The 115,000-nt window shown below is 48.5% G+C and overlaps 2 protein-coding genes across 2 annotated transcripts; one reads left to right on the top strand and one right to left on the bottom strand.

Annotated features, from left to right (window-relative positions):
* Positions 1–2,535: 2,535 nt before the first annotated feature.
* Positions 2,536–27,385, top strand: LOC129693556 (voltage-gated potassium channel subunit beta-2-like; the record flags this gene model as incomplete). Its single annotated transcript, XM_055630353.1, is given in 16 exon segments — positions 2,536–2,634; positions 2,636–2,775; positions 6,200–6,243; positions 8,585–8,622; positions 9,492–9,571; positions 10,455–10,499; positions 11,457–11,501; positions 13,445–13,488; positions 15,090–15,176; positions 16,554–16,592; positions 17,878–17,963; positions 19,899–20,019; positions 20,761–20,855; positions 22,283–22,391; positions 24,009–24,097; positions 25,935–27,385. Coding segments are annotated over 16 exon segments (1,251 nt in total), but the record flags the coding sequence as incomplete, so codon positions are not given.
* A 4,728-nt stretch (positions 27,386–32,113) lies between these two features.
* LOC129693557 (chromodomain-helicase-DNA-binding protein 3-like) lies at positions 32,114–114,879 on the bottom strand (the record flags this gene model as incomplete). Its single annotated transcript, XM_055630354.1, is given in 40 exon segments — positions 32,114–33,768; positions 44,724–44,850; positions 47,357–47,520; positions 50,029–50,224; positions 52,472–52,604; positions 53,765–53,873; positions 54,862–54,993; positions 56,451–56,549; positions 57,656–57,803; positions 61,057–61,166; positions 61,598–61,798; positions 62,493–62,624; positions 62,672–62,714; positions 62,717–62,794; positions 65,047–65,132; positions 65,564–65,650; positions 66,278–66,455; positions 68,874–69,040; positions 69,823–70,054; positions 73,672–73,796; positions 73,890–74,007; positions 75,454–75,585; positions 76,594–76,735; positions 81,841–82,014; positions 83,374–83,495; positions 85,498–85,635; positions 86,318–86,518; positions 88,062–88,253; positions 90,142–90,247; positions 90,697–90,828; positions 92,934–93,145; positions 93,982–94,185; positions 96,377–96,643; positions 97,661–97,836; positions 99,240–99,378; positions 103,682–103,809; positions 104,369–104,613; positions 106,274–106,395; positions 109,377–109,550; positions 114,739–114,879. Coding segments are annotated over 40 exon segments (5,916 nt in total), but the record flags the coding sequence as incomplete, so codon positions are not given.
* Positions 114,880–115,000: the final 121 nt, after the last annotated feature.

Genomic DNA, 115,000 nt, shown 5'->3' with positions numbered 1-115,000 from the left:
GAGGGGTAACTTTTTTCACACAGTGGGTGTATGGAACGAGCTGCCGGAGGAGGTAGTTGAGGCTGGGACTATCCCAACGTTTAAGAAACAGTTAGGCAGGTACGTGGATGGGACGGGTTTGGAGGGATGTGGGCCAAACGCGGGCAGGTGGGACTAGTGTAGAAACATAGAAATTAGGTGCAGGAGTAGGCCATTCGGCCCTTCGAGCCTGCACCGCCATTCAATATGATCATGGCTGATCATCCAACTCAGTATCCCGTACCTGCCTTCTCTCCATACCCCCTGATCCCCTTAGCCACAAGGGCCACATCTAACTCCCTCTTAAATATAGCCAATGAACTGTGGCCTCAACTACCCTCTGTGGCAGAGAGTTCCAGAGATTCACCACTCTCCGTGTGAAAAAAGTTCTTCTCATCTCGGTTTTAAAGGATTTCCCCCTTATCCTTAAGCTGTGACCCCTTGTCCTGGACTTCCCTAACATCGGGAACAATCTAGCTGGGATATTGTTGGCCGGTGTGAGCAAGAAGGGCCGAACGGCCTGTTTCCATGCTGTGTCGCTCTAATACGTTACTAGGAGGGTGGGTGGTGAGGTGTAAGGGTCAGATTGCGGTCTGTAAGATTCTCTGTGATGGTGTGACGATACAGGATGTTGCTGTGGCTCAGGTTTCATGTGGGACAGGGTAGGCTGGGCGTTCCTGGACCAGCCCGAGTCAGCGGCAGAGACTGAGCTGACAGCTCTCAGTCTCCCAAACAAGCCAGGCTCGACGGTCAGAGATCCTCCTCCTCCCGCACGCACACTCGGGCGTGCGAGGGCGTGAACTCCAGTCCGTGCGAGGGGCATTGCGAGCGTGGCAGTGGGTGTGAGTGAGGGTGGCAAGGGGGGAGGGGGAAAGAGCAGTGAGGATTTGATCGTGAGTGTGCGAGAGCGCGGGCGTGCGAGAGCGGAGAGGCGGTGGTACTCCGGCGAGTGTGATCGCGGGCGCTCGTGCCCTGTTGCGTCAGGGTGAGTGTGCGAGAACGGTGCTGGAACGGTGAAGGTGTTGGCGTGCGAGTGGGTGAGTGTGTAAGGCTGTCTTAAAGTGTGAGTGGTGTGGGCTGGAATGGCGACCGTGTGGGCGGATAAGTGTGAACACGTGTGAGAAACGCCGCGCGGGGGGGGGTCACGTGGACGCAGAGCGTTGTGCGGGGGCAAGCGTGCGAGGAAGCCTCGACGTGTGAGTGTGCAAGGCTGGCACAGTGGGAGTGTAGGTGTGCGAGACAGCGAGTGTGAACACACTCATGCATCAGCAGGAACTGATGTGCACTGCCACGCAAGTGTTGGCGTGAGTGTGCAAGGGCAAGTGTGAGAGTTTGGGCTTCTGTTACGGTGAGAGTGTGAGGGCGGGTGAGTGTGAGTGTGCAGGGCCAAGTGTGCGAGGGCCAGTACGAGGGTGGGCGTGAGTGTGGACGTGTCATCAGGTGTGAGTGTGCAAGGGTGGTTTTGCTTTTGAGGGTGAGTGTGCGAGGGCCTGTGTGAGTGTACAGATGTGTGTGTGTGTGAGTGTGGGCATGTGTGCGTAAGGCTGTGAGTGTGCAAAGAAGAGTGTGACTGCACACGGGAGGGCTTGAGCGGGTGTGGGGTTGTGTGCTGGGGTGAGGGTGAGGGTGAGTGTGCAAGGGCTGGCGTGAGTGTGCTAAGGAGGTTGTGAGTGTGCGAGGGTGATTGTGATTGTCCTGTGGTGGGCGTGAGTGTACGAGGACAAGTGTGTGAGTGTGCAGGGGCGAGTGTGCGAGGGCTGGTGTGTGTATTATGCCAAGTGTGTCAGTGCAAGGGCTGGTTTGAGCGTGCACAGGTGGGTGTGAGTGCTTGGGGGTTAGAGCGAGCGTGCAAGGGTGCGTGTGAGAACAAGTGTGTAAGTGCAAGGACGCGTGTGCGAGGACTGGTGTGAGCGTGTGAGAGCGGGTGTGAGCGTGCAAGGACGTGTGTGCGAGGACTGGTGTGAGCGTGCAAGGGCAGGTGTGCGAGAGCGGTGTGAGCGTGCAAGGGCAGGTGTGCGAGAGGGGTGTGAGCGTGCGAGAGCGTGTGTGCGAGGACTGGTGTGAGCGTGCAAGGGCAGGTGTGCGAGAGCGGTGTGAGCGTGCAAGGGCAGGTGTGCGAGAGCGTGTGTGAGCGTGCGAGGACGTGTGTGCGAGGACTGGTGTGAGCGTGCAAGGGCAGGTGTGAGCGTGCAAGAGCGTGTGTGAGCGTGCGAGGACGTGTGTGCGAGGACTGGTGTGAGCGTGCGAGAGCGTGGTGTGAGCGTGCGAGGACGTGTGTGCGAGGACTGGTGTGAGCGTGTGTGAACGTGCAAGGGCAGGTGTGCGAGGACGTGTGCGCAAGGACTGGTGTGAGCGTGCAAGGGCAGGTGTGCGAGGACTGGTGTGAGCGTGCAAGGGCAGGTGTGCGAGGACTGGTGTGAGCGTGCAAGGGCAGGTGTGCGAGGCGTGCAGGGCGTACCATGGTGGGGTCTCGGTCGGGTCGGGGACGGGGGAGGGGGGGGGGGGGGGGGAGGGGGGGGCCACGGGGGCAAGTTCTCGGTGGAGGAGCTCTACGGCCTCAACAACAACAAGAAGCCCAAGTGCTCGGGGCCGCCGGTCAAACTGGCCAAGGGGCGGGGGGGCCGGGGCCAGTGACGATGCCCCCCTCTCCGCTGAGACCCGCTCCACTCTGGACTTGCTCTACCTCGAGTCCTTCCTCCGCCAATCCCACCTCACCCTCGACGACACTGTGGCATCGCAGACCGGCATGGTCTACAGGTGAGGCTGACCCTGGTCCATGGTACGAGGCAGGGGTCCCATCTCCAAGGCAGATGTCCCATCTCCAAGACAGATGTCCCATCTCCAAGGCAGAGGTCCCATCTCCAAGACAGAGGTCCCATCTCCAAGGCAGAGGTCCCATCTCCAAGGCAGAGGTCCCATCTCCAAGGCAGAGGTCCCATCTCCAAGACAGAGGTCCCATCTCCAAGGATGAGGTCCCATCTCCAAGACAGAGGTCCCATCTCCAAGGCAGAGGTCCCATCTCCAAGGCAGTCCCGTCTCCAAGACAGAGGTCCCATCTCCAAGGCAGGGGTCCCATCTCCAAGGCAGGGGTCCCATCTCCAAGACAGATGTCCCATCTCCAAGACAGAGGTCCCATCTCCAAGACAGAGGTCCCATCTCCAAGGCAGAGGTCCCATCTCCAAGACAGAGGTCCCATCTCCAAGGAAGAGGTCCCATCTCCAAGGCAGTCCCGTCTCCAAGACAGAGATCCCATCTCCAAGGCAGGGGTCCCATCTCCAAGGCAGGGGTCCCATCTCCAAGACAGAGGTCCCATCTCCAAGGAAGAGATCCCATCTCCAAGCAGAGGTCCCATCTCCAAGGCAGAGGTCCCATCTCCAAGACAGAGGTCCCATCTCCAAGGCAGAGGTCCCATCTCCAAGCAGAGGTCCCATCTCCAAGGCAGAGGTCCCATCTCCAAGACAGAGGTCTCATCTCCAAGACAGAGGTCCCACCTCCAAGCTGAGGTCCCATCTCCAAGGCAGAGGTCCCATCTCCAAGGCAGAGGTCCCATCTCCAAGCAGAGGTCCCATCTCCAAGACAGAGGTCCCATCTCCAAGTAGAGGTCCCATCTCCAAGACGGGGGTCCCATCTCCAAGCAGAGGTCCCATCTCCAAGACAGAGGTCCCATCTCCAAGACGAGGGTCCCATCTCCAAGACAGAGGTCCCATCTCCAAGACAGAGGTCCCATCTCCAAGACAGAGGTCCCATCTCCAAGACAGAGGTCCCTTCTCCAAGACAGAGGTCCCATCTCCAAGGCAGATGTCCCATCTCCAAGACAGATGTCCCATCTCCAAGGCAGATGTCCCATCCCAAAGAAGAGGTCCCATCTCCAAGTAGAGGTCCCATCTCCAAGACAGATGTCCCATCTCCAAGGCAGAGGTCCCATCTCCAAGACGGGAGTCCCGCCTCCAGGGAGAGGGCCCATCTCCCAGGCAGAGGTCCCATCTCCAAGGCAGAGGTCCCATCTCCAAGACAGAGGTCCCATCTCCAAGGAAGAGGTCCCATCTCCAAGTAGAGGTCCCATCTCCAAGACAGAGGTCCCATCTCCAAGACAGAGGTCCCATCTCCAAGTAGAGGTCCCATCTCCAAGACAGAGGTCCCATCTCCAAGACAGAGGTCCCATCTCCAAGTAGAGGTCCCATCTCCAAGCAGAGGTCCCATCTCCAAGTAGAGGTCCCATCTCCAAAACAGAAGTCCCATCTTCAAGAAGGAGGTCCCATCTCCAAGGAAGAGGTCCCATCTCCAAGACAGATGTCCCATTTCCAAAGAAAGAGGTCCCATCTCCAAGGAAGAGGTCCCATCTCCAAGACAGAGGTCCCATCTCCAAGACAGAGGTCCCATCTCCAAGACAGAGGTCCCATCTCCAAGACAGAGGTCCCATCTCCAAGATAGAGGTCCCACCTCCAAGGAAGAGGTCCCATCTCCAAGACAGAGGTCCCATCTCCAAGCAGAGGTCCCATCTCCAAGACAGAGGTCCCATCTCCAAGACAGAGGAGGTCCCATCTCCAAGACAGAGGTCCCATCTCCAAGACAGAGGTCCCATCTCCAAGACAGAGGTCCCATCTCCAAGGAAGAGGTCCCATCTCCAAACCAGGGGTTCCATCTCCAAAACAGAGGTCCCATCTCCAAGACAGAGGTCCCATCTCCAAGACAGGGGTCCCATCTCCAAGCAAGGCAGAGGTCCCAGCTCCAAGGCAGAGGTCCCATCTCCAAGCAGAGGTCCCATCTCCAAGACAGAGGTCCCATCTCCAAGACAGAGGTCCCATCTCCAAGACAGAGATCCCATCTCCAAGGAAGAGGTCCCATCTCCAAGACAGAGGTCCCATCTCCAAGACAGAGGTCCCATCTCCAAGGCAAAGGTCCCATCTCCAAGGCAGAGGTCCCATCTCCAAGGAAGAGGTCCCATCTCCAAGGCAGAGGTCCCATCTCCAAGACAGAGGTCCCATCTCCACGACAGAGGTCCCATCTCCAAGGCAGAGGTCCCATCTCCAAGACAGAGGTCCCATCTCCAAGACAGAGGTCCCATCTCCAAGCCAGAGGTCCCATCTCCAAGACAGAGGTCCCATCTCCAAGACAGAGGTCCCATCTCCAAGACAGAGGTTTCATCTCCAAGCAGAGGTCTCATCTCCAAGGCAGAGGTCCCATCTCCAAGACAGAGGTCCCATCTCCAAGACAGAGGTCCCATCTCCAAGACAGAGGTCCCATCTCCAAGACAGAGGTCCCATCTCCAAGGCAGAGGTCCCATCTCCAAGACAGAGGTCCCATCTCCAAGACAGACGTCCCATCTCCAAGGCAGAGGTCCCATCTCCAAGCTGAGGTCCCATCTCCAAGACAGAGGTCCCATCTCCAAGACAGAGGTCCCATCTCCAAGACAGAGGTCCCATCTCCAAGACAGAGGTCCCATCTCCAAGACAGAGGTCCCATCTCCAAGGAAGAGGTCCCATCTCCAAGGAAGAGGTCCCATCTCCAAGGCAGAGGTCCCATCTCCAAGGCAGAGGTCCCATCTCCAAGACAGAGGTCCCATCTCCAAGACAGAGGTCCCATCTCCAAGACAGAGGTCCCATCTCCAAGGAAGAGGTCCCATCTCCAAGACGGGGGTCCCATCTCCAAGACAGAGGTCCCATCTCCAAGGAAGAGGTCCCATCTCCAAGGAAGAGGTCCCATCTCCAAGACAGAGGTCCCATCTCCAAGCTGAGGTCCCATCTCCAAGGCAGAGGTCCCATCTCCAAGGCAGGGGTCCCATCTCCAAGGCAGAGGTCCCATCTCCACGACAGAGGTCCCATCTCCAAGACAGAGGTCCCATCTCCAGATGTCCCAGAGGCAGAGGTCCCATCTCCAAGGAAGAGGTCCCATCTCCAAGGAAGAGGTCCCACCATCCAACGCCCAAGGCAGAGTTCCCACACCCAAAACGTCACCTATTCCTTCTCTCCAGAGACCCGACGAGTTACTCCAGCACTTTGTGTCTATCTTCAGTTTAAAGCAGCATCTGCAGTTCCCCCCTACACATGTGTCTGGAGAAAAGGAATGGGTGACGTTTCAGGATGAGACCCTTCTTCAGTCCCCCTCCCCTCCCCCCACCCCTCCCACCCTCCCCCCTCCACCCCCAATAGATTATTCCTCCTTTTCTTTTCTTTTCCCACAGGAACCTCGGAAAATCCGGCCTCCGTGTCTCCTGTCTGGGAATCGGTGAGTGGCAAGAGGGATCGGCAGGCCGAGGAAAGACGGGAGTGATTCCGTAGGGTCGGGCAGCCTCTGAGGAGAACAAACGTTACCCTGGGGAGGACACCTCCCTCCCCACTCCCGGGAGATCCGTGTGCTCCCGCTTTCCCAACTGCAGGAACACCGCTTGCTCCAGACACGCACCACCCCCGTGTAAAAAAAACCTTCCCCACACAGCGCGAAAACAGGCCCAACTTGCCCCTCCGACAAAAATGCCCCATCTACACTAGTCCCACCTTCATGCGTTTGATACATAGAAACATAGAAAATAGGTGCAGGAGTGCCTACTAAAGCCACCACCCGCCATTCAATGTGATCATGGCTGATCATCCACAATCAGTACCCCGTTCCTGCTTTCTCCCCATATCCCTTGATTCCGTTAGCCCCAAGAGCTAAATCCAATTCTCTCGTGAAAACATCCAATGAACCGGCCTCCACTGCCCTCTGTGGCAGAGAATTCCACAGATTCACAACTCTCTGGGTGGAAAAGTGTTTCCTCATCTCAGTCCAAAATGGCCGACCCCTTATCCTTTGGCCCATATCCACCTAAACCTTTTTGTGGGGAGGAACTGATTTAAACTGAAGATAGACACTGTTCCCTTTCACAATTATTATTTTTTTAGTTTAGTTTAGAGATACAGCGCGGAAACAGGCCCTTCGGCCCACCAGATCCGTGCCGACCAGCGATCCCCGCACACTAACACTATCCTACACACACTAGGGGCAATTTTTACCAAGCCAATTAAGCTACAAACCTGCACGTCTTTGGAGTGTGGGAGGAAACCGAAGATCTCGGAGAAAACCCCACGCAGGTCACGGAGAAAACGTGCAAACTCCGTACAGACAGCACCCGTAGTCGGGATCGAACCTGGGTCTCCGGCGCTGCATTCGCTGTAAGGCAGCGACTCTACCGCTGCGCCATCGTGACCTTTGTTCTTTATCTCTCTACATCACCGTCTATTTCTCTCGTTTCCTTCACCCCCCTGACTTTATAACAAGAGGAATCAAATATAGGAGCAAAGATGTCCTTCTGCGGTTGTACAGGGCCCTAGTGAGACCACACCTGGAGTATTGTGTGCAGTTTTGGTCCCCTAATTTGAGGAAGGACGTTCTTGCTATTGAGGGAGCCCAGCGTAGGTTCACCAGGTTAATTCCCGGGATGGCGGGACTGTCATATGCTGAGAGAATGGAGCGGCTGGGCTTGTACACTCTGGAGTTTAGAAGGATGAGAGGGTATCTTATTGAAACATATAAGATTGTTAAGGGTTTGGGACACGCTAGAGGCAGGAAACATGTTCCCGATGTTGGGGGAGTCCAGAACCAGGGGCCACACACACACAGTTTAAGGATAAGGGGTAAGCCATTTAGAACGGAGACGATGAAACACAGAGGGTGGTGAGTCTGTGGAATTCTCTGCCTCAGACGGCGGTGGAGGCCGGTTCTCTGGATGCTTTCAAGAGAGAGCTAGATCGGGCTCTTAAAGATAGCGGAGTCAGGGGAGAAGGCAGGAACGGGGTACTGATTGGGGATGATCAGCCATGATCACATTGAATGGTGGTGCTGGCTCGAAGGGCCGAATGGCCTCTACTCCTGCACCTGTTGTCTATTGTCTGACTCTCAGTCTGAAGAAGAGTCTCGACCCGGAACGTCACTCCCTCCTTCTCTCCGGAGATGCTGCCTGTTCCGTTGAGTTAGTCCGTGTCTCTGTGAATATATAGGGTGGATGTACAGTGGCAGTACATCCACTTATACAGGAATCATGAATCAGGTGACATTAGTAGATGATAAGAGGGGCAACTTTTTCACTCAGAAGGTATTCTGTGTTCTGCAGATTAGTGACATCATGTTGGGCTGAAGGGCCTGTTCCTGTGCTGTACTGTTCCACGTTCTAAAGGGGGGGTCCCATAGAGAAGGCACGGTGGTGCAGCGGGTAGAGCCCAGAGGCCGTGGTTCGATGCTGACTGTGCGGAGTTTGCACGCTCACCCCGTGAGCCGCACGGGTTTTCTCCGGCTGCTCCGGTTTTCTCCCCCACTCCAAAGACGTTAATCGGCCCTCTATAAATTGCCCCCCCCCCCGAGTGCGTAGGATAGCACTAGTGTGAACGGGTGATCGCTGGTCAGCGCGGACTCGGTGGGGCCGAAGGGCCTGTTTCCACGCTGCACCTCGAAACCAAACCAAACTAAACTAAGGGGCGGGGGTGGGGGAGGCAAGGAGAGGAGTGGACATGTTTTTGTGGATGAGTGCGAGTTGTTGCCGTGGACACCATTGCTTCCGCTTCTCACACTCCCGTTTTCCGTCCCTTCGCAGGAAGTTGGACAACGTTCGGCTCCCAGGTCCCGGAGAAGGTCAGTGCTCGGATAAGTCCGGAATCCGTCTCACCCCCCCCCCCCCCCCTCATCCCCTCCATCCGGCCCCCTCCACTACCTTGAGATAATGGAACAAGAGAAGAGGGAAGATGGCCAACGGTACCCTGGTTACCAAGATGGCCTACGGTACCCTGGTTGCCAAGATGGCCGACTGTACCCTGGTTACCAAGTTGGCCGACGGTACCCTGGTTGCCAAGATGGCCGACGGTACCCTGATTACCAAGGTGGCCGATGGTACCTTGGTTGCCAATATGGCCGACAGTATCCTGGATTCCAAAATGGCCAATGGTACCCTGGATTCCAAGATGGCCAACGGTACCCTGATTACCAAGATGGCCGACGGTACCCTGGTTACCAAGATGGCCGACGATACACCCCCTCCCGGTTACCAAGATGGCCGACGGTACCCCCTGGTTACCAAGATGGCCGATGGTACCCTGGTTGCCAATATGGCCGATGGTGCCCTGGTTGCCAATATGGCCGACAGTATCCTGGATTCCAAGATGGCCGACAGTACCCTGGATTCCAAGATGGCGTCCAACCCGGGCGTGCTGGAGTTTCTAACGCAGATTACAATCGCTCCACACTTTGAAATCTCTCCTCCTGCAGCAACATTTATCTAGCATTAAACTTTATCCTGTATCTGTACCTTGCGGCGACTCGATTGTAAGCATGTATTGTCTTTCCGCTGACGGGTTAGCACGCAACAAAAAGCTTTCCACCGTGTAGGACTAGCCGGCTCAACCTCTCCCCTGTAGCTCAGGAGCCTTGAGTCCCGGCCTGTGTCAGTGTTATCCTGACCTTTCACCTTCCGCCCCGACCTCCATTTTGTGGCCTTGTCCCCACAGGTCAGTGAGGAGATCCTGACCTTGTCCTACGACAGCGGCGTCAACTTCTTCGACACCTCCGAGAACCTCGCTTCCGGCAAGTAAGTGTCTCCCGCTCCCTTTCCCAGCCCATTTTCCAATCGGGAATATTCCCCACCCTTCGATTCTGTCAAACCATCCGGATTGTGGTACCCACGGCGACGACCCCAATCAACGACCCCGTAACGAACCCTGACCTCCCGACCGCCCTCTGCCCCTCCCCCCTGAGGAATGACCTCTGACAACTGACCCCGGCCTCCTGGCCCCATCACGACCCCAAACCATCGTACGGTCATAAGGCCATTCGGCCCATCAAGTCTACTCCGCCATTCAAGGCGCTGCCAGGGGTGGGGGTGGAGGCAGATACGATAGTGGTGTTTAAGAGGCTTTGAGACGGGCGAGTGGACATACAGGGGATGGAGGGATGCAGATCACGTGCAGGCTGAGGAGATCAGTTAGACTTGGACGCTGTGTGCCAAAGGGCCTGTTCCATTCTGCACAGATCTATGTTCTACACAAGAAGGCCACTCGGCCCCTTCTACTATCCTGTACACACATACAACTGCCCCAGATCATCCCCACTTTGAGTTTAGTTTCGAGATACAGCGCGGAAACAGGCCCTTCGGCCCACCGAGTCTGTGCCGACCAGCGATCCCCGCACACTAACACGATCCTACAGACACCGGGGCCAATTTTACATTTACACTTATAGCCAATTAACCTACAAACCCGCACGCCTTTGGAGTGTGGGAGGAAACCGGAGCTCTCGGAGAAAACCCACGCAGGTCACGGGGAGAACGTGCAAACTCCGTACAGGCAGCGCCCGTAGTCAGGATCGAACCCGGGTCTCGGGCGCCGTGAGGCAGCGACTCTACCGCTGCGCCATCGTGCCGCCATGTTTTGTGACACTAATCCTTCCTGGTGTTTGTTGTTTCCTGTGATCAGGGCTGAAGCTACGCTGGGAAATATTATAAAGAAGAAAGGTTGGAGGTAAGCGCGATCTTGACGTCTTCCCTGCCCGGCATTGGGAATGGTCCATCCTGTAGTTTAGTTCGGAGAAACAGCAGGGAACCAGGCCCTTCGGCCCACCAGGTCCGTGCCGTACACTAGCACTATCCTACACACACCAGGGACTATTTACAGGAGCCAATTAACCTACAAAGCCGCACATCTTTGGGACGTGGGAGGAAACTGGAGCACCCGGAGAAAACCCACGCAGGTCACGCACGCACGCACGCACGCACACACACACACACACACACACACACACACACACACACACACACACACACACACACACACACACACACACACACACACACACACGCACACACACACGCACACACACACACACACACACACACACACACGCACACACTCACACACATACTCACACACACACACGCACACACACACGCACAGACACACCACGCGCACATACTTACCGCACCGCACACACACACACACACACACCACACGCACACACACACACGCACGCACACACACACGCACACACACACACACACACACACGCACGTGCACACACACACAGATGCATACACACACGGACACACATACACACACACACACACGCACACACACACACACACACGCATACACACACACACATACACACACGCACACACATACACACATACACACACGCACGTGCACACACACACACACACACACACACACACACACACACACACACACACACACACACACACACACACACACACACACACAGTTAGAGAGAGTTAGATTTAGCTCTTGGGGCTAACGGAATCAAGGGATATGGGGAGAATGCAGGAACGGGGTACTGATTGGATGATCAGCCATGATCATATTGAATGGCGGTGCAGGCTCGTAGGGCCGAATGGCCTCTACTCCTGCACCTATTGTCGATGTTTCTGTGTCCTCACACCTCTCCTCGTCCCCCCGCAGGAGATCCAGTTTCATCGTGTCCACCAAGCTCTACTGGGGCGGGCAGTGAGTATTGCCCACCTGACCCCTGACCCCTGACCTTCCCTCTCTGTGACCTCCTGAGTGTTTCCAGCGTTTCATTCCTTAACAGCCTTACGCGGTTGACCTTCGACCTTTAGGGAGAGTCAAGGATGGGCAATTTGGACTTAGACAACAGACAATGGGTGCAGGAGTAGAGGCCATTCGGCCCTTCGAGCCAGCACCGCCATTCAATGTGATCATGGCTGATCATCCCCAATCAGTACCCCGTTCCTGCCTTCTCCCCATATCCCCTGACTCCACTATCTTTAAGAGCCCTATGTTGAAAGTATCCAAAGAACCAGCCTCCACTGCTCACTGAGGCAGAGAATTCCACAGACTCACAACTCTCTCTGTGAGAAAAAGTGTTTCCTCGTCTCCGTTCTAAATGGCCGACCCCTTATTCTTAAACTGTGTGTGTGTGGCCCCTGGTTCTGGACTCCCCCAACATCGGGAACATGTTTCATGCCTCTAGCGTGTCCAACCCCTTAACAATCTAATATTTGTCAATAGGATCCTTCTAAATTCCAGAGTATACAAGCCCTTTTCAATATTCAATCTTATATGTTTCAATGAGATCCCCCTCATCCTTCTAAACTCCAGAGTGTACAAGATTCAAGATTCAAGATTCAATTTATTTGTCATTTGGACCCCTTGAGGTCCAAACGAAATGCCGTTTCTGCAGCCATACATTACAAACAAATAGACCCAAGACGCAACATAATTTACATAAACATCCATCACATTGCTGTGATGGAAGGCCAAAAAAACTTATCTCTCCACTGCACTCTCCCCCCCCCGATGTCAGAGTCAAAGTCAAAGCCCCCGGCTGGCGATGGCGATTGTCCCGCGGCCATTAAAGCCACGCCGGGTGGTGCGAGGTCGCACACCGGGTCTTGGTGTTAGAGCCCCCGGCGTGCGCTCGCAGAGTCCCGCGGCCATTCCAAGCCGCGCGGGGCAGTGATGTCAGGCCCCGCTCCAGGAGCTCTTCGACCCCGCAACTCGGGCGGGAGAAGTCGCCGTTGCAGGAGCCCTGAAAAGCGGTCTCCCTCCAGGGACCCGCGGGCTCCCGGTGCCGCCGTCCGCCAGACCCGCAGTTGCAGCCTCCGAATCTCCTGAGGTCGGGCCGCAGCAGCAGCAGCGGCAGCAGCGCTCCACCACCGCTCCACCCGCTCCGGACTCGGCCAGCTCCGCGACGGTGAGGTAAGTCGTCGGCACCAGAGCCCCCGGTCTTCTCCTGTTGGAGGCCGCTCCTCATTGCAGCCCCAACGACAACGGAGACCCGACAAAGAAAAGGTCGGGTCTCCCGTGCAGTGAGAGATTTAAAAGTTACCCCCCTCCCTCCCACCCCCACCCCCCACCCCCACCCCCCCTCCCCACACACACACCCCAACATAAAATAACAAAAACTACATAGAAACATAGACAAAAAATAATAAAAACGCAGACGGGCTGCAGAGGCCGCTGCTGACGAGAGTCGCGCCGCCCACCGGACCGTAGGTACAAGCCCAGCCGCTCCATTCTCTCAGCATATGACAGTCCCGCCATCCCGGGAATTAACCTTGTAAACCTACGCTGGGCTCCCTCAATAGCAAGAATGTCCTTTCTCGTTGTACTTCGGAGTACTTTGAAACCGGAGCACCCGGAGAAAACCCACGCAGGTCACGGGGAGAGCGTGCAAACGTACAGACAGCGCCCGTAGTCGGGATGGAACCCGGGTCTCTGGCGCTGAGAGGCAGCGACTCTACTGCTGCGCCACCATGCTGTTTTGGCCTGGCTTGTTTGTACAGGCCCTTCGGCCCACCGGGTCGATGCTATCCCGCGATCCCCCGCACACTAACACTATCCTACACACATGCTAGGATGGAGAGAGGAGGGGGGAAACGCTGGTACCTCTCTGTATTCAAGAACGTTTCTCTTTCTCCCTCCAGGGCGGAGACGGAGAGAGGACTTTCCCGCAAGCACATCATCGAAGGTATCGGACTTCCTCACCTCCCCCAGCCTCGTGTCACAGCCCGTGCCCTTTTAGCTTTAGAGATACAGCGCGGAAACAGGCCCTTCGGCCCACCAAGTCCGTGCTGACCAGCGATCGCCCCAGTACGCTAGGACTATCCCACACACACACACACACACACACACACACACACACACACACACACACACACACACACACACACACTCACACACTCACACACATACACATACACACACACCCACACACACACAATCACACTCACACTCTCTCACAAACACTCACACCACACACTCTCACACACACACACACACACACACACTCACACACACACACTCACACTCACACTCACACACACACACACACACACACACACACACACACACACACACACACACACACACACACACACACACACACACACACACACTCACACACAGACACACACACACACACACACACACACACTCACTCACACACACACACACACACACACCCACACTCCCACACACACACACACACACACACACACACACACACACACACACACACACACACACACAGTTACACACACACATACACACACACACACACACACAGTTAGAGACAGTTAGATTTAGCTCTTGGGGCTAACGGAATCAAGGGATACGGGGAGAAGGCAGGAACGGGGTACTGATTGGGGATGATCAGCCATGATCATAGTGAATGGTGGTGCTGGCTCGAAGGGCCGAATGGCCTACTCCTGCACCTGTTGTCTATTGTCCATCGCTGGAAGGTGCGGACTTGGTGGGCCGAAGGGCCTGTGTTTCCGCGCTGTATCTCGAAACCACACACACACACACACACACACACACACACACACACACACACACACACACACACACACACACACACACACACACACACCGGGGGACAATTTACAATTTTTACCGAAGCCAATTAACCTACAAACCCGCACGCCTTTGGAGTGTGGAAGGAAACAGGAGCACCCGGAGAAAACCCACGCAGGTCACGGGGAGAACATGCAAACTCCGTACAGACAGCACCCGTAGTCGGGATGGGACCCGGGTCTCTGGCGCTGTGAGGCAGCAGCTCTACCCGCTGCACCCCCGTGCCGATACAGTGTAAAACATTGTTTTACCAGCTAGCCAGTCAAATGGGCAGGCCCATACTGGGGATACAAGGAACTGCAGGTGCTGTTTTTTAATGGAAAAAAGGCACAAAGTGCTGGAGTAACTCAGCGGGTCAGGCAGCATCCCCCCTGGGGAACTTGGATGGGTGAAGAAGGAGGAGGGTCCCGTCCCGAAACGTCACCCATTCCTTCTCCCCCCCCCCAGAGATGCTGCCTGTCCCGCTGAGTTACTCCAGCATTTTGTGTCCTCTCTTCCAGAATCGATTGATCGAAAGAGATACAGCAGGGAAACAGGCCGTTCGGCCCATCGAGCCTATTTTAGAGGGGGGCCTCCTGCGTTAGAGAGGGGGGTGTGGGGTGTGACTGTGTGGAGCGTTCCAACTCACACTTGACCCACGCCCCCCTCTTGTCCCCTCTCTCTTCTCTCCCCCCCCCGTCCCTGTCTCCCCCCCCTCTCTCTTGTCTAACCCAGGCCTGAGGGGCTGCCTCCAGCGGCTACAACTGCAGTATGTGGACATTGTGTTTGTGAACAGGCCTGATGTGAACACAGCCACGGATGGTAGGTGGGGGAGGGGAGAGGGGGGGGAGAGGAGATGGGGGGGGGGTGGGGGGTATAGAGGGGGGTGATAGAGGGGGGGGGGGGTGATAGAGAGGGGGGGGGGGTGGGAGAGTGGGGGGTGTTACTTAGGTAGTCAGTCAGTTCATTCCGTTAACTAATTAGTCAATTAGTTAGTCAGTCAACTAGTCAGTTAGCTAACTAGCTAGTCAGCTTGTTAGTTAGCTAGTCAGTCAGACAACTAGTCAGTTAGCTAGCTACCCAGTCAGATAGTCAGTCAGTTTTCTAGTTAGCTAGTCAGCTAGTCAGTCAGTTAGCTAGTCAGCTAATCAGTCAGTTAGCTAGTCAGCTAGTCAGTCAGTCAGCTAGTCAGTAAGCTAGCAAGCTAGTCAGCTAGCCAGTCAGCTTGCTAGTTAGCTAGTAAGCTAGTCAGTCATCTTGCTAGTTAGGTAGTCAGTCAGTCAACTAGTCAGTTAGCTAGCCAGCCAGTCAGCTAGTCAATCAGCTAGCTAGTTAGCTAGTCAGTCAGTCAACTAGTCAGTTAGCTAGCTACCCAGTCAGATAGTCAGTCAGTTTTCTAGTTAGCTAGTCAGCTAGTCAGTCAGCTAGCTAGTCAGTTAGCTAGCAAGCTAGTCAGCTAGCCAGTCAGCTTGCTAGTTAGCTAGTAAGCTAGTCAGTCATCTTGCTAGTTAGGTAGTCAGTCAGTCAGTCAGTCAACTAGTCAGTTAGCTAGCCAGCCAGTCAGCTAGTCAATCAGCTAGCTAGCTAGCTAGTCAGTAAGTCAACTAGTCAGTTAGCTAGCTACCCAGTCAGATAGTCAGTCAGTTTTCTAGTTAGCTAGTCAGCTAGTCAGTCAGTTAGCTAGTCAGTTAGCTAGCAAGCTAGTAAGCTAGCCAGTCAGCTTGCTAGTTAGCTAGTAAGCTAGTCAGTCATCTTGCTAGTTAGGTAGTCAGTCAGTCAACTAGTCAGTTAGCTAACCAGCTAGTCAGCTAGTCAATCAGCTTGCTAGTTAGCTAGTAAGCTAGTCAGTCATCTAGCTAGTTAGCTAGTCAGTCAGTTAGCTAGTCAGTCAGTCAGTCAATTAGTTAGATAATTGGTTGGTTGGTTGGTTGGTTGGTTAGTTAGATGAATAGTTAACTGGTTAGTTAGTTGGTTAGTTACTTGGTTCATTAGTTAGTTGAGTGTATTGTCCCGTGTACCGAGGTACAGTGAAAAGCTTTTGTTGCGTGCTAACGCTAACCAGTCAGCGGAAAGACAACACATGATTCCAATCGAGCCGTCCACAGTGTACAGATACAGGATGAAGGGAATAACGTTTAGTGCAAGGTCAAGCACGACAGCGGACATTTTAATCAACAGCCGGATATTTTCTACCAACAGGTCACTTTGTTCCACAATCCAGAATCTTCTCTGTGGAAGGTACCTATCTATTCACTGGAGATTCTCTCACCTCTTGCTGAGGGGGGAGGGGGGGAGAGGGGAGGGGGGGGCAGGGCTGGGAAGGGGGGCCGAGAGGGAGGGGGAGGGAGTAGGGTTGGGGAGGGGGGAAAGGTTGTGGACGGGGAGGGGGAGAGGGGTAGGGGGAAGGGGACGAAGAAAAGCAAGAAGAGGGGGGAGAGGGGGGAGGATTGGGGAGGGGAGAGGGGATAGGATTAAGGAGGGGAGAGGGATGGGGTGTGGGGAGGGGGGTTTGTAGGGGGGGGGGGGGAGGAGGAAGGGGGGGATGGGGGAGAGGGGGGGAGGGGGGTTTGTAGAGGGGGAGGGGGAAGGGGGGGGATGGGGAGAGGGGGGAGGGGGGTTTGTAGAGGGGGGAGGGGGAGAGGGGAGGGAGGGGGAGGGGGAGGGGGTGAGGGGAGGGGGTTTGTAGAGGGAGAGGGGGAGGGGGGAAGGGGGGATGGGGAGAGGGGGGAGGGTTGAGGGGAGGGTTGGGGAGGGGGAGGGGTCAGTGAGGGGGGGGATCAGGTTAAGCAGATCGAGAGTGCAGCAAGATCAGAAAAAGCTGCAGCCGATGCAAATCCGAGATTGAAACAAAAGCGGAGGACCCTGGAAAAACTCAACGTGTCGGGCAGCATCTGTGGAGAGAGAAACCAGCTCCGAGTTCCAGCCAGGGTGACAGGGTAGAGCTGCTGCCTTCAGGGTGGAACCCGGGCCTCTGGCGCCGTGAGGCAGCAACTCTACCGCTGTGCCACCGTGTCGCCCCATAACAGTCTCTCAGCCACGTTTTCGGTGAGGGTTGGGGCGGGCAAACGGGACAGGCTACCTCCCTGGAGAACGGGGATGGGTGACCTTTCGGGTTTATAAGCGATAGGAGCAGAATTAGGCCATTCGGCCCGTCAAGTCTACTCCGCCATTCAATCTGTCTCTCCCTCCCAACCCCATTCTCCCCATAACCCCTGACACCCGCACTAATCAAGAATCTATCTATCTCTGCCTTAAAAATCCCCACTGACTTGTGGCCTCCACAGCCGTCTGTGTGGCAAAGAATCCCACAGATTCACCACCCTCTGGCTGAAGAAATTCCTCCTCATCTCCTTCCTAAAAGGAACGTCCTTTAATTCTGAGGCTGTGCCCTCTGGTCCTAGACTCTAGACTCTCCCACTAGTGGAAACATCCTCTCCACTCCCGCCCTATCCTAGGCTTTCGCTTGGGCGTGAGGAAGGGCCCTGAGGTTCTGGTGACCTATTTGTCTTCCTGGTCTCCGCAGAGATTGTACGAGCCACGACGTTCCTGATCAACCAGGGGGAGGCGATGTACTGGGGGACTACGCGGTGGAGCCCAGTGGAGATCATGGTGAGTGAACCTTGTTTAACCGCGGCCCGCCAGCGATGGGTTTGGACGGACATAGGCCCAACACGGGCAGGTGGGACCAGAGTAGCTAGGCCACATTACCATAGAAACACAGAAATTAGCTGCAGGAGTAGGGATTCGGCCTGCAGGAGTAGAGGCCATTCGGCCCTTCGAGCTAGCACCGCCATTCAATGTAATCATGGTTGAAAATAGACAATAGGTGCAGGAGTAGAGGCCATTCGGCCCTTCGAGCCAGCACCGCCATTCAATGTGATCATGGCTGATCATCCCCAATCAGTACCCCGTTCCTGCCTCCTCCCCAGACTCCGCTATCTTTAAAAGCCCTATCTATAACCATATAACCATATAACAATTACAGCACGGAAACAGGCCATCTCGGCCCTACAAGTCCGTGCCGAACAAAAACATTTTTCCCCTTAGTCCCACCTGCCTGCACTCATACCATAACCCTCCATTCCCTTCTCATCCATATGCCTATCCAATTTATTTTTAAATGATACCAATGAACCTGCCTCCACCACTTCCACTGGAAGCTCATTCCACACCGCTACCACTCTCTGAGTAAAGAAGTTCCCCCTCATATTACCCCTAAACTTCTGTCCCTTAATTCTGAAGTCATGTCCTCTTGTTTGAATCTTCCCTATTCTCAAAGGGAAAAGGTTGTCCACATCAACTCTGTGCTCTCTCTTGAAAGCATCCAGAGAACCGGCCTCCACCGCCCTCTGAGGCAGAGAATTCCACAGACTGATCATCCACAATCAGTAACCCGTTCCTGCCTTCTCCCCATATCCCTTGATTCCGTTAGCCCTAAGATCTAATCTAACTCTCTCCTGAAAACATCCAGAGAACCGGCCTCCACCGCCTTCTGAGGCAGAGAATTCCACAGACTCACAACATTTTTCCTCATCTCAATCCTAAATGGCCGACCCCTTTATTCTGAAACTGTGTGTGGCCCCTGGTTCTGGACTCCACCAACATGGGGAACATTTTTCCTGCATCTAGCCTGTCCAACCCCTTAAGAATGTTATATGTTTCAATAAGGTTCTGTTGGCAAGTTGGGCCGAAGGGCCTGTTTCCGCACGCATGTCATCGTAACATCATAAGTAATAAGAGTAGAATTAGGCCATTCGGCCCATCAAGTCTACTCCGCCATTCAATCACGGCTGATCTATCTCTCCCTCCTAACCCCATTCTCCTGCTGTCTCCCCATAGCCTCTGACACCGGCACTAGTCAAAAATCTATCTATCTCCGCCTTAAAACCATCCACTGACTTGTGGCCTCCACAGCCGCCTGTGGCAAAGAATCCCACAGATTCACCACCCTCCTTCCTAAAAGAGCGTCCTTTAATTCCGAGGCTGTGCCCTCTAGACCTAGACTCTCCCACTAGTGGAAACATCCTCTCCACATCCACTCTACCCACACTGTATCACTCGGTGAGTTTGCGACTCTGTAACAGGCCCTTCAGCCCATCCCGCCTCCGTGCTAGCCCCTACTCTGCTTGTCCCACGAGAAGAAACAGGAACTGCAGGTGCTGGTCTAAGGGGGTTAAAGTTGAAGGATCCCACGGTGGAGCAGCGGGTAGAGCTGCTGCCTCACAGCGCCAGAGACCCGGGTTCGATCCCGGCTGTGGGCGCTGTCTGTACGGAGTTTGCACGTTCTCCCCGTGACCTGCGTGGCGCTCCGGTTTCCTCCCGTTCCACTACAAAGGCGTGGGGGGTTTGTAGGTTAATTGGCTTTTGGTGTAACGGTGAAAATTGTCCCCAGTGTGTTAGTGTGCGGGGATCGCAGGTCGGCATGGACGGGGTGGGTCGAAGGGCCTGTCTCCATGCTGTATCTCTAAACTAAACTATAAAGGGTTATTGTTGAAAGGTCCCAGGTAGGAAGTTTGGGTTGATGGGACCTCTCTCTCTACACAGGAAGCCTACTCTGTCGCCCGGCAGTTCAACCTAATTGGGCCCACGTGCGAACAGTCCGAGTATCACCTCTTCCAGAGGCTCAAGATGGAGGCTCAGCTCCCCGAGCTGTACCACAAGATCGGTCAGTGTCCGAGCACGCCACGCTGCGGAAACACAGGCCAAACCAGACCAACACAGGCCAAACCAGACCAACACAGGCCAAACCAGACCAACACAGGCCAAACCAGACCAACACAGGCCAAACCAGACCAACACAGGCCAAACCACGCCAACACAGGCCAAACCACGCCAACACAGGCCAAACCAGACCAACAAAGGCCAAACCAGACCAACACAGGCCAAACCACGCCAACACAGGCCAAACCAGACCAACACAGGCCAAACCACGCCAACACAGGCCAAACCACGCCAACACAGGCCAAACCAGACCAACATAGGCCAAACCAGACCAACACAGGCCAAACCAGACCAACACAGGCCAAACCAGACCAACACAGGCCAAACCAGACCAACACAGGCCAAACCACACCAACACAGGCCAAACCACACCAACCCAGGCCAAACCAGACCAACACAGGCCAAACCAGACCAACAAAGCCCAAACCACACCAACACAGGCCAAACCAGACCAACACAGGCCAAACCAGACCAACACAGGCCAAACCAGACCAACACAGGCAAAATCACGCCAATCACACTGACATTCACTTTCTCTCTCCCTTGTCCTCCAACTGCCACCTTCCATCCTCTTTTTATCTCTCCCTCTCCTCTCCTTCCTTCTCTCCCTCTCCCCCTCCCTCCTCTCCCTTCTCTGTGTGCTCTACGCCGGTCCCTCTCCCCTGCCCCCTGTGCTCTCCCCTAGGTCTGGGCTCAGTGACGTGGTCCCCGCTAGCCTGCGGCTTCATCACGGGGAAGTACGAGGACTGCATTCCGGAACATTCCAGCGCCTCGCTGCAGGTAAATTACGGGCCCAGCCTCGTCAATGGGTCAATGGGTCAATGGCCAATGGGTTAATGGGTCAATGGGCAATGGGTCAATGGTCAATGGGTCAATGGGTCAATGGGTCAATGGGTCAATGGTCAATGGGTCAATGGGTCAATGGGTCAATGGTCAATGGGTCAATGGGTCAATGGGTCAATGGTCAATGGGTCAATGGTCAATGGGTCAATGGGTCAATGGGTCAATGGTCAATGGGTCAATGGTCAATGGGTCAATGGGTCAATGGGTAAATGGTAAATGGGTCAATGGGTCAATGGTCCAATGGGTCAATGGATCAATGGGTCAATGGTCAATGGGTCAATGGGTCAATGGTCAATGATCAATGGTCAAGGGGGACAATGGTCAATGGGTCAATGGTCAATGGTCAATGGTCAATGGTCAATGGGTCAATGGGTCAATGGTCAATGGTCAATGATCAATGGTCAAAGGGTCAACGATCAATGGGTCAATGGGTCAATGGGTCAATGGTCAATGGGTCAATGGATCAATGGGTCAATGGGTCAATGGTCAATGGGTCAGTGGGTCAAGGGGGTCAATGGCCAATGGGTCAATGGTCAGTGGGTCAATGGTTAATGGTCCAATGGTCAAGGGTCAATGGCCAATGGGTCCTTAATCAATGGGTCAATGGTCAATGGGGTAAATGGGTCAATGGTCAATGGGTCAATGGTCAATGGGTCAATGGATCAATAGGTCAATGGTCAATGGTCAATGGTCAATGGTCAACGGTCAATGGGTCAATGGTCAAGGGTCATGGGTCAATGGTCAATGGGTTAATAGGTCAATGGGTCAATAGGTCAATGGTCAATGGGTCAATGGGTCAATGGTCAATGGTCAATGGGTCAATGGTCAATGGGTCAATGGTCAATGGGTCAATGGGTCAATGGGTCAATGGTCAATGGTCCAACAATATCATGGGAGACCCCTTCCACCCCTGCAACGGACTGTTCCAGCTGCTACGGTCAGGCAAACGCCTCCGTTGCCATGCAGTGAGAACGGAGAGGTTGAGAAGGAGTTTCTTCCCAGAGGCAATTCGGACTGTAAACGCCTATCTCACCAGGGACTAACTCTACTGAACGTTTTTCCTTCCATTATTTATTATGTAAAAGAATATGTGTGTTATGATTGTGTTTATAGTTTGTTTGGTTGTTTTGTTGTTTGTCTTTTGCACAAAAGTCCGCGAGCATTGCCACTTTCATTTCACTGCACATCTCGTATGTGTATGTGACAAATAAACTTGACTTGACTTGACTTGACTTGGTCAATAGTCCAATGGTCCAATGGTCAATGGTCAATAGTGTGTGATTGGCCCAGGGCAGGTGTGAGAGGTCAGGGGTCGTGGCCGTCCACCAATGGGAGCTGCTTTCACCGGTCACTCTCGCACGCAGGGCTATGAGTGGCTGCAGGACGAGGAGGTCCAATCGCACCAGGCCAGGCTCAAGCAGCTGCAGCCAATCGCCGAGCAGATGACCTGCTCCCTCGCCCAGCTGGCCATTGGTGAGTTGTGGAGGTGGGGGGGGGGGGGGGGGGGGGGGGGGGGTTGGGGAGGGGAGGAGGGGGAGAGAGGGAAAAACATAGAAACATAGAAATTAGGTGCAGAGTAGACCCTCTGATCCCCTTAGCCACAAGGGCCACATCTAACTCCCTCTTAAATATAGCCAATGAACTGTGGCCTCAACTACCCTCTGTGGCAGAGAGTTCCACAGATTCACCACTCTCTGTGTGAAAAATGTTCTCCTCATCTCGGTTTTAAAGGATTTCCCCTTTATCCTTAAGCTGTGACCCCTTGTCCTGGACTTCCCCAACATCGGGAACAATCTTCCTGCATCTACCCTTAAGAATTTTGTAAGTTTCTATAAGATCCCCTCTCAATCTCCTAAATTCTAGAGAGTATAAACCAAGTCTATCCAGTCTTCTTCATAAGACAGTCCTGACATCCCAGGAATCAGTCTGGTGAACCGTCTCTGCACTCCCTCTATGGCAATAATGTCCTTCCTCAGATTTGGGAGAAGGGAGGGGGTGTGTGTGAGAGGCACGGAGAGGAACAAGGAGTGGATGGGGTGTGGGGGAACGATGGAGAGTGGGGTGCAAGGGGTGAGGCCCGGGGGTGGGAAGGCGAGGAGTTGATGGGGGAGGGGGAGGTGGACAGAGTTGGGGGAATCCTGATCTCGGGCACTGCCTGAGTGGAGTTTGCACGTTTCCCCGTGACCCGTGTGGGTTTTCCCCGGGTGCTCCGGTTTCCTCCCACATTCCAAACAGATAGAAACATAGACAACAGGTGCAGGAGGAGAGGCCATTCGGCCCTTCGAGCCTGCACCATTCGCCATTCAATATGATCATGGCTGATCATCCACAATCAGTTCCCCCGTTCCTGCCTTCTCCCCAATATCCCCTGATTCCGTTAGCCCCAAGAGCTAAATCTAACTCTCTCTTGAAAACATCCAGTGAATTGGCCTCCACTGCCTTCTGTGGCAGAGAATTCCACAGATTCACAACTCTCTGGGTGAAAAGTTTTTCCTCATCTCAGTCCTGAATGGCCGACCCCTTATTCTTATTGTGTGTGTGACCCCTGGTTCTGGACTCCCCCAACATCGGGGAACATTTTTTCCTGCATCTAGCATGCCCAATCCCTTAAGAATTTTGCATGTTTCTATAAGATATCCTCTCTCATCCTTCTAAACTCCAGAGTGTACAAGCCCAGTCGACCCATTCTTTCATCATATGACAGTCCCGCCATCCCGGGAATTAACCTGGTGAACCTACGCTGGGCTCCCTCAATAGCAAGAATGTCCTTCCTCAAATTAGGGGACCAAAACTGCACACAATACTCCAGGTGTGGTCTCACCAGGGCCCTGTACAACTGCAGTCAGGGTTTTGTATGTTTCTATAAGTTCCCCACTCATCCTTCTAAATTCCAGTGAATACAAGCCCAGTCGACCCATTCTCTCATCGTACCTGCGGGTTTGTAGTAAATGATCCCGTAGTACGTGTAAGGTGGAATGAGTGTGCGCGGGGTGATCGCTGGTCGGCGTAGACTCGATGGGCCGAAGGGCCTGTTTCCGCGCTGTGTCTCTAAACTAAACTAAACTAAACTAAACGTCTCCTCCCCCCTAGCCTGGTGTTTGAGGAACGAGTCCATCAGCTGTGTTCTTCTCGGAGTGTCGGACGCGACTCAGCTACGTGAAAATCTGGGCGCGATCCAGGTCAGTCTACCATCGGTCTCATCGGCCACGGGCCCGGACATGAAGTTGTCGTGGCAACAAAGCCCTCGGTTGGCATGTCATTAGGTCATGAGTGATAGGAGCAGAATCAGGCCATTCGGCCCATTCAGTCTACTCCGCCATTCAATCGTGGCTGATCTATCTTTCCCTCTCAACCCATTCTCCTGCCTTCTGACACCCGCACTAATCATTTGTTTAGGAAGGAACTGCAGATGCTGGAAAAATCGAAGGTAGACAAAAATGCTGGAGAAACTCAGTGGGTGAGGCAGCATCTATGGAGTGAAGGAATAGGCGACGTTTCGGGTCGAGACCCTTCCTGAGGAAGGGTCTCAACCCGAAACGTCACCTATTCCTTCGCTCCATAGACACTGCCTCACCCGCTGAGTTTCTCCAGCATTTTTGTCTCCCTCCCGTATAAGATCCCCTCTCATCCGTCTAAATTCCAGTTAATACAAGCCCAGTCGACCCATGCAGTTCCTTCTGAAACACGCACACACACACACACATATATATATATATACACACATATTCACACACACACTGAATATGGCAGAGAATTCCACAATCTTCTGTGGCAGAGAATTCCACAGATTCACAACTCTGGGTGAAAAGGTTTTTCCTCATCTCAGTCCTAAATGGCCGACCCCTTATTCTTAAACTGTGGCCCCTGGTTCTAAACTCCCCCAACATCGGGAACATTTTTCCTGCATCCTTTAAGGATGCTTTAAGAATTGTATATGTTTCAATAAGATTGCCTCTCATCCTTCTAAACTCCAGAGTGTACAAGCCCAGTCGACCCATTCTCTCAGCATATGACAGTCCCGCCATCCCGGGAATTAACCTGGTGAACTTACGCTGGGCTCCCTCAATGGCCTTCCTCAAACTGGGAGACCGAAACTGCACACAATACTCCAGGTGTGGTCTCACTAGGGCCCTGTACAACTGTCTGAAGAAGTGAAAAGGTACACAAAATTGCTGGAGAAACTCAGCGGGTGCAGCAGCATCTATGGAGCGAAGGAAATAGGTGACGTTTCGGGCCGAAACCCTTCTTCAGACTGATGGGGGGGGGGGGGGAGAAGGAGGGAAAAGGCGAGGAGGAGGAGCCCGAGGGCGGGCGGATGGGAGGAGACAGCTAGAGGGTTAAGGAAGGGGAGGAGACAGCAAGGGCTAGCAAAATTGGGTGAATTCAACGTTCATGCCATCCGGACGCAAGCAACCCAGGCGGAATATGAGGTGCTGTTCCTCCAATTTCCGCTGTTGCTCACTCTGGCAATGGAGGAGACCCAGGACAGAGAGGTCGGATTGGGAATGGGAGGGGGAGTTGAAGTGCTGAGCCACCGGGAGGTCAGGTTGGTTATTGCGGACTGTGAGCGGAGGTGTTCGGCGAAACGATCGCCCAACCTCCGCTTAGTCTCCCCGATTTAGATCAGCTGACATCTAGAGCAGCGGATGCAGTAGATGAGGTTGGAGGAGATACAGGTGAACCTCTGTCGCACCTGGAACGACTGCTTGGGTCTTGAGTCCTCTCTCCGCTGTCTGAAGAAGTGTTTTGGCCCGAAACGTTGCCTATTTCCTTCGTTCCATTGATGCTGCTGCACCCGCTGAGTTTCTCCAGCTTTTTTGTGTACCTGCAGGAGGACCTCCTTGCACCTAAACTCAAATCCTCTCGCTACGAAGGCCAACATGCCATTATCATTCTTCACTGCCTGCAGTACCTGCATGCTTACTTTCAGTGACTGGTGTACGAACACGCCAACCTCTCGTCGCACTTTTCCCCTTCACTCTGCGCTAATGTGCCTTTTGTTCTTCCGCCACCCAGGTCCTCCAGCAGTTGACTCCAGAGATTATCGGTCAGATGGACGACATTTTGGGAAACAGGCCATTGGGACGGAGAGATTCCAGGATCTAGGGAGGGCGCAAAGCGAAGGTGTTTCCTCTGTCCCCTCTTCCCCACCATTACTCTTCCGCCAACTCTCTCCCTCCCCAAACCCTCTCCTAGATTTATTATTCCCCCCTTCATGGCAGGGACTATCCCAAGAGGCAGGTGTCAGGTTTAAGAAACAGTTGGACAGGTACATGGATAGGACGGGTTTGGCAAATGCAGGCAGGTGGGACTAGTATACATAGAAACATAGAAATTAGGTGCAGGAGTAGAGGCCATTCGGCCCTTCGAGCCTGCACCGCCATTCAATATGATCATGGCTGATCATCCAACTCAGTATCCCGTACCTGCCTTCTCTCCATACCCTCTGATCCCCTTGGCCACAAGGGCCATATCTAACTCCCTCTTAAATATAGCCAATGAACTGTGTGGCCTCAACTACCCTCTGTGACAGAGAGTTCCAGAGATTCACCACTCTCTGTGTGAAAAAAGTTCTCCTCATCTCGGTTTTAAAGGATTTCCCCCTTATCCTTAAGCTGTGACCCCTTGTCCTGGACTTCCCCAACATCGGGAGCAATCTTCCTGCATCTAGCCTGTCCAACCCCTTAAGAATTTTGTAAGTTTCTATAAGATCCCCTCTCAATCTCCTAAATTCTAGAGAGTATAAACCAAGTCTATCCAGTCTTTCTTCATAAGACAGTCCTGACATCCCAGGAATCAGTCTGGTGAACCTTCTCTGCACTCCCTCTATGGCAATAATGTCCTTCCTCAGATTTGGAGACCAAAACTGTACGCAATACTCCAGGTGTGGTCTCACCAAGACCCTGTACAACTGCAGTAGAACCTCCCTGCTCCTATACTCAAATCCTTTTGCTATGAAAGCCAACATACCATTCGCTTTCTTTACTGCCTGCTGCACCTGCATGCCTACTTTCAATGACTGGTGTACCATGACACCCAGGTCTCGCTGCATCTCCCCCTTTCCCAATCGACCACCATTTAGATAATATATATGGGGCATGGTATAGATGGGGCATGTTGGCTAGTGTCGGCATGTTGGGCCGAAGGGCCTGTTTCCACGCTGTATCATTCTATGATTCTATGACGTATACTGGGACAAGTTCCACGTGCCCAGACAACGCTACCGTGAATGTTTAAGAAGGAACTGCAGATGCTGGAAAATCGAAGGTGGACAAAAAAATGCTGGAGAAACTCAGCGGGTGCAGCAGCATCTATGGAGCGAAGGAAATGGGCAACGTTTCGGGCCGAAACCCTTCTTCCCTACACTGAAGATGGACACAAAATGCTGGAGAAACTCAGCGGGACAGGCAGCTTCTCTGGAGAAAAATAATAGGCGACGCTTCAAATCGGGACCGTTCTTCAGGCACCATATATGTAAATACAAACTCAAGTACCATCGGGGTAGATTCAGATTGCAGGATATAGTTCTCAGCATTGTAGAGTACCAGCTCCAGAGGCAAATTCCAATGTCCGCAATGGGGTAGAGGTGAATCGGACAGTACCCTAGCTTATGGAAGGGCTGTTCAGTATAGACAATAGGTGCAGGAGTAGAGGCCATTCGGCCCTTCGAGCCAGCACCGCCATTCAATGTAATCATGGCTGATCATCCCCAATCAGTACCCCGTTCCTGCCTTCTCCCCTGACTCTGCTATCTTTAAGAGCCCTATCTAGCTCTCTCTTGAAAGCATCCAGAGAACCGGCCTCCACCGCCCTCTGAGGCAGGGAATTCCACAGACGGACGGACAGGGGTGGGACAAGACTTTGATTATGTTGAGTCTGAACAATCTTTGTGAATTCACCCGATCCAGACAGGTACATGGATAGTGTCTAAGAAGGAACTGCAGATGCTGGTTTAATGCGAAGATAGACACAAAAACCTGGGCTGTCCCACTGCGGCAACCTAATCTGGCGAGTTTGCCCTCGATTCATGGTTGCACAAGGTCCTAGGAGGTCTTTGTAACTCTCCTTCATGCTCGAGAGTGGTCCCCACGTACTCAAGACCTCAGCTAGGTCGCAGCGGTAGGGACATTTTCAAATTTGATGTATGAAAATCATGTTTTGGTGCCTCGTAGAAGTAGGATTTCAATGTTTTTTGTTTGAAGTATTTTTAAGAGGTAACTTTTTAAGGGTGATGGGTGTATGGAACGAGCTGCCAGAGGAGGTGGTTGAGGCTGGGACTATCCCAACATTTAAGAAATAAGTTAGACTGATACATGGATAGGACAGGTTTGGAGCGATCTGGACCAAAAGCAGGTACTGTAGCTGGGACATGTTGGCGGGTGTGAGCAAGTTGGGCCGAAGGGCCTGTTTTCACACTGTATCACTCTATGACTACATTATACCTCCAGCATGCTTCAAAATCAAGTGGTCGAGTTTTATTGCCACATACTCAAGCACTGAAACAGAAAATAGGCGCAGGAATAGGCCATTCGGCCCTTCGAGCCAGCACTGCCATTTAATATGATCATGGCTGTTCATCTAATATCAGGACCTCTTTCCTGTTTTTTCCCCATATCCATTGATTTTGTTAGCCCCAAGAGCTAAATGTAACTCTCCCTTGAAAACATCCAGTGACTTGGCCTCCACTGCCTTCTGTGGCAGAGATTTCCACAGATTCACAACTCTCTGGGTGAAGAAAGTTTGTCCTCATCTCAGTCCTAACTGCCCCCCCCCCCCTTTATTCTTAAACTGTGACCCCTGGTTCTGAACTCCCCCAACATCGGGACCATTTTTCCTGCAGATACAGGAAGTGAAAATCTAGCAGGCGAGGCCACTGTCTTCCACCGCATCTACCCAGTGCTTGGTACTTACTTCCAGCAGCCACTGGTTGTCCTCCAGGATGCAGCGAGCCGCAGCCTGATCCATGCCGGTCACCTGGGCGAATGTGGCATGGAATCTCACGGCAGCTGCACAACATTTCCGACGCCTCAGACAGCCCGGGACTCTTGCACTGAGGCTACTCCATGGCCGGAGCTGCAGCGAGCGACTCGCCAGCCCGCCAAACACTCGCCAGCCCGGCCAACACTCGCCAGCCCGGCGAACCCTCGCCAGCCCGGCAAACACTAGCCAGCCCGGCAAACACTAACCAGCCCGGCCAACACTCGCCAGCCCGGGAAACACTAACCAGCCCGGCGAGCACTCGCCAGCCCGGCAAACACTCACCAGCCCGGCAAACCCTCACCAGCCCGTCCAACACTCGCCAGCCCGGGAAACACTAACCAGCCCGGCCAACACTCGCCAGCCCGGGAAACACTAACCAGCCCGGCGAACACTCGCCAGCCCGGCAAACACTCACCAGCCCGGCCAACACTCGCCAGCCCCGGCTCTCCAACACCCATGCAGTTGATATGCGTCTCAAATTTTTCGTTGATCACAGAATTTCTCATGACGAGGCTGAGTGGTGATCTTATAGTAGGTGTATTAAATCATGAGGGGACATATGGTGAATTTTACAGTCTTTTACCCAGAGTGTGTGGAACGTGCTGAGGCAGGTACAATAACAACATTTAAGTGACATTTAGATAGGTACATGGATAGGAGGGATATTGTATTGTATTGTACTGTATATCTTTATTGTCATTTCCTGAGTATTCGCATACCCAGAGGAAACAAAAAAACGTTGCTCAACCAGTGTCCATTCAGTGTGCATGAAAAAATAAATAGAAATGAAAATAAAAAATACATGTCATGAACAAATTTAACACTCTACTAAACATTCAACAGCCGTTCCGACCGGCAGCGGCACAACAGTGGCTCTGCTGCAGTTATATGGGCCAAACGCGGGCAGTTGGGACTCATGTAGATGGGACATGTTGGTGGGTGTGGGCAAGTTGGGCCGAAGGGCCTGTTTCCACACTGTGTGACCTTATGGCATTAGACTGAGACAGTTCTGTGGTGCACCAGCAGGGGGTGGTGCACGGCATAACATTTATTATGGCTCATTCTTTCTTCCTAACCCTGTTGTGTTTCTGATATTAAAACATGATTCCCCATCTGCATGTTGAATCAGTAGTAAAGAAAGCAAACTCATTTATTTCAAGAGGGCTTGGATACAAAAACAGGGATGTAATGCTGAGACGCTATAAACATAGGCAATAGGTGCAGGAGTAGAGGCCATTCGGCCCTTCGAGCCTGCACTGCCATTCACTATGATCATGGCTGATCATCCAACTCAGTATCCTGTACCTGCCTTCTCTCCATACCCCCTGATCCCTCTAGCCACATCTAACAACTGGCCTCAACTACCTTCTGTGGCAGAGAATCCCACAGATTCACCACTCTCTGTGTGAAATGTTTTTCTCATCTCGGTCCTAAAAGATTCCCCCTTATCCTTAAACTGTGACCCCTTGTTCTAGACTTCCCCAACATCGGGAACAATCTTCCTGCATCTAGCCTGTCCAACCCCTTAAAATGTTTGTACGTTTCTATAAGATCCCCCCTCCATCTTCTAAATTCTAGCGAGTACAAGCCGAGTCTATCCAGTCTTTCTTCATATGAAAGTCCTGCCATCCCAGGAATCAGTCTGGTGAACCTTCTCTGTACTCCATCTATGGCAAGAATGTCTTTCCTCAGATTAGGAGACCAAAACTGTACGCAATACTCCAGGTGTGGTCTCACCAAGACCCTGTACAACTGCAGTAGAACCTCCCTGCTCCTATACTCAAATCCTCTATGGCAAGAATGTCTTTCCTCAGATTAGGAGACCAAAACTGTACGCAATACTCCAGGTGTGGTCTCACCAAAACCCTGTACAACTGCAGCGCTGGTCAGCTGGAATATTGTGAGCCATTTTGGGCCCCGTATCTGAGGAAGGATGCGCCACTAATGCCACCCTTTGCGGTTTGCATTTTTCTGGTTTTCTAGTATTAGTTAGTTGTTTATTGCATATGTAATTATTAAATATTATCAGTGTGTCAATTCTGTATTGCTGCAGAATTTTATTGACCATTGTCAGTACATATGACAATTAAACACTTATCTCTTGTGGCTTCATTGTACATTGATATTTGCTGCCTGCAGTTTAGTTTTTATTAATTGATACAGCACAGTAAGAGGCCCTTTGGCCCACTCCGACTATCTGTTCTATGTTATCCCACTTTCTCATCCACTCCCTACACACTAGGGGGTGATTTACAGAGGGCCAATTAACGTACAAACCCGCACGTCTTTGGGATGTGGGAAGAAACCCGCGCGGTAACAGGGAGTACAAGCAAACTCCACACAGACAGCACCCGTGGTCAGGATCGAACCCGGGTGAGGCAGCAACTTCAGATGGGGAAAATGCACAGCTTCCTGCCCGGAGTCGGGGAATCGAGAACCAGAGGACACAAAGTGCCCTCCATAATGTTTGCGACAAAGACTCATCATTTATTTATTTGTCTCTGTACTCCACAGTTTGAGATTTGTAATAGAACAAAAAAATCACCTGGTTAAAGTGCACATTGTCAGATTTTATTAAAGGGCATTTTTATACATTTTGGATTCACCATGTAGAAATGACAGCTGTGTTTATACAGTCCTCTCATTTCAGGGCACCATACTGTTTGGGACACAGTGATGTCATGTAAATGAAAGTCGCCATGTTTAGTATAAACTCTGCTGTCATTTCTACACGGTGAAACCAAAATGTATAAAAATACCTTTTATTAAAACCTGACAATGTGCACTTTAAACACGTGATGTTTTTCTACTACGAATCTCAAATTGCGGAGTACAGAGGCAAATAAATAAATGACGGGTCTTTGTCCCAAACATTATGGAGGGCACTGTGTATAGTTCACAGAGCTTATTTGGAGGTTGTCATGTTGAATAGCCCGATGGCTGTAGGGAAGAACCAGTTAGTTCTGTGCATTTTAGTTTTTAGACATTTGCATACACATTAAGTCTATTTGGTCAGCATGGAAAGGAGTGGAACCTACGATACAATAGAACTTTATTTATCCCAAGAGGAGAATTTATGTGATGTGCCCTAACATATGTGAACTGCCCTAACACTGGGTGGAGTGTGAACCTTGCCGGCTCAGTGCGGGTGTGATTGCACGCTCAGTGGAGGTTGGGAGAGCTCGGATCCGACGGGCGATTCAGTTCAGGAACAATGCACAGCAGACGCAAGCTCAAACGGGTAACAAAAAAAAACTTTAATGAAAAAAAAAACATTCTTCAAAATATTCTTTTAAAACAAAGGATATTAAGTAATAGATGTCGGCTGAAACAGAATATTACGCAGACATAATTTAAAGAACACATTTTTTTTTTTCCTTTTGGAAGCGGTTTTATGCCCGCGGCGGCGGTGAACGGGTTAATGCCGTTCCCGGGATGGGAGATGGATGCAAGGAAGCGGCGATATCCCGGGGTTGCAGGAGTCACGGACAACGCAGGTGGCACTGAACTGTCACGGCCCCAGCCTTTCCCACTGTCAGAATGGGGCCACACAACTCAGGAGGCCACTGGACGGTGGTGCAGGGAGGGGGGGGAGAAAGAGGAGGCAGTGTTTAGTCAACTTCTCTCTGGCCAACCCCCCCCCCCCCTCCCCTCTCCCCCGCCGTTTTCCCATCGACTGCGCTGACTTCCACCAAACGGGAATCCCATTTCAGGTTTCTGCCACTTGGACATTTAAAATGGACATTAGACCACAGGTGAGATGCATTGCCCAGATTTATAAAGGAACAGAATGATAGATAACGTTTAGTATTTCCACCCCCTCCTCCTCCCTAACCTCCCACCCACCCTCAGCTCTCTCCCATCCTGCAACGTAACTTACACAACGTGCCACGCTGGTGGGCTGGATGTCTGCTGGAGCAGCTAAGTTGCTCGAACATGGCCACACAATGGTGAAATGAGCAAATCAAGGCCAGGCAGGCACAAGGATAGATTGGACCATACGTGTTAAGCTGGAGTTATTCTGAGCCACAGCGTCTGTACACTAGGGTGAAACGGGGCTAGGATATAAATAGTTGTCGCCGTGCAAGGTTTGAGAAGGTGAATGTAATTTAAAGCAGTACTTGACCCTGCTGTCATCTATCTGACCCCTATCCCAACCCCACAAGCCCCATCTCGAGTCCACAGTAGAGAAAGAGAAGCTAAAGGAGGGTCCCATCGCACCCTTCACCCCCTGTGATGTGGCCACCTACACACCCGCTAGGGTTACGGGGAGAGTACAGAGTCCTTACTCTCTCCCTGCCCATGGATAAACAGGCCATATACAGTTGCCAGCAAAGGAGGGGGTTGAGAACTAACACAGCCCCCCCAACAAGCTGCTGCTGCTGGTGTGAGCTGGGCTAACGATGCAAGGTACAGGGGCTTGCTCCTGTCTGCCCAGTTCAGCACCAGCCTGGATTTGGCCTCTCGGCTGGGAGAGATGGAATCAGTCGGGGATGGAAAGGAATCCAGCCTTCCTGCAACCGCTGAGCTAGAGATGATGAGTGCCACTGGCTTACGGTCCAACTCTACTGGCTCTGGGCATTGGGGCAGCTGGAAGCAGGGGGGGCTGGAGGGGGGGGTCCCCAAGATGCCACGTACCCACCTTTGCCCTCCTTCTCACTCACACACCCGGGGCAAAAACACACAAAGGATGTCTTTTAGCCTTGTGTTTTGTCGCTCAAAATTAAAATATAAACACAAACTGATACAGAGGGCAGCAGGGAAGGTCAATCATCTATACATATTATTTCCCCTTTCTTCTTGTCCTTGTCCACGTTCACTCCTTCCTTCAAGCTCTCCTTTTTCTCTATAGCAGAAGGACCATTGGATGCTGCAAATAAGAGGTGAAGGCAGAGAGGGGGAGAGAGAGAGAGAGAGAGGGAGAGTCATTCACAATGTACAGTATATGCCGCTGACGTTATCTATAGCTGGGGTAATGAGCAGCTTCAGAAACTAAAGTGCCTGTCCCACTTACGTGTCCTTGGCACGCAAATTACTCGTGGACGCGTTGTGCAGCGACGGTCCCGCGAAGGTTGGGCGCGACTTCATGCGTACGCACAGCCGTCTGGAGCACGTGACGTCATTTGAAGATGGACACAAAGCTGGAGTAACTCAGCGGGACCGGCAGCATCTCTGGAGAGAAGCAATGGGTGACATTTCATGTCGAGACTCTTCTGCAGTCTTGTCCCGTAACGTCACCCATTGCTTCTCTCCAGAGATGCTGCCGGTCCCGCTGAGTTACTCCTGCATTTTGTGTCTATCTTCAATTTTCTTGGCCCCGCTCTGGGAGTAGAAGTGGGGGCGGATCTGGACCGCAACGGCCGTGAGCCCCAGGCCGAGTTCGGTGATTGTTTGCCTGCTTCTGCTGCTGTTGGAGGTGAGACGTTGCGTCACGCCATGGTCTTGGGCCTGTCCCACTTTGGCCGTCAGTTCCACGACAGGCCGTTGGGGTGCAAAGATTTCGATGTCGCGCACAACTACATACCCCTCCGTGCTTCTAAGTGGGACTGGCCCCGTGCGGCCATACGATGCCCGTGCTCCTCAACGCGATCACGAGGTTGCGTAATTTGCATGCCAAGGACACATAAGTGGGACAGGCCCTTAAATCTCAACCCATGCAGTCTCTTCCACATCCTTACTTGACCTTTAGCTCGGCCTGGGCTCAAGAGGCAGTGCAAGGCGTGTGGCCCTGGTACACTCTCGGCCATCTGAATCGCTCAATGTTCTGAGCCAGCGCTTCAGGATGGATACCATGTGCTTGAGGGAGGGATGGAGGTGAGTGTGGCTGCAACAGAATAACGCTGGCCATTGGGTTTACCCAAGACAGACACAAACGCTGGAGAAACTCAGCGGGACGGGCAGCATCTCTGGAGAGAAGGAATGGGCGACATTTCGGGTCGAGACCCTTTGTTCGGACCTGAAACGTCACCCATTCCTCCTCTCCAGAGATGCTGCCAAGACAGCAAGAAACTGCAGCAAATTACGGACGCAGCCCAGACCAAACAAACACACAAACCAACCACCCTTCTCTTGACTTCATTTATACCTCACGCTGCCTCAGTAAGGCCACGACCAGTCTCACCCTGGCCTCCCCTCTCCCATCGGGCAAGAGGTACAGAAGTTTGAAAACGCACACCTCCAGATTCAGGGACAGTTTCTTCCCGGCTGTTATCAGGCAACTGAACCATCCTACCACAACTAGAGAGCGGTCCTGAACTACTATCTACCTCATTGGTGGACTATCCTTGAACAAACGTTACTGGTTTTCTTGCTCTAAACATTATTCCCGGTGCATGGGACAATAAACTAAACTTAAATCAAGACATATCTCCTGAATCTCCACTTGGTTTCGCAGCCTGTCAACAGTCTCAACGACACCCTGATCCCTCAACTGACTCTCAGATCCCCCGCCTCTCGGTCTGAACAAGGGCCTTGACCCAAAACATCACCTACTGCTTTCCTCCACAGATGCTGAGTTACTCCAGCTTTGTGTGTCTATTGTCAAACCACAACATTGCCATCAGTTCTCTACACCGTCCCACCCACCTGGAGTACAGTACACTAAACAGTAGCGGGTAAGACCTGGGGCTGTCCTGCTCCAGAAGGATCAGGAGAATCCAGGCCAGGCTTTCCGAGACGCCTATTAAAATAAACTCTGCCCATTTAATGACCAGCCGAGGGACACGCATGCACACACACACACACACACAGAGACACACACAGACAGACAGACTCAGCTATAACTGGATCATTGACCAAGCACTAAACCACTTGGTAAATAGTCCAGTGGCGATCTTTATGCTTCTCACTATCACGTCCCGTGAGTAAACTCACCTATTCCCATCCTCCCCATGTATTTAGCTTATTATAAATGTGAACAAGCACCACTCCAGCAGACTTACCCCATTCTCTGGGTTCATCCCATCAAAACTCTTTATTATCTAGGTCAAAGCCCTCCTTCAGACTCAGACTTGAAGTAATCGCCTCCGTCTCCAGAGAAATGTTCTCCAGATACGGAGAGACAAGGAACTGCAGATAATCTGCTGGTTTACCAGGAAAAGACACAGGGCGCTGGAGTAACTCAGCGGGTCAGGCATCATCCTTGAAGTGTGAAGAAGGGAAGTCACCTCTCCATGTTCTCCAGAGATGCTGCCTGTCCTGCTGAGTTACTCCAGGACTTAGTGTCTTTTTTCTTTTGCAAGCCAGCATCTGCATTTCCTTGTGTCCACCCTTCATAGTTTTCTAGGGGTTTTCAATAAAAGCATCTCTCTGCACACACTTTTTTTACTTGCGTCTCTGATCCAGTTACCCACAAGCTGAGTAGAAGTGCAGTGTCAAGCCTTGCCCTTGACGTTACCCAGCGTTACACATCTGAGCCACATCTGGAACCCGCGCATGGTTAATGAATGAACATCTCAGCCAGACACTCCAAACCTGGGCCACCCATCAGGTGAGTCAGGCTCGTGCTCAACCCTGCACTCCACGATCAAAGATGAAACAAGTGATTGTGGGCAAATGGGCGGAAGTGAAGATCTTTCACCACCAAGACTCTGGACAGGAATGGGCTGTCATCTGACACTTGCTTCTCAACCTCACTAACGGGCAGCTGAAAACCAACTGTGGAGGGAAGTGGGGTGGGCCAGTGGGAGTTTGGCCACCACATCTGAGGAAGGACCTGCTGGCACTGGAGAGGGTCCAGAGGTTTACAGGAATGATCCCAGGAATGAGTGGGTTAACATACGATGAGCGTTTGATGGCACTGGGCCTTTACTCGCTGGAGTTTAGAAGGATGGGGGGAGAACCTCATTGAAACTTACTGAATAGTGAAAGGCATGGATAGAGTGGATGTGGAGAGGATGTTTCCACTAGCGGGAGAGTCTAGAACTAGAGGTCATAGCCTCAGAATTAAAGAACTTTCCTTTTGGAAGGAGATGAGGAGGAATTTCTTTAGTCTGAGGGTAGTGAATCTGAGGAATTCATTGCCACAGGCGGCTGTGGAGGCCAAGTCAGTGGATAATTTGAAGGCAGAGATAGATTGTTGATTAGTGTAGTATCAGGGTAGAAGGCAGGAGAATGGGGTTAGGAGGGAGAGATAGATCAGCCATGATTGAATGGCAGAGTAGACTTGATGGGCCAAATGGCCTAATACTGCTCCTATCACTTATGACATAACATATTGCTTTAATAAACTCAAAGCCGTGGTCAACATGAAGATGGACATAAAATGGACGAATAACTCATCTCTGGAGAAAAAGAATAGGTTGGAAACCTGGACATGAAGGCTGGGCCTCCCGGCTTGTTAGTTTGATTCCTTTGTGCTACGTGGCTCATCAGTTGTATACAATGACTAAGTTGCTGAATATTCTGAGGAGGACAATATGGATAAGGTTTATACCAAAGAACGACACTAAATGCTGGCGTACCTCAGCAGGGCAGGCAGCATCTCCAGAGAAAATGGATAGGTGACAATGTGGGTCGGAATCCTTCTTCAGTGATTGTGGAAGGTGGGGGGGGAAACGGGGAATGAATAAAATAGGACAAATTAGAGCTGGCACACAGATGACCGTAGGCCTGATAGAGTAGAGTAGCGCAGCAGTTAGAGCTACTGCCTCACAGTGCCACAGACCCAGGTTCAATCCTGACCTCAGGTGCTGTTTGTGTGTGAAGTTTGTACCTTCTCCCTTGGGTTTCCTCAAGAATCCTCCCACATCCCACAGATGTGCGGATTGGTAGGGAGTGGATGAGAATGCGAGATGTTTAGTTTACTGATACATCGAGAAAACAGGCCCTTCAGCCCACGCCGACCAATGATCATCGATACACTAGTTCTATCCTACACACTAGGGACAGTTTGTAGAAGCCAATTAACCTACAAACCGGCACATCTTTGGCATGTGGGAGGAAACCACGTGGTCACAGGGAGAACATGCAAACTCCACGCAGACAGCACGCGTGGTCAGGATTGAACCCGGGTGTTTGGTGCTCTACATCGGCGCCACTGTGGAACGAGTGTGAAAGGGTGATTGATAGACGGCATGGTGGACTGAAGGGCCTGTTTCCAGGCTGCAATCACATTTTGAGAAGCCCCGGACAACTTGTCAATGAAATGGGCAAAGCTAAAACTGTTAGGTTAGTCAGAATGCCTGTGGAGACATCGTAGCAAAGGACATCTTTTCATTTGCTCAACCTGGGGATTCAGAAACAGTACCTTTGCTGCCGTTCTAGTTGCGACTCCGAGGCGGGGGCAAGATTGGAAGAGGGGGGAGGATGTGGGCAAGATGGAATTTGGTCCTGCACTACCAACTGTATCAAGCAGTTGTGTGGTTGGGACGGAGATGAGCAGAGGTCTTGGTGGCGAGAGGCTCCCCGTCACATTTAAATGGTAAATGCGATGAGAAACAGCGTGTAAAAGTGGGCGAGTGAGGGCTGCACCTGGGATTGCCAGCGGGTTACCGGGAAGCTTGCTGTTACTGAAAAAGATGGGCCTCTGGGTGAGAGGTTGCGGAAAAGGCTGCCCCAGGCTTGGGTGGGTTCCAGAAGCGGCCCGCTGAGTGCTCACTGGCAGGGGAGACTGTACAAGGCCTTGGACAGATGCAAGGGGGGGGGGGGTGGGGGGGGGGGGGGGGGGGGGGGGGGGGGGGGGGTGGGGGGGTAGTAAAGTAAATGACCAGGAGACAGATGCAAATAAAAGGAACAGATCAAAAAGAGAAGGAAGGGGGGAGGGATAGTATCAGGGAGGACAGTGCGGGGTGGTCGGGGAAACGGGGGGTGGTCAGGGAGAGGGAATGGTGGGGGGGGGGGGGGGGGGGTTGGGGAGAGGGGAGGAAATGGCCGGGAAGGGGGGTGGTCGGAGAGAACGTTGGGGGGGAAGGGGATGTTTGGGAGGGGTGAGAGGCAGGGGACAAGGGGTGATGATTCAGGAGACAGGGAGGGGAGGAAGTTTGGGGGAAAAAAGGAAAAGAGGCAACAGAAAGATGGAAAGGAATGGAGGAGAAAGGAAAAAGACAACCCTTTTGTTAGTGCAATAACCAAGCTGATGGGAACAGCTGTCTCCAACACATCCACTTAACACACAGGACATTCCAAGAGTTTACTCCACATCAACTCATTTTCCTTCATTTTGTTCCAACCCCCTCCTAAACCCAAATCCATCCCGACATGGGTTCCAACATTCAACTTGGAGCGTGCCACCCACAGTTGATCACAAGTCCTGGCCTGGAACGATGGCACTGGAAGGGGGTGAGGACACATTGAAGGAACACTTGCCCAGTAACACAGTGCCTCAAACGAGGGAAGGGATATCACCCCAGGGGGCCACAGAGTGGCAAGGGTGCCGCGAATAATTATGGTTTTTGGGAACTCCACCAAATGTAACGCCAACGCATCTATGTATAGCCATGGAGAATGTGAGGAATTTTGCACAGTTCTAGTTTTGTGCTGAACCAAGTTTAATTTTAGTTTAGTTTACAAATACAGTACGGAAACAGGCCCTTTGGCTCACCGAGTCCACACTGACCAGAGATCCCCTTTACACTACTATCACTATCACTCACACACTAGGGACAATTTACAATTTTTACCAAAGCCAATTAACCTACAAACCTGTACGTCTTTGGAACGTGGGTGGAAATCGGAACACCCGGAGAAAACCTATGGGTCAGGGGGAGAATGTACAAATTCTGTACAGACAGCGCCCGTAGTCGGGTCTATGGCGCTGTAAGGCAGCAACTCTACCGCTGTGCCTGAGTTTTGATGAGAAACATTTTTAAGTGCGACTGTGTTGAGGTCAGTGGATAGATTGGTGACTTTGCATGGTCAGCACTTGTTCGGAGTGGACTGGAGATTTTTCTGAGCTGGGAGAGCTCAATCTTTAATCAACTGCTAGAAAATACATCAGTCTAGTTTTGATTTAAGAGCGTGAGGTGATGCATTTTGAGGAGTCAAATGCCAGCAGGACAGAGTGGATGGCCGCCACAAGCAACTGAAGCTGCTGGAGTGACGCAGCGGGCCAGGTAGCATCTCTGGAGAACAGTTTGTGTCGGGACCCTTCTTCAGACTCAGTACATGACACATTGAGAGGCAGTGAGGCACAGACACCTCTGCGTGGAAGTACATGCATGACTGGGTTCTACAACGTGCTGGTCAGACCGCATCTGAAGTATTGCGAGTAATTTTGGGCCCCCTATCTGAGGAATGATGTGCCGGCACTGGAGAGGCCCCAGAGGAGGATTACCAGAATGATCCCAGGAATGACTGGGTTAACTAACATATGATGCATGTTTGACGGTACTCGCTGGAGTTTGGAAGGATGAGGGGGAACCACATTGAAACTTAGCAAATAATGGAAGGCATAGATAAGGCATGGATGTGGAGAGGATGTTTCCACTAGTGGGAGAGTCTAGGACCAGAGGCCACATTGAATGGCGGAGTAGACTTGATGGGCCGATTGCCTAATTCTGCTCTTAACACTTATGAACTTATATACATAGCTCGCTGTTAGTGACAGAAGTAATTTGCCTTGCTTTGCTTCACAAACCAAGTTGTTGAGTATAAGAGTTGGGATGTTATGCAGCTGGTTACAGTGTTCACAATCTGGCTGCAACAGTACAGGAAGGATCCAGAGGCAGCGCAGGAGAGCAGTAATTATAGGGAGAGAACAGAGAGGCTGGGTTTGTTCTCACCGGAATGTAAGAGGCTGAGAAGGGTTGATAAACTAGAAGGGGCGCAGATAGTTGTTTTATTTTATTAAATTTTATTTAATTGTGAAGCCAGAGGAAGGAATGTCCAGTTCAGCTTATTGTCACGTGTGCCGAGGTACAGTGAAAAGCTTTTGTTGTGCTCGCTAACCAGTCAGCAAAAAGACAATACATGATTACAATCGAGCCAAAATGTAGGTGGAAGGAGAGGGGGTGGGAAGAAATGGGTGCAAATCCAGGTGGGGCCCAGGGAAGAGGGGGGGGGGGGGGGGGGGGAAATGAGAGGGGAGAAGGAGGTTGGGGTGGGGACAATGCAGGGTGGGGGGGGGGGGGGTTCTTAGTACCCAAATTTGGAGAATACAATCTTCAACCAAAGCAGAATACAAGGTGTTGTTCCCCCAATATGCATCACTCTGGCAATGGAGGAGGCCCAGGACTGAAAGGCCAGTGTGGGAATGGGAATGGAAAGGGCAATTATAATAGTTAGCAACCGGAAGATCCAGTAGGCCTTCCTTGACGGACCGAGAGCAAGTGTTTGGTGCGACCATTATATGAGCAGAAACCCCGTCATGGGACTGAGGGCTAGTCATCCACCGCACCGCAACCCAGGGGGGGGTTTGGAAGTACCCACATGGAAGGATGGGGGACACAAACTAAACCTTTCCCCAAGACTAAAATCTGCTCTTGCAATAAATTAGTAGGAAGGTCACGGAACCAGGTTCTGGAAAGGGCACAGATTTGCGTCTCCAAAAAGTTGGAGACACAAAATGCCGGAGTAATTCACCTGGGACGGGACAGGCAGCATCTCTGGGCGGAAGGAGTGGGTGACGTTTCATTAGAGGAGAGATGGCCAGTGCACGCCTGGAACAGGGATTGTTGGAAGGTTAAGAGTTTGGGGACGGGGCCAATGGACCTGTGTTCACTTAATGTTCAATTTAAGATCAAATGTGATGGATGGGATAGGAGTATAGGAATATAGCACATAGCAAGACATCAAAATAGGACTTTAATTGTCATTGTCAGTGTGCAAGACAACATGCTCTTTGGTCAGAATGAGCACGATGATTCAACGGATCTGACTGTACCTAATCCACATTTCTCCTTTCTAATGGAATATTCAGTGTGCTGATGGACTTGTACAGCAAGACCAACAGTGTAATCAGATGATAGCTCTTTGGTCAACGATGTGTGTGCCTTCGGGTTTCGTCCCGAAAGCCTACGATGTTCGTCCAAATCCTTCCCGGTTTCGTGACGTTGTATTTCCTTCCCTAATCCCGAAACGTTGCCATTTCTCCTTTCTAATGGAAATATTGAACGTGGCTATTTCTTCCGGGTTTGTCCTGAAGTTGACTATTTCCTTCCGGGTTTCGTCCCGAAAACCTAACAGTTTGTAATCATTTCCTTCCGGGTTGTCCCGAAAAATTGCTTCCGGGGAGAAACTCTATTTCCTTCCGGGTTTGTGAAACGCAGCCTATTTCCTCCGGGAGCGAAGGAAATAGGCGAAACGTTTTGGTTTCCCGAAACGTTGCCTTCCCGGGCCTATTTCCTTCCGGGTTTCGTCCCGAAACGTTGCCTATTTCCTTCCGGGTTTCGTCCCGAAACGTTGCCTATTTCCTTCTGGGTTTCGTCCTGAAACGTTGCCTATTTCCTTCGCTCCATAGATGCTGCCGCACCCGCTGAGTTTCTCCAGCAATTTTGTCGACCTTCGATTTTTCCAGCATCTGCAGTTCCTTCTTGAACAGTGTGATCAGACGGTGTTACTCTCAACACACTGATGTTTAAAACCACCCTTCCCTGCACAGTCCAAATGATAGCAATTAATTAGGTTGAGGTAGACCGAATATGGAGAGCCATTTTGTCCGGTGTATTAAAGGCAAGTGTTTGGAGACTGGGCTGTCACTTTATAAATATCATGCACAAGTTAATATCTGTAGAGTATATATTGTACATGCCAGCCAGCTTCCAGTAATAAGAGTGGGTGGTGTGGACACTGTTTCTGCATCCTATTCTATTTCTACGAAGCCCATCCGCTTTGCTTAATTTTAGTTTAGTTTAGAGAAACAGCGCGGAAACAGCCCACCGAGTCTGCACTGACCAGCAATCTGCACATTAACACACACAGACACACACCAGGGACAATTTTTACACCAAGCCAATTCACCTACAAAACCCACACGTCTTTACAGCGTGCGAGGAAACCAAAGGTTTCGGAGAAAAACCTACCCATGTCACGGGGAGAACGTACAAACTCCGTACAGACAGCACCCATAGTCAGGATCGAACCGGGTCTCTGGCGGTGAAAGGCAGTAGCTCTACCACTGCACCACAGTGAGGCCAGTAAACAAGGGCACAGGTGTCGGCGCTGTGTGCACGTACCTTTCAGGCAGAAGTGGTGAGTGATCAAGAGCTAGTTTGCACCCTAGCCGAGATTCATCATGTGCTCTCCTATGCTCCGGGTGAAATATCTGCTCAGTGCAGATGAGTAATTTAATCGGGGCATCACTAGATCCTGCCAACTACGTAAATACACAGATTTTAGTTTAGTTTAGAGATCCAGTGCGGATGCAGACTCTTCAGAGTCCACACCGACCAGCGATCCCCCCACACTCACACTACACTACACACACTAGGGACAATTTACATTTACACCAAGCCAATCACGCTACAAACCTGTACATCTTTGGAGTGTGGGAGGTAACTGGAGCTTCCCGGAGAAAACCCACGTATGTTACGGGGAGAACGTACAAACTCCGTACAGTCAGCAGCGCTGTAAGGCAGCGACTCTGCCGCTGCTCCACCGTTCCGCACAATACCAGCATTGGGAGATTCGATGTTGCCTGGCACATACATTATATACTCGATGCAACAAACCACATGCAGGGACTGACACAGCCAATTATTTTATTTCAGTGACACAGTGTTTTGTAAACCACTCGTCAAACCATTATATGAACACCACATGCCAATCCGTGTAGTATCCTTGCGTAGAACTGTCAACATGTTGCTCATTCACTGGCTGATACGATTTAGGTCTAGGGTTTAGTGTAGCATAGTTAAGTTTAGAGATACAGCACGGAAACAGGCCCTTCGGCCCAGTGAATCTGTGCCGACCAGCAATCATCCGTACATTAGCACCATCCTACACACTAGGGACAATTTACAGAAGCCAATTAACCTTCAAATCCGCACGTCTTTGGGAACCGGGGTACCCGGAGAAAATCCACGCGGTCACGGGAGAGAACGTGCAAACTCTGAACAAACAGCGCCCGTGATTTGGATCGAAACCGATCTCTGGCACTGTGAGGCAGCAACTCTACCACTGTGCCGCCCTGTAACACCGCTATGGTCTATAATAGGACATACGCCTCATCCTCATCTGTTCTGATGGACACCGAACAGGAGGAGAGTGCCGTTGATGTTGTGTTCATCCATCGCCCAGACAGGACCACCCCCAGAGAGGAGGGTTCTGCTGCACACAGCAACCCACACCCCGACACCCAATTCCACAAACGTCCAACACTCTTTCCTTCCAGAGAGCCGGTGCCTAGCAAGGAGAGGTTAGTCACATCAGCACCAGGCCAACAATGCATGGCTTCAGCTTCATGCCCTTTGTACCCTGCATGGGAGAGACGCCAGGCCAGCCGTGATGACACCCAGCTTTCAGCTCGTCCACAAAGCGTGGCATTCTCTGGCTTCTTTCTGCCTATGACGGGTGAAACAAGCTCCGCAGTAGCACCCGTCCTCGGAAACTATTTCAGATAAGAGTCTAGACAGACGAGAGCAGAGATGGGGGGCCGAGCCACAAACTGTGGGCATCAGGAGATGTGTTTCGTACCTGTGGTGGCTCCTCCACTCATCTGTGCGGGACCTTTAAGACCCATCCCTCCTTCAGAACCAAAACCAACTCAACTTCCCCAATCTGATAAAAAGCTGGCACTGTTAATCTTCCAAAGCTTCACACGACCGGAGAAGAGGGCAGAGATAGAACTAATTAATGCCCCCTTCCCATATACTCACTGCAGCCCAGCCAGAGAACAGTTAGATAGATAGATAGATAGATAAAAGTTGCAAATGTCACAGTGTCACTGACCTGTTACATAGGAGCCTCCCGGCACCTGACTGTAGTTCATTGGCCCCCCTAATGTGCTCACAGGTGCAGGTGGCCCAAAAGAGCCAGCGAAAGTTTGCGATGTCGTGTACGGACCTGGCGGGAAGGTCTAGGAAACAGAAACAAACTAACTCCAGTTTACAAATGCAGCTTTACATTTCTTTCAAGTAATTTAAATAACGGCGGCACAGAGGTAGAGTTGCTGCCTTACAGCGTCAGAGACCCGGGCTCTGATCCGTTCATTCCCATCACCTGTGTGGGTTTTGTCCGGGAACTCCGACACTCCAAAGGTGTACAGGTTTGTAGTTTAATTGGTTCGGTATAAATGTAAATTGTCCCTAGTGTTTGTAGGATAGCGTTAGTGTGCGGGGATCGCTGGTCGGTCGGGCTGAAGGGCCTGTTTCCACACTGTATCTCTAAACTACACTAAATTAATTAGATAGGTAATAAATAAGAGTTAAATCAGCACAGTCAACAAGCTGAGAGTTAGTGCATCATCATCATCAACTTCCCACTGGGGCTTACGAGAATAAGACATCATATCCCAGTGTTTGTATTTGTGCACATATCCCTTTCAGGAATAATGAGGCAAGTGGAACTTGTGATTATTTAAAGTTCACAAAGTTCCAAGAGTCAGAAATTAAGGTTGAAGTTTATATTTTGTAAATGTTGATACACCAGCTCTGGAAATGGTGTGTGGGTTAGAAAGAGTAAAGCCCTCTCCACACTGTCCCATGAAACACTCCCAGGGCAAGAATTGTAGAGACAAGGAACTGCAGATGCTTGGTCATTAAAAAGACACAAAGTGCTGGAATAACTCAGAGGGTCAGGCAGCATCTTTAGGGAACATGGATAGGTGATGTTTTGTGTTGGGACCCTTCCTCACCAAATTACTGCATAGTTTAAAGGCACAGGAGAGCTACCATCTGTAAGATTGATATTAAAACCAAGGAGATCAGAGTCCATCCGGCACCCTTCTCTGCAAACTGCTTTAGCATTATAAAATAATTGATTTGGGGCATTTGCCTGGAACTACAAAATACTGAAACATCGAGACATGCTGGAGAGTGTGTAGAAAGGAACTGCAGATGCTGGTTAAAACCAAAGAAAGACACAAATGCTGGAGTAACTCAACGGGACAGGCAGCATCTCTGGAGGGAAGGAATGGGTGACATTTCGTGTTGCAACCCTTCTTCAGAGTGTGTCAGGAGGACAGGTCACCCCTGTGTTACAACTGGGTCCAATTCCCAGCTGTTTGCAAGTGGAAAATGTGCCCGCAAACGGAGTTGTACACAAGGTGTAGACGGTGCAAGCAGAGACGAGTTGTCCCACAGGAGTGGATAATCTGGAGAGGCATTTTAAATCTTAAAGCTGCTGTTATAAAATGTAGCCCAAGCCTATCTTGTAAAAGTTTTGAATGCAGACAAGGTTAGAAAGTTTTTGAAAAGGAAACAATTTGTATCCTGGATGCTGTATCTCTAGATAGGAATTTCAAAATGGGTGTCAACATGTATTTTTCCTAGGTTTGAAGTGGCAAATTACTAGTTAGTGTCAAGAACAGACTACTGCAGCCTTGCAGTGCAAATCCCTCCTGCTGGTCTCCCAAAAGCTTGTTCCCATGTACAGGCTATACACAAATCGGGGACAACGGTAGTGCAGCAGTAGAGCTACTGCCTTATAGCGCTAGAGACCCGGGTTCGATCCTGACTACGGGCGCTGTCTGTAGGGAGTTTGTACCTTCTCCGCGTGGGTTTTCTCCGACATCTTCGGTTTCCTCCCACACTCAAAGACGTACAGGTTTGTAGGTTAGTTTTCTTGGTATAAATGTAAAATTGTACCTAGTGTGTGTGTAGGATACGTGCGGGGATCACTGGACTGAAGAGCCTGTTTCCACGCCGTATCGCTAATCTAAACTAAGATTAAACCAGTAATGGGATCCATGTGGGAAACTGGAGGCCATGAGGCTCATTGCAATGGACAAAGCACAGAAGGGTCGAAGCAGAGGAAGTAAAAGAACACGAGATGGATTGTAAATGATTTTTGAGAGAGAGAGAGAGAGATATGGGCCAAACACGGGCAAGTGGAACAAGTGTAGATGGGGCATCTTGGTCGGCATGGGCAAGTTGGGCTGAAGGGCCATGTTTCCGTGCCGTATGACTCTGAGATCAATGAAAGGTTGAGGAAAGATCATGGTCTTATTTCTCTCTGACCTCAGCTATTGTCTGACACAATGTCTCTTTCACATTAGCGTACAGTGCAAGAGACCTAGGTTGGATCCCAACTATACTGTACAGAGTTTGTATGTTGTCGCCGTGACCAGCGTGTTTTCGCCGGGATTTCCGGTTTCCTCCCACACTCCAGGTTTGCAGGCTGATTGGCTTGGTAGAACTGTGAATGGTCCCCTGTGCGTGTGAAGGATAGCGTCAGTCTGCGGGGATCGCTGGTCGGCGATGACTCACTCGGTGGGACAAAGTGCCCGTCTCTAAACTAAACAACTCACTGTTGATAAAGAGAGAATGGATCACAGTAGTGATTTGCCTTCCATCTTACGCAAACATCTATGCAACCTGGGGGCGCCAAGGTGAGAAAGGGAAGACAACGTGAGATTTTTTTACCAGCGTGTTTGTGGATTCTGTTCCTTTGTTGGCCAATCGGCTGAGGATGCTGCGCTCCGACATCTGGAGACGAGCGGCTATTGGTGGGACTCGTGACAACGTGGAGGGGAGGCGGGTCACGTCTGCCTTCATGTCACTTAGTAGCTCCTCCAATTGGTTTAGAACTGGGAGACAATAAGAGTGAGAGCTGGTTGAAATCAGGCACTAGACTTTAGACTGGTCACAACTGGGATGGACGTGGCGAAGAGAGAGAATAGTCACCGTCTCCCACCTCTCTACAGCCAGCTGCCGACGGGGGCATCAAGGAAAACACAGGAAGTGCAATGGAGACAGTCTGCCAGGCATCAAGCAAGGGCAGGGAAGGCAAGCATCCCTTATGCCTTCTTCACCAACTTATCTATCAGTGCTGCCACCTTCTAGGAGTACCCCAACATCCCTTTGTTCCTCAATTCTCCACCATCTCTTCTGCATCTCCCACCTTCATCCCCGCCAAAGTGCATCATCGCACATTTACGTGGATACATAGAAAATAGGTGCAGGCCATTCCAGCCAGCACCATCAATCTCAAGGCTGATCATCCAGAATCAGTACCCCGTCCCTGTTTTCTCCCCACATCCCTTGATTGCGTTAGCCCTAACATCTAAATCTAAATCTCTCTTGCATTGCATCTACCATTGCTCGGCCCATCTTACCGAGTGACCAGTATCATCTTGGAGCCAATAGGTATCTTCAACAACACCAATTTACGAGTCATCTACAAATTTAGAAATCGTGCCCCTGCTTGGATAACCCAATACATACAATGAAGAGCAAACGTCCCAGCACTCACACCTGTGGTCACAATAAGAGCCCTCCAGCATTACCCTCTGCCTCCTATTACCAGGGCAATGAGGATCCAATTGTCACGGATCCTCTGGGTTCTAAACATTTGGACAAGTCTTCCTTGTGGAAGCTTGTCAAAGACCATATTGAAGTCATCATGGAGAGGCTCAAAAAGCTCTCAAGTGCGTGTTAAATCTTACTTCTCTAATCCTTATTAACTGAAGCAAATAAGATTAATATTGGGGAATTTGGAATGCCCTATATTAGCCTATTAGTCTTGCATGCCTGATTTACCATCACCTGCTAACTGTTAGGTCTATTACATATCCCCAAAGGAATGGCCCCCTTTTCATTCATAAATTCTACCTACACGGCCACATGTCTAAGATATAATAGATAACGCATAGTTATTTAGAATAACAACATTTCAGTAGGTACTTGGATAGGAAAGGTTTAGAGGGATATGGGGCAAATGGAACTAGTTTGAATGGGGCATCTTGATCAGCATGAACTAGTTGTGCTGAATTGCTACACAACTCTATATTCTTCCTAAGTTAGACACAATAAGCTGGAATAACAGCAGACCACACAGCACATCTGGAGAAACGGAACAGGTGAAGTTTTGGGTTGAGACTGAAATTCGGGTCCAGACCCGAAACGTCACCTATTCCTTTTCTTCAGATATTCTATCTGATGAGCCGAGTTATTCCAGCCTTTTGTGTCTATCTTTGGTTTAAACCAGCATCTGCAGTTCCTTCCTGCACTCCGTATCCTTCCTCTTTACTGCAGATATGGACCCCTTGGTCAAGACTGCAATATAATGCTATGTTGCACCTTGTCAAGCCTGACCACTCTGTACCCTAGAATGTCGTTGCCGACCATTTCCTTCATTCAATCATATCACTGCATATAGCAAAATTACTCATCAGATTCTCTCGCCATTCAGCAGTGGCTATCATGTGAAGATGAGAAAACTTCTCTCATATACCAGCTCCAAGACAAATAAACAAACGGATCATTAAATGGCACATGCGCTCAGCGAGTAGCGCTCTTGTTTTGAGAGTCCACTTGTAAAGAGTCATAAGTGACAGGAGCAGTATCAGGCCATTCGGCCCATCAAGTCTACCCCACCATTCAATCATGAGTCCAGAAGTGTTTGCCTGTCACATGCACCGGGACAATGACATTCCTACTTGCTGCAGCAGAGTTGGCTTTGTCGCACTATTATTATTTGTTTGTTTTTTTATGTGTGTGTGTGTGTGATTTATGTTTTGGATGAAACATTACACTGCCATGTCAGGTTGGTGCAAATGTTCCCCTGGCTATTATCAGAAGGACCGTGGCGTTGTCCCCTGCATGTCCCTGGCCGACAGCGTTGCTGTTTGTGGAATCCCAGTGTGCGGGACGTGCCTAATGCAAATCCTGTGTTATGGTAGTAATTACTTTTCAATTTAATTTTCTAAACTACTTCATTAGTTGTCAATCAACTTGGGTAGTCCCAAACTGGCGGGAGATGTGATGCAAGTTCCTTTGGGCGGCACGGTGGCGCAGCGGTAGAGTTGCTGCCTCACAGCGCCAGGGTCCCAGGTTCGATCCTGGCTATGGGGTGCATGTCCGCACTGAGTTTGTACATTCTCCCGTGACCACCAGTAAGCACCGGCTTCCTCCCACGTTTCAAAGACATACAGGTTCGTAGGTTAATTGGCTTGGTATAAGTATATGTGTGTTTAGTATAGTGTTAGTGTGCGGGGATCGCTGGTCGGCGTGGACTCGGTGGGACGAAAGGCTGGTTTCCACGCTGTATCTCTAAACTAAACTAAGTTGAAAGCTGGAGGGTGTTCTGCACTCACCTTTGTGTAGGACAGCGTTGGCAGGCTTGTTTCCGGCCAGAGATTCCTTGGAGAGGTGTTGATGACTCTCTGCCAGGCACTCCACTTCTGCAAAGCGGGTATTGAGGGCCATGGCTGGATGGCTGGTGTCCTGAGACATGTTCAGGTAGGCTGCCCTCCGCAGCTGTTCCTCGATAACCAGTGCCTGCTCCAGCAGCTACAGCAGGAGAGAAAGAAAGAAAGGGGGGAACAGCGCTTCAGAGGGTGACTGCATCAAACCGCAGCAGTACACTGGAATGCAAGACAGGGCAGCAGGTTAAATGCACCTGTTGTCAGCACTGAGCAGCAGTTAACATTCTCACCTGCGAGTCAGAAGGTGATAGATTTAAATCTCCCCATTCAAACCATAGAGCACATTACCCAGGCTGACATTCCCATTGTAGCGGCAAGGGTAATGTTCAAACAAGAGTCATATAGCCCAACTTACCCATTCCGACAAAGATGCCCCATTTACACTAGCCCCACCTGCCCACATTTGGCCATATCCCTCTAAACCAGTCTGTCTTTTTTTCCCCACTCAACTCCATTCTCCCCCCTTTCCCCGTAACACGACGTCGTTACTAATCAAGAATCTGTCAATCGCTGCCTTAAAGATATCCATTGACTTGGCCTCCACAGCAGTCTGTGGCAATGTCTTCCACAGATTCACCACCCTCAGATGAAATAAATTCCTCCCCATGTGTAGACCATTGGCTTTACACACAGATGCACATCTGCCAACATTTGAAAATGAAATATCTTACTCTGAGTGTTGATGTAGTGCGAGCACATTACAGGTGGGGTCCAGGGGCCCGCCTTAGCTCCTGGATTTAAAGGGGTTTTTTTTAGGAGTTTGCCGATATCATAGAAACATAGAAATTAGGTGCAGGAGTAGGCCATTCGGCCCTTCGAGCCTGCACCGCCATTCAATATGATCATGGCTGATCATCCAACTCAGTATCCCGTACCTGCCTTCTCTCCATACCCTCTGATCCCCTTGGCCACAAGGGCCACATCTAACTCCCTCTTAAATATAGCCAATGAACTGGCCTCAACTACCCTCTGTGGCAGAGAGTTCCAGAGATTCACCACTCTCTGTGTGAAAAAAGTTCTCCTCATCTCGGTTCTAAAGGATTTCCCCCTTATCCTTAAGCTGTGACCCCTTGTCCTGGACTTCCCCAACATCGGGAACAATCTTCCTGCATCTAGCCTGTCCAACCCCTTAAGAATTTTGTAAGTTTCTATAAGATCCCCTCTCAATCTCCTAAATTCTAGAGAGTATATCGCAATATATTCAGAGCTGCCAAGTTTTGTCAACTGAAAATCGGTATTTTGCTGGGGAAATCTGCATTTTTACGCTGTGCCATTTTGCTGAATTTAAAAAAAAATAATTTATAAAATGTTTTAAAGATAAATATTTCATGAAATAAGTGACTTCATACAGCTAAAAAAATCTTTACAAAGAATGTTGCCTGAAATGTCTCCTTGCTTAGCACAGTGTACAAACAGCAGAGAAAACGTGATTTTGGCTGCAGCCACCTTCTGCTTCAGTCAGGGAAGCTGGTCGGTGATTGGCCACAACGCCCCTCGGAGACAGCGTCTGATTGGCCGCCGAGTGACCAGTGCATTATGTAATTGGACACAATGCCCTCGGAGACAGCGTCTGATTGGCCGCCGAGTGACCAGTGCATTATGTAATTGGACACAATGCCCTCGGAGACAGCGTCTGATTGGCCGCCGAGTGACCAGTGCATTATGTAATTGGACACAATGCCCTCGGAGACAGCGTCTGATTGGCCGCCGAGTGACCAGTGCATTATGTAATTGGACACAATGCCCTTGGAGGCAGTAGCTGATTGGATGGAAATTTTAAGGGCAGCTGGTCAATGATTGGACTCAACCCCCTTTGAGACAACGGTTGATTGGACGTTTTTTTCCCTCATTTCAAAATCGTACTATTCCAATTTTTCACTTTAACTTAAAAATCGGAACAAATACGATAAAATGGGACTAGTTGGCAAGTATGTAGATGGCAGCAACACGAGAGAAGAACGGAGTGCATCCAAAAGATCTTATGTTCCCACCACATTTCTTTACACCTCTTTCATGTCTGCACTCTTGCCGTTTGGGGCTCCCCCAATCTAACTGCACCACTATTGTTGTCACGACCGCCAGCGTTTAGAATACCCTCAAATCACTTCCATCAATATTTCCTCTAAAATGCTCCTCGAAAGCTTTTAGCCATGTGTGCGTGGAGGACAAAGTTTGCTTGACACAGCCTCAATGCCGTGCCTTAGAGATTTGTTATTACCATGAGGAATGATGTAATGGTGGCATTACCTTCTCTCAGACAGATACCCCTTGGACCATCTCACTGTTCTCTTTTCCCCGGCCCACCTTCACCCCACCATACAACGTTGCTCACCTTAAACCGTCGGGCCAGGAACTTGTTCTTCATCTCCAAGAAGTTCCCTTTGTTCACCTCCAGCTTGAAGGGCTCATTGATGATGGCAAAGCGGGCATCGTTCTGTATATCCTGCCACCGGGCATAGCCGTACCTGCCAGGGGGAGTTAAGGAGAACTTCCTTTCCATGTAGTCTAGGGAAACACTCACTACAGAGCACAGCCCACATAAAATAAGCGTTCCCGATTTTAGCTCTTTGGACAAATGGCACAATTAATAGAAGATCTGCCTCTCAATTCTAGTGTCTCGGGTTCAATCCCCATCTCTGGTGCTGTTCGCTTGGAGTTTGCAAGATGTGGGTTTCTTAGGCTTCTCCAGTTCCCCCCCTCCCCCATATGCCACAGATGTACAGGTGGAGGTTGACTGGCAAAAGTGCCCCGAGAGAAGGCGAGTGGAAAGATTGATTTGGAAGCTGGGAGAATAGCTTACAGGAAACAATTAGTGGAGCAATAAAATGACCATAGACTTAATGGGCTGAATGGCCTCCTTCTACATCTAAAGAATACATGGGTGCATGATCAAGTTCAATAGTTTGTACGTTAAGAAAGCTTTCACTGAGGCAACCAATTCTAACACGGCAGCATTTTCCAACACGGAATTCTGGACAGCCACCTTTATGTAGCGGGGACTCAAACCGTATAATTGTGCTGCACCAGTCCTGGAAGTGGTTTATGGGACCACGTTTAGGAAGTTTTGACATCGGGTGGCGGTGGAGCCTCGGCTGCGGAGCATCACTGGTCGATCTTCGTCGATGAGGGAGTGGGGAACTACCATTAAGGGGGGGGGGGACCCGCTGTGAGGCAGGGGGAGAACAAAGGAGGAGGCGGCGGGGGGTACTTTGTAAGTGCTGTTTATGTGGAGACTATTTGCATACTTTTGTTATGCAAACAAAGAATTTCATTGTGTCTCGTCAATAAAGTATTCTGACTACGGGCGTGGAGTTTGCACGTTCTCCCCGTGGGTTTTTTCTCCGTGATCTTCGGTTTCCTCCCACACTCCAAAGATGTACAGGTTTGTAGGTTAATTGGCTTAGTAAATGTAAACAAATGTCCCTAGTGGGTGTAGGATAGTGTTACTCTGCGGGGATCGCTGGTCAGTGCGGACCCGATGGGCCGAAGGGCCTGTTTCCATGCTGTATCTCTAAACTAAACTATTCCATTCCAAGTTTTACTCTCGAGTGCATTCATGATGGATAAAGTCAAAGTTTGGACTGCTGAGTTGGACCGGGCGCCAGGCGTGACAATGAAAGGATACACAACAATGCCAGAGAGCAGCCAGAAGTCATGTCGACGGTGCCAGATTTCAGACACTTTTCCAGAAGATGTTGCAGCCCGCTCCTCATTCTGCCAGAGGGTATGCAGCTCTATAAAGAGAGGCAGTGATCAATGCCAGCGCAAAACCATTAGTAACACTTTAAAAACTTTCCTTCGCGCCCCGGTCAACAGCGTAGCTGGACCCATGGGGTACAACGGTAGATCACTGGAAGACCGGCGGTCGGTGGAGGACCCGTCCCCGAGAACAAGGAGGGACCCTGTGGGGGAGGGGGGCATCCAAGAAGAGGGACCCTGCGTGACAGGGGTCCACCGAGAGCAAAGAGGGACCCAGCATGGTGCGTCTGCCGAGAACTAAGAGGAACTGGAAACGTCACCCACTCCTTCTCTCCAGGGATGCTGCCTGTCCCCGGCTGAGTTTTTTAACAAATCAGTTTAGAATTATTTAACCTCCCTCCCTTCCATTGTCTGCATTTACACTTCACGCTGCCTCAGCAAGGCCAGCAGACTAGTATCACCCTGGTGACTCCCTCTTCTCCCCTCTCCCATCAGGCAAGCGGTATAGATGTGTGAAAACGCACACCTCCAGATTCAGGGAGTTTCTTTTGAGCTGTTATTAGGCAACTGAACCATCCTAAAAACAACTAGAGAGCAGTCCTGAGCTAGTAGCTACTTCATTAGAGACCCTTGGACTATCTTTGATTGGACTTTATCTTACATTAAACGTTATTCACATTATTTCCTGTATCATATATCTGTACATTGTCGATGGCTCTATTGTAACCACTGACTGGTGGCATGCAACAAAAGCTTTTCACTGTACCTCAGAACACATGAATAATAAACTAAACTCAACTCCTTTTCAAGTATTCATCCCCCCTTTTAGAAAATTACTCCAGCATCTGCTGCCAACAACGCCTCGGAAAGCACACAGCAGACCGCGATAATATTCCTCTCATCTTATTCTCCATTTGTCGGGGTAATATCTGAAATCTGCAATAGTTGATTGCACTCTTTCTGTCAATGAAGTCAGAGAGTTGAGTGGGCATCTTAAACAAAACAACAATGTGACTGTGTTACCTGTGAAGCCACCATCCGCAATGTTAAACATGAACTTGCACTTCTCCATCTTGTCCTCCTCCCTCTTCCCGCTGCTTTTGTTTTCATCCTTTATGCTACTGGATTTCACATCTTTCTCGGTTTTTGTCTCCTCTGTATTTCCAAAAAAAACCACAAACAAATGTACAGGTGTTAGTGTGCTGGTCGGCGTGGACACGGTGGGCCGTTCCCATGCTGTATCTCTAAACTAAAGCCCAATTTCATTTGGACACGTGCGGACTTTCAGACTCTAAATCATTTTTGCGGCTGAGGATGATTGAGACCGGGGGAAGCAGCCGGTGTGACACCGTCGAGGCATTCACTCACTCACCACGGGTATACCATGGTTGTAATGCCCCTACAATCAGGACAGCATGGTGCCAATGCTGCTGTGATAGCCTGCCCCATTCTGCTGAAGATTCCAAAGGCGTGCAGGTTTGGAGGTTAATTAGCCTCTGTAAATTGCCCTTGTGCAGGGAGTGGGCGAGAACGTGGATTAACAGAATTAAATGTGAATGGGTGATCGATGGTCTGCGTGGATTTGATGGGGGTGAAGGGATTTCAAGCAATCATTCAAATACCTGTCCCAGGTTAGTTACCATACAAGCTGGGACATACACTGGCAACATTTCGTCATCACTGGAGCTCCCTCAAGATTGCCATTTAAGAGGTGGCAACTAGAGACATTCGCGTTTCAGGAAATAATTTAAAATTGACACGGTTTAGTTGAAACTATTTGCAGAATCTTTCATCCCATTTGTAAAACCCTGGGTGATTATTTGAGCAATACAGGGAGGCCTAGTGATGCAAAAGTTGAGCTGCTGCCTCACAGGGCCAGAGAACACAGTTCAATCCTAAACTCAGGTGCTGTCTGCGTGAAGTTTGCACGTTCTCCCTGCGGCCACATGGGTTTCATCCGGGTGGTCCAGTTTCCTCCCGCCTCCCAAAGGCGTGCGGATTTGTAGATTAATAGGCCCTATTTAAATTGCCTCTAGTGTGCAGGGAGTAGATGCGAAAGTGAGATCATAGAACTAGTGTGAATGGGCGATCGGTGGTCGGCATGGGCTTGATGGGCAGAAGGGCCTGTTCCCATGCTCTATATTGCCATTTCTCTAAAACAATACTGCTAACCCACAAGAGATGGGATGTGGGATGAAGCTAAATGGGCTACTTTTGGCCAACAAGGATGCAATGACTTTCTGGTGTTCCGATAACCTCGGAGATTTATGGATCTACAATAGCCAGGTAAAGGCTTGCAGCTTCATTATGCTTACACACCACCACTGGGTCCTACAACTGTCAGAAGACCTCCTTGTCTCCTCACCTAAACCCTGATACATGCATAGTCCAAAGACTCTTAGCAGGTGAGGCACTATTTGGGGAGTCTTTTTCTTCTGAGCCAAATGCGGACCCATAAAGGAAGGACAGAGGGAGAGTTATTGAAGTAGGTATAAACCAGACAAATCTTATTGAACGGTGGGGTTGTGTGAATGAACAGAGGATACCGATACCATTAACACAGTCTCGGTGTTGCTTAGTGTGGTGATCATGAAGGATAGTGCCAAAATTACCTTTAACATCAGCTGTTTCTAGCTCAGTTTTTTCCTCGAATTCCGAGCTTGCTTCAGGTTTCTCGACAAACGTTTCCCCGCTGCTCCTTTCAGGCTCTGCTGTTAAAAGTGAGAAGTGTCAATCTGAGGCACAGTATCAAAGCGTGCCAGACATTAACTCCAGTTGTTTTTGTTCTCGCTCCATTTGAAGGTTTCCTTCAGTCACAGAGAGATACAGTGTAGAAACAGGCCTTCAGCCCAACTTGCCCACACCGGCCAACATATCCCAGCTACACTAATCCCACCTGCCTGCATTTGGCCCATGACCCACCAAACCTGTCCTAGGGTTTCGGCCCGAAACGTTGCCTATTTCCTTCGCTCCATAGATGCTGCTGCACCCGCTGAGTTTCTCCAGCTCCAGCTGTACCTATCCATATACCTGTCTGTTTATTAAACGTTGGGATAGTCCCAGCCTCAACTTCCTCCTCTGGCAGCTTGTTCCATACACCCACCACCCTTAGTGTGAAAAGGTTAGGCCTCAATAGACAATCGTCAGTTTCCCATTCAATTTTTTCCTCTTCACCTTAAACCTATGTCCAATGGTCCTCGATTCCCCCACTCTGGGCGCTCCAATTCCCCCCACACTCCAAAGAGGTACAGGTTTGTTGGTTAATTAGCTTCAGTAAAAATTGTAAATTGTCCCTAGTGTGTAGGATAGAGGATCGCTGGTCGGCACGGACTCGGTGGGCCTGTTTCTAAAGTCTCGAGCACCTTCTGCCATTTGACTAGATCAAGGCGCACAATACCCACACTGCACACAGCCATCACTGGAAACGTCCCCCCCCCCCCCATTGGAAACTAAACAGAACCAGCAATCCTGGTCTACCTGTGAATAGTGCAATAGCCACTATTAATAGGTAGACAAAATTGCTGGAGAAATTCAGTGGGTGCGGCAGCATCTATGGAGCGAAGGAAATAGGCAACGTTTCGGGCCGAAACGTTGCCTAATTCCTTCGCTCCATAGATGCTGCCGCACCTGCCGAGTTTCTCCAGCAATTTTGTCTACCTTCGATTTTCCAGCATCTGTAGTTCCTTCTTGAACAGCCACTATTAATAAATCAGCCTGCTAACATTTGGTTTGTTTTATTTTGAGTGAAGTGAATAACCCACCATTTCTCTGCCCTTTTGTGCTGTCTGTTGAACGCACTTCTCAACATGGCTGGTACCTTTTTTCTCATCCTTGAGCGCCGACTCCTGCACTTCCCCTCCTGCAACCTCCTTTTCCTCTTCCGGCTGCTCTTTAACCTCTTCGATATCGGGTGACTGGTCCTCCGGCTTTTCAGCAGCCATCGCTGGTTCTTCTGCACTGGGCGTCTTAAAGGAATAGATCATACACGTAAATTCAACGCACAATAAAAACTGAGATGTAATAACTCGGTAATAAATGTGGAAAGCCCTGTACAGTAGGATGCTTCATCAGTTTTTACAGTATTCAAATTTAAAATAGCTCGACTGTAATCAGGTCTTGTCTTATTGGTTAGCACACCACAAAACCCTTTCACTGTACCTCGGTACACGTGGCAATAAATTGAACTGGACTGAAGAGTTGATTAGTTTTAAAGATATAGCACAGGAAGAGGCCCTTTGGCCCACTGAGCCTGTGCCAACCATCGATCACCTGCATACTCGTTCTACCCTACACACTAGGAACATATTTATAGAAGCCAATTAACCTACAACCTTACACCTCTTTGGAGTGTGGGATGAAACTGGAGCACTCAGAGAAAACCCACAGCCCCCTTAGTCAGGATTGCACCCGGGTCTCTGGTGCTGTGAGGTAGCAACTCTACCATTACGCCACCTTCATTTCTATTTGTTCGTGTTTATTAGTTTCATGCTGCTATTAAGATGATTTTGCAAAGGGTTTTGATAAGGAAGCTAGCAAGCTGGTTGTAAGATTTAACGTGATTATCAAAATGACTGGGGAGGTGAGGGGAGGAAATGAGGACTGGTTTGAAAGTTTGGCAAGTTTTGATTGGAAAACATATTGCCTAAATGTGGTGGAAACAGATTCAAAAGCAGCTGGCAAATGGTGAATGACAAGTCTCACAAATGAAACTACCAAAACCACTTCACTAATGCTCCACATGACAGAACCTCTGCCTGGTGTGGACTGCATGCAACTCAACAAGGGAGGCAGTAGATGATTTCAACTGTAGTGAACATCGAATTAAGATTAAATTTAAAATAAGTCAGTATCAACCGGAATTAAAATATATGGAACTGCAGATGCTGGTTTAAATCGAAGATAGACATAAAACGCTGGAGTAACTCAGCGGTTCAGACAACATCTCCGGAGAAAACAAATAGGCGACGTTTCAGGTCGAAACCTTTCTTCGGACTGAGAGTCAAGGGGAAATTAAAGCATGAGATACAGACGGAGATGTAGAATAAATGAATGAAAGATATTCAAAAAAGTAACTTTGATAAAGGAGACATGCCATTGTCAGCTGTGGGCTGGGTGAAAATGAGTTCTAGACAATGAAACGCACCAGGACTAGTGCAACATCCACGGTGGAGGAGGGACGGAGGGAGATAGTGGGGATGCAAGGGTTACTTTAAGTTAGAGAAATCAATTTCATAAGAAATCAATTAAAATATATTCCTGTATGTGAGCCCCAGAGTGAGTTAGTAGCTGAAATCAAGATCCTCTGACTAAAGACAAGCAGGAGAAATCCCATTGTCAGTCATTAGACCATAAAGTCAGGCACCTGGCTGAAACACAGCAGCGATTTGGAAAGGTGTGTGTGTAATCCAGGTGATTCACTGATGCATCACTTGCTGCAAGCACGGCGCATCAGTGAATCAGAGTGTTGTGATATTTTAAATGAAAACTTGCAAACGTTTGAGTAACAGGATGGGACCTTGGAGCCGCTCACACCTGAATTCTCAAGCTATAGGTGACGTTTCTTTGTGTGCAGCTATTCTTTCCTTCACAAGAAACCAGTGCTCATCTGACAATGAAGATAGACAGAAAAATGCTGGAGCAACTCAGCGGGACAGGCAGCATCCCTGGGTGACGTTTCGGGTCGAAACCCTTTTTCAGACTGAGAGTCAGGGGAGAGGGAGACTCAGAGATATGGAAGAGTAAGGTGTGAAAACGAGGCATCAAAGGGGACGCAGATCAAGGATCTGCGTCCCCTTTGATGTCTCGTTTTCACACTTTACTCTTCTACATCTCTGAGTCTCCCTCTCCCGTGAATGTAGAATAGATCATTGTTAGATAGGGGAAGGTGACTACGGGGCATACAAAGGTAAAATGTAATCAGGAAGACAGTCAGATTGGTCAGAGAACTAGTATAGGAAGGAACCGCAGATGCTGGATTACACCGAAGATTTACATAAATGCTGGAGTAACTCAGCGGGACAGGCAGCATCTCTGGGTAGAAGGAATGAGTGATGATTCGGGTCGAGACCCTTCTTCAGTGAACTAGGATGGGGGAGGGATGGAAAGAGAGGAAAGGCAAGGGTTACCTGAAGTTGGAGGTCGATATTCATACCGTTGTAAGCTGCCCAAGCGAAATGTGAGGTGCTGTTCCTCCAATTTGGGCTGGGCCTCACTCTGACAGTGGAGGAGGCTCAGGAGAGAGAGGTCAGCGTGGGAATGGGATGGGGATTACAGGTAATGACAGACGATCCACCGTTTTTTTGCCACTGCGAAATCTGATCATCTGTCAATGCTGTGAACCCCATTACCTTGAGGAGCAAATTAAAAGCATCTCTAAAGACCGTTTCCTCGACCTAATCGGAAGCAGAAGTTGGCGTAGGCAACTTAGTTCCTCATGCCTGCTCCACCAATCAAGGCAGGTTTATAGCTGATCATTGACCTCAGCACCAATTTCTAGGAATAAACCGATATCACCCGATTAGTATAGGAGCAGGGAGGTTCTGCTGCAGTTATACAGGGTATTGGTGAGACCACACCTGGAGTATTGCGTACAGTTTTGGTCTCCAAATCTGAGGAAGGACATTATTGCCATAGAGGGAGTGCAGAGACGGTTCACCAGACTGATTCCTGGGATGTCAGGACTATCTTATGAAGAAAGACTGGATAGACTTGGTTTATACTCTCTAGAATTTAGGAGATTGAGGGGGGATCTTATAGAAACTTACAAAATTCTTAAGGGGTTGGACAGGCTAGATGCAGGAAGATTGTTCCCGATGTTGGGGAAGTCCAGGACAAGGGGTAACAGCTTAAGGATAAGGGGGAAATCCTTTAAAACCGAGATGAGGAGAACTTTTTTCACACAGAGAGTGGTGAATCTCTGGAACTCTCTGCCACAGAGGGTAGTTGAGGCCAGTTCATTGGCTATATTTAAGAGGGAGTTAGATGTGGCCCTTGTGGCCAAGGGGATCAGAGGGTATGGCGAGAAGGCAGGTACGGGATACTGAGTTGGATGATCAGCCATGATCATATTGAATGGCGGTGCAGGCTCGAAGGGCCGAATGGCCTGCTCCTGCACCTAATTTCTATGTTTCTATGATTCCCCAATAACTAAAAATACATTGATCTCAACGGTGGAAGTTTTTCATCCCAGTGTATGTGCCAACATCATTCAGAACATACCTCAAATTCCATCTTTTCACCGCCGTTTGCCTCTTCCTCTTTGCCATCTGTCGGTTCCTTCTCAACAGGAGTTCCGCTGCCTTCTAGCTTGTCACTTGGAGCAGGAGTGGCTGGTCATTTAAAAATAAACATTGATTAGATAGACACACAAGAGACTACAGATGGTGGAATCTGCAGCATAAAAACAAACTTTTGAAGGAACTTAGCAGGTCAGGCAGCGTCTGTGGAGGGAAATGAACAGGGTATGTTTAGGGGTGAGTGCTTCTCCAGTTTGAGATACTCCAGCAGTCAGTCTTTTGTTGATGAGGAGAGGATGCTTCCAACAGTGGGAGAGACTAGGACCAGAGGTCATAGCCTTAGAATTAAAGGACGTTCCTTTAGGAAGGAGATGAGGAGGAATTTCTTTGGTCAAAGGAGGTTGAATCTGTGGAATTCATTGGGACAGAAGGCTGTGATGTGTTTTCTGACCTTGATCTAGTCTCGAGTGACTCTGCATTTAGCTTGGATACTATGTTCATATGTATTCAGTCAGTACATGTACCTGGCTTTGAAGTGCAGGGGGTGTTGCTACAGCTGGGCTCTGGGGTGGTCGTTGCCGTCTTCACGAGGGGAGACGAGGCGCGGGACGACTTCTTGGAGTCGGCAGTGATGTCGGGCATGAGCTCTGGCATGCTCCACTTCCCATTGATGTGCTCAAATTCCAGCACCTGGTAACAAAGCAAATGACACATGAGTGGCTCCACTCTCCACCAACCCGGTCCGTTACCATCACCATCACCGCGCATTTGGGACAGTCTGTAAGCCATCAGGATACACGAAGGGCAGAACCGTGGCACAGCAGTAGAGTTGCTGCCTTACAGCGCCTGAGACCCGGGTTCCATCTTAGTGCTGTCTTTACGGAGTGTTTACGTTCTACCCGTGACCCCATGGGTTTCCTCCCACACTCCACAAGGCGTACAGGTTTGTAGGTTACTTGGCTTGGTATAATTGTAAAAGAAAATTGTCCCTAATGTGTGTAGAGTGTTAACGTGCAGGGATTGCTGGTCGGTGCGGTCTCAGCTTCCGTGCTGTATCTCTAAACTGAACTATAGTTCTCATCATATGAAATGATGATTCAATTTAATTGTCATTGTCAGTGTACAGTACAGAGACAACGAAATGCATTTTTAGCATCTCCCTTGAAAGGGAGACACAGGGCGTCGCGGTGTGCCCGCGCCTGCCGCCGTAATTACATTCCATTACACACAGGCAAAGGTGGGTGAAGTGTCTTGCCCGAGGCACAACGACATCTGCACTCCAAGCGGGTTTCAGAACCGGCTACCTTCCGGTCAGCCCAGCCGAACTCACACAAGTGCTATCTGTCGAACAGCGATGATTGTCGCCCTGTGCACTCTGTCAATGACTCGGATCTTACCTTCTTCGTCACCCGACATGACTCCTAAAGTTCAGATGCTGCCTGGACAGTCCCTCACGAGGCACTCCATCTGCAAACGTTTCAGCACCATCAGCCCCAGGCTCACACAAGTGCCTCATGAACAGCGACACATAAGCCCTATAAACCAAGCCATCTTAGTACAGGTCCCAGTAAAGTTTCTGATGTGAGTTAAAGAGCAACGTACTTGAAACTCCTTCTCACTCTTGCCAGGCAGGTCCCTGACCCCCACCATCTTGAGGATCATCCCCACCTCATCACTGCGTTCAGGAAAGCCTTCCGCTGGCGGGTGTTGAATCCCAAAACCTGTCATACAAGGGGTGCATTCACAAAGGACAGTCACTTCAGCCACAGAAGTACACTTTCAATCTATTTGTTTAGTAGCTTATGCTGCTTCCTAGTCCAATGATAAACCCCTTTACTGTTCCTTCCACAATCTAACCCCTTCACGCTGAGCTCACCCCAGCTCAGGGCTCGAAAACCAATTTCGCTGCCCCACAGGGGGAGTTTCAGTTTTGTTTATTGTCACGTGTACCGAGGTACAGTGAAAAGTTCTTGTTGCGTGCTAACCAGTCAGCGGAAAGACAATACATGATTACAATCGATCCATTTACAGTGTATAGATAGATACATGATAAGGCAATGTAAACCCAGCAAAATCCGATCAAGGATAGACCGAAGGTCACAAAAGAGATAGATAGAAGTTCAGCACTGCGCTCTGGTTGAGGCAGGATGATTCAGTTGCCCGATAACAGTTGGGAAGAAACTGTCCCCGAATCTGGTGGTGTGCGTTTACACACTTCTGTGCTTTTTGCCTGATGGGAGAGGGGAGAAGAGGGAGTGGCCTGGGTGTGACTAGTCCTTGATTATGCTGCTGGGCTTGCAGAGGCAGTGCGAGGTATAATGGAGTCAATAGAAGGAAGGTTGGTTTGTGTGTTGGTCTGGGCTGTGTCCACAATTCGCTACCATGTTTTTGAGGTGGGGAGCTGTTCCCAAACCAAGCCATGGTGCATCCTGATACAATGTGCTCTATAGTGCATCTGTAGAAGTAGGTGACCGGCTAAACTTCCTAAACCTTCTAAGGAAGCAGATTCAGGAAGGAAGGAAGGGTTTGACATAGACCAGAGATCAAACTACTCGTGTGCAGGACTAGGCTGCGTCACCACTTCTTCACCCAGCACCTGCTCCATCCTTTGCCCCTCTTGCCCAAGTTATGTTTCAAGAACCAAGAACAGGACATCTGCCATCAGGAAAGCCAAAAGTGGTCATTAAATAGTCACCGACAGTCCCATTTCACATTGCACTCCCGACACTGTAACCCATGTGCTGTGGTGTATTGCAAGACAGACACACTTGAATCTGCTTGGGGAATTCACGCACAGTTTTAATGTTGTCTTGTATGAGAGAAAGAGCCAGTACTCAAGACACCCTCTAGGAAATCAAGACAGTCGACGGTCAGGCAGTGACTAATTCGCATGAGTAAGGCTGTCATCATTTGGCAGTGGGTTCAAGAAGGATTTCCACATCATCTCCCTCTTCCTCTCTTATTCACTCCCATCCGCCCACTCACCATTTTTCTTCCCGCACTCATCATGGACAAATTCTATTAATATTCCCACTAGCACAGTTCTGCAGTTCAGTTCGCCAAGTGGCCAGAGGAACGGTTCATGGGTTAACGCAGAGAAGTGTGAGGTGTTGCCTTTTTGGGAAGACAAAGTAGGGCAGAACCTTCGCAGTGAATGGCAGGGCCCTAGGGAGTGCGAGAGGAATCTAGGAGTTGCAGGTATGTAATTCCACAGGTAGATCGAGTGGTCAAAAAGATTTCCAGCGCATTGGCCGTCATCAGTCTGGGTATTGAGTATAGAAGTTGGGATGTTATGTTGCAGTGAGGCCGCATTTGGAGTATTGTGTTCAGTTTTGGTCACACTGCTCTAGGTAGGATGTTTGTTAAGCTGGAAAGAGTGCAGAGAAGATTTAACGATAATGATGCCAGGACGTAAAAGGAACCCGAGAACAACTTTTTACACACAGAGGGCGGCGTGTATAGGAGGTAGTTGAGGTAGGTATAGGTATCTGCAGAGGAGGTAGTTGAGGCAGGTACTAAGAACATTTAAAGGCCATTTGGACAGGTACATGGATAGGAAAGCTTTAGAGGGATATGGACCAAACATGGGCAGGTGGGGCTAGTATAGATGGGGCATCTTAGTAGGCACGGGCAAGTTGGGCCGAAGGGCCTGTCTCTATGATGTATGACTACTCCAACCATGGATCCATATTGCTTCCCTTTCACATTGTTGGTTCAGTGAAGCAAATGCAACAAGAGCCTTACAACACCCATAGCACTGCTCATAATAGATATCCTGTCACAACTTGATTCACTGAGTATGTATTCTCATTTACAATGTACTCTTTAGCTGCTCAGGTAAAGGTTTTAGAGCTAGATGGGGACTGGACATTGCCACAGAGGACAGTACATGCAGCACGGGTGGTCCACTGCACCTGCACTAGTTTCAGGTGCGGTAGAAAGGGAGATCAGAGCCTCTGCTGATTGTTGTTACCTCAATGTTCCCACCCACTCGAGCCAACAATGGTGGAAGCGGCTTGTCCTTCTCGCCTCGGAGCTGACGCCTGGATTGTCGACGACCTTTAAAAGTATAAAAAAAGAAATATGTGCAAAGACCTTTATATTGCCAACTTTTTGAGCATCTCAATTATGAGGTAGTGCAGTCTCACGCAAAGCAATTGTTATGTGCGTTGGCTTTGCAGCACGTACTCCCTACATGGTCTAACTGCAGCATTGGCAGTCACACGATCTGTAACGTGAAGCACACGCACTGACCACAAACAGTCCCACTGCAGTATGTAGGACTGGTACCCTGCGTGGACCAAGGATCCACACTCTCCTCTACACAGACCCACACTCGCCATGCACAAACCCAGTCACTCTATTACACTCTTTGCTTTCCATGTAAACTCCATCTGACCATCTCGACTACAGGCTGAATCTCTTCAAACAAAAACAAAATCAAGCACACACTGCTGATCCGAATCGAGGAACAAAACGTAAAGAGAGACCTTCAGGCCTTTCATCAAAGTCTTCGTCCTCTTCCTCCGAGCCTACTGAATATTCTGATTGGTTGTCTGAAACATCATCCTGCCAGTCTGCAGCAGACAAAAGATTAAAAAAAAGAAAACCTTGTTTATTACTTGTCTTCTCAATTGTTTTACTTTCTTTATCTCAATAAATCAGATTTTAGCTCCTGCAGTTCACGTTTGTTTATCATGCTCATGAAGCTGTTGTGCACCAGCGTTGAGATCAGGAGTAATGGGTACAGGTCGATTGGGTAGCCTGGTTATAGGTTCCTCTTGTGAGGGAAAACAGTTGCAGGAATGGACAGTAATGCATCTGACGGCGATGGGAGAACATAACTAGGATTACATGAAAAGCTGGAATTGGCAAAGGGTTTAGCTCCCCAGAGCACTGCACCACCCAATTGATACATACGTCAAAAAATCAAGCATGGCAATTGTTGATAGTGGTACGGTGAATCAGGTACAGAATCAAGAACGCTCCTGCGTTCCTCCTGGGGTATAAAACTACCACTATAGGAACGGCAGCAAAAGAGATGCTACTTCCGCTCTAGCCTCTTGGCTGACAGAATCAGTCAGCAGCCACCGCCACCTACACCTAGCTCAGGAATCCCACCAACGTTAAGATGATCCACACTCGGAACCTCCCAACTCGGGTTCAAGCACCGTAGCCACCGGACGGTCAGCACTGCCAATTACCTTGGTCCTCCTGGGCAGCATCATTGTAGTTGACCTGCTTGCGCACCCGCTTGCCCTTGCCCAGGTTCCGCGCCAAGTCCTCTTGCTGCTGCTCGTAGTGATGCCGCAGCAGCTTCTCCCAGTAGTCAGGATCCACGTTCTCCTCTTGCTTGATAATTTCCCTCTCAACCTCCTCTTCCTGCGGGCACACAAAACAAGTCATCTGCATTAGCAACACTGTGCCAGAGCATGGCAATCGGAAGCAGCTGAAGGGGAACGCACTGTGTGTAGATTTAACATGGGCCAGGTCGAACAGCAGCAGAAAGCTGCATACATACTCATATTAAAACCTCACAGAAGCTTATTAACTATTCTCTCATTAATCATTACATGGAAAACTATTTCAAATATTGCTGATAACACCTGATTCTGGTGGTCGGGAAGTAGTTATTACAGTTAACTCAGAGAATGGTGCAACAAAACGCAAGACAATATTAATAAACATTCAGAATAAGTGGGTAAACTGTAAATTAATCCCAAAGTAAATAAATATGCGACGGTGCATTTTGGTAGAAGGAATAGAAAATCTAAATGGAGAACAAAGGGACCAAGGAAGCAATGAAAGTGGGAGATTAAAGGTCATTAAAACAATAAAATGGCACAAACCTGTGCATTTCATCAAACGTTAAAGTATCTAGGGATGCTTGGGAACCAAAGTAAGTGCCAGAGCCAACTTGTGCAGTCAAGCTTATTTGTCAGGTGGAACCTGTTCTCCAAATACTATGGGTAGGTTATTTTTAGGGATTAGGTTTTAATGAGTTAATTAGAAAAATCTGAAGCCGGATATTGTAGAAAGGAACTGCAGATGCTGGTTTACTAAAGAAGACAGAGTGCTGGAGTAACTCAGCGGGTCAAGCGGCATCTGTGGAGAACTTTTCTGGTTAGGTTCCTTCTTCAGACCGATTGGGATATTTTCCTGGAACGCTACAATATGTTGAAGTGCCAGGCATTTAGGCAACAGGAAGGTATAATCGTTTCGTACTGAAAGGAGTGGGAGGTGGGTGCGGTAAAGCTGGAGAGTGAAGGTGGTGAAATGTTTGCAATATCGGGAGGCAGCGGTGAAAAGAACAGTCGGGATGGAAGGAATGCAGCAAGGGTGGAGGAGGGGGCCATGATGAGGAAAAGTGACTTGTATTTGAGAAAAAAATGCAACATTTCCTGAAATGGCAATAGGAAGACTGCCACTGCTGTAGAAGGCCTCACTGGTGGTGAGGGGCCAGTATACAGAAGGATAGATGGTTAATGTTGAGTGTTGCCACAACTACCCATCACACAACATTAACAAGGCGAAGGAATTGATTGAATTCAGAAAGCGGGAGCCGAGAGATAACCTGCTCCACTATTCAGAGGTAGACCAGGATTATTGCTTCTGTTTACTTTTCCAATAACTCACTCTAGAATGGGGGAACATTTCAGTGACGGGCATGTGGAGTGCAGGTTTGCACAGCCAAGCAATCCATGTGCACCAACACTATGCTACACACCAGGGACAATTTACGATTTTTACTGAAGCCAACTGACCTACAAACTTGTACGTCTTTGGAGTGTGGGAGGAAACTGGAGCACCCAGAGTAGGTGAATCGAGGGCCAGGAGACATAGGTTTAAGGTGAAGGGGAACAGATCTGAGGGGTAACTTTTTCACACAGTGTATGTGTGGGTGGGTGTATGGAACAAGCTGCCAGAGCGGGTAGTTGAGGCTGGGACTATCCCAACATTTAAGAAACAGTTAGACAGGTACATGGATAGGACAGGTTTGGAGGGATCTGGCAGGTGGGACATGTTGGTCAATGTGGGCAAGTTGGGAAGAAGGGCCTGTTTCCACGCTGTATCACTGTGGAATATGACCTGCCCCTCCTCTCTCTCAGCTTTCTTTGACTTAAAAATATCCACTGACTTGGCCTGCAATGTAATTGTATGGTTGATGCAGAAAGCTGTGGCATTCAACACTTTGATGGGTATTCAAAGGAGTTTATCCCACTATGAAGCAGTACTGCTGATGCAGTTAGAAATGTATAATTTCAGATTATGCATTTAGTTTAGATTCAGCGAGAAAACATGCCCTTCGGCCCACCGAGTCCGCACCGACCAGCGATCCCAGCTCTGTCCCACTTCCCCGAGTTGCTCACAAATTCTCCCGAGTTTTCCCCTTGATTCAAACTCTGAGAATGTCCGTAGCGAGTCCGTAGCGGCTCGTAATGCCAGCCGTAGGTACTCGGGGCATCAGGTAAGTCGGGACGTTTTATCAGCATGTTGAAAAATGTCCACAAGTAAAAAAAATAACCCCGAGTATCTACGGCTGGCATCTCCGAGTTTGAATCAAGGGGAAAACTCAGGAGAATGTGGGAGAAAAATGAGACAGGGGCTTAACATTATCCAATTTACATTTTACACAAACAGCAAGCCAATTAGCCTACAAACCTGTACGTCTTTGGAGAGTGGGAGGAAACCGAAGATCTCCGAGAAAACCCACGTGGTCACGGGGAGAAGGTACAAACACCCCCCCTCTCTCTCTTTTGCCTTTTAAGATCTGATGCTTACTCTACCAGCCACTCTTACCTTGTCCTCCTCGCGAACAACATACTGAGCCACCTTGAAGGAGGTCAGGTACTCATTCATGTTTTGGATGTCGGTATCTTCTGTGGCGTTTTGGTTCCTATCCAGCAGCCGGTCGATGGCAGCGCCGTCGTAGTGGATGACACTGCTGTCGTCGTCGCGGTTGTCACCTACTAACATGGTGGGAAGACAGAATGAAAACGACGATGCTTCACACGCTCAGAAACAAGTGCCGCAACAAGGTACCTGGGGCAATGTGGAAGTAGGTTTATTCACTTCTCCGTTCTATCAAGAGGTACAGAGCTGAATCCATATTTCCAATGTGATCAACTCTCCATCCTGCACTGTAGGGGCAACCTGACCATAATCTGACCCCGTGCATTAACTGCCCTCCTCATAAGGTCAACAGTCATAAATAATAGGAGCAGAATTAGGCCATTCAGCCCATCAAGTCCACTCCGTCATTTAATCTATCTCTCCCTCCTAACCCCATTCTCCTGCCTTCCCCACATAACCCCCCCGACACCCGTACTAATCAAGAATCTATCCACCTCTGCTGTAATTTACGGCCTCCAGTCTTCTGTGGCAAAGAATTCCACAGATTCACCACCCTCTAACTCAGTGGTTCCCAACCTTTTTTAGTTCATGGCCCCCTTGGGCTCTTTAATTTTTTTTTGTGCCCCCCCTCGACATTATTAGCGGAAAAAAAAGTGGCCTCCTTCATTGAACCTGTGGCCCCCTAAACCCCCCAAATGTTTCTGTGGCCCCTCTGAAATTTGCAATGGCCCCAGGTTGGGAATCACTGCTCTAACTAAAGAAATTCCTCCTCATCTCTCTCCTTCCATTGTTGGACCCATGAAAACAATGTATTCATGGATAGAACAAACAGCTCCTGCCTTTCTCACTGGCCAGCTCTACTGAGTAAACGTTGATTTCTCTTTTGATGCTTTACCTTCAATGTCTCCTTTAAAGAGCTCCTCTGTGCCAAACTTGAGTATATTGTCCAGCTCCTGCTTGCTCATGCTCCCAGTCTTGGAGCCCAGGCCAGGCCGGACCACAAGGTGAGTGAGCATCATTTTCCTCTTGGCCACTTGCGTTATTCTCTCCTCCACGGACGCTCGAGTGACAAAGCGATAGATCATTACTTTGTTCGCCTGCCCGATGCGGTGAGCTCTGCTGAAGGCCTGGAGAACAAAGAATGCCAAATTAAGTGGGCAGAGACAGCTCTGGACAGACTGACAGCAGCCTTTAAAACAACTTATTAGGAGGCCATAAAGCTCTCAACCCTGCATTCCTACTTAATTAAATTGTGTTGAGCTGAAGCTTATTTGCATGCTTCTGCTCCATGTCCTTAGCCCGAAACAAATCTCAATTTTTGACTTTTCACAACTTTTGAGGGACAGCAGTCAGATGGGGATAATCATTTAAAAAAAATCAAGTTACATGATTGGAAACACAAATTAGTGCACTCTCAACATTGGTGATGTAGTTGCGAGAAAAACAGAGAGTCTGAGGCTACAGACAATACTGATTAGCTGGAAAGTTTAGCTTGCAAATGCCAGATGGAACTTAATCCCAAATAAAATGGAAGGCAATGCATTTCGGGAGATCTAATTAGGGTTTGATATTGATAATGAAAGGAACAGCCCTCGTGTGTTGAGGAATAAAGGCACCAGTCTTTAAACGTGGCAGTTCAGGATGATTAGGTGAAGGTGCCGACGTTAGCCAAGGTACAAAATACAAGCACAGTGACCATGGTACAATATTATAAAGGATTTAGACCATTCAGAAGCAGTGTGCAAGGTTCTGCTCACAATAACATAGGAAGGAAATGGTAGGATGGAATTTCAGATGCTGGTTCACAATGATGATAGACACAAAATGCTGGAGTAACTCAACGGGACAGGTAGCATCTCCGGAGAGAAGGAATAGGTGACGTTGCGGGTCGAGACCCTTCTTCAAAAGGATCTCGACTAGAAACGTCACCCATTCCTTCTCTCCAGAGATGCTGCCTGTCCTGCTGCGTTACTCCAGCATTTTGTGCCCATTTCCAAAGGATATGGGAGCACTGGAGATTCGCTGGGGTAACTTGGAATGGAATGTTTCAGTCATGACAGAATGGATAGGCTCAGATTATTTCCCATAGACTGAAGGCGTTTTGGGAATAGAGGTGTGCAAAAATTACCAGGCAGGTAGATTTGGTAGATAGTAAATGACAGTTTCCAATTGATGGTGACATCAAAATCCAGGGGTGACGAATAAGTAGTTTAGAGAGCCCCAAAGACATTCTTTTCCATCTGGATTATGAACACAATCTAAAATGCACTGCTTGAGCAGGTAGTGGAAGCAGGTACTCTAACAGTGTTTAAGTATCTGGATGAGTATTTGAATCGCCAAGGCATAGAAGGCTATTGATCAAATGTGGGTAAATTAGGATTTGTAGGGATTTGATATGTTGGCTCAAAGGCTTATTTCTCTGGTGCACGACTGACTTTATGAAAAATCAGCGGGTTTGTTATTTTCACGGAGGTTTCTAACAGTAAGAAATTCAGAGCAGGGATCCTCCACTCAACTCCTCAATGGTACCCAGGTCTCCACTCCTCTTTTGTGCCAGTTCCTCGTAATATCAATTCCCTCATCTTTCAAAGATTTATAGAGTCATACAGTGTGGAAACAGGCCCTTCGGCCCAACTTGCCCACTCCGGCCAACCTGTCTCCATCTACACTAGTCCCATTTTCTAAACGGAGAGAGAATCCAGAAATCAGAGGTGCAAAGGGACTTGGGAGTGCTGGTGCAGGACTCCAAAAAAGTTAATTAGCAAGTCGAATCGGTAGTAAGGAAGGCAAATTCAATGCTCGCATTTATATCAAGAGGGCTAGAATACAAAAACAGGGATGTAAAGCTGAGGCTCTACAAGGCGCTGGTCAAACCATATTTGGAGTATTGTGAGCAAAACTGGGCCCTGTATCTGAGGAAGGATGTGCTGGCTCTGGAGAGAGTCCAGAGGAGGTTTACAAGAATGATTCCAGGAATGAGTGGGTTAGTGTATGATGAGTGTTTGACAGCACTGGGCCTGTACTCGCTGGAGTTTAGAAGGATGAAGGGACACCTCATTGAAGCTTACATAATAATGAAAGGCCTGGATAGAGTGGATGTTTCCACTGGTGGGAGTCTAGGACCAGAGGTCACAGCCTCAGAATTAAAGGGCGCTCCTTCAGAAAGGAGATGAGGAGGAACTTCTTATAGTCAGAGGGTAGTTAATCTGTGGAACTCATTGACACAGAGGGCTGTGGAGGCCAAGAGTGGATATTTTAACAGCAGATATAGACAATTTATTGATTAGAACGGGTGTCAAAGGTTATGGGGAGAAGGCAGGAAAATGGGATGAGGAGACAGAGATCAGCCATGATTGAATGGCGGAGTAGACTCGATAGGTCAAATGGCCTCATTCTACTCCTATAACTTGTGAACCTGCCTGCGGTTGGCCCATACCCCTCCAAACCTGTTCTATCCATGTATTGATTCTTAACAATTCATTCAATGATGGAATAGTCCCTGCCTAACTACTTCCTCTGGCAGCTTGTTCCATACACCCACCACCCTTTGTGTGAAATGGTTACCCCTCAGATTCCTATTAAATCTCTTCCCCTTCACTTTAAACCCGTGTCCTCTAGTCCTCAATTCACCTACTCAAGGCAACAGACTGTGCACTTCCCCGATCTATTCCTCTCATGATTCTGTACACCTCTAAAAGATCACCACTCATCCTCCTGCGCTCCAAGGAATAGAGTCCCAGCCCTGCTCAACCTCTCCCTGTAGCTCAGACCGTCGAGTCCTAGCACCAGAGGTAGATACAAAATGCTTGAGTAACTGAGCGGGGGAGGCAGCATCTCTGGAGAATAGGAATGGGTGGCGTTTCGGGTCGAGACCCTTCTTCAGACCGAGTCCTGGCAACATCCTTGTAAATCTTCTCTGTACCCTTTCCAGCTTGACAACATCGTTCCTATAACATGGTGCCCAGACTGAACACAACACGCTAAATGCAGCCTCACCAATCTTATTTTATATAACTGCAACATGACCTCCCAACTTCTAAATACTCTGACTGATGAAGGCCAGTGTTTAACTGCTCCCACTTTAAATAATCCTAATGAGCCATCCTGTACGATCCTCCAGGGTGGAGAATTCCAGAGATTCACTATCCTCCGTGAAAAACAATGTACAATTTGAAATAAATTATCTTTGGGTTTACATCAGTGCTTAAAATGCTTGAGACGTTTTGGGTCAAGACCTATTCTTTTTCTCCAGAGATGCTGCCTTGTGTCTGTCTTCAGTTGAAACCAGCATTTGCAGTTCCTTCCTATACATTAAAATGTTGGGGTCGGGGAAAGTCTTGGGCCAAGATGGCTGACCTCCAACAACCAGCCGATAGAGAGCTTCCCACTGAGATCATTATCAAATATTGCCAAGCTCCTTGGCCCCACATATGGTCAACATTAAACTCTACCCAGGACAGTCAGTCTCACCTTAGCTCTGGAATTCAACTCTGAGGGTCCTCATGGGGACCAAGGCTGCAATAACAGCTAGTGATTCTGTCAGAACACAAATTGAAAGCCAGGTAACTTGATGCTGCTGCTGGTAAAGACCCAATTACTACTGATAGTTAAGAGAAGACGTTTAAAATCCAATTTGGCAGATTACCCACATTTTCACCACAAAACTTGTACATGTCACTGGTTAGATGCCTTTGATTGAGCCATACTGAGATAATACCAAAATGTACCATCTCCTATTCTGTACCTGGATATCGTTGTGAGGGTTCCAGTCCGAGTCGAAGATGACCACTGTGTCTGCGGTGGCCAGGTTAATGCCCAGGCCCCCAGCTCTGGTCGACAGCAAGAAGCAAAACTGGACAGCTCCCGGTGCTGCCAATGGAGAATGTGAGCAAATGTTAAAGAAGCAAGAGCAGGCAAAGGACAGGTGTCCCACTCCAATAGATTGGTGCTTGTAGCACTTACCGTTAAATCGATCAATAGCCTCCTGTCTCATTGCACCAGTGACACTTCCATCAATCCGTTCGTACTTGTAGCCCTCGTAGTCGAGGAAGTCTTCAAGCAAGTCCAACATTTTTGTCATCTGCAAAAAGGAGTGGAGTTTTCAGAAGCATATCGGTCATTCATAAAAATGTCCCATCGTTCCTGACTCTCAATATAGGTGGCGCAGCGGTGGAGTTGCTGCAGCCTCACAGCACCACAGACCCCGCTTCCATCCTCACTACGGGCGCTGTCTGTAGAGTTTGTACTCTCTCCCCGTGACCTGCGTGCCTTTTCTCCGGGTGCTCTGGCTTCCGCCCACACTCCAAAGACATACAGGTTTCGGTAGAAATTGTAAATTTTCCCTAGTGTGTAGAGTAGTGCTAGCGCATGGGGATCGCTGGTTGGCGCGGACTCGGTGGGCCGAAGGGCCTGTTTCCGCGCTGTATCTGTAAACTAAAAATCTGCCCTTACAAACCCATTTTTGAGCTTATTCCTTGAACACCCCAAGCCTGTGGACTTCACTCATTTGCAGTCTTCACCCACCAGATCCATCTTCACCTTTTCTCACAGGTGGTACGTTCTACAAAACCGTTATCTAATGATCGGCCTTCAGAGGTATTCTTTTGGATAAAGTGCTCAACAAGGAACAGGTCATACAAAACCGTCCATCTAAATTGGAACATTCCGAGGCGAGTCAGGCAGACAGAATCTCAAAGCATACGGAAAACTTGATGTTTCCAGTATTCTAGTACATATTGCACACGTCTGCAGTTGGCCATTTAGCCCTTCAAGCCCACCGCATTGCACCAACAGCTCATTTTCCACCACAGCACCATTTGTTTTTGCACGATCCCTACATTCCTTAATTTCCTTTACACCAAGAAATCATTTGAAAGTGACTGAGCATCCACAGCCCTCCAGGTTAGAGAATTCCAAAGATTCATTGCTATCTGTTTCAAGAAACTTACCCTCACCTCAGTTCTTTAGACTTTGGAGATACAGCGCAGAAACAGGCACTTCGGCCCACCAAGTCCACACTGACTAGCGATCATCACATACACTAGCAATAACCTATACACTAGGGATAATTAAAAACATTTCCAAAGCCAATTAACCTACAAACCTGTATGGCTTGAGTGTGGGAGGAAACCAGAGAACCCATGTGGTCACAGGGAGAATCTCCATACAGACAGAACCTGTGGTCAGGATCAAACCCAGCTCTCTGGTACAGTAAGGCAGCAACTCTACCACTGCGCCATTGTGCTTCCCTTAGTTGTAGATGGTCTATTTCTTATTCTGAGATGGCGACCCTATACAATGTCAACACCAGTGGCATCCCGAGAATGAATATATAACCAGATAAACACTAGACCAGATACATACACAGTCTGACTCAAATTGCATGCCCCACTTGATTGTGCAATTCTTGAATTACCAACAGGCTTGGGCCTTCCAGTTTCGTCAAAGATCTGCAAAGTGAGCGATGCAGACAGAGACTGTGGGGGTCCCAGTAAATATAGTGTACTGGAAGCAAGGAGCATTATACCTGAGAAAATATCAGCACTCTGTGGCCTCCGTCTTTCAACTTCCTCAGCATTTTCTGGAGCAGCGTCAGTTTTCCAGCCGACTTGATCAGCCCGTTACCTTCATACGCACCATTTGGTAACTTTGCAGCCTCCTAAAGCAAAAGGCAAATAAAGCAGATGTTCAGATCAAACTGCTAACCACAACAATGCTTGAATGCAACAGAAATAGTTAGCAGAATAATGTGTGTTCAATAAGTCACAGTACCAAGTCCTTTTAATTATACCTTCAACATATTCTCTCTATTCTTGACCCAAGCATTCCCGCATTTTTCCTCATTGTTTAAGGAATACAATAGTGGACAGTTGTGGTTCACGGCAACACCTTAAGGGCTAGAAACATTGGCCTGACCAATGCTGCAATATTATAGAAAACTTTTCTTTTCAGACGAATGAAGTTTTCAGTCTCAGCCAAATGCACAAACTTCATGCAATAGGTTGAATAGTGAGCCTGGTGCCGTAATTGGGGGAGGGCAATTGAGAGAAATAATAATCTTATTTATATAGCACATTTTTAGTCAACTTGCATTGACCCCAAAGTGCTTCACATAATTACATTACATTCACACACAGGCAAAGGTGGGTGAAGTGTCTTGCCCAAGGACACAACGACAGTATGCACTCCAAGCGGGATTCGAACCGGCTACCTTCCGGTCGCCAGCCGAACACTTAGCCCATTGCGCCATCTGTCGACCTAAAGCCAGGCTCTGATCTGGTCTTCTACACCTATGGTTCTCACAGGACTATCACTAAACCTATGTTTCTTTCTCGTTCACCTCCCCTGCTCTCACCTTCCCTCTCAAGTTCCAGGACCCAGGTGTAGGGAAGTTCAAACACCTGCGGTTTAGTTTCACGTTGTTTCTCTAGAAGGCTGGCTAAATAGTCTCCCAACTTCCTATATTCATCCATCTCACTATCTCTTAACAATTTCCTTGCTTCCTGCCACACCTCTACCACTGTTCGTTCCTCGTTGCTCCCCTGAGATGGCTCACAATCTGAAATGCAAGACCGCGCGTTACTAGCTGTATGCTTAAACACACAAAAGAGTGCATGATGCGAGACACGAGTACAAAATGGCAACAAAGAATGTAGCGGCCACATACCATGGCAGCCACAGGGAAGAGGTACGGGTGGTTACAACACTTCTTCAGATCCATCATGATATTTAGCAGTGACACCTGATTCCCGCCACCTTTGGAGTTGAGGGCATCAAAGTTTCTCGTCAGTATAAATTTGTAATATTTCCTGAAAAACAATGGATAGGATAGAGATTTACATCTGTGATCGGAGGTTGATAGCACCTACCTACTGAGCCCCAGTCGAACAAATATTTAACTGGAGAGCTATGTAGAAATTCCAGGACTCGCTGCTCCCTTCCGAACCTTTCATACTGTCCAGAAACAATTGGAAAATACACCTATTTCTGCCGATTGGGGCTGAGAAACGTGAACAAAGATCTACTTTTTGAAAACAGAGTGACGCAAGAAAAGGAACTGAAGTTCTATCTTCACGAGGGGAAGATACAACTATCTTCACAAACAGGACAGAGCACAGAACACACTGTCCATGCACCCTCAGCAAGGTGAAGAATTGGGAGAACATCGTTTCCTGCCAAATGCCTGCCTTCTGCCCACTCGGTTCCATCCCACGCCTCCCATGATCTCTCTAGGCGAGAGATGCTCGACCCGATGTTCAGAAAACAACCTGTTGTTTTAGTTTCACTAAGATATCAAGAAAGAGGGAGACTGTATGAATTACAATCCTTCTTCACGAAGGAAAGTTTAATGGGATATTAGACATTTTTGACCCGTTGCCTGAACAGATAGGCAGAATAACGATTCATTAACAAAAGGAACCGGAGGCCATTGTATTAGCAAAACAACCAGACCAAGTATTGTTTTAAACACTGAAAGTTATTATTTGGAATGCAGTGAATGAAAGGGAAGCTGATGCAAGCTCAAAATAGAAAAAAAAAGTAGGCTTATGGGAAAAGAATTAGGATTCTGCATTTGTCATAGTCAGTGTGAACCGACCCGTGGAGCTGGAGACCACCACCCGACCCGTGGAGCTGGAGAATGCCAGGTAAGCCCCGGGGCTGGAGACCATCAGCAGAGCCGCGGGGCTGAAGACCGCCTGCGGAGTAACGCAGAAGCGGAGCAACGGAGCGGCAGAACACCAGCGCGCACCAAGCCAGCTCGGCCCACCAGAAGCACCAACAGACGGCGACGGGTACGAAAACACCGCCGGGGACGCAGAGGTGGGTTACAGGCCAGGTTAGAGCTAGCCCAACACAGGGCAGCGATTCCTAGCCTTTTCCTCGCCAACGTGCGCTCACTGGCAAACAAAATGGATGAACTCCGGCTAAGGATCACCTCCCACAACCGGATCAAGGACTGCAACATCTTGATCTTCACTGAAACTTGGCTCAACACTGACGTTCCTGACAGCGCCATCCAGCTATCGGGGCGTCATTTACTCCGAGCGGACAGGACATCAGACTCTGGTAAGACCAGAGGGGGGGGTCTGTGCATTTATGTAAACAAAGCATGGTGCACGGACTCCACCATCATCGAGAGTCACTGCTCAGCTAACCTTGAATTCCTCTTGGTTAGATGCAGACCGTTCTATCTGCTCAGAGAGTTCACCTCCACTGTTGTGACTGCAGCCTATATCCCTCCTGATGCTAATGCCAAGCTTGCAATGAAAGAGCTGCATACTGCCATTAGCAAACAACAGACGCACAACCCCGAGGCAGCCTTCATTGTTGCGGGTGACTTCAATCACTCCAACCTGAAGACTGTACTCCCCAAATTCCACCAACATGTATCCTTCCCCACTAGAGTAGACAAGACACTGGACAAAGTCTACACCAATATGGTTGAAGCTTACAAAGCCATCCCCCTCCCCCACCTTGGTCAGTCTGATCACGTCTCATTGTTCCTGCTCCCTAAGTACTCCCCACTCATCAGACGGGTTAAACCAACTGTAAGGACAGTTAAAGTCTGGTCAGAGGAAGCGGACTTCACACTTCAGCAGTGTTTTGGAAACACTGACTGGAAGGCGTTTGCAGCCCAGGCCACCCTTGACTCTCACACGGACATTGATTCCTATACATCCTCTGTTCTGGACTTTATAAACTCCACCATCAATAGTGTCACCTCCCTCAAACAGGTGACCATATACCCGAATCAGAAGCCATGGATGAACAGCGAGGTCAGGCTACTGCTGAAAGCACGGGACACCGCTTTCAGGTCAGGCGATGCTCGAGCCTACAGTTCATCCAGGGCTAACCTGAAGAGGGGCATCAGGAAGGCCAAGCACTGCCATAAGCTCAGGATTGAGGAGCACTTCAACAACAACTCCGACCCCCGACGCATGTGGCAAGGCATCCAGGCCATCACGGACTACAGACCCTCCAACATCACCCCCACATCCAGCGACGCCTCCTTCCTTGAGGAGCTTAATCATTTCTATGGCCGCTTCGACAGGGACAATCTAGAGACAGCCATCAAGGCTGTGCTACCTGCCGATCACCAACCCCTCACACTCACCCCCTACGACGTGTACGTGGCACTGAGTAGGACTAATGCACGTAAGGCTGCTGGCCCTGACGGCATCCCCGGGCGCATGCTTAGTGCCTGTGCTGCGCAGCTGACAGACGTCTGGACTGACATCTTCAACCTGTCACTTGCCCAAGCAGTTGTCCCCACTTGCCTTAAAGCCACCTCCATCGTGCCAGTGCCAAAACACTCCACTGTGGCAAGCCTCAACGACTTCCGCCCAGTTGCACTTACCCCCATCATCACCAAGTGCTTCGAGAGGCTGGTCCTGGCACACCTCAAAAGCTGCCTACCCCCCACACTGGATCCCTATCAGTTTGCCTACCGCAAGAACAGGAGTACGGAGGATGCCATCTCAACGGCACTTCACTCCGCCCTCTCCCACCTTGACAACAGAGAGACACTTATGTAAGAATGCTGTTCATCGATTACAGCTCAGCATTCAACACCATTATTCCATCAAAACTGATCACCAAACTCGGTAACCTGGGCATCGACCCCTCCCTCTGCAACTGGATACTGGACTTTCTAACCAACAGACCCCAGTCTGTGAGGTTAGACAAGCACACCTCTTCAACCCTCACCCTGAACACCGGCGTTCCTCAGGGCTGTGTGCTGAGCCCCCTCCTCTACTCCCTCTTCACCTATGACTGCAAACTGTACATGGTACTAACACCATCATCAAGTATGCAGATGATACAACGGTGATTGGCCTCATCAGCAACAACGATGAGCTGGCCTACAGGGAGGAGGTCCAGCACTTAGCAGCATGGTGCGCTGACAACAACCTGGCCCTTAACTCCAAGAAGACCAAGGAGCTCATTGTAGACTTCAGGAAGTCCAGAGGTGGCACGCACACCCCCATCCACATTAACGGGACGGAGGTGGAACGTGTTTCTAGCTTCAGGTTCCTGGGAGTCAACATCTCCGATGACCTCTCTTGGACCCACAATACCTCTACTCTGATCAAGAAGGCTCATCAGCGTCTCTTCTTCCTGAGGAGACTGAAGATGGTCCATCTGTCTCCTCAGATCCTGGTGAACTTCTACCGCATGCACCATCGAGAGCATCCTTACCAACTGCATCACAGTATGGTATGGCAACTGCTCTGTCTCCGACCGGAAGGCATTGCAGAGGGTGGTGAAAATTGCCCAACGCATCACCGGTTCCACGCTCCCCTCCATTGAGTCTGTCCAAAGCAAGCGCTGTCTGCGGAGGGCGCTCAGCATCGCCAAGGACTGCTCTCACCCCAACCATGGACTGTTTACCCTCCTACAATCCGGGAGGCGCTACAGGTCTCTCCGTTGCCGAACCAGCAGGTCGAGGAACAGCTTCTTTCCGGCGGCTGTCACTCTACTAAACAACGTACCTCGGTGACTGCCAATCACCCCCCCCCCCCCCCCCCCCCCCCGGACACTTATTATTATTATTTTTTTTTTTTTTAATATTCAAATCGTTTGCTATGTCGCTCTTCAAGGGAGATGCTAAATGCATTTCGTTGTCTCTGTACTGTACACTGACAATGACAATTAAAATTGAATCTGAATCTGAATCTGTGATACAGCATGGAAACAGGCCCTTCGGCCCAATGTACCCACATTGGCCAACATTTCCCAGCTACACTAGTCCCTCCTGCTCTCGTTTGGCCCATATCCCTCCAAACCTGTCCTATCCATGTACCTAAGATAGGCACAAAAAGCTGGAGTAACTCAGCGGGACAGGCAGCAACTCTGGAAAGAAGAAATGGGTGAAGTTTTGGGTCGAGACTCTTCTTCAGACTAGTTAGGCATATGGGGAAACGAGAGATATAGACGATGATGAACAATGAATGAAAGATATGGAAAAAAAAATAACAATGATAAAGGAAACAGACTATCGTTAGCTGTTTGTTGGGTGAAAACGAGAAGCTGGTGCGACTTGGGTGGGGGAGGGATAAAGAGAGAGGGAATGCTGGGGTTACTTGAAGTTAGAGAAATCAATATTCATATCACTGGGCTGTAAACTGCCCAAGTGAAATATGAGCTGCTGTTCCTCCAATTTGTGTTCAGCCTTATTCTGACAATGGAGGAGACCTAGGACAGAAAGGTCAGTGTGGGAATGGAAAGGGGAATTAAAGTGTTTAGCAACCGGGGGATCAGGTAGGTCCAGGTGGACTGAGCGAAGGTGTTCAGAGAAACGATCGGCTAGTCTATGTTTGGTCTCGCCGATGAATAAGTGTCCACATCTTGAACAACGGATACAATAGATGAGGTTGGAGGAGGTGCGAGTGAACATCTGAAAGGCTAACCTAACTGTCAGGGTCCCTGGACAGAGTCGAGGGAGGAGGTATAGGGACAGGTGTTGAATCTTCTGCAGTTGCAGGGAAAGATACCTGGGGAGGGAGTGGTTTGGGTGGGAAGGGATGAGTTGCGGAGGGAACGGTCTCTGCGAAAGGGGGAAAAGGATGGAGATGGGAAGATGCGACTAGTGTTGGGATACCGCACATCCCTGCACATTAACGCTATCCTACACTAGGGACAATTTACACTTATATCAAGGCAATTAACCTACAAACCTGTACGCCTTGAGAATGGAGGAGGAAACCGAGGATCTTGGAGAAAACGCATGTAGGTCGCGGGGTGAACTTACAAACTCCGTAGACAGCATCCACAGTCGAGATCGAACCCGGGTCTCCAAGGCAGCAACTCTACAGCTGCGTGACTTTCCTCCCCTACTGTGTGAAACATGGACCAAAGGAGGAGGAGTTGACCAAGGTTCAGTTGCAAATCGCAGGATCCCAGAGTTACTTACTTTTGCATTGTGCTCAGCTCCACACGCACAATCAGCTCAGTCTTGGAGGGCATGTTCTTGAAGACATCTGCCTTAAGGCGCCGCAACATGTGGGGACCGAGAAGATCGTGGAGCTTCTTTATCTGGTCCTCCTTTGAGATGTCAGCAAATTCTTCAAGGAAGCCCTCTAGATTACTGCAAAAGATATGACGTGTGAGCAAAGCTTGGACAATTTCTTAACCGGCACTGTAGCCAGGTTCCTCTCACATCATTGAAGGCAACAGAGTTATACAGAAACTACAAACAACAAAACCATCACTTAAGGGAGATTACAACAACCATTAGATTTCAAGACGCTCCTGGAAGAAGGGAGTAAAAAGATGGGGATTTGGTAAAACATTCCAAGTTTAACATGACTACCTACAATGAATATTGGAGATGCACACAAATGCTATCAGGGAAGTTAATTATTTGTTTTTGCGAGCTATTGATTTGGCTGCATCAGAAGGTCATGGATCACACCTGCCATCTTAAATGTGGCAAGACAAATGGATGCTGAAGCATCCGTGCACATTCAGGAAAATCAGTGTGGCGACAAGTTAGGGATGGTGACCCCCAAGGCAATCCTGGAATGAGTGGTGCAATTCTCCCGGTACTCCACCACCGTTTCACCCTCAACCGCAACCAGGCTACCAGGTTTCACTTTTATTTTTTTTAATATTATTTCACTATTATCAGATCATAACAGTTATGTTTATGACAAAATAGGCTGCCACTTTCAGCTGAATGTCCTTCTGAGTTAATGGACCTTTAAAAAAAAAAAAATAAATAAACCCAACATTTTGAACATGGATATGCTCAATTTATCCCACAACCATGAATCAGCCTCTAAATGGGCTTGTCCCATTCAGAAGGTGCATGCAAAAACTGGGCTGACACACATTTCATCCAAAGAGACTGCAAATAACCATTTCTCTTGGGTGGGCGCAACAGAGACAGCTTGTCAAAATATCCAAAATATCAGTCAATGCCCCGAAGAACAGAATATCTGATCTTTGCTACACGACTGAGGAAATTTGCTCATCCAGTGACTGGCTGCTTTGTGCAGCACGACCAAGAATAATTTAAGAATAAGGGGCAAGCCACTGAGAACGGGGACGAGGAAACACTTTTTCTCACAGAGAGTGGTGAGTCTGTAGAATTCTCTGCCTGGCTCTGAAAGATAGGGAAGAAGGCAGGAACGGGGTACTGATTGGGGATGATCAGCCATGATCACATTGAATGGCAGTGCTGGCTCGAAGGGCCGAATGGCCTACTCCTGCACCTATTGTCTATTGACCACTCCATCAGGTGAGAGTGAGAGAGATAGGGATTGAGAGTGAGAGTGAGGGAATACAAGTCACAGTGAAATTGTTTGTACCATATGTATGCAAAGAGTCATCATGTAAAGGCCACCTGCAAAATGTACACTGTACTCTTCCTTGAAGAGTAGTTCGGGACACTCCCAAGGTCATAAAATAAATTCTCGCCCAACCATTGGGAAACGACACTTACTTGAAACGATCGGACGTCAGGAAGTTGAGCAGATGGAAGAGTTCTTCTAGATTGTTCTGCAGAGGTGTCCCCGTCAGCAACAGCTTCCATTTAATCTTATAACCATTCAACACTCTGAAAAACTAAACAAATGTCACCACGTCAGTACAGATGTTTTCTTCTTCAGGTTATTTATATAGATAACATTCGGGCCTTGGTCAAAAGGTCCTGGTCCATCTCGCTATTGTGCAACTCCAGGGCGATAGTACCACTGCTAGTTCTGAGACCACAGAGAGCAGAGCAGGAGATACTGCCTTCTCGGATTATGCGTTAAATAAAGCATCCCCTTATCGGTGGGGCGGCACAGTGGCGCTGCGGTAGAGATACTGCCTCACAGCGCCAGAGACCCGGGTTTGATCCTGACTACGGGTGCGATCTATATGAAGTTTGTACGTTCTCCCCGTGACCTGCGTGGGTTTTGTCTGAGATCTCCGGTTTCCTCCCACACTCTAAAGACGTGCAGGTTTGTAGGTTAATTGGCTTGGTAAATGTAAAATTTGTCCCTAGTCGGTGTGGGATAGTATTAGTGTGCAGGGATTGCTGGTCGGTGTGGACACGGTGGGCCGAAGAGCCTGTTTCCAGGCTGTATCTCTAAACTAAACTTCTCCCTCAGGTTGGAGGGTGGGGAGCTGAGTGTATACAATTGCTCATCTGAGTGTATACAATTGCTCATTTAAACAACATACAGCAGAGAAAGGTTGAACAAGATAGGTCTTTATTCTTTGGAGCGCAGAAGGCAAAGAGGGGGATTTGATAGAAGTTTTTTAAATGATGAGAGGGATAGACAGAGTTGACGTGGATAAGCTTTTCCCATTGAGAGTAAAGATTCAAACAAGAGGACATGACTTGAGAATTAAGGGACAAAAGTTTAGGGGTAACTTCATTACTCAAAAGAGTGGTAGCTGTGTGGAATGAGCTTCCAGTGGAAGTGGTGGAGGCAGGTTCAATTTTATCATTTAAAAATAAATTGGAAAGGTATATGGACAGGAAAGGAATGGAGGGTTATGGTCCGAGTGCAGGTAGATGGGACTAGGTGAGAGTAAGTGTTCGGCACGGACTGGAAGGGCCGAGATGGCCTGTTTCCGTGCTGTGATTGTTATATTGTTATGTTATATAGGAAGGCCAAGGATCTACAAAACTCAGTCTTAATCAGAAGCACATTTCTGAAGATCTGTCCCCGAGCCGACACACTGCGGCAATTAAAAAGCCCATTAATGCCTCTACTTCCATAGAAGATTCAGGATATTCTGTTGAAACTTCTACAGGTGTACAGTAGAGAGCAAATTGGATCATGACTGCATCATGACTTAGTTCGGCAACTCAAACACCCAGGAAGGAAGGAAATTACAAACCGTGGTGAACAGCGCTCAGCCTATCATGGGTATTGACCTCCCCACCATCGAAGGGACCTATAATTGCCGTCTCAAAAAATGCAGCCAGCCTTATCAAGGACCCGCACCACCCTGGCCACACTCATTCATTCCTGCCATCGGGGAAGAAGGTATAGGAGTCAGAAAACTGTAATGTCCAGGTTCAGGAACAGCTTCTTACCAACAAGCATCAGGTTTTTGAACATGACAAACTCCAACTAAATGCTGCACCACCTCTGGGGACTTTGGGTTTTGTTTTGATTTTGCACTGTATTGTTTTGTTTTTATTTATTGAACCTTTTTTGTTTGATTATTATATTATCTATTGAGAACTGTGTTTACAAACCTGCTATGCTGCTACAAGTTTGAATTTCATTGTTCCTTTTCAGGACATACGACTATAACAACATTGACAGAACATATGGCGATAATCAGTGTTATGGGCACTTATACTTTGGCCTGTAAGTGCCAAAGTGGATCACTCTTATCTTCCTTCTAAAATGGAATAGTGAACTGGGAAAACACCTTGCCAATTAATTGCCAGCGTTGACAGTGATGCCCAGTATTTATTTGAAGTATCAGGGTGGCAATACCACCCACATGTTCAACTACTTGAAAGGAGGATGAGAAGCTGAGACATTAACTTTGAGTAAGGCACAGAGTAGAGCCAGGGAATGTGAATGAAGAAGTGGCAGGAAAGGCCTCTCGCACTCACCTTGGACTGGTTGTTCTTTAATCTGTGTGCTTCATCTACCACGAGACAGGCCCACTTAATGGAGCCCAGAATTGCCTGGTCAATGGTGATCAGCTCATAGGAGGTCAACAAGACGTGAAACTTCACCTGTGCCTGACTCTACAAAAGAAAAATATTAAATCAGTTTAACCATTAAGTGAACATTGATCTACAATGATATACAGAGCTCAAAATGTTCCCTTTCTTGTTTGAGTTTAGTTTATTGTCACGTGTACTGAGGTACAGTGAAAAGCTATTGTTGCATGCTAACCAGTCAGTGGAAAGACAATACGTGATTACAATCGAGCAGCCCACGGTGTACAGATACGTGGGTCACTTTTCCAGTGAGTGCCATATCCATCGGCTGTGATCCTACGCATTTGCGTTCCCAAGCATGGTGGCGCAGTGGTAGAGCTGCTGACTTACAGCATGAGACCAGAGTTCAATCCTGACTACGGGTGCTTGTCTGTAGGGAGTTTATACATTCTCCCCATGATCTGCGTGGGTTTTCTCCGAGACCTTCGGTTTCCTCCCACACTTCAAAGACGTACAAGTTTATAGGTTAATTGGCTTGGTGTAAATGTAAAATTGCCCCTAGTATGTATAGGGTAGTGTTAATGTATAGGGATCGCTGGTCGGTGGGGACTTGGTGGGCCGAAGGGCTTGTTTCCGCGCTGTATCTGCAAACTAAAAAACTAAACCTTACATTCCACTTTGCAAGGTAACCCAATGGCCTGATATTGGATCCTTCACTTCAAATCTTAGCATATTGCACCCCAGCATTAAAACGTACAAGGCTTACCCTGATTTTGACTGCTCGCTTGCTGATTTTAACACCGCTATCTTCAAAGCAAAACTCGTTCTCCCGGATGACGGCACGGCTATCCTTGTCTCCTGTGTACGTAACCACGTAAAAATGCGGCGCCCACATCTCAAACTCTCGTTCCCAGTTGATGATCGTGGACAGGGGAGCGCTGACCAAGAAGGGGCCTTTCGTGTGTCCCTGCAGAATCAGATTAAAGAAAGTTCAAAGATCGAGTCAAATAAAATGAAATCCCAAAGGAGGGTGTATTTAGTCACCATCTACATTCATCGCAACGTTTAAAACACATTTAAACAGGTACATGGATAGGACAGGTTTTGAGGGATTATGGGCCAAACACGGCCAGGTGGGACTAGTGTAGATTGGACCTGTTGGTCAGTGTGGGCAAGTCGGGTCCAAGAGCCCGTTTTCACACCGTTTGACTGTGACTCAATGTATTCCAGGATGTTTCTCAAGAGTATCAGACAAAACTGGTATTCGTAAAGAAAGAAATTATGAGTGGGGACCAAAGGCTTTATCAAGTTCATGAGTAGTGTGAGGATAGAACAAGCTGCAGGTCAGTTTGTGGAGAGGGTTACAAGGACTCCTAAGCTCTGGCATCCAAGGCAACTAAGGCGTGCTTTACAATTACTTACACTGATAAGCACGAGAGAAATAATGGCTAACCTCCCTCTTGGAGTTAGTTATATCTGCTCATCCTTGTTGGAACACAATGGTTTGGATGGATGGTGAATGTTACACTATCAACTACCACCTGATCTGCTGTTAGATTTCTTTGCAGAGCACCAATAAGGGCTGACGCATTGTAAAGAGCAAATTTTAAGTGCAAGTGGAGCTGATTGATGAAGGTAGGACAGTGAATCCTGTCTGAATGGGAGGCATAGCAGTAGAGTTGCTGCCTTATTAGATCCGGGTTCAATCCTGACTCCGGGTGCTGTCTGTGTAGAGAGTGTGCGTTCTCACCCTAACCAGCGTGGGTTTGATCCTGACTACAGGCGTTTGTCTGTACGGAGTTTGTACATTCTCCCCGTGGGTTTTCTCCAAGATATTCAGTTTCCTCCCACATTCCAAAGACGTACAGGTTTGTAGGTTAATTGGCTTGGTATAATTGTAAATTATGTCCCTAGTGTGTGTAGGATAGTGTTAATGCATGGGGATCGCTGGTCAGCACAGACTTGGTGGGCCAAAGGACTTGGACCCGCGCTGTATCTCGAAACTAAACACAAAAAAAAATGACAAGGTCTTCGTGCCAGGCTGATCCAGAAGAATAAGACACATAGGATCTATGGTGACTCAGAAGATTGGATGCAAAGTAGGCTCGGGACTCCAAGAGTTAAGTTATGACAAGATAATCTAACGTTAAAATGCAATTGACAAATGGAAATGTAGATTTTTTTAATAAACAAACAGAAAAACAGAAACTATATGAATAGACACAAAATGGTGAAGTAACTCAGCAGGACGGGCAGCATCTCAGGAGAGAAGGATCTCGACCTGAAACGTCACCCATTCCCTTCTCTCCAGAGATGCTGCCTGTCCCGCTGAGTTACTCCAGCATTTTGTGTCCTTCCTACACAGAAACTATATGGAGCTCGATCACCCCCCCCCCCCACCCCCAATAACAGCAGTAAGGACAGAGTAAGTAGCCATTCCTTATTGTCCTGTGTTAACCAGCCTCCTAAGGTAACACAGAGGATGAGTTTAAACCAAAGTCCACCTTTACCTCTCTATACAAAGAATACAAGAATACGATGGTCTGGATGGTCTTTCCCAGTCCCATTTCATCGGCTAATATGGTATCGGTGCCCTGTGCCCAGGAGAATCGAAGCCAGTTCAGACCCTCCAGCTGGTACATGTGCAGTGTTCCGCCCGTGACTGTGACGAAATCTGGCTGTGCCTCATATTTAATGGTTGGCTGCAGGTAAAACAAAAAAACAATTACACAATGCAATCCTGGAATAAAAACTTTAAGAGGGGCTGGAAAAGGCAATGGAACTGACAGTATTTAACGGCACGGTGGTATAGCGTTAGAACTAGTCCCTGCAACGCCAGGGACCAGAGTTTGATCCTGACTATGGGTGCTGTGTGTATGGAGTTTGTACGTTCTCCCCGTGACCTGCGTGGATTTTCTCCGAGATCTTTGGTTCCCTCCCACACTCCAAAGACGGGCAGGTTTGTAGGTTAATTGGCTATGTATGAATGTAAAATTGTCCCTAGTGTGTGTAAGGTAGTGTTAATGTGCGGGTGATCGCTGGTCGGTGCAGACTCAGTGGGCCGATGGGCCTGTTTCTGCGCTGTATCTCTAAACTAAACAAAATATAATCTGTCACCATTCACTTTCCTTGAGCTGCCAGAGTTTCACACAGTTCATGGAAGTGTTAAGAGGCTCTACAGCAGGGATTCCCAACATTTTTCATCCCTTTTACCCCCAGCAACTTTAATAGCACATAACAATGTTATTTCATTTATTGATGAACAGATTCAAACACAGAACCAAGTTATACCAGAACCAAACACAGTCAGTCAATGAGAAAAAATATGTACAAATCCAGAATCATCAAATTTACTCTCTGGGTAGGTGTAATTTAACCCCTGGGGTTAATTTACCCCAGGTTGGGAACCCTTGCTCTACAGTAATGCAGGCAGTCCCCAATGCTTGCCATCAATTTTGATTTCAAGTTTACCAATTCTATACCGTTCAAAATGTTTTAACACTTCAATATGATCGTTCCTCAACCTTCTGCATTGATTTGGACGAGGGGATTGAATGTTTTGTGGCCAAGTTTTTGGATGATACGAAAATAGGCGGAAAGGCAGGTAGTGTAGAGACAGCAAGGACTCTGCAGAAGGACTTGGACATGTCTCTGCCCACTCTCCCTATGATGAGGTTGGGAGAGTGGGCCGAGAAGTGGCATATGGAATATAGTGTAGCAAAGGGGGAGTACTGCATTTTGGCAATAGGAATAAAGGCGTAGACTATTTTCTAAACGGGGAGAGAATCCAGAAATTGGAGGTGCAAAGGGACTTGAGAGTGCTGGTGCAGGATTCCAAGAAAGTTAATCTGCAAATCGACTCTGTAGTAAAGAAAGAAATCTCGATGCTAGCATGTATTTCAAGAGGGCTTGTATACAAAATCAGGAATATAATGCTGAAGTTCTATAAGGTGCTGGAAAGACTGCATTTTGAACATTGTGAGCAATTTTGGGCACCTTAACGGAGGAAGGATGTGCTGGCTCGGGAGAGGGTCCAGAGGTGGTTTACAAGAATGGTCTCAGGATTGAATAGTTTGACCTAGGATGAGCCTCACTGTTCCCCAATGGGGACCTCATTGAAATAGTGTAAGGCTTGGATAGAGTGGATGGGGAGAGGATGTTTCCACTAGTGGAAGAGTCTAGGACTACAGATCATAGCCTCAGAATTAGATGTTCTTTTGAGAAGGAGACAAGGAGAAATTTATTTAGTCAAGAAGGCGGTGAATCTGTGGAATTATTTGCCACAGAAGGCCGTGGAGGCCAAGTCAGTGGATATTTTTATGGCAGAGATAGACAGATTCTTCATTGGTACAGGTGTCAGAGGTTATGGGGAGAAGGCAGGAGAATGGGGTTGGGAGGGAGAGATAGATCAGCCATGATTGAATGGCAGAGTAGACCCGATGGCCTAATTCTGCTCCTATCACATATGACCTTATTCCTCCGACCTCTGCACATAGCTCCTTGTTTTTTGTATATTAGATTCTATCATACCCACACTCGCATATATTCTACTCCAAGATTCTCACAAACGGCTTCTCCCCCCTCACTTACCTCAACTTCAGGTGAGCTGGGAGGCTTGTCCGCGAAAAACTCCTTGATTTTCTTGAAGTTCTTGGTTTTTCTGGGCCTGAATGTCTCCTCCCCGAGGTACATCTCCCTGTATTAGAAAGTAAACAATGTATAAAAATCAGGAGTCCTAGACTCTCCCACTATGCAGTGGCACCAGTGAGCTAGGCTGGAACATGGCTAGCTACAGGGCTGATAGAGCCCATATGAAGTGGTTCAAGCATATGAAATAGTCTGTGCCTGTTAACTAATGGGGTGATCTCAGGTTCATGAGATGTGGACAGTGGAAGGCAATACATGATACAGATGAATCCACTTCTTGCATAGAAGGAACTGCAGATGCTGATTTAAACCGAAGATAGACACAAAAAGCTGGAGTAACTCAGCATGTCGTGCAGCATCTCTGGAGAAAAGGAATAGGTGAGGTTTCGGGTTGAGACCCTTCTTATGCCTGACTCGCTGAGTTACTCCAGCTTTTTGTGTCCACTTCTGGTGCTTGTGAGAACACACACACACACACACACACACACACACACACACCTGTGATTCCAGTAGGTAACTTTCACAGAGTCGTAGTCTGGGATCTCCAGATCATCCTCCTCCCAGGTGGCCTGGTCGTATGGCAGATCTCTCCACTTCACCAGGTAATGCAAGTTTCCTTTCCTGTCAATGCTGCAGAAGGAACAAGATGGAGGAAGGTTACATTTACACAAGTAAACTACAATCACCCAGTCTGCAACGTGTGGAGAGGATGTTTCATACACGTGTGTGCGCGTGCATCCCTGCATCGCCTCGTCCTTTTGAGTTAACGCGCGTCGGTACCAATTGTTTTACATAGAGTCATGGAGTGATACTTTCGGCACAACTTGCCCACACCGGCCAACATGTCCCAGCTACACTAGTCCCACCTGCCTGCGTTTTGGTCCATATCCCTCTAAACCTGTCCTATCCACGTACCTGTTTCTTAAACGTTGGGACAGTCCCAGCCTCAACTACCTCCTCTGTCAGCTTGTTCCGTACACTGACCACACTGCGTGAAAAAGTTACCCCTCAGATTCCTATTAAATCTTTTCCCCTTCACCTTGAACCTATGTCCTCTGGTTGTACTCTGGGCAATAGACTGTGCATCTACCCGATCTATTCCTCTCATGATTTTATACAGGTTACACCAGTGCATCTTAATACACTTTACCTCCATTACAGTCACTGGACTTTCATTGCTGTACAAAGTCTCATTCTATTAACAAAATAGGATATGAAAGAGAAAAAAAAAGAGAGAGATGGAGTGTCAGTGAAAGAGAGAAGTGTCAGTGGAGCAGCTGGGCTTGTACACTCTGGAGTTGAGAAGGATGAGAGGGGATCTTATTGAGACATAAGATTGTTAAGGGTTTCGACACGCTAGAGGCAGGAAACATGTTCCCGATGTTGGTGGAGTCCAGAACCAGGGGCCACAGTTTAAGAATAAGGGGCAAGCCATTTAGAACGGAGGCGAGGAAACACTTTTTCCACACAGAGTTGTGACTGCGGAATTCTCTGCCTCAGAGGGCGGTAGAGGCCGGTTCCCTGGATACTTTCAAGAGAGAGCTAGATAGGACTCTTAAAAATAGCGGAGTCAGGGGATATGGGGAGAAGGCAGGAATGGGGTACAGATTGTGGATGATCAGCCAAGATCACATTGAATGGCGGTGCTGGCTCAAAGGGCCTACTCCTGCACCTATTATCTATTGTCACTAACACTCCAACTCACACACTGCATCTCTCTCTCTCTCTCTCTGACACTCTCACTTTCACTGACACTCCATCCCACTCTCTCACTTACATGGATAGAAGAGGTTTAGAGGAATGCGGCCCAAACACGGGCAGGTGAGACTAGTGTAGATGGGGCTTATTAGTTGCGTGGGCAAGTTGAGCCAAGGGACCGGTTTACATGCTGAAGGACTCTTTGATCCCAACCCCTACCCGCCCAATCAGAGGAAAAGATGTTTTACATATTCTGATTCACATTTTCCCCCTCTAGGCAGAGAACTCCTTCACGGAACGTTTTATGCTATATCTCTCAAGTTATTACTGATTAAAGTTTAAAAAAATCAAAATACTTTGAATTTAAAACGACCCGACCCGCTCGACTAGCAATTATCAGCTTCACATCCTTTATTTCACGTTATTCGCGAATAAAGCTTTAAAAATGCCAACTTTCACAAGATTTTTACTGTTAAAATCATTCCTGCCAGCTTCCAACACACTTCGATCCAATGTTGCGACACAGGAACACTCTGAACTTTTCACCTCACAGGAGGGGAAGAGCGAATTGCTATTGCAACACGCAGGGCAAGTGCAATTGGGGTCTACGAGTAGGGAACGGGTGCGTTGGGGTTGCAGACCCAACGGGTCTGCATTTGGTCCAGTTTCCTATTAAAAACCTTAAATCATTCAAACATATCAATTAGAAGAACTTTAACCTTCCAAAGGAAGACATTTGGGCAAGTAGCAATGTTGAAAGGGCAAGCTGAAGCAGGACGAATAGGAAACCATGCGGCTCAAGGACACCAACATAGCTCAGATGGCCAAATGGCATTTCCCGTGCTATAAATTCAATGACATTTCATGGAGACACAGGTTTGTGTGTCTTGAAGGACTGGAAGTTATTTGGAGATCTTAACCCAAGCTATGTTTCTATTGAAGTCAAGCTGGGTAATTTGACAGAATGGGCGTGAATGCAAGAGCCACGATGCGTTACTGAGTAGAAAGCCGCAGCTTTCCAGAGCTCCTCGCCCCACCTGTGCTGCAGGATGCGATGGATGGTCATCCACTGCAGTTTGATCCCGTAGCGGTAAAACTTCTCCTCCATGGCAGCGTACTGGGGGTCTTGGGCTTTGCGCTTCTCACTCTTGCTGTCATCGTCCCCGGAGCAGTAATCGAATGAGGGGGGCTCGTCCATGTCAGTCTTGCGCTGGTAGTTCCGGAACATCACCGAGTGGTAAATCTCCAGCTGTCACGGACCAACGGGCAGGACAATTAATCACGGACATTAGTGCCGCCAACAGTAAATGCTGCAACTTCCTGGGGCTCCGTGCAAGCACCAACATCCACTCCCAAGGAATCCCTATAGATTCTGACATATGTTGTATCACTAAGACTTACCCTGGGACTGAGGGAACAGCGCAGATGGAGCTTTCCTCAGCCCAACCCACGATGTTCCTGCCCTTGTATATATCAAAATGCAAGAGACCTATTAACTCCAAACCACTGCCAAGTCCCCAAACCTCTAGTGAGAGGTTGACATGGTATTGCAGTGGGTAGAACCTCACAGCACCAGAGGCCCGGTTTCAATCCTGGTCTCGGCTCCTGCCCGTGTCTGTGTGCAGTTTGCACGTTCTCCTTGTGAGTTTCCTCCGGGTGCTCCAGTTTCCTCCCACGTCCCAGACACCCGAGTTTGTAGGTTAACTGGCCACTGTAAAAGGGCCCGTTTCCATGCTATATCTCTAAACTAGATTTTAGTGACAAAACATGTTTGTACGTTCACCCTACGACCGTATGGGTTTCCTCCCATATATCCCAAAGACGTGTGGGTTTGTAGGTTAATTACCCCCTAATGTGAGCGGAATGGATGAGAAAGTGGGATAACATGGAACTAGTGTGAAGGAGTGATCGATGGTTGGTGTGGACTCAGCGGGCCGCAGGTCCTGTTTCCAGCCTTACCCTGGGACTGAGACAACAGTGTAGATGGATCTTTACTCAGCCTAACCCAAGCTGTTCCTGCCCTGCCACTAATCGCCCTCATCCCAACAACCACAAAATAGGAAAAAAAAGACGACGAAAACGCACCTGCAGCTCGGTGACCCACGAACAGTGCCAGTAGGACAAGCCAGTCCACTTAACGAAAAACTCCCGCTCGGGCCGGCCATGAACTGGCTTTGGCGGCAAATCCTCCGGGTTGTCCTCGGGTGCCTTCGGTGCTGGGACCACCAGTGGTGGATCTCCCCATCTCCAGTGAAGAATCCTCTGGACCCGGCCTTTCAACAGCGGGCACTGCACAGAGAAACACAGCAGGAGGATGAAGGTTTAAGGCAGTCATTCCCAACCTGGGGCCATACCATGGCAAATTTCAGGGGGGGAGGGGGGCACAGGTTCAATGAAGGGGGCCACAGAGCTACTACCCCGTTGCCTCCTAAATTTCAGTTCTAATAAATTTAAATCTATGTAGTTGAAATATTTTCGATGTTTGTGGAATAGAATAAAAGAGAATATATGTGCAATTAATAGACACTGATATTTTATGGAAGGTATTATAATATTGAAGTACTTTTTTTCCACTAATAATGTCAGGGGGGGGCCACAGAAAAATTAAAAGATCCCATGAGCTAAAAAAGGTAGGGAACCACTGGTTTAAGGTAGCGAGGGGAATGAAAAACCCTGCACTCAGTAACCCAGGGCAGCCCGAGACATCACGGATGTACTTACTGAGAGGGAACGTGGGCTACAGCCAAGTTGAGCACAATCAACATGATAAAGATTTTTTTTCTGCTGTGAAATCAAAGGATGTTTCACCGAGAAGAGTTGCCCTGCTCGTCTGAAATAATACAGTGGTGTCATTCGTTTCCACCAGAGGAGAAAACAGTCTCAGTTTTATGCCTCTTTTGTATTCTCGTATATTGAAAAGCTTATAGAGTGGATGTGAACGATATTTCCACTAGTGGGTGAGTCTAAGATCAGAGGACACACCCTCAAAATAAAAGGACGTTAGAATAGAGATGAAGAGGAATTGCTTCAGCCAGAGGTGAATCTGTGGAATTCATTGTGTGCAGGGAGAGGGTGTGAAAGTGGGATAACGTAGAACTAGTGTGAATGGGTGATCGATGGTTGGAATGGATTCAGTGGACCGAAGGATCTGTTTCCCTGCTGCATCTGGAAGTATATTAGTTGTGTGTTCTGTGATTCTAGGCTAGTTATGCTACTGCAAGTAAGAGTGTTATAGTTCTGTTGTTGGCACATATGACATACAGCTGAACCTTGACACTTGCAATGTGCTTCTCGCCCATTACACATCTCGTCCATTTGTTTCAATGGACCACTAAGCACCCGGATTAGTCACCCGTTTCCAAGACAGGCACCCTAAGGTGCTTGAGGTTACCCCAGGCCGTTAGAATTAAGGCACAGCAGATACTTCTTCGTAAACTTGATTTTACCGCTCTGTTCCATAAGTTCATAAGAGACAGGAGCAGAATTAGACCATTCAGCCCATCAAGTCTACTCCACCATTAAATCATGGCTGATCTATCTTCCCCTCTTAACCCAATTCTCCTGCTTCCTCCCCGTAACCCCTTACATCTGTACTAATCAGGAATCTATCCATCTCTGCCTTAAAAATATCAACTGACTTGGCCTCCACAGCATTCTGTGGTAAAGAATTCCAAATCCTCCGACTAAAAAAAATTCCTCCTCATTTCCTTCTTAAAGAAACATCCTTTAATTCTGAGGCTATGATCCCTGGTCTTAGATTCTTCAGCTGGTGGAAACATCCTCTCCAAATCCACTCTACCGTGCCATTAAATATATTGGACTCAACTCAACATCTTGGCCAGAGGTAAGAATCTCGGATACCTAAACCGATTTAACAAAGTGCAGCAGATGCCTGCAGATTGTTAAATTGGAAACTATTTACTTAAGTAAGATCAGACAGATTGCCCAATCTAGGAAATGGATGGTCAAATTCAATTTTGCCCAGCTAATAAAGGCAGTCAGAGACAGGTTCCCAGAGCATGATGCAGGCAGACTAATTCATCATGTCTACAGCTTTGTCTTTTCCACACAGATACTCTGCAAAGGTAAGGGGGTTTTTATTCTCAGACAGTTTACTTGGACTCCCTCCTTCACACACAAGAATGATCGATCCCAGGAATTAAGTTAGCCTATGATGAGCATTTTGACAGCACTCGCTAGAGTTTAGAAGGATGAAGGGGTACCTCATTGAAACGTACAGAATAGTGAAAGGCTTGGATAGGGTGGATGTGGAGAGGATGTTTCCACTAATGGGAGAGTCTAGGAACCAGAGGTCACAGCCTCAGAATTAAAAGACATTCCCTTAGGAAGGAGATGAGGAGGAATTTATTTGTCACAGAAGGCTGAATGGCCTAATTCTGCTCCTATCACAAGTTGCATCTGTCCAAATGTGTCATGACAAACCTTTCCCTGGAAAATATAAAATGAGATAACAACTCACTGTACAGCGAGGACAGAGCCACTCGCCGTTGGGGATTTCTGGAAGTGGTGGATTGAGGCAGTGAATGTGATAGGAGGAAGTGCAGGCGTCACAGCACAGCAGCTCTCCGCCATCCTTGCAGACCCGACAGTACTCCATGTGATCGTCCTCTTCTTCCCGCTCAGCTCCCAGCTCCACTTCCTCTGCCGCCGCCGCCTCCCCTTCCTCCTCCTCTTCCTCCTCCTCCTCCTCTTCATCCTTTGCTTCCCACTGGATGCCTTCTTTCTCCTGAAGAAACACGGAACGGAACTCCTTCATTATCATTATTCTTCTGGTATTTACTCTCCACCCAGTGAGCCAGGAAACAGGTTCACTTTCAATCGGCAGAACATAGTGACGTTACACGACTGTTCAAAATGTTGATTTCACCTCGCATCTGCCCTAATCCAGTGTATTTGGCAGAATTAATTTTACATGTAATATGTATTATGGGGCTACCTTAGGGGCAGCACATTGGCACAACGTTAGCGTTGCTGTCGTACAGTGCTGGAGACCGAGATTCGATCCTGACTACTGTTGCTGTCTGTACGGAGTTTGCACGTTCTCCCCACGACCGTGAGGGTTTTCACCCGGGTACTCGGGTTACCTCCCACATTCCAAAGAGGTACAGATTTGTAGGCTAATTGGCTTTGGTAAAGATTGTAAATTGTTCCGAGTGTGTAGGATAGTGCTAGTGTGCAGGGATCGCTTGTCAGAGTGCACTCGGTGGGCTGAAGGGCCTGTTTCTGCGCAGGAGACTTTGCTGTAGAGTGAGTTATGGGGAGTATTTGCATTTACGGTCTCAATCCCAGACAGATACCCCAGACAGATACCCGATTCGTAGAAACAACTTCTTGTATGTTACAATTTACACATAACTAGACTTTTACATCCTTGATAATGTTCTTCTAAATCTTCTCTGCCCCCCTGACAACATACTTCTAGCACTGTTACTCTAGATATGGGCTGCCTCATATTACAAATTCAGCCCGTTACTGCTAATGCTTTAGTAGACCTAACCAAACTGGCCTCATCGTCCAGTTTTGTCAACAGCATCCACGGAATCAGAAGAATGGTCCTGACCTGAAATATTGCCTAGCCACGTTCTCCCGAGATGCTGCCTGATCCGCTGATCTACTCCAGCACCCCGTGTCTTCTTTTGTAAAGCAGAATCTGCAGTTCCTTGTTTCGATACCTCCCTGACTTGTTCCCCCTCCCCCACATGGTTACGATTTGCAAACTCCTATACAAGCAAGCACTACTCACACAGTGCGGGCAGCTCCACTTCCCTTCTGGGGCCTTGTCCAGTTCTGGATCCAGGCAGACCAAGTGGTAAGCTCTGGGGCAGGTGTCACACAAGATGATCTCTCCTCCCTGCTGGCAAACCTCGCAGTAATCCTGATGATCAGTCTCGTATCCATCTGCCTCGTCCTCACCAATCACTGTTGGTTAAGAGTCAACTAGTTAAAGTCAAGTTAGGAAATACCATGGAACAAATCAATGCAAAGAGGGCAGCACGGTGGCGCAGTGGTAAGTTGCTGCCTAACAGCGCTTGCAGCGCCAGAGACGATCCCGACTATGGGTACTGTCTGTAGCGGTTTATTCTACGTTTTCCCCGTGTCTGTGTGGGTTTTCTCCGAGATCTTCAATTTCCTCCCACACTCCAAAGACGTGCAGGTTAATTGGCTTGGTATAAGTGTAAATTGTCCCTAGTGTGTGTGTGTGTGTGTAGGATAGTGTTAATGTGCGGGTATTGCTGGTCAGTGACTCGTGGGCCAAAGGGCCTGTTTCCACGCTGTATCTCCAAACTAAACTAAACTAAAGATTTGGATTTAAACAAAAACAAAGTCCTGCAGATTTCAACGGGTTGGTGCATGAGATCAATGGGGAAGTATGTTACCATGGATTGAAGACAAGTTATCACAAGGAAGACAAGAGTCACAATAAACGGGTCTTTATCAGGCTGGATGGATACAAATTGTTGAGGATCTTGGACCTCAATTATTTACTATCTACAGTTGTAACCCGCGGAAAGGGCAAGATATTATGATCTAGGGGTTGGACAGGCTAGATGCAGGAAGATTATTCCCGATGTTGGGGAAGTCCAGAACTAGGGGTCACAGTTTAAGGATAAGAGGGAAGTCTTTTAGGGCCGAGATGAGAAAATCATTTTTTACACAGAGAGTGGTGAATCTGTGGAATTCTCTGCACAGAAGGTAGTTGAGGCCAGTTCATTGGCTATATTTAAGAGGGAGTTAGATGTGGTCCTTGTGGCTAAAAGAATCAGGGGGTATGGAGAGAAGGGAGGGATGGGATACTGAGTTGGATGATCAGCCATGATCATATTGAATGGCGGTGCTAGCTCAAAGGGCTGAATGGCCTACTCCTGCACCTATTTTCTATGTTTCTATGATCAGAATTTAATTTTTTTAAATTATATTCCCTTGCATTGCGCACACCCAATCCCTCAATCTCCTAAAGTCCCAACCCCAGAATCTCCTAAACTCCAAATCTTGGTAGAATGTAAAGAGAGTTTGCGTTACAATAACTTGAGGAGGAATTTCTTTACACAGAGGGTGGTGAATGTGGAGGCCAAGTCAACAGCAGACGTGGAGGCCAAGTCAATGGATATTTTTAAGGCAGAGATTGACAGATTTGTGATTAGGAAGGGTTTTGGGGGTTATGGGGCAAGGGCAGGAGTATGGGGATGATGGAAAGATAGATCAGCCACGATTGAATGGCGAAGTAGACTTGATGGGCCGAATGGTCTAATTCTGCTCCTAGAAGTTATGAACTTCAGCCTTGAACCCCTGAAAAGCACAAACCAAGTACACAATTTACTTACCCTTCCTCTTCTTTCTGCCGACTTTTGCTTTCAGCTTTGCTTTCCTCACAGGCCCGACCGAGCTATCAGATCGAATCGATGAGCTGTGTGCACTGCCATCGTCAAAATCAGAATCGCCATCCAAGTCTGCCTCATCGCTCTGAAAGGGAACCAAGAGGGTGTTTCAGGTGACAATACTGTAACACACACTGATGGTAACTCCCAAACACAAAACTATGTTTAAGGGGTGGACATGGTAAAATTAGATTAGAGATACAGCATGGAAACAAGCCCTTTAGCCCACCGAGTCCATCCAACCACTAGTTCAATCCTACACACTAGGGACAATTTACAAAAGCCAATTAACCTATAAACCTGTAGGATGGAACTGCAGATGCTGGTTTAAACCAAAGGTAGTCACAAACTGAAGGACCTCGACCCGAAACGTCACCCATTCCTTCTCTCCAGAGATGCTGCCTGTCCTGCTGAGTTACTCCAGCATTTTGTGTCGAGCCCAAAAGTCTTTGGAATGAGAGAGGAAACCAGAGAACGCGAACACTCCATACAGACAGTACCCGTGGTCAGGATCGAACCCGGGTATCTGACACTAGAAGGCAACAACTCTATCGCCACCGAGTATAACTTAACATCACTGAATACAACTTCACACTAGATGCGACAAAGGCAAAACAGTTATAATGGGTGACTTCAATCTACATATAGATTGGGTGAATCAAATTGGCAGGGGTGCTGAGGAAGAGGATTTCTTGGAATCTTTGCGGGATAGTTATCTAAATCAACATGTAGAGGAACCAACGAGAGAGAGCAGGCTATTTTAGACTGGGTATTGAGTAATGAGGAAGGGTTAGTTAGCAATCTTGTTGTACGTGCCCCCTTGGGCAAGGGTGACCATAATATGGTTGAGTTCTTCATTAGGATGGAGAGTGACATTGTTAATTCAGAAACAATGGTTCTGAACTTAAAGAAAGGTAACTTTGAGGGTATGAGACGTGAATTGGCCAAGATTGACTGGCAATTAATTCTAAAAGGGTTGACGGTGGATATGCAATGGAAGACATTTAAAGGCTGCATGGATGAACTACAAAAATTGTTCATACCAGTTTGGCAAAAGAATAAAATCAGGGAAGGTAGTACATCCATGGATAACAAGGGAAATCAGGGATAGTATCAAAGCGAAGGATGATGCGTACAAATTAGCCAGAAAAAGCAGCATACCGGAGGACTGGGAGAAATTCAAAGACCAGCAGAGGAGGACAAAGGGCTTAATTAGGAAAGGGAATATAGATTATGAAAGAAAACTGGCAGGGAACATAAAAACTGACTGCAAAAGTTTTTATAGATATGTGAAAAGAAAGAGATTAGTTAAAACAAATGTAGGTCCCTTGCAGTCAGAAACAGGCGAGTTGATCATGGGGAACAAGGATATGGTGGACCAATTGAATAACTACTTTGGTTCCGTCTTCACTAAGGAAGACATAAATAATTTGCCGGAAATAGCAGGGGACCGCGCGGGTCAAAGGAGTTGGAGGAATTGAGTGAAATCCAGGTTAGCCGGGAAGTGGTGTTGGGTAAATTGAATGGATTAAAGGCCGATAAATCCCCAGGGCCAGATAGGCTGCATCCCAGAATACATAAGGAAGTAGGTCCAGAAATAGTGGATGCATTAGTAATAATCTTTCAAAACTCTTTAGATTCTGGAGTAGTTCCTGAAGATTGGCGGGTAGCAAACGTAACCCCACTTTTTAAGAAGGGAGGGAGAGAGAAAATGGGGAATTACAGACCAGTTAGTCTAACATCGGTAGTGGGGAAACTGCTAGAGTCAGTTATTAAAGATGGGATAGCAGCACATTTGGAAAGTGGTGAAATCATTGGACAAAGTCAGCATGGATTTACGAAAGGTAAATCATGTCTGACGAATCTTATAGAATTTTTCGAGGATGTGACTAGTAGCGTGGATAGGGGAGAACCAGTGGATGTGGTGTATCTGGACTTCCAGAAGGCTTTCGACAAGGTCCCACATAAGAGATTAGTATACAAACTTAAAGCACAAGGCATTGGGGGTTCAGTATTGATGTGGATAGAGAACTTACTGGCAAACAGGAAGCAAAGAGTAGGAGTAAACGGGTCCTTTTCACAATGGCAGGCAGTGACTAGTGGGGTACCGCAAGGCTCAGTGCTGGGACCCCAGCTATTTACAATATATATTAATGATCTGGATGAGGGAATTGAAGGCAATATCTCCAAGTTTGCGGATGACACTAAGCTGGGGGGCAGTGTGAGCTGTGAGGAGGATGCTCGGAGACTGCAAGGTGACTTGGATAGGCTGGGTGAGTGGGCAAATGTTTGGCAGATGCAGTATAATGTGGATAAATGTGAGGTTATCCATTTTGGTGGCAAAAACGGGAAAGCAGACTATTATCTAAATGGTGGCCGATTGGGAAAGGGGGAGATGCAGCGAGACCTGGGTGTCATGGTACACCAGCCATTGAAGGTAGGCATGCAGGTGCAGCAGGCAGTAAAGAAAGCAAATGGTATGTTAGCTTTCATTGCAAAAGGATTTGAGTATAGGAGCAGGGAGGTTCTACTGCAGTTGTACAGGGTCTTGGTGAGACCACACCTGGAGTATTGCGTACAGTTTTGGTCTCCAAATCCGAGGAAGGACATTATTGCCATAGAGGGAGTGCAGAGAAGGTTCACCAGACTGATTCCTGGGATGTCAGGACTGTCTAATGAAGAAAGACTGGATAGACTTGGTTTATACTCTCTAGAATTTAGGAGATTGAGAGGGGATCTTATAGAAACTTACAAAATTCTTAAGGGGTTGGACAGGCTAGATGAAGGAAGATTGTTCCCGATGTTGGGGAAGTCCAGAACAAGGGGTCACAGCTTAAGGATAAGGGGGAAATCCTTTAAAACTGAGATGAGAAGAACATTTTTCACACAGAGAGTGGTGAATCTCTGGAACTCTCTGCCACAGAGGGTAGTTGAGGCCAGTTCATTGGCTATATTTAAGAGGGAGTTAGATGTGGCCCTTGTGGCTAAGGGGATCAGGGGGTATGGAGAGAAGGCAGGTACGGGAATACTGAGTTGGATGATCAGCCATGATCATATTGAATGGCGGTGAAGGCTCGAAGGGCCGAATGGCCTACTCCTGCACCTAATTTCTATGTTCTATGTTTCTATGAAAGGAGAAACAAGTGTCCGTGCGACTGAGGGGCAGATTCTCCATAGAAACCACAAATGAAGATTGTGATTTACTGGAGGATACATTACTACACTTGATTATACACCGATAATATTGACAATATCTCAGGCCACTCTTGGTAATAAGTAGAAGTTTTAAAAGCAATTTATTTTAAAAAAGCCAGTGCGACATTATTATGAAGTAGCCTCCCAAGATTAGGTAGCCTTGGGTAGCCTCCCAAGATTAGTATAACGGCAGTCTAGCACCTACTAGTCATATTGTCCAATACTACAGACAAAACAAAGCTGGACTCATTAAGATAATGCTTCAGTGCAAGATTATCTACCATATTTTAAGTATATACAAAATGATACTCCTACATTATGAAAAAAGACTAACCCACAGGCTAGCTCCACACCAGGAAGGCAAACGAAAAATAACACTGAACATAGGCACGAAGTGCTGGAGTATCTCAGCAGGTCAGGCAGCATCTCTGGCCTAATGGATGGATATAATGCTGAGGCTCTATGAGGCGCTGGTCCGGTCAACATTTGTAATATTGTGAGCAATTTTGGGCACCATATCTGAAGAGGGATGTGCTGGCTCTGGAGAGGGTCCAGAGGTTTACAACAATGATCCCAGGAATGAGTGGGTTAACATATGATAAGCATTTGATAGGACTGGGCCTGTACCCACTGGAGTTTAGAAGAATGAGGGGGGACCTCATTGAAGCGTACAGAATTGTGAAAGGCTTTGATAAGAGTAGATGTGGAGAGGATGTTTCCACTAGTGGGAGAGTCTAGTACTACAGGTCATAACCTCAGAATTAAGGGGCGTTCTTTTAGGAGATGAGGAGGAATTTCTTTAGTCCGAGAGTGGTGAATCTGTGGAATTCATCGCCACAGAAGGCTGTGGAGGCCATGTCAGTAGATATATTTAAGGTAGAGATAGATTCTTGATTAGTGCGGGTGTCAGAGGCTTTGGGGAGAGGGCAGGAGAATGGGGTTAGAAGGGAGAGATAGATCAGCCATGACTGAATGGCAGAGTAGACTTGATGTGCCGAATGGCTTAATTCTGCTCCCATCACTTATGATCTTATGAAAAGGAATAGGAGACGTTTTAGATCAGGACGCTTGTTCAGACTGAAGGGGTGGTGGGAGGGAACTGGAGGTAAGAAAAGGCCAGAACAAATTCCAGCTGGCATCAGATGACCAAGGAAAGGTGGAGCCCATAATGGCCCATAGAAAATCACACTTACCGAGGAGCTTTTCTTCCTCTTTGATCGCATTATTCCCAGCTTGATTTTCAAAGAAGTCATCTGCTTCCTCTTTTTCTTCTTTACTTCTGGGACTCTGGGGCTCTTGCTCCGCTTTTTCGCACCAGGACCTGTAATCACAAGAAGTGGATTTTTGAACCTCACACCATCCAAACTCCACAATGACTAGTGTAGATGGGACAAGTTGGGCCGAAGGGCCCGTTTCCACGCTGCAAGACTCCATGACTCAGTAAAAGGGGATGATACAATCTTGTGTCCAGCTCACAGCGAGATAGCCGCAGAAAGCCCCCTCTATTTAACCCTTGACCAACCCCACAATCTCCAGTGTTTAAGAGGGAACTGCAGATGCTGGAGAATCGAAGGTTACACAAAAAAGCTGGAGAAACTCAGCGGGTGCAGCAGCATCTATGGAGCGAAGGAAATAGGCAACGTTTCGGGCCGAAACGGGTTTCGGCCCGAAACGTTGCCTATTTCCTTCGCTCCATAGATGCTGCTGCACCCGCTGAGTTTCTCCAGCTTTTTTGTGTAACCCACAATCTCCAGTGTTGGGGCCTGTAATTAGCAAGGGCTGGGACAGGGTAAGAAGCCATGGGACAGACAGGGTTGGGGAAGGCTGGAAGGGGTAGAATGTGGTGGTGCACCAAGTCAGAGGCCTCCAGCAGCACTCACCTTTGCCCTCTTTGGTCTTAGCCTTGCGGACGGATGGCACCGGAGGTGCAGACAGTGTCTCTGCAGAAGCGCTGGCAGACACTTGCTCCACCACGGCTGCAACCGCTGCTGCTGCCGCTGCCGCCGCCACTGCTGCTGCCGATCCCTTGAACGGGCTGTTGGCACTGAACTCCCTCCACTTGGCACCGAGAATCGTCATCATTTTAGACATTGGAATCTTCGGGTTCTTCTTGGCAATGAGCGGCCTGGGTTCAAAAGATACGTGTTTGAATACAAGGTCCACGCAATTTGAAGAGAAGCCAGCGTCACAGTAGAAACAAGGAGGAATTTTACAGATCATGCCATACAACCCCACCTGCCTACTTTTTTGTCCGTCTTCCCTCTACTCGTCTCATCCTGGTATAAGTTTCACTCTTATCTCGTTTAACTTGCTCTTCAATTAATCTGAGGAGCTCGAATCATTTTAAACACAGATTTACGATAAATAGAAAACCCAGAAAGAGTGTTAGAAGGAACTGCAGATGCTGGTTTATACCGAAGATAGACGCAAAATGCTGGTGTAACTCTGCGGGTCAGGCAGCATCTCTGGAGAAAAGGAATAGATGACACTTTGGGTCGAGACCCTGCTTCAGAAGTCCAGAAGAAAAGATCTCGATCCAAAACGTCACCTTTTCCGTTTCTTCAGAGATGTTTCCTGACCTGCTGACTTACTCCAGCATTTTGTGTAAACCCAGAAAGAGTTTAAATAGATATAAAAAAACTAGCTGTGGTGATTTGTATCTTAGAGGGCCTTAGACACAGATACAACACTTTCAAGAGGGATGGTTGAATGAATGGGGGAAAAATGTCCGACAAGAACCAGCAAAGGCTTGCTAGGTTGGCCGTGCAACATTCCCGTGCTACAATCTAATTTACACAGCCTGGTGAACCTTGTTAGGGGAGCACCAATTGGGGTAAATTGCAAGACGTGGTAAGATTGCTGACTGGCCTCAGTTTACAGCAATGTTCTTCCAGACGGACGTCAGGCATCCAGTCCAGCTGTCATCTTATAGAGATCAAGCACCATATTTGCTTAGTGAACTTTCAAGTCCTCAAGCCATTTTCAAATGCATTGCAGACAGTAAACTGAAACAGTCACTGTAGCATATTGTTCCCTGGAGGTTATATTACTCAACCTTCCACAATAGCTGGAGAACTTATAGAAGTAATGGAATAAAAGATGGAATATATGGACAGCAGTGGTGCAGCTGCTTGAGCCACCATCGCACAGCGCCAGACACCCGGGTTCGATCCTAACCTCAGCTGCTGTCTGTGTGGAGTGTGTATGTTCCAGTTTCCGCCCACATCCCAAATAGGTTAATTGGTTCTTTATAAAGTGCCTCTAGTGTGTTTGAAGTGGATGAGAAAGTGAGATAACAGAACTAGCGATGGATAGTTGGCATAGACTCAGTGGGCCAAAGGGCCTGTTTCCATTCTGTATCTCTAAACTACATTAAACAAAAAATGAAGCTCATGGTGATAACAAAATTACCAGGTTATCATGAATGGACGTGTAGGAAGGGACTGCAGATGCTGGTTTACACCGTAGACACAAAATGCTGCAGTAACTCAGCGGGACAAGCAGCATCTCTTGAGAGAAGGAATGGGCGATGTTCTGGGTTGAGACCCTTCTTCAGACCTATTCCTTCTCTGCGGAGATGCTGCCTGTCCCACTGAGTTACACCAGCATTTTGTGTCTATGTTCTGTCATGAATGCCAACCATATTACTGTGTCACACCCACCTATTAGGTCGACTCTTAATTGCTCTCGGAGATAGCCCTGGATGCAGTAAGAGTGTTCAACAATACACTTATAAAGAATCTCTGCATATCTTTCCTTTTATTTTAAATGACCCTCTTACTCACCTCATAAACTGGCTGAAGGCCTTGTAGTTCGTTAAAGTGCAGTAATCATCCTCTGTGAAGACATGGTCCACATCTTCCAGCCCCCAGTCCTCAAGTAGCCGGGCTGAGGTTTTCGGTTCAGGCTGTGACAGACAAAATGTTACGGTATGAGAAATGGGCAGTCAGACACTATGCCAGTAGGTAAACTGGGCCACCATGCACCCTCGTTGAAAGAACTATTTAATTAGTCCTAATGTCTTGTCCTATCCCCTGCACTTTGATTAAATAGTCCCAAATATTTCATCTCATTACCATTATTAAATCTGCTTTCACATTCAAGCAATGAGTGGTGTCATCCAATTGCTCCAAAGGGGCAGCACAGTGGCACAGTAGTAGAGTTGCTACCTCACAACCGAGTTAGATATGACTACAGGTGCTGTCTGTACAGAGTTTGTATGTTCTCGCTGCGACCACGCGAGTTTTATCCGGGTGCTCCGGTTTCCTCACGTACTCAGAAGACGTACTGGTTTGTAGGCAAATTAGCTTCTGTAAATTGTCCCTAGTGTGTAGAATAGAACTAGTGTACAGGTCATCGCTGGTCGGCACGGATTCAGTGGGTCGAAGAGTTTGGTTCCATGCTGCATCTCTGAACTAAATTATTGCCAGTAACAATACACTCTATAGACAATAGACTACAGGCATCTGGGCATTGAAAAGATGGGCCGAAGGCCCTGCTAGGATGGTATCTGTGACTCCTGCTCTACTTGGAGGTAAAGCTTATTTTCTGCTAAAAACTAACAATTGTTCCACCAAATTTTAGCCAATTTCAATATACGACTATAAGGACACGTTCGTGTGACTTTTTTTAGTTTAGTTTGGAGATACAGCACAGAAACAGGCCCTTCGGCCAACCCAGTCCACACCGACCAGCGATCCCCACAGACTAACATTATCCTACACACACTAGGGACAATTTACAGATTATACCAAGCCAATTAATCTACAAACCTGTACATCTTTGCAGTGTGGGAGGAAACCAGAGATCCCGGAGAAAACCCACGCAGGTCCCGGGAAGTATGTACAAACTGCGTGCAGACAGCACCCGTAGTCAGGATCGAATTCAGTTCCCTGGTGTTGTAAGGCAGCAACTCTACCGCTGCACCACCGTGCCCCCCCTTCTAATCTTTTAATGGATAATAAAAGAACCAATGAGGAACTGCATTTTGAAGGGCTTGTGTGATCTGACCAGTGCTTAAAGCAAAGGTCCTCAGCCTAACTGCTACAGTGGAATAGATTTGTAGATCTCACTATGATATGCAGAGAAAGCTTATATTCCCTGCATCCATGTTCATGTAGAAACATAGACAATAGGTGCAGGAATAGGCCATTCGGCCCTTCGAGTCTGCACCGCCATTCAATATGATCATGGCTGATCATCCAACTCAGTATCCTGTACCTGCCTTCTCTTCATACCCCCTGATCCTTTAATCACATCTAACTCCCTCTTAAATATAGCCAATGAACTGGCCTCAACTTCTTTCTGTGGCATAGAATTCCACTGTATTAACTGTCATCGCTCAATAACACAGTATGCATCATCATTCCTCACAGTTCCACACCATCAAATGTTGCCAAGCTCATTTTAAATGATCATCGTTGTTCCTCCTCTCAGTCCCCACATCCAGCTTAAGATGACAAATGTTTAATACCAGCATAATTAGTTTGCTATGCAATTATACGAAGCACCAGTGAGATCACAACCGGTGCTCGTCTGAAGTGTCTGAGCCTGTCCTCCTCAGAGTTTAGAAGGATGAGAGAGAACCTCCTTGAATACTTAAAACTATAGAGGTTGACAAGATAGACACAACAATGATAATTTCACTGATCAGAGTGTCTAGAACACTGTGGCACAGAGGTAGTTTTGCTGCCTTACAGCGGCGGAGACCCGGGTTGGAACCCGACTACCAGTGCTGTCTGTACGGAGTTTGTATGTTCTCCCCGTGACCTGCATGGATTTTCCCGTGGACTCCGGTTTTCTCCCACATTCCAAAGATGTACGGGTTTGCAGGTTAATTGGCTTGGTAAAATTGTAAATTGTCCCTAGTGTGTATAGGATAGTGTCAATGTGCAGGGATCGCTGGTCAGGATGAACTCGATGGGTCGATGGGCCTTTTCCCGCTCTGCATCTCAAAAGTGTCACAGACTCAAAACAGGGGGCCAGCCATTCATAAGAGAGATAAGAAAGTTCTTCACCAGAGAACAGAAAATCATTGGAATTCAATACCCAAGAGGGCTGTTGAGGCTCTGTCACGAATGACCTTCATTACAAAGATTGATAGATTGGTTTATTTCAAGGAATTATAAGGATAAGGGATCAGTGCAGGAGAGTGACAAAGGCGAAATGATGAGGCTTTATAAAAAAAATTATCAGGTTAACTAACGCATGGTGAGCATTTGATGCTCCTGGGCCTGGAGTGTAGAAGGACCAGGGGGGGGGAATCTCATTAAAACCTACCAGATAATGAAAGGCCTATGTACAGTGGATGAGCAGAGGATGTTTCCAGTAGAACCCAAGGGCACAGCCTCAGAGTAAAAGGACATACCTTTAGAATGGAGATGAGGAGGAATTTCTTTAGCCAGAGGATGGTGAATCCGTAGAATACATTGCCACAAATGGTGCAGGACAACTCATCGGGTATTTATAAAGAGGAGATGGAGTTGAGAGGAAAAATAGATCATCAATGATCGAATGGCGGTGTAGACACGATGAGCTGAATGGTCCATGTCTTAAGGTTTTAAATCTCGGCCATGATCTTATTCAATGGCAAGACCTCCCCAGTTGTTTTTGGTTAATGTTCTCATCTGACATTGTGGATTATGTAGGCAGGAACTGGGGTGGAAAGGGACAGATACGAGTGTGTGCATGGGGCCAATCCAAAATGGCTTAAAAAAAGTGATCGGAGGATGTGCTGGATCAGTGTGAGGAAGAACAGTAGACACAACATGCTGGAGTGACTCAGCAAGACAGGCAGCATCTCTGGAGAGATGGAATGGGAGACGTTTTGGGTCAAGACCCTTCTTCAGAAGCACGAATGGTCAGAGGGCAGGGTAGTGTAAACGTCACCTTACGACCTTCCTCCTCTTCATTGTCATCACCCTGATCCTTTTTCCGACGCTTGATTTTCCTCTCTTTCTTCTCCTTTCGTTTCTTCCTCTTTTTCTTGCCAAAGTCACTGCAACCGCTGTCTGATTTTTCTTTGAGATCTTCCAGCTCAGAGGCAATTTCGCCCTCACTTTCCTATTGGGAAAGAAACGTATAAAAGGTTATGCTGGAAGGCGCAAGTACACAGTGTAAAAACGCTGAATAAGAGGCAGGATGCTCAGAGAGCAGGCCAGGCGCCTGACCCGCTGAGTTACTCCAGCATTTAGTGTCTATCTTTGGTGTAAACCAGCATCTGCAGTTCCTTCCTACGTAATTAAAGATCCATCCTTTGTGGAACTTGCTCCCTATTAGCAAAGTCTGAGCAGCATCACAGGAGATATGACAGTTAATTCAACTGTTTACTGTTTCCTACACACACCGATGACCACACATCACATCTAGTTCACTGGTTGGAACATCCTGCAATCATGAAAATGATTTTAGAAATGAAAAAAGTCTTACCGCATGACAGAAATTACATCCAGATTACTCATATCCAGTAATTCCCTTGGAAATTTGCCACATAAAAACATTCAAATACACTGTCAGCACGGTGGTGCAGCGGTAGAGTTGCTGCCTCACAGCGCCAGATACCCGGGTTCCATCCTGACTACAGGTGCTGTCTGTACGGAATCTATACGTTCTCCCCGTGGAGTAGTTCCAGAGGATTGGCGGGTAGCAAACGTAACCCCACTTTTTAAGAAGGGAGGGAGAGAGAAAACGGGGAATTACAGACCAGTTAGCCTAACATCGGTAGTGGGGAAACTGCTAGAGTCAGTTATTAAAGATGTGATAGCAGCACATTTGGAAAGTGGTGAAATCATTGGACAAAGTCAGCATGGATTTACGAAAGGTAAATCATGTCTGACGAATCTTATAGAATTTTTCGAGGATGTAACTAGTAGCGTGGATAGGGGAGAACCAGTGGATGTGGTGTATCTGGACTTCCAGAAGGCTTTCGACAAGGTCCCACATAAGAGATTAGTATACAAACTTAAAGCACATGGCATTGGGGGTTCAGTATTGATGTGGATAGAGAACTGGCTGGCAAACAGGAAGCAAAGAGTAGGAGTAAACGGGTCCTTTTCACAATGGCAGGCAGTGACTAGTGGGGTACCGCAAGGCTCAGTACTGGGACCCCATCTATTTACAATATATATTAATGATCTGGATGAGGGAATTGAAGGCAATATCTCCAAGTTTGCGGATGACACTAAGCTGGGGGGCAGTGTTAGGTGTGAGGAGGATGCTAGGAGACTGCAAGGTGACTTGGATAGGCTGGGTGAGTGGGCAAATGTTTGGCAGATGCAGTTTAATGTGGATAAATGTGAGGTTATCCATTTTGGTGGCAAAAACGGGAAAGCAGATTATTATCTAACGGTGGCCGATTGGGAAAGGGGGAGATGCAGCGAGACCTGCGTGTCATGGTACACCAGTCATTGAAGGTAGGCATGCAGGTGCAGCAGGCAGTAAAGAAAGCGAATGGTATGTTGGCTTTCATAGCAAGAGGATTTGAGTATAGGAGCAGGGAGGTTCTACTGCAGTTGTACAGGGTCTTGGTGAGACCACACCTGGAGTATTGCGTGCAGTTTTGGTCTCCAAATCTGAGGAAGGACATTATTGCCTTAGAGGGAGTGCAGAGAAGGTTCACCAGACTGATTCCTGGGATGTCAGGACTGTCTTATGAAGAAAGACTGGATAGACTTGGTTTATACTCTCTAGAATTTAGGAGATTGAGAGGGGATCTTATAGAAACTTACAAAATTCTTAAGGGGTTGGACAGGCTAGATGCAGGAAGATTGTTCCCGATGTTGGGGAAGTCCAGGACAAGGGGTCACAGCTTAAGGATAAGGGGGAAATCCTTTAGAACCGAGATGAGGAGAACTTTTTTCACACAGAGAGTGGTGAATCTCTGGAACTCTCTGCCACAGAGGGTAGTTGAGGCCAGTTCATTGGCTATATTTAAGAGGGAGTTAGATGTGGCCCTTGTGGCCAAGGGGATCAGAGGGTATGGAGAGAAGGCAGGTTGGATGATCAGCCATGATCATATTGATCATATTGAATGGCGGTGCAGGCTCGAAGGGCCGAATGGCCTACTCCTGCACCTAATTTCTATGTTTCTATGTTTCCCCGTGACCTGTGTGGGTTTTCTCCAAGATCTTTGGTTTCCTCCCACACTCCAAAAACGTGCTGGTTTCTAGGTAAATTGGCTTGGTGGAAATGTAAATTGTCCTTAGTTTGTGTAATATAGTGTTAGTGTGCAGGGATCGCTGGTCAGCTCGGTGGCCCGAGGGGCCTGTTTCCACGCTGCATCTCTAAACTAAACTGACCAGAATTAGTCAAAATTCTCACAATCTCTGCCTTAAAAATATCCATTGACTTGGCCTCCATAGCCTTCTGTGACAAAGAATTCCACAGATTCACCACCTTCTGACTAAAGAAATTCCTCCACATCTCCTTCCTAAAGGAACATCCTTTATTTCTGAGGCTGTGGTCTCTGGTCCTAGACTCTCATGATTGGAAACATCCTCTCCACATCCACCCTATCCAAGCAGTTCACTACATCTCTCTATGTTACTGAACATGTCTAGGAAAGAACTGCAGATGCTGGTTAAAACCGAAGACAGACACAAAGTGCTGGAGTAACTCAGTGGGACATGCGGCACCTCTGTAGTGAAGGAATTGGTGACATTTCAGGTCAAGACCCTTCTTCAGACTGAGATTCAGGGGAGAGGGAAAGGAGAGATATAGACAATGATGTCGAGAAATGAATGAAAGGTATGCAAAAAAGTAACGACGATAAAGGAAACAGGCCATTGTTAGCTGTGGGCGAGGTGAAAACCAGTTACAGACAGTGAGACTCAACAAGACGACAGTGAAACGAGTACAACGACTTGGGTGGGGAGGGACGGAGAGAGAGGGCATGCAAGGGCTACTTGAAGTTAGAGTAGTCAATGTTCATACCGCTGGGCCTCACTCTGACAGTGGAGGAGGCCCAGGACAGAAAGGTCAGTATGGCAAGTGTTGAGCAACCGGGAGATCGAGTAGGTTTAGGTGGACTGAGCGGAGGAGTTCAGCGAAACGATCGCCGAGCCAGTGCTTGAAATGGTTAGCAACAGGGAGATCCAGCAGGCACAGGCAAAGGTTAATCCACAAAACGCAAAAGTCTGAAGGAGGGTCTCGACTGCAAACGTCACACATTCCTTCTCTCCGGAGACGCTGCAGTCCCGCAAAGTTACTCCAGCATTTTGTGTCCATCTTCATGTTACTGTACAATTTGAATGAGACAGGTAGTGCCAAAGAGAGCAGTGTTGGAAGCCCACCTGTATTTCACATGACTAATGAATAAAGCTTCATGCAGTTCACCCAAATCCCCAAGTGTAGTTTAGAGCCCCGAGGATTGTCTCATAGCATTCGTCTTGTGGAAGGATCACCAACACTGTCATCTTTTGTTATCACTGGCAGACAGCAGCACAAAGATGCTGTCAAATGAACGCTGCACAGGTCGCCACTGAGCGATAACACGTCCCTCAAACCTGCAGCGCTATGAAATTGTACGAGGTTCCCTTCCTGCAGCTGCTGTTCACTCTTTGAAACGCTTCACAACGAGTTGCCAACCTACAAACCTGTACATCTTTGGAGCATGGTCACGCGAGGATCGGTCAAGCTGCCCAAGTGAAATATGAGGTGCTGTTCCTCCAATTTGTGCTGGGCCTCACTCTGACAATGGAGGAGACCCAGGACAGAAAGGTCAGTGTGGGAATAGGAGGGGGAGTTAAATTGTTCAGCACCCAGCAGATCAGTTAGGTTTAGGCGGACTGAGCGCCGAGCCTGGGCCTGGTCTCACCGATATACAGGAGTCCACGTCTGGAACAGTGGATATAGATACGGTGAGTAAACCACTCCCATGTATAAACCCCCAAGAAAACAAGTTAACACATGCCCATCTTGGTTCATAAGTGATAGGAGCAGAATTAGACCATTCATCAAGTGATCAGATGCTGATCAATCCAACCCTCTCAAACCAACGCCCGTACTAATCAATAACCCGTACTCAGTGCCATGACCAAATGGATGTTGCGAAGATATTCAGAAGTAAACAGGGGCAACAATTCTAATACCCAACAATAATTTATAGTTTGCTGTACATAGGCGAGGAGGCGATCTAATTCAAATTGGGGCGGCATGGTGGCGCAGCGGCAGAGTTGCTGAGATACAGCGCTAGCAGCACTGGAGAGCCAGGTTCGATCCCAACTACAGGTGCTGTCTGTACGGAGTTTGTACGTTCTCCCTGTGACCACGTGGGTTTTCTCCGAGATCTTCAATTAAATTTGAATCTGAATCTGAGATCTTCTCCTCCCACACTCCAAAAATGTACAGGTTTGTAGGCTAATTGGCTTGGTATATGTGTAAATTGTCCCACGTGTGTGTAGGATAGTGTTAAGTGTGCAGAGATCGCTGGTTGGTGCAGACTCGGCGGACGGAAGTGCCTGTTTCCGTGCTGTATCTCCAAACTAAACTGAAAAACTAAATGCTTAAAATTGGTCAAAAGAAGAATCTCACAAGGCACGCAAAAGTAGATGGATCTCTAAGTGACACTATGATAAAAAAAAAGCCAGAACTGATCAAGGTCAATGTCAGCTCTTCACCGAAAGAGCCATGGAAGTCGGCAACACACTCCCCCATCCCCATCCCAGAGAGCTGGTCCGCTCAGATCAAAATGTTTTGGTTGGGAAAAGATAAGTGGGAAAGGAAAAGATCATGCAGAATCGAAAGGAATGGCCACATGTGCTCAAGGAGCTGACCAGCCTTCCTCTATCCCAATTGCTCAGAAAAGCCATGATTTGTTCCGTCTGCGTACTTGTCAAAGAGAACATGGGCGGCACGGTGGCGCAGTGGTAAAGTTGCTGCCTCACTGCGCCAGAGACCCGGGTTCGATCCTGACTACGGATGCTGTCTGTACGGAGTTTTACGTTCTCCCTGTGGCCTGTGTGGGTTTCCTCCCACACTCCAAAGATGTACCATTTTGAGGTTAATTGGCTTGGTGTAAATGTAAATTGTCCTTGGTAAACAAAAATGCTGGAGGAACTCAGCAGGTGCGGCAGCATCTATGGAGAGAAGAAATAGGCAGCGTCTCGGGTCGAGACCCTTCTTCAGACTTTAGTTTGTGTAGGATAGTGTTAGTGTGCGGGGATGGCTGGTCGATACGAACTCGGTGGGCCGAGGGGCCTGTTTTCGCACCGTATCTCTAAACTAAACTAAGGACAAGCATCATATCACTCACCAGTCTCTTCCGCTTTTTAGTTTTCGCTGCCTTTTCTTTCCGCTTTTTCAAGAGTTTCTTTCGTTTCTTTTTGGCACCTTCGCCTTCAGAATGTCCTTCGATGACTTCTTCCACATTCTCCTCTGCAAACAGAAGCAGAAGCGGGGGGGGAGAGAGGAGAGAGGGAAGGGGAAAGGGAGAGGGGGGGGAGGGAGAGATATGGGGGGGAGGGAAAGAGAATGGAGGGGGAGAGGAGAGAGAAGGGGGGGAGAGCACGGGGGGG

This window comes from Leucoraja erinacea, unplaced genomic scaffold (genome assembly GCF_028641065.1).
Source record: "Leucoraja erinacea ecotype New England unplaced genomic scaffold, Leri_hhj_1 Leri_346S, whole genome shotgun sequence".
NCBI lineage: Eukaryota > Metazoa > Chordata > Chondrichthyes > Rajiformes > Rajidae > Leucoraja > Leucoraja erinaceus.
This window is presented reverse-complemented; position numbering and strand designations above follow the sequence as displayed.